The 142275-nt window shown below is 46.7% G+C and overlaps 4 protein-coding genes and 1 non-coding gene across 11 annotated transcripts; 3 read left to right on the forward strand and 2 right to left on the reverse strand.

The window, feature by feature from the left end:
• The first annotated feature begins 769 nt into the window (after positions 1 to 769).
• Positions 770 to 30101, forward strand: LOC142021833 (uncharacterized). The gene is made up of 20 exons (XM_075011061.1): positions 770 to 812; positions 1203 to 1301; positions 6211 to 6340; positions 6868 to 6961; positions 7977 to 8127; positions 8255 to 8417; positions 9436 to 9561; positions 10539 to 10601; positions 11901 to 12023; positions 13577 to 13732; positions 15249 to 15302; positions 17162 to 17379; positions 18991 to 19067; positions 21345 to 21455; positions 22292 to 22378; positions 24006 to 24113; positions 24679 to 24800; positions 25787 to 25909; positions 27979 to 28018; positions 29045 to 30101. The coding sequence occupies exons 2-20, from the start codon at positions 1208 to 1210 to the stop codon at positions 29120 to 29122; spliced, it is 2118 nt and encodes a 705-aa protein (XP_074867162.1). The 5' UTR covers positions 770 to 812; positions 1203 to 1207; the 3' UTR covers positions 29123 to 30101.
• A 6309-nt stretch (positions 30102 to 36410) lies between these two features.
• Positions 36411 to 46711, forward strand: GNG13 (G protein subunit gamma 13). Of its 2 annotated transcripts, none has more exons than XM_075011005.1 (3): positions 36411 to 36646; positions 44474 to 44619; positions 46602 to 46711. In XM_075011005.1, exons 2-3 carry the CDS (start codon positions 44522 to 44524, stop codon positions 46705 to 46707), a joined length of 204 nt encoding a protein of 67 aa, XP_074867106.1. In that variant the 5' UTR covers positions 36411 to 36646; positions 44474 to 44521; the 3' UTR covers positions 46708 to 46711. The 2 variants fall into 2 exon arrangements, with proteins under 2 accessions (XP_074867106.1, XP_074867108.1); XM_075011007.1 differs by lacking the exon at positions 36411 to 36646 and adding an exon at positions 39606 to 39703.
• A 671-nt stretch (positions 46712 to 47382) lies between these two features.
• On the reverse strand, positions 47383 to 91689 carry CHTF18 (chromosome transmission fidelity factor 18). 5 transcript variants are annotated; one of them, XM_075011001.1, is made up of 22 exons: positions 91562 to 91689; positions 89905 to 90162; positions 87757 to 87901; positions 86849 to 87047; positions 86613 to 86702; positions 85195 to 85247; positions 82515 to 82653; positions 81826 to 82038; positions 79639 to 79736; positions 79418 to 79541; positions 78331 to 78476; positions 77273 to 77366; positions 77088 to 77186; positions 75949 to 76079; positions 74539 to 74707; positions 72746 to 72970; positions 72366 to 72515; positions 70841 to 70971; positions 58018 to 58162; positions 54864 to 54992; positions 48423 to 48480; positions 47383 to 47520 (listed from the first exon to the last, which is right to left on the reverse strand). In XM_075011001.1, exons 1-22 carry the CDS (start codon positions 91644 to 91646, stop codon positions 47384 to 47386), a joined length of 3018 nt encoding a protein of 1005 aa, XP_074867102.1. In that variant the 5' UTR covers positions 91647 to 91689; the 3' UTR covers position 47383. The 5 variants fall into 5 exon arrangements, with proteins under 5 accessions (XP_074867102.1, XP_074867103.1, XP_074867101.1 ...); XM_075011002.1 differs by having other exon boundaries at positions 58036 to 58162; positions 89896 to 90162; XM_075011000.1 differs by having other exon boundaries at positions 89896 to 90162.
• A 96-nt stretch (positions 91690 to 91785) lies between these two features.
• Positions 91786 to 104817, forward strand: RPUSD1 (RNA pseudouridine synthase domain containing 1). 2 transcript variants are annotated; one of them, XM_075010439.1, is made up of 6 exons: positions 91786 to 91902; positions 93697 to 93926; positions 95445 to 95568; positions 98536 to 98638; positions 98735 to 98836; positions 99941 to 104817. In XM_075010439.1, the coding sequence occupies exons 2-6, from the start codon at positions 93745 to 93747 to the stop codon at positions 100336 to 100338; spliced, it is 909 nt and encodes a 302-aa protein (XP_074866540.1). In that variant the 5' UTR covers positions 91786 to 91902; positions 93697 to 93744; the 3' UTR covers positions 100339 to 104817. The 2 variants fall into 2 exon arrangements, with proteins under 2 accessions (XP_074866540.1, XP_074866541.1); XM_075010440.1 differs by lacking the exon at positions 91786 to 91902 and having other exon boundaries at positions 93490 to 93926.
• Positions 104818 to 113609: 8792 nt separating this feature from the next.
• LOC142021951 (U6 spliceosomal RNA) lies at positions 113610 to 113716 on the reverse strand. Its single transcript, XR_012647826.1, has one exon. It is a non-coding gene; the product is annotated as a U6 spliceosomal RNA (small nuclear RNA).
• Positions 113717 to 142275: the final 28559 nt, after the last annotated feature.

Genomic DNA, 142275 nt, shown 5'->3' on the forward strand with positions numbered 1-142275 from the left:
ATAAATCCCTGCTGAACTGAAGCTTCCACTTCATGCATCTGCCGAGGCAGGCTCCAGCCTAGGAAAGCTTACACCCAGATCAATGTGTTTGTCTCCAAGGTGCCCCATGACTCCATGTTGGTTGTGGAGGTGGCTTAGTCCACGGGGCTGGGACAGCCACCACAGGCCTGGGGCAAGTGGGGAGAGGACTCAGGTCTCTGCTCCTGGAGCAGATGCGCCAAGGGCAAAAGGGGCAGGGCCTAGGGCAATTAGCCCTTTGTGCCACTCAGATTGGGGCACCAGGACCTCCCCCCAGAGCCGTGTGGGGCAGCACAGCTGCGCTGCCACAGCACTTCAACAGGGCCCGCGGCACTGTAGGGCCTGGGACAACCCCCCATTGTCCTTCGCCCACCCATTTGGCAGGCCAGGGCTCGGCCCAGGGGACTGTGCTGCCCTGACCCTCTGGGGCCTAGCACTGGGCTGGAGCTGGTGGGAAGGAAAGGGGCCCGGGCCCAGCCCCACGTGCATGGGGAGGAGGCAGCAGTGTGGGCAGCCCCTCCCCCCAGAGAGCCCACAGAGGGCGCCCGCCTGCACCGCCCCCGCAGCACCAGCCCCGCCCTTCCTCCTCCCGCCGTGTCTGCCACGCCCCGAGCGGAGGAGGGGGCGGGACCCGTGCCAGGAGCCAACATGGCCGCCGCGCCGCCCGCCTCCCAGCCCGGGACACGCAGTGACGCGACCAAGTCCGGGCGGAAGCGGTGGTGCAGCTGACACGTCCCGGAAGTGCTGCGGGGCGAGTTCGCCGCCAGAATTCAAAGCGTGGGCCGCTGTTGGTGGTAAGAGGGTGGGATAGGGGCGGCGGGGAGAGGACGGGCAAGGTGGGGTGGGGGCAGGAGACAGAGGTAGAGGTAGAGGCAGAGGCGGGGGGGATGTGGGGCACGGAGTGGGGGGAGGAGGTGGAGGTGTGCATAGGAGCTGGAGCGCTGCACTGAGTCTTAGGAAACTTGAGATGTATTCCCAGCTGGGTCCCTTGCCTTCTGGGCAGCTTTGGACCTGTCACATCCTCTCCGTGGTCCTTAGTTTTCTCATCTGTAAAATGGGGGTAATGATACTTGGTCTCCATTGTAAATCACTTTGAAGGCTTCTGATGAAGAGTGCTGGGTACCTCAAGTACAAAGTTCATCTTTCTCTTCTAGTCCCAAACTGTCTTTTCTTTTTAAGATTAGGTATCATGGGAAATAGTGAGGAGGAAAGTGTGATCGTGATAAGCGATGACGAAGCTGAGAGTCCTCTGGGAAATTCAGTCCTTTTGGTTGAACCATTGCGTGAGTGTTGTGCTTCTGCCTTCCATGTAGCTCTGCAAAGAGACTTTTTTAATGCAGTTTTGTTTCAGATATTACTATTGCTCCTGAGTGTCCCTGACAGTGTTTAGTTCTGAAACAGAGGTCTCTGACCTTTTTCTGTGAAAGGTCCACTGACTAAAGATCACCTTTTAAATTTAAGCGCAACCCAGAATCTAACCTGCCTCTTCCCTGAGGCATCTACTCCATTGCCCTTCCCCCCGTCATGCGCTGTCTCTCACCCGCACTTACTTTCACTGGGCTGGGGGCAGGGTATTAGCATTCAAGAGGGGAGGTGGACTCTGGGCCACGGTCAAGCGGTTTGATTGCAGGAGGGGGTGATGGGTGCAAGCTCTGGGAGGGAGTTTGGGTGCATGAGGTGATTTGGGGCTGGGTCAGAGTGTTGGGGTGCAAGAGGGGTCAAGGTTGGAGCGGAGGGTGTGTTGGGTGCTGGCTCTGGGAGGGGGCTCCAGGCTGGGGCAAAGTGTTGGGGTGTGGGATGCTGTTTCTGGGAGGTGGGTCAGGGCTGGGGCAGAGGTGCAGGAGGAGATAAAAGGTGCTTGTTTCGCTGAGAAGGCACTTACGACAGGTGGCTCTCAGACAGCAGTGCACCAGGAATCAGGTAGGCTGCATGCCATGGTCCCGTGCTGCTTCCTGAAGTGGTCAACAGCAGGCACGTCCTGGGCAGCTTGTAGAGATATTGTGGTCCCTTCCCACAAGAAGTACACAGAGACATGCCAGCAGCTGGCCTCTTCAGGGAGCAGTGTGGAGCCACTGCAGGCAGGCAGTCTGAGCATTGCTGTGGCACATCTGCCCTAAAGCAATCTTTTTGAAAGAAGCCCTTCTGGAAGTTTTCTTCTAAAACAATCTCTTGTGAAAGAATGCATCCACGCACAAAAATGCTGGTCAAATGAGTGATCTGCTCATTTGAATGAGAGCGTCCACACAGCTACTGCTCTTTCAAAAGAACAAGCCAGGGATCAAAAAATCAGATGCCATGAGGACTATTCTTTCAAAAAAAAAAAAACCCACAGAGCCTCTATGTGCATTTTCTTTCACAGGAGGCTTTTGGAAAAAAAGGCATTCTTCCTGAAACGGGAGTGAAAAGCAATTTTGAAAGCATGTTCTTTTGATTTATTTTTGAAAATGCTTTTTGGGTGTAGACATTCTGCTGGATACTTCAAAAGAGCCCTGTCTTTCGAGAAATGTTTCTAGGGAACTTGCCAGTGTAGATGTGGCCCTACTGGCCTGGAGATTGTGATTAACTGACTGAGGCTTCAGGGTTGATCAGTGGATCATGATTAATGGATTGTGACAACTGTTCTAAAATAATCAATGTGAGGGTGTTTCTGCTATTCTATTGCAGTGTGTAAACACAACACAACACAAAACAAAAAAAGGGGGAACATTGATAAACTGAGGCCATAATAAAACATGATAGTAAACAAACTGGAAAAATAAGGTTGGTTGTTTTTCTTTGCTATGGCAATGTTTGTTCTAGCAAGTTACAAAAGGAGATATACACTATTCATATAAAATTGAACATTTTCTTTGAGTGGGCCTTGTCCTCAAATTAGCATCTATTATGTTTAATGATCTTAAAAGGCAAAGTATGCTTAAAGAATAGTATTTTAAGTGGTTTTACAAATAACAAGCAGTCCTGTACCATTTCTTCAGGTGAGTGGAGTAGACCCTTAGAATACAGGATTTATATAGCAGCAAGGGAAGAGGGAAGGGGGAAAAAAGTAGGGAAGGCAGGTAGTTACCTGTCACTAGTAGGACCAGCACAGGAAGCAAATTAAGTAGGATGTCCCCTATTCCTTGGAACATTGCCATGTAATACATAAGATAAGTGATTTTTAAGATAGTGGTTTTATTAACTATTTCCCCAGAATCTAAACATTCATAAGAAAATTGGAGCCTTTTCCCTTGAGGGAGCAGGGAGAGAAAGAACCCATCCTTGAGTAGTTCTGATTTTGTTTATGGTATGTTGGAGGGGGGTTGACTGCGTGTTTTGTGGGGGGATTGACTGGGTCTTCAGTTAAACAGTGATAACTTACCTCTTGATTTAGTGAATGCTATTGACATGAAACCAGAGATGGAAATGGTATGTTAGGTCATCTGGTCTATCTTCCTATGGAAAGTGAGCTAGGTCACAAAGAGAAGATAAATCTTAGAGGGAGCTATGACTAGGATGTGTGCTTGGACATCTGTGCATGATGAAATAAAAGGCTGCTCACCCAGTCTGGAGCTGGGCAAGCATAGGTCCGCTAACTAAGTGCCTCCTGGAACTTGAAGAGGGGCTGTGGAAGTTGAGGTGGAAGGAGAAATCGGGCTGGGATGCCCCAAACTAAGTTGCTGTTACCTTCACCTGACCCATAGTCTATCTAGGCTGCATGCAGCAGGAAGGGAGAGGTGCAACTCTCCACAGCCCTAGCTGTGCTGCGGTGGCAAGGAGAGTTGAGATTCATGGTCTCTCAGCCCCCCACAGCTGAGCTGAAGCTGGGAGCACCCCTGACTCTTGCTAATTCTGGCCCCCTGATCTGCCAATAGTGGCTCTCTCTGAAGCTCAGTTAGTAAGCCAGAGCTCCTAGCTCAGTTAGGTGCACTTTATTAGCCTGAGCAGTACTGCCAGTACATTCAAGCTCCAGCTGCCGTGTCTGGGAAAGCAAATACAATTCCAGAAGTGTGGAGGGTAGAGAGTGGGTGGGCTCCCTGGGACTTCCTTCTTGTACCCGGATATGTTTCTAACGTTGTTCACTTAGTACCAGTGGCACCGTGCCGACTTGAGAGGAACTTGGAAGCAGGAGTCCAGTCATAAGGGCTCGTGGTCACAGAATCTTCACTGTACCTAGGGTGTGGGGCTTATGCTGGGGCTACATGTTTATACATTGACTTGTATTTGGGGATGATGGGCAGGAGGGCAGAGAAAAGCTCCAGTCTTTCCAGCTCAGGAGGAGTCAATGAGGCAGTGCATTCAGTTCTGGGCACCAAGGTACTGACAGATGAGAGGACGCTTATAGGAGTGACCAAAATGATGCAAGGGCTGTGTTACGAGGGAATACCTGGAAAAGCTAAACACGTATCACTGAGCTGAATGAAGCCTAGGGAAAGCATATGACAATCCAGGTTACATCATTGAGTGCTGAATGTGGTAAAGCATTGTGGGGAACCAATCAGGAGCGTTAAAGTTTGATCTGCAGTATTACTCTTGTATTTTCTAATCTGTCACGTCCTGCTCAGAGGTTGCAGTGGCCAGAGTGATGCCTTGCTTTATGGAAATCATTGGATTCCAAATAAGCAATTTCCATGACGTTTTTAAAAGAGTTTGGGGAGAGGTATTAGAAACAGTTAAGGCGAGATCTTTGCCGGCTGGTATAGTTCTGTCTCTTCAGGATCCATCCTCCCTTTGACTTATAAACAGCAAGCATTAGAGATTTGGTGTTGAGTAATTTGTAGCATGAAGACCTTATTTGCAAACTCTTTGAAGAAAGGTTCTGTCTTTGAAGTCATGTGTGAATGTGCTCCCTTTATTTAAGGGACCTGTAAAATCTTAATGAGCCTACTCAAAGGTTTTGTCTAAGTTACACAGCTTTTAGTGGCAGCAGTGTCTCTAAAAGGCAGCAGTGTAAACACTTTTTTGTCTTCTCTTTTTCCCACAAAATAATTCCACCCCCTATGAGAGGGGTTCATGTGGTAGACTGTAGAGGGCTCCTGCCAATAATGAGCTGTCACTTGCTGTGACAAAACTCCTGCCTTTGGGGAGTGGGACTTAAGCTTCTAAGTGACTCAAATGGCAGTGTAGATAAAGCTTAAGTTTTTGAGTTGGTGACACACACACACGGAGTAGAGGTTGGAGTACTTTGCTTGGAGAATTATGTGAAGAGGTGGGTGTCAGGTCATGAGCTTTCATGCATAATACATTTGCTAGTCTCTAAGGTGTTTCAGGACTGATTGTTATTTATGGCAGGTTATTAAATTAGGCCTCTGGTGCATATTTTATGCTTTCACTTAATAGATGTGTCTGTTTTATTTATATAGTTCAGGGGTCAGCAACCTTTCTGAGGCAGAGTGCCAAAATTTGACCTTTTGACCTCTGTGTTTACTCCAGGCGCCAGTGATGCTAACTATCCTACTTACAACTGCTTAATTAATAAATAAATAGGTTAAAGATGCAGAGTGTTACCAGTTAGGTGGTGACTGGTAGCATGAGCTGGTCTTTTGTTAATCCACAGGCAGCATGGCTGTGAGCAAGCTCCCAGCTGCATGGGGGAGGAAGGGTGGGCCTGAGCCTCATCTGTGGTCAAGCAGGACCTTGGACTCTCCTAGACCAGAGAGCCTGGGATCCTAAAGGAAGTTGGGCCAGCTGGGGCCAAGGTGGGGCTGGGGCTTAAGATCCCCTGCAGTTTGCAGCAGCCTGGGACTGAAGCCAGAATCCCTTGGCAGAGGGCCAGGGTACTGCAGTAGTACGGTGGCAGCTCCAGGGTGAGGAGGGGTCAAGGCAGTGTGCCAGCTAGGGCAATAGCTTGATAGCAGCAGGCGATGGGCATGGGGACTGGTGAGAGAGGACATGCCCTGGTCCAGCAAATTCTCTTGTTGGAAACTGTTCAGGCCCTGATAGTGCTGGATGAGGGAGGTCCAACTTGTTGGATTTCCAATGCCTGACCTGTATCAATGTGAATAATACAGTCTTTTTAATCTGTGTGTTTTTTCTAGTGCGTAGGAGCCCGTTAAAGACCAGGACCCAATAGTGCTAGGTGCGGTTCAGTCACTGACAAAATACAGTCCTTACCCCCAAAATACTTAATAATAAAAACCAATAGTTGGCTTTGCTTTTTAACTAAATCTAACATTTTGTGTCTTGAAACTAATCACAGTCTATTTCTCTCTATAGAAAACCCCATTCAGGAAGAGAAGAAAACTGAAGAGGTGGTGGATGAGGAATGTGAACTAGTTGTTACTTTCTGTAAACAAGGGAAAGTGATGCCTCATGCCAGATATGACTGTATGACACACACGTTTGAGTAAGTTTACCAGCATAATGGATCATCTGTGTTTCCTCTTTTACAGGAGATAATACCAGATCTTTTATTATTGACATTTTATGTGCATTTATTTACTTTGTAAAGCTACATTTCAACAGAACAGTCTGAAAAAAACCAATATCCATGACATCTTTTTTTATGGCTAGATAATTTAAATCATGTATAATCACAATCAGGCTGTAGAACACAGCCTGTTTTCCTGTTAGGCCTCATTCTGTTCTCAGCTACTTTTCTTTGAATATTTTTGGAGATTCTTGCTTCTCATCTTCAAACTCATATTTTTGGGTCGTATTAGTCCCTTCGTTCAATTTAACTTTCTGATTTTTCTTTCAATTTTGAAATTGTTCGGCAGACTGGTTTATATTAAATTTATTAGCTTATTTTGTTAAATGATTGTGGCAGGGTTTTCGTAACCAGAGCAGTTGTCCCTTGTTTTCTGGAAAGGGAAGAGGAATAGAACAGTTTAGTATCTACTATAACTAGTGTTCTTCTTTATCAACATACAGGAGAGCAGAGTGTGAAACATGTTCACCCCTTGAGAACAATGCCAATATCTGTGATCAATGTTACTGCTACATTTGTGATAAGCTGGCTTCTGAGGTAAGGACGGACTTGAGATAAAACAGCTTTGAGTTGTCCAAAATGAATTGTGTAGTAAGAAGCACTTATACAGGGTAAATTTAAAACAATATATGTAATATTCTCTATTTTAACATTGTATCCTAAACATCTATAATTGTCTGTTTCGTAATACCACCAGATCATCTTACTAGATTCAGTTTCTGTGAGCTTCTGGGACAGATCCTAAGTGGAGTAATTTTTGTTAGTTTTACATTGTGGTTTCTGTCTCCTCTGCTTTTTCCAGGATTAGCTTTATATCAAGAATATTCAGCTTTTGCCACCTTTTGTTTGCAATTTTTAAAAAGGTACCACTTTCAAAAAGGTGTAAGTCATCAAAATATGACAGCTTTTAACCACATATTAGGAAAGTTTTGTACATAGAGCCAAGTGCTCTATAGAAAATAGTTAATTTGCTTAAGCGGCTTAAAATTTTCAGTTTTTTTTCTATGATCACTAAACCTTGCAGGTTTTAAACTTTTATTCAAGGATGATTGCACTTGACAGATACCAAATAATTAAGCTTCATGACCTCCATGTATGACAGTAGAAAAGATTGAGTCATTAAACTTGGCTCTCGCTCTTTCTAGATCCGTTTTCTGTTTTTCATGTAATTCTGCTCTTAGGATAGTTTGTCTAGTTTTTGGTTGATATGCACACTTGAGCATCTTATGTTTCGATTTTGGGTATCCTGGGGATAATCAGCTGAAAGAAAGTAAATAGAAGTAAAGTTTCCATGCTCACAGCCAGTCAGACTGAGACTGTGTTGTCATCTTTTGTCTAGGTCTGGTGAATTGTGAGATTTTATTTTACCATTTGTAAAATCGGGTTGAGTTTGCACATGAATGTGCGTTAGCCCAGTATAAAAGATGTCAAGCAATATGGACCCAATATTGATCTCGCTGAGCAAGCAATCATAACTAACTTTTGTTTTGGTTAATTGAAATGCAGTTTTTACTGTTTCTTTCCCTCCCACCCCTCCCTGCTTATAAAACAGTGCCAGGATTGGACAGCCCCTTCACTCTGTCACTGCAATGCACATAACAAAAGCACGTTCTGGAAAGACCAGCGTGGTTTGGCTTTGGCTGGTGTTCTTGTTATGTTCAACTTGGAGCTCACTGATATAGATGCAGACCTTCGCCTTGGTGGTAAGCATTATGCTCTTGCACTGTCACAAGAATCAGCGAGGCCTATTATACAGGTCTTTATAATGAACATAATGCGTATCTAGAAGAGTCTTTTTGTCACCATGATTTTCTTTTTCAACCCCTGCAGGAAGTCTTCTAATAAAATTTGTCCATGAACTTTCAGTGGAATATAATAAATACCTGGCTGGTGAACGAATGTCTCCCAATTCATCTGAATGTTTCTGTCACCCAAAACGAGGACCTGGGCAGTGTAATATATGCAGACAGTGCCATATAGAGGTTATATACAGGTAACCCTGATGAGAAACCGTTCATTCAATTTGATAGGAATGTCTCTTTTGATTCACAGGGATTTACTATCTACTAGTTAAGGTGCAGTTAGACTCATGACAGCCTGAGGTTAATTACTAGAACTAGCGGGAAAACTCACTTTCCTTCCTTCCCTCCCTCTCCCCAGAATATGTTCCGCTGGCCAGTTGGACCAGGCCAGGGCTGAGTTCAAACAAAACCTTTAAGCTTTAGAGTCTGTCCCTGTGTGAACAGATACTTAACTGTTTTTCCCTTGCTATTCATAATTCAGTGAAGCTTAACATTAACTTCTGCTTTCTGACTACAGTAAACTCTTTCATATCCAGGAACCCCAGAACTGGGAGGTTGCTGGATGTTCAAATATGCCAGTTAATAGAGAGCAGTTGTGGGAGGCACAGGTCAGAGTCAGTGCTTCCCTGTCCTCAGTAACAAAGTTCAGCTCCTGCTCAACAACTGCCACGCAGAGGTGCTCTGGTCAGACACCGGGTGGAACAGCGATGGAGCCTGCTGCTTGTGTGCGCGCGCGTGCGCACACACACACACACACACACACACACACACACACACACACACACACACACACACACACACACACACACACACAGAGGGGGGGAGAGCGGAAGGATGCAAGGTGGGCCCTGAGGGATCCGGCCCCCAAGGCGCAGGGCATGGTTTGCGTGCTCATTTCTGCTCTCCAAAGGGGAACTAGCATCATGGCTCGGGGTTTGTGCTGGTTATTTGAGAGTTCTGGTTCATCAAATGCTGGATAAAACAGTTGACTGCACATTCCTTTTTCTAGGAGAATGGGCCCAATTTTCAATTCCAATATGTCCCTTTAAAAAATTCCTGTTCACTTTCAGTCTTTCCCTTGAAAGAATCTGACGTATGGTGGCAAGTCAGTTTAACTGCTAACTGTAGTTTTTTGTGTCCGTGCCTTTCATGCTGACAGACCGGTTCAATGCAGATATACTTCACTATAAACTCTTTTAATTCTCCTAGGTATTCTGGCGTTTTTGAATTTGTAACAACATTTTTAAATCAGGCAGAAAAAGAGAATCCTAAAGCTGCTGCTATCATGCTCTTGGGAGCAGCCAAAGAAATAACACTTCATAAGGACCCTGCTCAGTAAGTGTCCCCAGGTCACCACCTAGTCCCTGAGCCTCTTTGCAGCAGAAGGCTGTTACCACCCAAATTATAATTGAATAGGGCTAGAGCTTAAATCAAATGGGGAGGGTGGTCTAAGTTGATAATTGGATTGCAACTTCTGTTTGCACTCAATTTTGTGGTTTGCCACACACTGCTTTTATGGTCTGGCGCAAGTCACACCATGTCTGTCTCCGGCTTTTTTAACATTGCCAACTGAAGGACAAAACTTGTGGTGTTCATGGGTGCTTAAAACAGCTTCCAAAAGACACAAGTTTTTCACTGGCGAGTGGCAGTATAAATGGCTCATTGTTGGCAAAAGCGCTCTCCAGTTAACATTTCTACCCCTATAAGTGGGACTGGAGTTATTTTGTTGGCAAAAATGCCAACAAACAGCATTTACACAGCCTGACTTTTAGGCTACGGCTATAAAATCGGGGATTTGTCGACAAAACTCCCGCTGTGTCTACACACACAATGCATTTCGTCAAGTCTGTCAACAAAATGCATTTAGCATGTAGACGCTCCATGAGCTTTGTCGACAAGACACTCCAGTGTATTGTTGGCAAAACTCGGCACTTCGCTGACAGCTTTCTGCCTCTCTGCAATGAGGAGTAATGCCTTTATTGACAGACAGGGCCTCCGGCTCACCAGACAGCTCTGTTTGCTGAGCTTCCGATTGGCCATTCCTATTGAGAGTGGCTGGACAGTCTGGCTGCTCTCTGTTGACGGAGTAGATTGCTCCTTCGGTCTGTTTTTGTGTGTGGACGTGATCTGCGGACAGAAGTTTTGCCGGAAGATCTCTTCCAATGGTCACTTCTGTCGACAGATCACTGTTGTGTAGATGTAGCCTTAGTGTCTCCAAAAGCTATGTAATGTAGACAAAGCCTCAGTTCCCATCTTTAAAATGAGTTCCATCTCTGTCTTTTAAGCACTATAAACTAATACATTTGTCTTAGGAATTTGCAAAATCTTGGTCATCCTGCATCTTTGAGACTGGCTGTACCTCATCTAATGGAAAGGTAAGACTTTGGTTAAAGTCAGTAAAGTCTGCTGTTGTTATTAAGTACATTGACATGTCAGATTCCCCAGCGACTACCGTCAGTTACTCGAGGCTGTAAAATCGCTCCGATGTTTGAAATATAAATTCCTTGGTGTAGAATTCTTTAAGGGTCAATTGTATAATGCTCATACTACAGTAATACTATGTTATGTGAACCAGGATATATCATTTTTTCAGCAGTAGAAAAGATTATTTTAAATGTACTTCTCTACTACATTTCTTCCAAAGTATCAGAAATGGAGATATGTAACACACCTTTCTTTGCTTGACTGAATTCTTAATTGAGCTCCGCAGTTTATCTGTAACAGTATATCCACCAGCCACAAAAATAGTGAAATCCTAATTCTTCCAAAAACCCATGTCCCACTATTTCCCATATATAAACCATTGGCCAGCTGTAGCCTATAGCTGGTATCATTTTAAATGATTACACTTTACATTAAGAGAATGCCTCATCAGTTAGTTTATATACAGTATATAACAGGGTCAGCCATCTTGTTCTGTGTTTGTACAGCACCTAACACAACAGGCTCTTGGTCGTGACTACGGCTTCAAGAGCCAAGAACATGAAATGGGATTATTTTTGCCTCCCAGTTTTTCTTCATTTTGTTTAGGCACTCCCACTTGAGTCAGAATTTTTTTTTTTTTTTTAAATATCACTAAAACAGTGTAATCAAGTGTTTGTACCACCACTCTTACAATATCAATGGTTTATGTTAGAATAGACTTCCTATCACTGCTATATATCTGTTTAAAAACAAAGCATAGTCTGATGGCACTTTATGTTTATTTAAAATGACAGTATCAGTTTTTAAATAGACTTTAAAATTAAAAAAAAAACATACTAAATTTAAAGTATAATTTTTTTAAACTCCTATCCTATTCTGGGTTGTGGTGTTTTAAATTTTGACTAGAAATGATCTGTCCAGTTTTTGGTACACAGTGATATAATGCTGCAGTGTTACGTTGCAAACACTGTGCAAGGATCTTTGATTTTTATTTTTTTAAACAAAGTAAGTACTTTTCCTAGAATTTACTCATGCGAAAACACAACTTTCACTCGTAAGTCTTGTAAAATTGTTTCTATACGTACTCTCTCTAAATCGCAGTTTGAGGTGTCCATTTTACATTTTTGTAAAATGCTATAGGTATGTTCCTTGTAAGAAAAGGAATCTGACCTAGTGAGTGATTCAGCTGGCTTAAAAAGCTTTTACTCACTTCCCTCACTTTTAAAACTAGCTTATTTTTATAAATGCAGGATTACAACGCAACTTCAGAGGATGCTTGTGCTGTGTGACTTTCCAAAAGTTTTGTATGAAAAGTTCATTAGTTTTTTCCAGGCACTTATTCTTCCTTGTCACTGCTACGCCTTCTCAAATAGGTATGTTCTTGCTTTTATTGATCAACTGTTGTTACTCCATGGACTCTTCCGTTTAAGTGTAAAAAGGAGTACTTTCACGTCATTTCTAACGTGTTGCCCCAATAATCTAGTCTATTCTTAGTATGGACGTTTTTGCCAGCAACCTGAACTCTTGGGTTTGGCCAGAGGCTAAGCCTGGCATGTAGTTTAATAGAAACTAGCTATAGCTTCCTGCTAAGTATTTCTTTTATTGGCAATCTGGGAAATAGAAGCTTAAATCCTCAGGGCTACACGAGGCTTCCTTTTTATTTGCCTTTAGAAATCACTGCAGGAAATGGTCAGGAGTTACTTGCAATCACTATTACAAACATTCCCTATATCTCATACTGTCATAAGACACACACACACATTCTCAGAAATGTAGCTGGCAAACACGGTGATATTTCCAAACAAAATTACTGAAATTTCTTAGCAAAATCTCCATGGTGTCATGCTTTTGTGGCTTTGTGGCTATTTAAATCAGAATTGTCAACAATTGGGTGGCAAACAACCCTCTTTAGACCCAGGGGTTGTATGGTCTAGGTTCTTGTATGCTTACTTTAGCAGACTCAGGATTTCCTGAATCAAATAGACAGTGAGCTGTACGATGATTTAGCAAGAAGGATTAATCTGGTGTGATCAGTACAGACTTTGTAGCAACCCAAAAATAATATGCAAATATTCATTACAACAGATTTTTCTTCTCATGACTGACTATCTGGAATACCTGTGATGTATTGCACCAAAGTCTTCCACTAACTGGCTTACTGTCAGTAGCATCACTGTTTTATGCTGGTACTACTACAGGTTGAACCTCTCTAGTCTGGCACCGTCTGGACTGGACTGGTGCAAAACAAGAGAATTTGCTGGACCACAGGCAGTCTATATTGTCTAGCAGCATTACCAACACTTCCACTGCTTATTGGGCTCTTCAAAGACATTTAGTGGTAAATTACAGCTAAATAACAAGTATCAGAATGGCAGCTGTGTTAGTCTATATCAAAAAAATGAGAAATCTTGTGGTACCTTTATAGGCTAACAGATTTATTGAAGCATAAGCTTTCGTGGGCAAAGACCCACTTCATCAGATGCATCTGACAAAATGGGTCTTTGCCCACAAAAGCTTATGTTCCAATAAATCAGCTAAATAACAGTACGTAACACAGAGTCTAGACTGGTGCCTGTAAACCAACTTTATGGGACTGCAGGAAAGTTGGCCACACCCATGAGTGGTCTTTCCTCTAAGTAAAATCCTGCCGGATTACGAATGTCACCAGATGAGAGTGCTGGACTAGCGAGGTTTAACCTGCAGCTTTATTCTGCTGCTGTGACTAATGTGATCCATTGAGTTAACTTTCAGAACCTTTGGAAGTATTATAGCAATCCGTGGCCCACCAAACCTTAATATTTAAAAAAAAAAAAAAAAAAAAGCTGTTTGTATTTGCAGTGATATGGGTGGCTGCCATGCAGTGTGAACTGTTACAGAACTTTGCAATTGTTTTTAGAAAAATATTGTCTTTATTTTTAATTTTCAGCCTAAATGTGGTGCCGTGGGATCATGGATTACTGACAACAGTCTTAAAAGGCCAAAACATCACTGGTCAAAGAACACAAAAAGGAAAGAAAGTATTTCTGTGGGAAGTACTTCCTGTCATACAGGCTCGAGTAGAAAAAATGGAAAACCAGAGACAGTATGTTCTTATCTTTCTTTAAGAGCTTGGGTGCTGCACCTTATCAGCCTTGTACAGGAAAATAACTTTGAAAGACCTGAAATTGCTGCTGAACTCTAAAAGATATGCAGTAAAGATTGATGACTGATAGAGCTTGTAATGAGTTTTGAAGAGGTAGCCATGTTTTTGGTTTGAACCAAAATGACAAGGAGTGCTATTGCATCTTAAAGATGAACAAATTTATTAGGGCATAAAGTTTCATGGGTTGGAGCCCATTTTGTCAGATGCGTGAAGTGGAAACCTCTGTTTGGCAGGGATATATACATGGGAAGGTGAGTGTTACCATGTTAATGAGACCAGTTCAATCAAGGTGGATGTGGCCTACTCCCAACAGGTGATGAAAAGGCAAGAATACTAAAAAGGGGAAAATTACTTTTTGTTCTGAGCTAAGCACTCCCAGTTTCCCTTCAGTCTGGTAGTGTCAAATATGCATATGAATTCCTGCTATGCTACTGCATGATGCGGTCTGTCTTTTTGGAGTCTTTCTGCTGAAGTAGGACAGCTTTCAAGTCTGTCATACATCATATTAGTAGGTGTGCCCCTCTGCCATGTACATTGTCAGATCAGATTAGCCTAATGTACCTTGTATAGCTTGGCAACCATGAAAGCTTAAGCAGAGAACCAGGATTGACTGTTCATGTAGGGCAGGGGTGTACGATACGCTCACTGCTTGCCACATGTGGCAAATTGTACATCGCATTGTGGCAAATAAGGCTCTGGGGCTGCATGCAGCTCTTGGAGTTTTTAAATGCAGCTCCTCCTGAGAGCCCCACACAGGGAGTGCCATCTGCCCACTGCTGTGCACCTGCCCCACCAGTTGGTGGCAGAAGTGCGTGGCAGCAGCGGTGGCAGTCCCAGCAGCTCTGGTGAGTTGCTGGCATTGATTTAAAATGTGAGGCTGCAAGTGCCTGGCCCTAGGGAATGGGAAAGGTTTAGTGGAGGGTGGGGGGGTGCATTTGTTTAAAGCAGGGGAGTGGGGGGATATGGCGAATATGGAAAGATGACAACCACAAATGTGACAATCTTTGACATCCTGTTGGACACCACTGATGTAGAGGATGATTAACTTCTACTGCGCTCATTTCCCAAAACCTTTCATGGTACAAAGAGAAGGCAAGTTCCTGCTGATTACATAGCTGGTATTTCCACAACCTGTACTACATTGGCAATTATCTTCCTAGACGGAAACATTGAATTTCTCTGTGATCCCGAGGTGTGGTGTGGTTTGTGTGGTGTGTGTGTGTGGTTTTTTTTTTTTTAAACCCAGGGACTTCTCTAGTTTTGGGGTTTGTCAAAAAACATGAGATAGCAGCCCTTTAATTTACACCTAGGCCTCTAACTTACAGGAAGAAAAAAAAGTCTTCTGCATGAGAACAGTTGCTTCTTTGCCTCAATTCTTAAGCGTATTCCTGATTCATCTGTTCACTGTTTAATGCCTGCTTTTTTTCCTCCCACCCCCTCTTCCTCCCTTCATTAGTTATAAGGAAATCGTTCGCTACTTGAAAGCTGTGAAATGCAATGACACACATGGGTAAGTGGCTTTTTTAGTTTTTAATCTTAACTTTCAGATTTCCCCATGTGAGTCTAATCTTCAGTAAAATCATACTTTGAAAAGCAGCAATTATGGCTGGCAAACTTTGTTAGTTGCTGAACACAATGTTGCATCACTAGCAAATATTAGCTGGTGAACATAGTTGGATCCAGATCTGGTTGTGTTTCTTAAATAACACTCATGGGCTTGGCTTGACATGAGGGAGGTATATATCTGGAAGGTAGATAGAGCAGCATGCTGAAAACAGAAGTTTGTGCTTAGACAGGTGAATTGGTCTACGACATACTTCCCAGGGTGCACCCTGGAACTGGAACTCTCCCTATGAAGTCTGCGCCAAGCTGCAGATTGCTCCTTGTCCTGCACTCTCACAAACTTACACAGGCAAGAACACACCCTGCTGCAGTTACCTGAGTGAGTCACCTTAGCTGGTCATGAACTAACAGAGGCTGTAGCCAACTTTCCACAGCTCTCTGGCCCAAATGTATTACCCAGTTTGTCCGCTCCACGTTGTGGGAAAGGCAATGCACCAGTTTTTGTTCCTGAGCAGATTCCTCAAACATTTCTGGCTAAATGTACTGTTTTAGGTTAAAAAAAAAAAAAAAAATCAAGCATATTTAACAACAGAAGGATTAGGTGAGTTATAAGAAGTGAGCGTTTGGAGCAAAGCAAATCACATACGAAATAAAACATAATCTGAGCTTTATAAACTAGACACACGATGAATCAAGGTGTCTCACTCTGTGACGTAGTACAGTTCCCCAAGCTTCTGTACACAGGCGGGGTTTCTTCTTTCCCACCTGGGACCTCCTTTCCTAATTCAGTCTTTGTTCCCAGGTGTTGTGTTGGGGAGTGAAAACAGGTGATGTTATTTCACCCTTTATAGTTTCTTTCATGTGGAGGGAACTTTCTTGTCCCAAACACACCAGCAGTTCTTGAAAAAGAACAGGCACCAAAATGAAGTCCAGTATCCCACAATTTAGTTACATTCCCTTGCATGCTTCAAGTTGTGGCCTCCATTACTGAATATTTCATTGATGGGCCATTACCTTAAAGAGTTCATTCACAAAGGACAAGCGAGCCTGGATGCAAACTATTTTGTGGGTGTTATCCAGGAGCCAACACATTTGAAATAGAGTAGAGTGTATATTTGAAACTCCAGATACAAAAATGATACCTGCATGCAGATAGGAAAATTGTATTCAGCAAACTATTTTTTCATTGATAGTTCACATGCCCTGTTTTGTACACGATGCATCATTGTTATGTTCTAATAATATCCATAGGAGCGGGAGTTAGGGGTCTTATATATAATAATACAGGGTTTACATTTTTGGTCACTCAGCACCCCCACTGGAAAAATTGTTCCAGCACTTCTGATAATGTCTTCATCACGGTGGTGGACATGAGGTGCAGTGTGTCACAGGAACACACAGGGAACCATTTACAAAGAGCAAAATAACAATGAACAAGACAAGATTGTAAAGAGAAGGTGGAACAGGAAGAGTAAGTGGGCAAAGCATGCAGTACAGAGATGAGTTCCTACAGCATAACCAAGCCAATCCCACAATGTGGAATGCAATGTATAGTAAATGTAGTGAAATCTGTAAATGTTCAGAAGAGGGTTTCTCTGTAACCTTGGCTCTAATGGACCCTGTATCCACTTGAGTCTAATCAACTCAGTGTAGCGTTGCTGTACGCCAAATAACGATACCTGAGTGACGAAGCCTGGAGTCGAATTGAATCCTTAGGAAGTCAAGTGGAAAGAGAACTCAAAGGAAATCCCAGTAACGTTAATGGCATCCACAAAAATCAAATCTGTAATCCTTTTTTGTATCCAGGTTAAGAAAGCTTAGAGATAAAATCCCATTCTACTTGTGCAAAAGTGGAGACTTCGTTAGTGCTGTATGTTCACTGTTGCTTCCCTTCAATAACCTTGCATGCTGTACTGCCTGCCGGATAACCCCTTTCCAGTTTGAGATCTACCTAAAGATGTTCAGGACTGGCAGTGTTCCATCTGGAAATAGTTTTCATGATACTGGAGAGTGGACTTCAGTTGGCAAGTATTATTACTCATTGAAATGCTTCTTGCTTCCATCCATTTGGTACCCCATTTGATTTGGGTGGTGTGGTGTTGTTAGTATGGATTAACTATATGAAATTTATGGGACTCTTACTACTTTTATATAAATCCATGGTATATTCCATATATTGAACTGCAGGCAGATGTGTTCACCTCATCTCAAAAAAAGATACCTTTGCATTGGCAAAAGTTCAGAAAAGGGAAACAAAAATTATTAGGGGTATGGAAGGGCTGCCGTATGAGGAGAGAGAAATAAAACTGGGGCTCCTCATCTTAGAAAAGATAAGACTGGATTTAATGAGTCTCTAAAATCATGACTAGTGTGAAGAAAGTAAACAAGGAAAAGGTATTTACTTTTTCCTATAACACAAGATCTAAGTGTCACCAAATGAAATTAATAAGTAGCAGGTTTAAAACCAAAAGGTGGTATTTCTTCACACAATGCACAGTCAACCCGTGGAATTCTCCTCACCAGAGGATGTTGTGAAGACAAGGACTTCAATGGGAACAGCCTGTTTTAAGTTTGACTCCAACAGAAACAACTTTAAAAAAAAACCTCTGCTCTAATTTACAGAAGTGCAAACCCTTGCCATTCAGCTCTTTTCTCTCTCGCACACACACCCGTTTACTGGGCTGCTTTGTTACAAAGTGCTTTTGTAAATCTCAGAGCATGCAATGGCAACAGGTATGTGCCACCAACCATCACACAGTCAACCTTGACCTTGATTGAATGGGCCGTGGAGAGGCTGAGACCCATTTCAGCAAAGGTATTTGCTCAAGGTCAAGGCTGATACATAAGGAAAATTTGGGTATTACTAGAGATTTTCTGCTTAGTCTAGTCTGATAAGTTACGTTGGTACCCAGACTTGCCCCCATAAGAACTAATCTAATACACAAGCTTATTTCACACAAGCCCACTCAATAACTATTAGTTGGTGATATTTGTAGGGGCCTGGGATAGTTAATACAATAGTTGTGTATTATATATATTCCATACCTGGTAAAAGGATTTATTCCATCTGGTACGTTTCAGTATCTGAAACTATTTTAATTGCTTGTACATAGCCCTAAGGACTCTGAGGGAGCATATGACAATTGATGATTGGGTCCTAGAATCATGAGGTGAAATATTGTAAAGTAGCACAGACACTTCACTTTTCTATCCCCTCTTTGCTTTATTGGTGTTTAACTATGTGCTAGGATATGATTTAGTGACACGGTCACAGCAGTTATAGATTCCATGGCTTTACCAGACTTCCATGATTTCTTTGGCTTTGGGTTGTCAGTCTCCTGTCCTCTAACCCATTGCCGAGCTCTAGCTGCCGTTCTCCTTGAATACTCCTCCCTGCATTCTGCACCCCGTCCCCCAAGTTATATTTAGTAGTCACAGGTAAGCCACAGGCTCGCCTGAATTTGGGTATTGCCATGACCTGTCTGTGACTAAATGTACCCATGACAAAATTCTTAACCTTAAATATGTATGGAAATGTTACTGTAACTAAATCTGCCTCCTGTTTTTTAAATATGCACTTAAAATGAGCAGACCTGTCAGGTTTAAGGTGTTGTCTCCTTTCTTCCCTCTCGTAGGTTCTCCTTTGAAGAACTCTGTTCTGATTAAGCATGCACTCAGGCTCCTTTACTGCAATCTGTCATTATACAGGAATGTGAGTGTTTAGTATTAATCTTGTGCTTCTCTTGGTGTTCCTATACGCTTCTATTCAGTATAACCACTGTTTTATGCCAGCTTTTTCCCCCCAGACTATACTTGCATTTTCAAAACCATAATCCTTTCAAGGCATGAGTTCTTTTCCACAGATGGGGAAACTGAAACAGACAAGAGTTATTATTTACCCAAGACCACATATTAATCAACATCAGCCTTGGGAGTTTGTGGTTCTTAGCCCTGAAATCAGCCTGGTGGAGGTACAGCAGGGTCCAGAGACAAAGTGGAGATTGCTATAGAAGCAAGTTGGTGCAAAGGCTTGATTGAACTAAACCTTGTCAGATCAGTTTTGTCAGATGTTCCCTTACATAGTCTAGTTTTCAGCAAGTTGACATGAAAAGGTGAAATTGTGTTGGTGGTAATGTAAGGGAGGAGGCAGGCTGGTAAGGAAAAATTCTGCCAAAAAGTTAAAAGAAGGTTTACTTTCATCTTTTGCCAGCGACAAAGACAGCGAAGGAAAAATGGGTAGAAGGTTTTAAAAATGTTTCATTAAGGCAATGGAGGTAACCTGATGAGGGTGCTTTCAGAGAGAGGATGATGGTGAAAGCTTGGCCTATAAAATAAACTTAAACTATTCAGAGTCTGAGGAAATCTGACAGATAATTTAAAATCCATACCGAAAGGCTAAAAAGGCAGTTCCTAAGGTCAAAATGGAGGATTCAGGGCAATTTTACAGAAAGGAAATTGGGTTTTATGTTGATGACAGTGAAACAAAATATGAAAAACCTTGTGGCTATGTCTACACTAGCCCACTTACGTTGAAGTAGCCTATTTTGATGTAAGAACATCAAAATAGGCTGCTTCCATGTGTATTGTCTACACATCCTCCGGGGCTGGTGCCATCGACATTAAACATGGAAGTAGCGACAGAGAACATCGAAAGGAGCTGCCTGGGAAGGAAATGTGGAGCGTCCACATACACAAGCGCTCCCCATCAAAATAAGGGGCCGGCAGAGCCCCAAGCCACTCCCTTAAAGGGCCCCTCCCAGACGCATTTGGCCTACACAGTACGAGGTCCACAGAGCCGACAACCCGTTGCAGACCCTGTGCACACAGCATGGACCCCCAGCTGCAGAAGCAGCAGCCAGAAGCCCTGAGCTAAGGGCTGCTGCACGTGGCGACCATAGAGTCTTGCAGGGGCTGGACAGAGCGTCTCTCAACCCCTCAGCTGATGGCCACCATGGAGGACCCCACTATTTCAAAGTAGCAGGATGCAGATTGTCTACACACACCCGACTTCGACATTGAACGTCGAAGTAGGGCGTTGTTCCCCTCTTCGGATAGGAATAGCGATTTCGACATCTCGCTGCCTAACGTCCATTTCAACATCAAAATAGCACACAGCACACGTAGACGTGACAGGTGCTATTTCGACGTTGTGCCAGCTACTTCGAAATGGCTGGCTAGTGTAGATGCACCTTGTGTGAAAGATGGGAACTGTGTGGCGACTAACACTGAGGCTATGTTTATACTAGACATAGAAGTCAACCACTTGAGTAACTAAAATCAGTTTATCTGCAGATAATGGCCTTCAAGAAGGGGAGGAAGGATAGCTCAGTGGTTTGAGCATTGGCCTTGTAAACCTGGTTTCTGAGCTCAATCCTTAAGGGGGCGATTTAGGAGTCTGGGGCAAAGGGGGAAAAAAAAAACTCTCGGGGGTGGTGATGTAAGCCCTGCTGTGAGTGCAGAGGACTAGACCCATCCTCTCAAGGTCCCTTCAAGCTCTGTGAAATAGGTATATCTCCATATATTATCACTAGCTGAAGATCTGACTCTGAAACCTTTTGTTGCAGTTCTATACAGGCCAAGGTCTAACTCCAGAGTGTGGTCAGTACATTGACTCTGAAAGTGGCATCTTGGACACGCAGTTTGTTGCAAAGATCTGTACTCCTCCTTTCAGTTAGTTCTTGCTGATAGGCCTGATATTAACATTTTCCTGTCAGTTCTGGAGAGTCATGCAGGAAGTAGCCCCTCTGTTCTGTCTCCTTCACTCTGGTTTGTAGTACATAAAGCAGAAAATGTTTCTTTTTTTTTTTTTTTGCACTGTTTTTACAGCCTTTTGTGGAGACCTTTTTTATCCCAATAATACCCTTTTGTCTTCACTTGAAAACCTGATGATACTTACCTTTTTCAGCCTTTCATCAGATCTAAAGACTGATTCAGCAAACTTCACAAAAGTCAGTGGTTTTGTTAATTGAAAGTCTTCATTGTCTTTCAGCCAAAATGCTGGAGCTCCCTTATTATGGTTTTGGGGAGCAGCACTACTCTGCAGAAGAGTGGGCATCTTAACGCTGTCTCATTGAAAGAGCCTCCACATGACTTCCAACAGGTAGCTGACATGCTTTTGCAATGGAAAAGCTTTTCCTTCGTGTTTCATTGTCTGCAGCTTGGGGAGAAACTGATCTTGGGAGTGGATCCCAATTATTTGACACCCTCCATTTAATTTGGCACATGCCAGAAAAACACCTTGCCTGCCAAGTCTTAACCTTTTCATATGGAAATTTTGATGTGTGTTGGCTCTAGTCCAATAAGCTGTACGTGTCCCATCTGGTAGAGTAAGAGTTATTTAATTCACCATTAGAGAGACAAGGTAATATCTTCTATTGGACTGGCTTTTGAGCTTACACGGTTCTGAAGAAAAGCTCCTGTGCAAGCTCAAAAAAAGTCTTTCTCACAGACAGAAATTGATCCAATCGAAGGTAATCTCGCTCACCTTGTCTCTCTAATAGCAGGGGACCATCATGGCTATAACTCTTAATTCATAGCATTGAACTGTTTTGGGGGCTAATTACAGATCCTTTAGCTGTGAAGTGCGCTGAATAATTATAAAACCAATACAGAGGGAGGGATTTGTCTTTGTTACAAGTGGTGCTTTAGGGATAACATAAGATGATTATTTGTGAGGCAATTTTTTTTTTTTAAACACAGTAACCTTAAAGCAGCTCTAGTAATACAAACACATTCAGCGGGGAGGGAGACTGCTGAGGGTGGACTATGTAATTGCATTATTCCTGACATAATTACACACACAAACTCATAGTGAGCGGAAATGGGACTGAAAACATTAGAACACCATATGCCAAAGAATTAAGTTTTAGACACAGACGTTTGAGTACTTCAGCATCTTCTTGCTGTGTGTGTGACTGTCAGAACTTCTTGTTGCAGATGGTGTTGTCCATATCGTTAGCTCTTCTAAACGAGCTGAAGACAAAAATCAACGTTTCTCTGCTGCCAGAGGTGTTTTCAGCTCCTGTAAGTATGTGATACTTAATGAAGGAGATGACTGGTTTTGAAGAGTGGACTTTGGATTCCACTATTAGATTTGAAAATAGTTGTCTTTCAATTTTAAATGTATTAAATGCTTTTGAGATGGGATAAGAATTCTTTAGGAATTGGCGTAGGAATTCCTCGCACAAACTAGTGGTTAGAGTCAGGAGAGCCAAGATTCTTTCTGACTCTATTCCTAGGGCTGCCACTCTGTCCCTGGACAGCTATCTCCTCTCTCCACCTAATGTTATCCATCTGTAAAAGGGGGATAAACTGATTTCAGTTTCTGTATTAGTAGTATTTGACCATAGAGGGAAGTACATCTTTTACGCTGAGAATCAGCAAATGTCAGGAGAAATCCCTGGGAAATATCCCCTTCTCTCGTTTCACCAGGCTTCATTGCTGCGTACGATTATTAAATTGCTTTGAAGTTGACTATGTATCTATTGTCTTCTGTCTACTTAAAAAATAAATCATGGGAAACTAACACCCTTCCCCACCACTTTCATTAATTCTTATGGGGAAATTGGATTCGCTTTACATTTCACTTAGGGCTTGTCTACACTAGTGGCCTACTTGGAAGGGAGCATGAGAAGTAAGGTGTCAGGAAATAATTAATGAAGTGCTGCGCTGCATATGCAGCACTTGATTAAGCTAATTCTTCCCCACGGCAACTTCGAAGTGCCGGCTTGTGCATAGCTGCAGCTAACCCACCAGTACTTCAAAGTGCCTGGGCAACTTCGAAGTCCCTTTACTCCTCAAAATTTTGAGCTAGTGTAGACAAGCCCTTAGAGTAGCAGTTCTCAGGAACATAACTGCAATGTTAAGTGAGGAGTTATTGTACCTGATTTGTTGAGAATGATGAGTTATCGGTAATTAGGATGTGTTCATTTACCTAAAGAAACCAGTGAACACTGCTCCTTTCCTCTGAAGAAATCATGTTTTAACTTTTCCTAACTGCATAACTCAAATGTGAAGATTTTCTTGGTTCATGTAACACTGGGCCTACTTCAGTCTTGTTGAGAGCCTGAATGTTTGAGGCCGTTACAGAACCTTTGGTAAAGGGTGCTGCCAAAGTGCAAAACATCCTTTCTCCCTCACCATGTACAAGTCTTGCTGTCTATCACTAGATCTTTTCTGTTTCTGTAACTGTTTCTCTCCTGCAATCAGTCCATCCAGAAGGCTCTCCATCAAGCTCACCTCATATTGATGTTACCTGTGTTGCAGTGGGCTTAAATTTCAGCAAAGAAGGTTTAGGTTGGCCAGTAGGGGGGCTAATCTATGAAATTGTCTGAGGAGTTGTAGAATCTCCATCATTGGAGATATTTGAGAATAGGTTAGATAAATATTCAACAGGGATGACATAGATGGTTCCTGGTCCTGTCATGAGGACGGGGGACTAGACTTGATGACCTCTCAAGGTCCCTTCTGGTTCTAGTGTTTTACAGTTCTGTGTGATCTGAGGGCTGGGTTCTCCTGCCTGTTACCATTGGCCTCTGTACAAAGACAGTGGTAAGATGCTCCTAGATGAGTGGCTATAAGTGACAGCACAAAGTATAAAGCCAGGCAGCATCTGTCCTTAAGTATTTAACATCTTTTCTGATTCCTTCAGTTACAGCTTGAGGCTTGTCTTATCCTCACAGTGCAAGCAGTGCAGCAGATGCTTCTAAGTGACCTTCAGTACTTGAGTTCCTTTCTAGAAATAACACTAGCTTTTGGGGTAAGTCCTAGGAATCTTCAGCGCTCGTAAATCAAAACAAATGAGCTTAAAATGCAAATTAACACCATACAGTAAACTTTTTTTTATAATCTGGTATTCAAGCAACCAGAATACTCAGTTAACCAGCATTCTGTCCTGCCCCAGCCATCCCCTTCTTACTGTGGCCTCTGAGTCCATGCACAGCTGGCAGCTCCTCCGTTCTCCTGCTGAGTGCCCCCTGCCCAGAGTGGCACAGCAGCCACCCCAGAGCATCTCCCTCCCCAATGCCTGCTGCTGTTAGCTGCCCCAAGAGTGGCTCCACACATGGTGAGCCCCACAAGCGGGAGCTGGCGCTTTAGGGTGGGAGGGCTGAACTTTATCTGACATATTTAATTATCCAGCAGCCTCCCAGTGTTGGGGCTGCCACGTATGAACGAGTTTACTCTATTGAATTTTAGAACACATTTTAATTTTGTTTTGTTTGTTGTCTTTAGATTTTACCAGTTACCTTTTTTCAGGGATTTCTAGTGAAATGAGGTACTATAGCATAGAATTCCTCCACTAATTTATTCCTCTGACCTGCTAGAATAACTTCTGGGCTCTGAGGCTATTATTAAATGGCCTTTGCTGTGAAGAACACATTCTCCATGGTGCTATTAACTTGCTTCTGAGGGATCTGAATTTTCAGAAGATGACAATGTTTAATCTGTGAGTAAAGATTTTATTGAGGTTTGATTTGTTATGTCTGTGGAAAAAATTAAATACAAGAGGTCTGGGGTTCTCCTCCTCTGTTCCTCCCAGAGATATAACCAGTCTGTATTTGGGTGGTGTGCCTGTCTTTTGTTTTTTGAAGACAGCCAGCTAATTGTCAGTAAAATGTGACCAAACTTGTTTTTAAAAGCTACTCTACTCTTTAGAGCCCTGCACAGAACCAAAACATATCTGGAGTTGCATGGCTCTGGCAACAACTAGAGAACCCACTGATTCGCAGCCAGCAGGGCAGGGTGTGTACAGCCTTGCTGGAGGAGCTTCCCAGGCTGGGTGGCTGGCTCCCTGCGAGCAGTGGCCCCAACATGGTGCTACTCTCACTGCTGCGGTTCCAGGCCCAGTTGCTGGCCACAGCTGTGCTGGTCACATTAGTATGTGCGAATGGCTTGCATACGCCCAGACAGGAGCCTCTGTCTCTGCAAGCGGAGGCCTGATGTTGCTGCTTTTGCCACTGCGGTTCCAGTCCTGGAAGCTAGTTGTGGCCCTGCTGGTCTTGCTTGTTGTCCTGCAACTCTGTGGATGTCTGAATTTGCTGATGTAAATTTTGTGTTCACACGAGGCTCTGCTAAAGCATTGTCAAGTGGCTTACGCAGGGTGTGTGTTATAGTGCGCGTGAGTTGACAGTTTCACTTTCAAAGTGGTTTTTGGACATGAGGAAGTACTTGCAACGGGTAAAAATATATTCCAACCCGCGGCAGTGTGAGAGCTGGACAAGCGCACCATGTAAATTACCTTGGCTTTGCAGCTGAGCCTTTTTATGCAATATTAGATTCCCCTTTCTCTGGTGAGACACCTTTGATCTAAGAGTGTGGGGAAAACAGGAAATAGTCTGCAAAACAAACTAACCAAATTATATATGCTGCCACGAAGGATTTTAGAATTTAGAATCAGTGTCATCAGCTCCTCTAATTTCCTTTCTTGAGCAGGTGGAAAAAGCTTGGTCCTCAATATGTTGGTGAACTGCTCTGCCTGTATCTGACTTGTAGACATAAAAAGATGCAGTCCATTGGCATCTTAATCATCCATATCATTACTCAGAACCTATACATGTAAGTATGAATATTCAGAGTCAAATGCAAGGCTGATTTTTAGCAAGGAAAATCAGAGTTGCTTGGAGTTTGATTAACATTCACAGTCTTGCTACAGACTTTTTTGCACAGTTTTATCCTTTTCTGTTACAGCCAGTAATGAGATTCAAAATTGTGGTGGGTTTAAAACTGTTCTGGTACCAGTGTTTCAGTGACAAACCCTATTTCCCAATGGGAACCCTCTAGCTTTCTTGCATTGCCACTGGCATCTGTTATCAAACAATTCTGCAGTCTGTTTTAGGAATATGAACAATGACCAGAATAATATTCACTAGTTTTCTGTTTGCTTTGGGGAAACAGGTGAGTGTTCACAGGCACTTTGCTCCTCTTGTGTAGAAGCCAGTTTTGATTAGCTAAATAACCTTTGCAGACATTCGTTAATCATGTTACTAGGTTCCTAAAGAGTGCTTAATCCCGCACAAACATTTAGTTAACAGAACTTGCACTCTTTCTTAACATAGATGGAAACCTGTTCCCTACATAGCACAGCTGTCTCCCTTGTACCACACCTGTATAAAATATTCAGCATAATGGTAATGTCTTTGGTTCCAAGACTGAGGCGCTATACAATTTCATGAGGAGTAGAGGGAAACCTTTAAAAATGACCCATACTTGGAAATTATGAATTTTTGGTATGAATCACAAAGGCGGTTTTAAAACAGAACATGCACAACTGTTGTTCAGCAGTGAAACTAACTTGTCAGTTTCAGTCATCAGCTAGGGTCTGTGGCTCTAGAGCAGTATCCTTCATGACAATTGTTCCTGGGGCAGGGACCGAGGACTGCCAGGTTCCTGGGCCAGCTGATTCTCTGCCTGACACTGTCAGGGAAGCTGGTTTCCCAGGGCATGGGTGCCGGGCAGGCTGTGGAGCCAGATGGCCCAGTGTAGAAGACATGGAGTGCCTGACCTGGGGCAGTTTCCATGGAGCTATGGACCATGGAGGGCAATCTGGTCACTTTAATGACCAATGATGGTTACTAGTACCATCAGCAGTTCCCATTCATGGAAGTCAAAGAGGGTTTTTGCATGCTTCAATGAAATTCTAAAGCAAGGTCCTGCACCTTTTATAAGGAATGTGGCCCACTGAAACTAGAGAACACAACATTCATGGCTCACTTCATTCAAAAATAACTCGTTCACTTGGATTGGGTGTGGAGTCTTCCATCCTTAATACAGAGGGGCTCCTAGTAGGAACTGAAGGTGCACTACTAATGCTTTGATCTGTCCTATTTTGGGCAAATTAGGTTGAACTTAATTGCGTATTAAATTTGTGCGTGGTCTGCTCTGTGGTGACAAATAACTTGACTAGGAAAGAGTTTCTAAAAAAGTCATACTTTTAGAATATGGTTATTACTGTAAATGCTTCAGACGTGTTACAGAGAAGTAGTCTTGTCTGGTATGTCTGCGCTATTTTATTTCTAGATTTGGTAGTACAACACCCCAGGCTTTTAGAACATGGACCTTTTTTTGTTCTGGTTTTGTTTGTATGGTTTTGTCTTGGCCATGCCAGGCATTAAGAACTGAATAATGCTAAACAATGTGGCTAAATGTTTCTGTATCTGAAGGTACAGAGGTTGCCTGTTTCCCATTTTTTTCTTATTTCACAGGCAAAACATGTGGCAGACAGCAACATTACAGGAAGTACAAATGGAACATTAAAATGTTGCTGAGAGAAAATCGGGGGCACTTCAGTGTCCCGCTTCTTTTAAAGATCTGACGCATCATGGGTGTGGCCAAGTTTCCCATGCTCCCTTAAAGCTTTTTTACAGCCATCTGTCCTGGCTCTTGGTGTTCTGTGCTGTTGTTTAGCTGCAGTTTACCCCAAAAATGTCTCAGAGCCCAGGGAACAGTGGAAGTGTCATCAGTACTGCTAGACAACACTGACCTCACGTGGTCCAGCAAATTCTCTCAGATTTCCAGAAGGTCGTGTCCTAAGGGTGCTGGACTAGAGAGGTTCAACCTGTGGTTAAAATGGATAAGCAGGCTGTCCATATTGGAAAAGGAGATTAAGAATCTAAATCTGTTTTCAGGTGTCCGTGGGCGAAGCACCTTTGGAGCTTTCTGAATACCGTAAGTGTCTTTACCACAGGTTGCTGACCCCCCATCGGTTTTCAAATGTCAGATTTGTTGTCCCATGTTAAATTCTCTGAAAGCAAATGGAAGAAATAAAATACTTTAGTCGAAGCTAGGAGTGACACAGAGGAATTGATGGGGCCTGATAAATCTTTGAAACCTTAGAAGGTTTCCTGTGCATCCTTCAGAAGGATAGCTGAGTTATCTGTATCTTCAAAAACAACAAGAAGTCCTGTGGCACCTTATAGATGAACCGGGTCTTTGCTGACGAAAGCCTTATGCTCCAAAATATCTCTTAGTCTATAAGGTGCCAGAGGACTTCTTGTTATCCATCTTTCTTTCCATGGAATAGCTTTATGGCTGTTGGTTCTAATTCTGGGAGAATTTCCTTGGGTGTGGGGTTCCAGTGTGTCACATTTCCTGGTGCTTGATCAGACCAGCATTACACACCAGAGTAGATGGACTGTTTTCTTCTCTGCTGAGCAAATAGTGCTAATTACCTAGTGCCATCTGTCTACAAAATGAAGTGTGTTGAGCTTAAAACCCAGCCTTCATATGGGAGCACAAACAGTCTAAACAGAAAATCCCCCAAAGCAGACTGTAAAGGAACAGGAAAACTAAATTATGAACCCTTTTTGTTTGGATTTCTAAAAGGCTTATGTTTTGTAGAGAAAGATAATCCTAGTCGCAGCTAGATGAACACATCTCTCCAGGGAATTCCGACATAGTGGGTTTTTCAGAAGTAATCTTGAGGAAAGAGTAGAGCAACATGGACAATGAAGAGGGAAGGATTCAAGTGTATGGGACCAGATAGAAGAAGGCCACAGAGATGTGAGCAACAGGGATGGCACAAAGAGTAATTAAGACAGCAGGTACCTGCGGATTCTGGGAGGGAGGTATTTTGGGAGACGTAAGGCTGGTTATCTGCTCCTCCATGGGGGTATACTCAAGTAGCAGGCCCCTTTTATGGATTTAAAAAGTTGGTCTTCAATAAAAACTTGTAACTATCTCTTCTCTGTTCAGGGATTAAGGAGACTACCTCTTGGCACCACGACTGATCATGAAGTTGCCAAATTCATGGCTATTTTGGAAAAAATGTAATTCTCTCTGAAGATCTCAAGACCTTGCTGACTTGCAATATACCATCCACCAGATAGCTGCCTTTTGTTGTCCTCCCTCAATAAAAATATTCAGCTGAAGTACACGTTTGTAAAAATCTCATGCAAGACTAGACTCAGGTGTTGTTTAAGCCAAAATGTGCCTAACGCTTCCTTGCAGGTGTGTGCTCTAGCAGTTTTTTTGCAATCTGGCTTTTGTAGAACATACATTAACGTGTTTATTAGGTTGCTTATGGAGGTCAAGACAGAACAACAGACCTGTCTCTACCATGACACATGCATACTGGATCGGGGATGTCAGCCAAGGACTTACTGAGGGAGCAGTAACTCCTGGATAAGAGAAACATAACTCATGATTCTGCAGGAGTCTGATAGTATGTGCTTTTGAGAATCTTCATTGTGTATAGGAACCACTTGTTTTAGATTAGTACCACTTTCCATTTTCCTGCATTTCTCCAATCCAAGTCCTCATACAGAAACTTGAACTGGTTCTAATGCTGTAAATTAATAGTTTGTAAACAGAAATTTAACTTTCAGACTTGTCAGTCTGAACATATGTATATTTTTTTTAAGGTATTGCAGTTGATCGCTACTTGACAGGTGCTAACACTTCCGGGTTACTTGAATTGCTTTCATAATTGTAGTTTTAAAATAGAGTTTAAAACTGGGATGGAGACCCAGAGAAATGCAATAAATTACAGTCAAACTACAGTTTCCTGGACATCTTTAAATATTGGGAGTGAAAGGGTAGAAATTTTGGCATGTCCATGAATTGTATTTTGCACATTTAAGAATTTTTATGGGTTTTTACCTTGCTTATTTGTGTCAAGTTTGGCTAAATTATTTTCATTTTTATTCATTTTGTCTTTTCAAAAGTGAAAATGTGTATTTAAGCCCATTTATAAAATGTTTGTAAAAACAAAAACTATTGTAATACTCTGCATCTGTTTGCTTCAAGTAAAATTATGGTAGGTACTTAACAGGTAGGGAAGATCTTTATTTTTATTTAAACACTTTGTATTTCACAGTTGCAAAAAATTCTTGTGCATGGCTCCCGCAACAAAAAGCAAATAGAGTTTCACAAATTTGGCTTTATAAACAGTTACAACGTACGCTCTCAGCGTAACATGCTAAAATACAGAGTATCCTTGCTTCAAACTCAGCTCTCAAGGCACATTTTTTTTCCTTTGCTAATTTTAAATATTGATGGAAACTTTTTTCCTCAGTTTGTGTGCAGTGAAATTGATTGTTTCCTGCTACCTCTTATCCTGCCAAGATTACTTAATTTGCACAGATTGATGTCTGTTGCCTTATGAGAAGGAAGCTATTTGTTTCCCGTCCCTTAAATGCATATGGATGCTGACCTGCAATAAACTATTTCCAATCATAGTGGTCCTGAAGAGAAACTACCACCATGGGCTCTCCTTCAGTCTACTCTTAAAACTTACAAAACTCATCACCTTGGCTATAACCTAAACCCAGTCTTGGGGAGAGGGGGTTATCACACTTTTACTAAGTCCTTTCTCATTTAGTTAGGAGAGCGTTACCAGATTACATTATCTTCTCCTAACAAATGCTTACTTCAGGAATTTGCATATAATTAGAATCATAGACCACTAGGACTGGAAGGGACAGCGAGAGGCCATCGAGTCCAGCCCCCTGCCCCAATGGCAGGACCAACTACTGTCTAAACCATCCCTGATAGACATCTGTCCTGTTCTTAAATATCTCCAGCGCTGGAGATTCCACAACCTCCCTTGGCAATTTATTCCGCTGTTTGACCACCCTGACAGTTAGGAACTTTTAATTGGTTCCTTTCTAGATTGATAACTTTTCCATTATCTTTTTGCATTTGACTATTAAAGCCCCCTGTTCACCCTTTATAGCAAAGTGTCCTGCATTGAGACTCAGATCCTGAAATCAGATATGCAAACTAGATTTTTTTTCTCCCCCCCCTACACCAATGAGGCTCAGAATTCCTTTCCTGACTGTCAAACCCCACTACCTTAAATGCCTCAAACTGAATCTTCCTTAACTGCAGGGCTACTGGCCTGTTACTCCTCAAATGCAGCATGAAGATGGCCTTTGCTCTTGATAACTGGGGTGACAGGTAAATCCTCCTCTCCGTTAAGTCTTCTGGTTGCCTTCCTCACTTACTAAGGACACTGGTTTCCCACCACTGCCCTTAGCCTCTGTTTGGTGCCTTTGCACTTTGAAATCCCTGAAACCAAGTGCTCCATCTCTGCATCTCCAGTGAAATGCCTGTCCTGTAGGTCAAGGTTCTTGACAGTCTGCAGAAGGAAGTAGTTTTTGTGAGGGGAGGATGGCTCAAGGATGTGTGTTTCTTCAGATGCATTGGGACTGAATAAATCATCAGAAGGAAAACTGACAGGATCCCCGAATTTTAATGAGTAAATGGCAGGGTATTCATTATTTAGTTCCTCTTGAATTTTAATGCAGAGTAATGATTAGCAAAGTTCTACAGCAAGGATTATGCTCTAGCTAATAGTATACTCTGAAGAATTGACTTTCACTGAAGAGGAGTTTTTTATAGTAGACAATTATAGCTGTTAATCCAAATTTGGATGATCAGAAGTACAAGACCTCTTCCCAGCCTTCCTCTGAGACCAGCATAGCCTCGAGGGTAGGACTACATAGAATAGTTATTTCCAAGAAATAACTATCCTTGCTGTGTCTACGCTGTCCCTCCCTTTTAGAAGTGGCATGTAAATACAGTGGGTTAAAAATGCTAATGGGGGGCTGATATGAATATTCAGTGTCTCGTTGGCGTAAGGTCAGCAACACACTGCGTCAAAAGTAAAATAGCCTCGTAGGTGGGGTTCCTTTGAAAGGGAGCCCTGCTTTTGAAACTGCCCTTCCCAATTTTTTTCAGGAAGAAAGGTGCTTTTGGAAGTGGGGCTTCCTTTTGAAGGAACCCTGTCTACACTGCTATTTTGCATTTCGAATGCAGCATTTTTGATGTGGCAAGTAGCTGCTATTATGCAAATGAGTTGCTGAATGTTCATATCAGTGTCTAGCGTTTTTGCTTGGGTGCATTTACATGACCCTTCTGAAAGAGAGGGGGTAGTGCAGATGTAGAAAAAGTAATGCTCATGAAGATGTGGAGCAGGAAGCTAGTGTTCAGATGACACCTAGATGAGAAGTCACTAAACACAGTCAATATGTAGATCAAAGTGTACATGGCATCACTTCCAACCCCCTGGCTAGTCATGCATGATGCTCCAGCAGAAGAAACATTGGCTTCATATTGCAGGTCACCATTCACTGGACTGATGAGTGAAAAAATTCAAGCACTGTGCAGGTGCAGTAACTGACAGGGCTGGTTTTCAAGGCTGGGCTCAGAAAATGGTCTGCAGACAGGAAGGGGAATCAGGGATGCAGGAGAACTATGAAATTAAAGCTTTACCATTCGTGTGGACATGGAAGATGGTCATGTGAAGGCATTGTATGGGTACTCAAGTGACCTGGGTTCACTTCCAAGCTCTGCCAGGGAACAGCTGGGGCTCACAAGTCACTGAATCTGGTCCTCAGAGTAAAATGAGACTATTTCATTTCCTCCTCCCTTAATTTGCCATCTCCTTTTCAGGGACCTCATTCTATTGGTTCATTCAGCACCTGGCACAAAAGAGCTGTAAGCTCAGTTGGGGGGTCTTGGCACATAACTGGAACCCTAAAACATATATTTTCTGTTACTGTGTTGTGTTTTAAATGCTCTCACAATTATTTAGGGACCTGCCTCCGTAGCATTCATCTGTGCTATCGCCCACAAAAACAATTTTTAATAAATTTGGACCGAGCAACTAAACACCAGCTGTTTGCTGGCTGCCAGGTTAACAGATGGCCAATGATCATTAATAGTACAGCACTTTGGGAATTCATAATGCCCTAATCTATAAAGCCGAGCCCACAATCTGCCAGGTCTGGCCCCGAAGCCTTTGCTGGGGTGACGACCCCCTAGCTAGGGATAGTCCTGCGTAAATCTGATTTCTCTTTCACAAGCTGAACAATTTGGCATGTAAGAGATTTCAGTGTGAGCTGGTGGGCAGAGCCATGTACTAGGGCTAGTCCAATAGATGGGTGCTCAATGTGCCTGAGGCAAAAAGAGGGATTGTATGCTGGCACTTCAGTGGGAGCTGAGGGGAGGCTGAATTCCCACTCTGCAGCAGTCTTGAGTTAAGGGTTAGAGTCACAGCTCCTGTGGCTTATGGAGGTAGGGCTAACTCAATGGTTAGCACATTGCCTGTGTGAACTCGGGGGTATGAGGTCAATCCTGGAGCAGGTTATTTTTAAAAAAAAAAAAAAAAAAGCCACCAGAGATGGTGATAGGTCTGGCTTGTGAGTGCAGAGGACTGGACTTGATGGCCTCCTGAGGTCCCTCCTAGCACTATGAGATATGTGTAATGCCATATAGCTATTTCCAGCCATCAGCGCCAACATGTTGTTCAAAGGTAAGTGGCAGCATTTTCTTCATTTCGCAGCTGGCAGAAGCAAAGGACCAAATCAATGAAGTGACTTACCCCAGGTCAGTGAACACAGAGAGGGTCCCAGGACGCTTGAGTTCTGGTCCATGGGCCCCTGCTGCTTCTTTGGAAAAGCTTTGCAAAAATGGAGGCTGACTGACCAGCTGACCTCCCCACCCGCTCAGCCCCTTTCACTGGCTGGCAAACAAGCCCCAGGAACATGGCTGATGCCCCATTGCTTTGAAATGAGAGGGTGACGGCAGCAAGATGCCCAGTCAAGCCCAAAGCGAGTGCTGTGCATAGCGCAGCTCTTCTGTAAGAAGGGCACTTTCTGCCATGGCTGTGCCCAGGCCGCTCCTGGTCAGCTGTCACTATAGTCAGATGTCTGAAAAGCCCCAAAAATCCAATCACCCATGTTCCGCGTCATTTGCTCATTAAACCCCCAAGCCTGGCCTGTAAGGTCTCGGTGAGGCGGCATGAGGAGCTTACAATTGATGTCACCAGCTCCGTAATCTGGTAGTTCTGACGCCTGTACTGCTGCCCTCGTTAATGTCTGTGTGGCGTCATTTAGACAAAGCTGCACACCCCTGAATGGGCAGGACTGCTGAGGGCTGCCAACTAGGCGGCCAACATCCCTAGTTTAGCAGCCAAAAGAAATGTCCGGTGTTGGTGTGACACTAATTATTTGGCTCTCCTTAAGAGAAAATGTGGCTTAATGAGCCAGTTCTAGTGTGTGCCCTCGAAGCCGTACAGCTGGGTGACCACTCTGGAGAGGTTCAAATGCTGCCCAGCTGAGTTGCAGAGCACCTGCAGCCAGGGATTGTTGTCACTGTTGGTGCATATTGGCATGCACCTCAGCGCACATAAAATTATTCTGCAGCTGGACACAAAAAGCCACATGTGGATGGAATGGCTTAGTGGGAACATTGGTTGCCCCCCCCCCACCTGCATAAACAAATAACTAAAGCAAGCCACCCCCAGGGCCCCAAGCCAGTGGTGGGAGGATAGCGACAAAGGGAAGGCCCCCCCCCCGCCAACACACACGAAATAGTGCCTGCTTTTCATGTCACATGACTAACCTGGAGGGCCGTCATCCTGCTCTTAGCCATGCTCACTGTTGAAACAGCTGCACATACAGTCCCACCTTACCAGCTTTTCCTGCTGGGGAGCCCAGCTGCCGGGCCTGCTAAGCGGCATGCTTGGGTGGCCATCCAGAGGCCTGTTAGCTACTGGCCAGCTGATTAGCAGAGCACCCACAACTGCTCGCAGCCAGAAGCCTGTGGTGGTGCACATTACACATGCCGCTGTGCATGTAACAAAATTTTTCCACACATAGGTGGAAAAAAGTAGCACAGTCACTGGCGCAACCAGTCCTGCTGCTTTGCAATGGTTTTGTGCGGTTGTGGTGGCCAGAAGAATTGGTGAACCATCATCCCAGCAGTGGGTCAGGGATGCCGTTGGCATGGCCATCACCTGTCACAGCACAGACAGCCCCCCCCGCCCAGCAATCACCTGCACTGGGCTGATCACAGTGCCAGTTCTGTGTGGGCCTGGCTGCACAGTGGCTCCCCACATGTGTGGCACTTGTGTGTGTGTGTCGGGAGGGGGGCTTTAGGAGGGGTAGGGGCAACTTAGCAGCCTATGGTGGAAAAGTCAGGTTCCTACAGCCTGCTCCCTTGGCCAAAGTAAGTGGCACTATACCACACGTGCACTGGGTTGTGTCCCTTTAACCAGCCTGGGTGCATCCAGGGTGGGAGAAGGTGGGCCACATCCTGCTCCAACAGCCCAGAACCTAAGAAGGCAGCACAGGTGCGCAGCTACACAGGAACCTGCTCCATAGGACGCGCATCTTCAGGGACAGTTTCCATACCTGGGCTGAAGTTTCCACCCGCTCCAGGGTGGCCTGCATGTTTGAGGGTGGTAGCCAGAGATGCGGTCAGAGGGAATGCGTTTGAAAGTGTGATGAGGTCATGTGCGCGCACACACACACACACACACACACACAGAGGGTGCTGCAGGCACCAGCGGTCCCTGTCAGCTGATTAAGCGGGTGCCCACGAGGGTGCATTAGTTCTGCTGCTGGCGCACTTTGGCTCACCTCGGTGCACGTAAAAATTTATTTCGCAGATGGGCGGAAAAGCTCAGGGGGGGCTCATTGGTTGGCAACACCGCAGGCATTGCTAGCCAGGCCATCCTAGCACTGCCAGGCTGGGATGTGCTGGACAAACACAAGTGTGAGAATCAGGCCGGACATAGGGAAAGACAAGCATTGTGTGAGCCAGGCCTTGCCCTGCAGCACCTGGCACAGACGCCAGGTCTCCTGAGCAGCAGTCCAGGTGTTTCCAGGCATGTGCAGAGTAACTTTGGTGATGTGCACCAAAGCTGGGCCCTGATGGGATTTGTTTAACACCAACAAATCCAAACCCAGCAGTGATCAACATCTCCAGCAAAGCCACTGCAACTGAGCAGCCCCGTCACGCTTGTATGACACTGTTATTCCATAGAGCAGCTCCTGGGTTCCTTGAACCCTCAGGGAGACAATTAAGGCACCAGCCTTAGGCCACGGTAACTATAGCGCCCAAAGCTGAGCTGTCACGCTCAGCTGCTAGCAAGGGCAAAGCGCCTGGTGCAAAACTAATGAGCCAGCAGCCGCCAGAGCCTGTCCTGCAGCGCCCGCCAGCCCGCACAGAGAACAGTGGTGTGATCAGCACAGCCGGCAGCACCCAGCCTCGCTTGCTCGCTCTCAGTGTAGTTCAGGACCAAACCGTAAAACAGCAAAATCCCGTGGGGGTGGGAGTGGTGGGGAGCTGGTCTCGTCATCCTTCCTGGAGCTGTGGCTGGGGCAGCTGGGCTGGCTGTGCATTAATAGATTACACTGAGGATTTGCGATTGTTAATGGGGTTGAGTGCCGGAGCTGGGACCTTTCTGGGCAACGACCACTGAGGCTGACGGAGCCAGCGGAGGGCGCAGCCTTGAGGGGGACCCTGCGCTTTCCCCCATTCCCCAGTGACACGGTTTCTTCTAAGGTAGGTGGCCAATTTGATGCATTTTAAAAGCAACACTGCAAAGCCTCAGGCGGGTGGGGGGGAGCTTAATTGCCTCCCCCCATCTCTGCCAGGGATGCTGGGGGTGGGGGGGGGGGGGGGGTTAACACACAGTCGGCTTGTCAGTGCTGCTGTTGATTTGCCTGCATCCCTTCAGAACAATAGCAGGGACACACGGCTCCTGCCAGCTGGCCCTGGGTGGAGGAGCGCTGGCAGCTGTCGCTTGTGGAAAAGTCTGGGGAGATGGGCCCTGGGCAAAGGCTGCCTGGCCAGCGCAGCTCCATGGCTTTCTGGCAGGGGTTGCCCAATGTACCAAAGCAGGGTCAGTGCAGCAAGGCACAGGAGCAGGATGGGGAGTGGGGGTGGCTCGTAAAGTTGCCCGGGTGGAGCCAATGGGTGTGGCTCTGTTGGGCGCAGCTCCTTGCATGGAGGCATTCACAAAGCTGGGTGATGGTTGCTGTCCTGATGGGTGCAGGTGAGCTGGGCTCTTGGGCCAAGAGAAGCTGGTCCACTAAAAATTATGACATCCCCCCCCCCCCCACCCCCACCCCCCCCCCCCCCGGCCCCACACACACACCCCGCTTGTCCCAGGCTAGTCTGTTTCAGGGCCCCAACAGTCCCCTTACTAGTACAGCAGACTGGCTGACATTAAGTTCATGGCAGCTCGAGGTGGCCAAGGGGTCAGAGGAGTCATCAGCACGAGGTCAGATGTGAGGAGAACCTGAGGGGGTACTTGAGGGTGAGCTAAGGCTGTGCCCCCCCCCCCAATGCCCAGGCCACCCCCCAAAAGCAATGGGGGGGGGGCTTGGGGAGACAGGAGGTGGCCGCCACCCAGGGCAGCTTTCAGGATTTTTGTGGGGTGAGTGCGGCAGACAAGCCGCCCACAGGTGGAGGGCAAACCCCACCAAGCTCTGGAGCTGCCTTGGGTTAGGGGAGGAGCAGAATGGGGCTGAGCTGTGGTACAAACCCCACCTTCTGGAGAACTCTGGCTTGCCCGCTGCGCCCTCGCAGGCCGGCTCCTCCTTCAGGGGGCCCGGCGCCCAGCGCTGGTGGGTGCATTGCCTGCCTGGAGGGAAGTGAAGCTCTGTGATGCCCAATGGATTCCTGGAAGGTGGTCGGTGGGGGTGTATGTCCACAGGCCCTGGCTCCGTGCAGCGCTGCCAGCACCTGGCCTGAGGGGTAAACCAGGCGCAGCTTGAACCAGCTGGGCCATTAGCCAAGGCAGCTCAGTTTGCCAAATGGAGCAGGGGCAGAGGACTGATGCAGGAGCCAAATGTGCTCTGAGCATCCTAGCTTAGGTTGTTGGCTCCACTGCCCCTTTCCTCACACTCCCAGGGCCCCCACTGCCCTGGGTTAGGGATGTGCTCGGTGACTCAAGCTAGGTCATCGCTCTGTGCCTCGGTTTCCCCAGCTGTGACCCAGAGAAGACGTCACACTGCCTCACCTTTGCAAAGCATCGTGCCTGCAGGGCCTGCCAGGGCGGCATGAGGGCAATGGGCCGGCCTTTGCTGCCTCTGAGTTCTTCGGCTCTTTGCTCCCATGTTTTTCCCTCTCTGCATTAGTCCAGCTTCTGCCCTTCCCCTCCCCAGCACGTCCCTTCCCATTTGCCTCAGAATCACAGCCCACGAGAACTGGAAGGGACTGCTGGAAGTCACCGCGTCCCAGCCCTTGCCCCCATGGCAGGTTCAAGCACTGGCTCTCGCCCATCCCGGCTGGCTAACGGACTCAAGTGTTGCCAGTGATGTTGAGTCTGCAACCTCCCTAGGCAATTTATTGCGGGGTTTAACCACCCTGACAGTGGGGGAGCTTTTGCTAATGTCCGGCTGAAACCTCCCTTGCTGCAGTTTAAGCCCATTGTTCCTTGTCCTGGCCTCAGAGGCCAAGGAGAACAATTTTTCTCCCTCCTTCTTGTAACATTCTTTGAGGCACTTGAAACCTGCTAGCCTGTCCCGGCTCAGGCTTCTCTTTGATGAGCCAAACAAGCCCAGTTCTTTCAGCCTTCCTTCATGTTCTCTAGCCCTTTCATCACGCTTGCTGCTCTTCTCTGGATCTTCTCCACATCTTTCTTGAAATGTGGTGCCCAGAACAAGCCACAAGACTCCAGTTGAGGTCTAATCAGTGCTGGGTAGAGCTCTTGGACTATCCGGGCTCTCTCACTGCCCACGTCTCGCTCCACGCTCCTTGGGCCATGCTTGTGGCTGGTGGTGGTAGCCGGACAGAGGCAGCAGATGTTAGAAACAGCAAGCACTGGCCACTCAGGAAGGCGCGCTCACCCTCCGACAGCTCCCCAGGCTGCCTTGTGTGAATAACGACCAGGCCAGGCCTAGTAATCCAAGTACAGCAGCCTGCAGTGACCCTTCTGGGCAGCCATACGGCGTCCCCCCTCCCCAAAAAAAAAAAAACCAAACCGTGGCCCTGATGTTGATCTCACAACAGTGTAAAACAGGAGTTACGCCTTTTCTTCATGGGTATTAGCCTAACTGCCTACCCCACCCCGCCCCACCCCGTACAAGACAGTGATTTCTTGGAGAGGTGGATCTTTCAGGGTTCCCTCATTTTTTTTTTGGTCCATCCATGGGTGGAATAAATTTTATTATGTGCACCGAGGCATGTGAAAATGTGCACCACCCCTATGCCCACAGTCTGCCAGCTGTGGGCACTTTGCAAGTCAGCTGGGTGGTACCTAACACTGTCCAGTGTGGCCACCCAAATGATCAGGTTACATGGGCTCTTGCCATTCCTTACTCAGGGACTGAGTCCCACCTACACACCTGTCCCACACCCTTTCAGCACCCTATGTACCCATGTCCCTCAAACATGCTGGGTTCATCTTGTCCAATTTGTCACATGCCACTCACCACCTCAGGCAATAATAAAATCAAACTCACAATCAAAGCTGACCTGCCGCGCCCGGTTACTTATTTGCCTGCTAATGCTGCTGGCAGCATATGCAAAGCACAAATCCTACCAGCCCACACAACAAAAGGAGCAGCTGCAGCGTAGCGCTAACTTTGGCAGACTAGGAGTCAAGGTGAAAAGGTAGGAATGGGGCTGCAGCTGTGATAGGGAGACAAATGCAATAGCCAGTCGGGGCACGGGGCAGGCTGGCATGAACGCATTGTAAGAGTAAATGCTTAACGATGGGTCTTACTCTCTACAGTAAGAGCTGGATTGTGAGAAGGGCAACATTGTCCCCAGCAAGTGTAATTTGTATGTGCAAAGTTGTACTTACAGTGCCTTGCAGGAGCATCGCTGCCTGTTTGCACTGCTACCCAGTGCAGGGAGGAGGGCAAATATGCCCTTTAAGGCTGGCAGTGTTGTTGCTGCAGGCACAGACTGCATCCATGACCAGGGAGGGGCTGGGCCTCCATCCCTTGAAATCACACTGCTACAGGTAGCCCGGTGTCAGCATTTCCTGATGTCACCTTTCATGTCAGGTTGCAAGGAGGAAAGGGGACCTAGAGTTGGAAAGAGCAGGTGGGGCCGTCCCCCAGGGAGGGAACAAGATGACTCAGGAAATCGATGTTTTTTAAGGAGTTTTTCACCTTTAGCTCAGTGGTGACTACTCAGGCCTGGTTAGCAGCTGTAGCTAACGTTCTCATCTAGTGGCTGATTAGTATAGACTGGAAAGAATGGATTTGTCACAATCAGTGAATATCACTCAATGTCCATTTCATCTCTCACACACACTCTCTGATGACTGGCATGTACAGATGAGCAAGGTAAGGAAAATGCGGCTGGGGGAGGTATTCAGTTGACGTTTTGGAGCTTTGTTTCGATGTGATGTTGAGTGTGATATGATGTGTGCACTTGAGCAGTTACGGCTTTGTCTTTCGGACCCTCTACATCAGTGGTCTTAAACAGATGTCAGCCTCTTCCCAGCTCTTGTGTGACTTTCCGCCCGGAATTTCCCAGTTCAGTGAAAATTGAACTAGATGAAAATTTAAAAATAACGCTTAAAAATAAAAATTGTCCTGAGCTGTCAAATCACCACAAAGCAAGAATTGAATTCTGCCAAGTCCACTTTGTGCAAAGGGTTGGTCTCAGGACAGTTCTTAGCAGAGAGCTCTCAACAGTACATCGCCAGACCTTCACCCTGACAACTGGCTTTTCACACCACCCATGCTGGTAGAGAAAACAAAACCAGACTGGGCTACGCCCATTGAACTCCACGTGGGGAGCCCCTTCTAAGTCAGGCTTGAAGCCATGTGGTAAGGCCAGGGTGGGAGGGCTGGTCTCCATGTAGCGTATTTGAGACACTAAAAAGGATGACGGTCATGAAGTTAGCATGACTACCTGGGCCCAATGGAATATCCATATGACTAAGGTAGGCTTGGAAGATGAGACCTGCAATCATGAGGGTTTCATGCATGGCAAACAGGGCAAGAGACAGGGTGTTACACACGCAGACTCCCTGCTTCCCTACAACTGTACGAACTGGATCATTCTGTTAATTGTACGAACCGACCCCCAAGTAATGTAAATCTCTGCAGGGCCACTAAAGTCAGCGTTGCTCACCCAGCACCAGGGGATGGCTCTGGCCCAGGGGTGCAACCTTAGGCCAGATTCGGCTAACTTTCCTTATGCTGAATAGCACTTTACGCCATCAGAACCGCCAGTCAGTTCAGTGAGGCTGCTTGTAATGCGTGACTCAGGGTGAGGGTAACAGAATCAGGCCCTTAAGAACTTAGTAGATGTAGGAGGGATCTTTGAACAGTTTCTTTCATTCCTTTAAAATAAACAAACCGAAACCCCGAGGCTTCTTGGGTTTGTCATGGGTGAGAGCTCTAGGAAGAGGCGCCGCTAGCAAACCAACCAACCAGCTCCAGGGGGTACCCTGTAATGTTGGAACCATCTCCCTGAGGAGGCCTGAAAGTTCATGGAGATGCCCCGAGCACATTGCTCGTCATCTTTCAAAAGCCATCCCGTTAATTTCAACCAGAAGGGGGTCCCCAACTATCTTTGAGTTGTGTCGTCATCTCTGCGCCTGGTGCATCCTTTCACCATAGGGGGAAAAGCCTCAGGAAATACAGTACCGCGAAATAGTCATTCCAGGAGAGATTGTCCCCTCAACATAACCAGGCTTCATTTACTGAAACCCTCTGAAAATCTCCAGACTCGCTTTCAGCAGGGCGCAGGAGATCAGTGCTGGTGCTGGGAGATTCCAGGCCACCCAGGGAGAGTTGGCAACGAAGTGCCTTCTCTCTTCCCTGAGCAGAACCAAGTTTCTTAGGTGCAGCAGTGGGACAGGGATGTGCCACATGGAGGTGACTCGTCACCTTCATATTGGTGCACGTAACAAAATTCAGTGGATGGGAGGAAGGCTGAAGGGTTCTGAGAGGGGGAGAGGGCTCAGGGCTGGGGCAGAGGGTGGGGGTGGAGGAGTGTGAGAATTCTGGTTGAGGGTGCGGGCTCCAGGGCAGAGCTGAGAGGCTCAGACCTAGGACAGAGGGTTGGGAAGCATGAGTGTGGGCACTAGGGTGGGATTGAGGGACTCAGAACTGGCACAGAGTGTTGGGGTGCAAGGGCTGTGGCTGGGGGGTACAGCCTCAGGATGGGGCTCAGGGCTGTGGGGACTGGTGCGCAGGAGTGGGTACAGGCGCTGGGCTGGGGGCTGGTGCGCAGGAGTGGGTACAGGCGCTGGGCTGGGGGACCGGTGTGCAGGAGTGGGTACAGGCGCTGGGCTGGGGGCTGGTGTGCAGGAGTGGGTACAGGCGCTGGGCTGGGGGACTGGTGCACAGGAGTGGGTACAGGCGCTGGGCTGGGGGACCGGTGTGCAGGAGTGGGTACAGGCGCTGGGCTGGGGGCTGGTGCGCAGGAGTGGGTACAGGCGCTGGGCTGGGGGACCGGTGTGCAGGAGTGGGTACAGGCGCTGGGCTGGGGGCTGGTGTGCAGGAGTGGGTACAGGCGCTGGGCTGGGGGACCGGTGCACAGGAGTGGGTACAGGCGCTGGGCTGGGGGACCGGTGCACAGGAGTGGCTACAGGCGCTGGGCTGGGGGACCGGTGCACAGGAGTGGGTACAGGCGCTGGGCTGGGGGCTGGTGTGCAGGAGTGGGTACAGGCGCTGGGCTGGGGGACCGGTGCACAGGAGTGGGTACAGGCGCTGGGCTGGGGGACCGGTGCACAGGAGTGGGTACAGGCGCTGGGCTGGGGGCTGGTGTGCAGGAGTGGGTACAGGCGCTGGGCTGGGGGACCGGTGCACAGGAGTGGGTACAGGCGCTGGGCTGGGGGACCGGTGCACAGGAGTGGGTACAGGCGCTGGGCTGGGGGCTGGTGTGCAGGAGTGGGTACAGGCGCTGGGCTGGGGGCTGGTGTGCAGGAGTGGGTACAGGCGCTGGGCTGGGGGACCGGTGCACAAGAGTGGATACAGGCGCTGGGTTAGCTTGTCTCTGGTGGTTGGACCTCCTCCATGGAGGGAACAAAACCCCCATTTTAGCTGAGAGCTTGATCCAGCCTTCTTGCCCTTGATCCAAGCCCTCTCCTCAGCTGTCTGAAAGCCCCTCGTGACATTTGTCTTCCCTCTCCAGTCTAATGGCTACCTGCCTGTATGGCCCTTGCACCTGGCCCCACTCGGAACAGTGGTAGCTCTTGACCAGAATCCAAATGGAAACCTTTTTCCCAAGTGCATTCAGTAAGATGGGTTTGCATGGTCTCCCCTGGAATTCATTCTGCATTTCTCCTCGTTTACCCTTCCCCAGCTGAAGTCCAGGCCACTCACATCCAACATCCTATGAGTGTAAAGTGAGACAAGTACAGATGGGACTTCTCTGACCCTGAGACATACAAAGAGCATCTCCCTCCGCAAACTCTGGACCTTGTTTCACCCAGGGAAGGCAGGACTCGGAGCGCAGGGGTTGCAGTTAGCAAGTACCATGTGTCTGACCCCCGTTGGCGCTTTGCTCGCTGTCAGACCACTTCTGAAAGGCAGATATTTGCATCAAGGCTAAATCCTTCATTTCCAGTGGTCAGGAACAGCTGCCAGCTCTCCCTCCCCCTGCCCCACATGGCGCTCTGAAGGATTTGTGAGTCAAATGATAATGCCGTATGATGCACTATGCAAATTACACTGCGGGGTGGGGTGGGGGGACCAGCACGGGGGAAGAACTACTTTCAAATGAATGTACCAGCCCGACCTAGTTCCTTGGTGGAAGCCACAGCCTGAGGACCGGCCCTGGCAGGGACTCTTGCTGTACGAGAGGGACCCTGATGTGACATAGGGGCACCACAGAAAGAAGACAGGGAGGGCAACAGCTGTAAAACAGTGCGACTCTGGCCTATGTGGTGGCCTTCTCCCAAGTTGCAAGAGCAGCCCTGTGCAGGACGGTAGCTTTTTAGAGTGAAGGTGGGGCTCAGTAGTAGCAAAAGAGCTGCAAACAATGGGCCCTTGGTAAAGGTGTGGAAGGACTATGGCAGGAGCAGATTCGGGGGCCAGTGGCAGGGACCACAGCGAAAGGAAGTCAAAGCTCAGCTTCTTGGCATGATTTCCTGGACCATCTGTAACCCACAATGGTGATGACAGGCAGAAGCGATAGAGCATGTTGGCGAACGTGCCGATGGGGGACTCTGCATCCGCAGATGCTAAGCCTTAGGTTGCGAGCTAATGCTCATTCTCACAAGGCAACCATCATGCCCATTCTGCTCTCCAGGGACAGCTGCACTCCTGCTGGGCCACTCACTTTGTGAATGCCCAAGCGGAGGAGCTTACAGTGAATTGAGGCACCCGTTGAAAGCTCCTTCCCAAAAGGGCCTCCAACACTGACCTGTTCAGCCAGGAAGGGGAGCGCTAACAAGAGTACATTGTTTTTCAGCCCACCTTGCTGCCCCATTAGGAGGGACGTTGACTAAGGCACACCACCATGGATGAATGGGAGCTTCCACAGTGGCAGAAGGAAGTGGACAGCCTGAAGTACCAGCTGGCTTACAAGAGGGAGATGTCTTCCAAAACCATACCTGAGTGAGTCAGTGCTTTCCCTGTCCCCTTCAGCTGTTCAGTTGCTTACATGGAGTGAGTGGGTGGGACTGAGGCCAAGGCCGAGGGGATGTGTGCCTTCATCTCTGGACAGCCACCTTGGACCACAATGAGATAAATGGGCATAGCTCCTTTCAGGCCGATGGAGACGCTGGTCAGCACCAGCTGAGGAGCTTGCGCTCTGTCGTGGCAGGCCCAGCTGAAAGGCTAAGGATGAGACACACACAAACATGAGAACCCTGCTAGGTGCTCTGCCTGGGTGGATGGAGTGAGGTGCATTGGCAGGCCATGGGGGCAGGGGGAAGTCTGCCTTAATGCTGACCCAGCCCCAGACTGCAGATTCCAGGGTCTTCAATCCAGCCCTGTGCCAGAAATAAGTTGGTATCAAGAACACTTGGGCCCAGAGCCTCCAAAGAACTGAGGAGCTTTGAAATCAGTTGGAGGTAAGCACCCAATTACCTCAGAGAATCTTGGCCTAAACTCCTAATTGTGTGGGAGGATTGCAGAGCCTTTGGGCTTTGAGATTGCTCTCCCAGAGGGGTGTAAGATCATCAGCTCCAAGGGCTCAGACATACAGGGAGCCAGCCCACAAAATGAGAAATAATAAACACTGATCTCTTGTTATTGGCCATCAGGCTTCTGAGCTGCAAGGTTACGTGTTTACTGAAAGCAGAGATTCACACAGTCACCTGATTCGGGGAGCTGGGGCCTTAAAAACAAAATATCTAATATCTAGAGAGCTGGTAACACTGCAACCTCTATCCAAAGTGTGGAAGGCTGGGATGCTAAATCCTCAGAGGCCTGGAAGTTCACATAATGATGACCTTACTAGGTTACTCACTTCCTGCATGCTTCGAAGGCTGCAATTCTTTCAGCTCTCCAGTCAGCCTGTAAGCATCCACAGAACCATCCTTCACCTCCCTCCTTAAACCTCTGAAACTTTCCTGCTGCACCCCAGAATGCAGCATTCCAGATGGTCATTAACTGCTGGTGAAAGTGACAGTTCTGATATCCATGGCACATTTGAATGCTGCAGTCTGGGAAAATGATGGCAAATCTAGCAGAGGCCAATGGTTCCATGTGAGATGAGAGAAATATGGTAGATGCTCATTAAAAATGCATCATCTTGTTAAATGCTTCTCCATAGCTTTGTGACAAGGACATTCAGTTCCAATCTGTGCCCTAGACGTAAGCCTTTGCATTGAGCATCATAAGCCGTGGTCTCACAAGCTTTAGAATATGCCACCTCATACTGAAAAAAACACACCACAAACCTCCTGGTTGGGTAACTGATGGCTGGTGTGAATGGAACTAGTGCAAAGCCGAGCAGTTTTGAAAGCGTCTCACACAGTGGTCTGCACAAGGCTGCCACGGCCTGTGATGTTGATTCCTGAATTTTAGCTAATTCACATTAGCAGAAAATCAGAGCATCTTAACTGCTTCAGTGCTGTTCCATTCCTGTATCATCACTGTAGGCAGGAGATTCTAGGGATCACCAAGGTGAATGGAATATAGCCTCAAAGTGCAACACCTGCTGCTTTCTTGCTAAGTGCCCTGCTCCCAACACCACAGAAAAGCACTCTGGACAATACTGTGCTCTGCCTGCAATTCACCTCACTCCAACGGCAGAAGCCCCACAGCATTGGGGAATTCAAACTCCGAGAGTTGAGGGCTTATCCGTGGGTCATAATGTCAGAGAAGGTGGGATTCCTGGGTTCCCTTCATAGTCCCACTCCAGACACGCTGTGTATTGCTGGGCAATTTTAGTCTGCTTGTCTCTTGAGGGTGCTATTATTTTACCAACATCATACGATGGGTCAGTGAGAGAGGCTATGCAAATGCTGCATGATGCTATGTATTATTGATGCGTAACAATGAAATGTTCTAGCTCTGCTTCAGCTGGAATAAGACAAGAAACCCACAGAGTCATTGAGCTGTCCTCCTCTCCTCTCCCCTCTTCTCCACAGGTTGCTTAAGTGGATAGACGATAACATTCCACAAGACCCATTTCTGAATCCAGAGCTGATGAAAAGCAACCCTTGGGTGGAGAAAGGAAAATGTAGCATACTCTAATATACGTAAATCAAACTCTTGCCCGGGCAACAGTGGCTGACAAAATGGCTTCCTTCTGAGATATTCAATTTTGCATTAACTCTGAATGTATATTTTTTAAGTAGTTTCCTAACATGACCATCTGAACAAACCCTAACCTCATCTGGGCTTATTTTTATTAGTAGAAGCAGTTCTTTTTTTATAATGCAAAAGCACATACTGTAAGAGTAAATTGGCAAGCAATGCAACGTATTCGAGACTAGGCTCATTAGCAACATCAGAATGGGAACTTGAAAAGAAAAGTTGAACAACAGGCAAAAAGCTTCTCGATTAACCCTGTAGTATTTAATTATGCTTTTGCTTAATTCTGCTTCTGTGAACCTTACAAAGCCTTTTGGAACTTGTAAAAGAAAAACAAAAAACTTTTATAAAAAAATTTAATACTTTTTTGTATATTGTAGAATATACAATTTTACAGAATAACCAGTAAAATATGAGAACTGAGGGTTTATAAATGAAATAAACAGAGCAATACTTCATATATTTTTATTTTGTTTTTTTTACTCTAAACATCTGAATAGAATATAAAAATCAAGAAAATTCTCACAAACCACATATTTTCTTTAGAATGCTGAGTCACATTTTTCTTTCTGTTCTGTATGTATTGTTTTTTCAGTTTTATTTCTCTACATTATCTCTAGAGTAAATCCTTAATATAAATATTCCGCCTGACAGCATTGGAAACCCCTTCATTAAATCGAAACCAAACATCGCTCCTTCCAACAGCCTTTCCGATTTGTTTTTCAACGGAGTCTTGCTCGGACATTTGACCGGCTGATGGTGACCAGAGACGGTTGGGGTGGGAGGGGGAGAGAAGATAGAAAAATACAATTAAATCAAGGGACTTAACATTGGAACATTTTAAAATGAAGGCAACGGATTCTCAAGGAAGTACCAATATGACACCTGACACATGCAAACATTACTTATAGGCATAAGGCTTATGACAAGTGCTCCCACAGTCAAGCAAATAGGCCACCCTAGGTGAATTCGGAATTAGGTTCTTATATCCAAAAGCCACTGATCCTGTGCACACTTCAGCATCTTATGAAACTTTGCTAAGGCCCAGTCTATATTTCTAAATTACCCCAACCTTGCTGCATCACTCAGTAGACAAATGCCACACCATAACCAGTGCAGTTTGGTCGACATAATCCCCCCTTCTCCCCGGGACAGACGCAGGGAGGAGAATGGACGAACTGTTCTGTCAACCTGCCTCCTGTCTCTCAGAGGACGATGAGCTACAGCAGTGGGAAAATTCCCTCTAGCAGTGTAGGAAGTGTCTACGTGACCGCAACTGTAGCCCTCAGATGCGCTCAATAAAAGGATTGCTAAAAACATTTGCATGAGCAGAACAGCAGCCATTGGGCCTTTGGGTGCTTCCATCATGATGTGTTGATTACTTTGCCCTACCCTAGCTGCTCCATATAGGGGACTGGACTCACTTATGGCCCACATTTCTTTCCAATCCTCCCTGCACAGAAATAGCTTAGACAGTTGCAAAACACACAGTGGAAACTGCTCTCGCTGCTCCATGCACCCTTTGATGAGCCACTGTCTGTTTGATTTCAGCATTGTGGAGCCCCAGAAGACACTCCAAATCTTTCCACTGCAGCATGTATCCCCAGTCTGAGTCCATCTCTCTTGATCAGTCCCGTGCCTGTTTCTGCACCTACCTGCTGATGGAGACACCTGTTTCTTAATAAGCTGGCGCCCAAAGAAGTCAGTTTCTGGCTACAAACAAACAAAGAAAACGATGTTAAGTACACGCCTCTGCAGCACATCTATAGGTACACATGGGTTACAGTGTGTACTCCAGGAGAACAGAGCCAGCCTAGCCCAGGTCAGCATCAGATGGGATTTGTACTTAGCTACAAACCCAGAGCTTGGCTTCATTAAGAAAAAAAAGTTTGCAAAATGTATCAGAACAAACATGTCCTTTCTTCAGAGATCGGAGGGGGAGCCGTGTCAGTCTGGATCTGTAACAGCAACGAAGGGTCCTGTGGCACCTTATAGACTAACAGAAAAGTTTTGAGCGTGAGCTTTCATGAGCACAGACTCACTTCTTCAGATGCAGCATCTGATGAAGTGAGTCTGTGCTCACGAAAGCTCATGCTCAAAACTTTTCTGTTACTCTATAAGGTGCCACAGGACCCTTCGATGCTGTTTCTTCAGAGAGGCACACAAATGTCAGGCTGGAAGGGACCTGATGAGGACATCTGGAGCAGGGCGGCCAAGCAGTTAGGGCCTAAGTGCCACAGATAGAGCCACGTATTATACAGACAGCTACACAGATTCATAAAAATAAGTATACTATTTATAATATTAATATAGATACAAATACATACATAACACATGGCTCAATGCCCTCCACTGCCCCAAAGCCAGGCTCCCACAGTCCCCCCCACGCCCCGACTAACTCACTGCTGGAGACGCACAGAAGCCACTGCCATGTGCTTCTCCCACCACACACTGGGGCGCATCGACAGGAAGCGGACGGCAATCCCAGTGGGCAGCTCCAAGCAGAAGCCACATTTAATGGCTCAAAGAGCTGCACATGGCTGGAGAACTGCAGGTTGGCCACCCCGATCTAGATCACTTCCTTGCACTAAGGCTGGATGAAGTATATCTAGGCCACTCTATATTTCAGTCCCCTTTCTTTATTCATCCCAATATCCTGCACAGGACTGGAAGCTCAAGGAATAAACCTTTGCACGCAGGGGCACTAGAATGCAAATGATTAGAAACAAAAGCTTGCACGTGCCCGGTTTGCGCTCCCTGTGAAATGCAGACATGATGACAAATCAATGTGTTTTTTTCAAAAAGAACTGACGTTTCAATTCGTTCTCGTAACAGGAAAAAAAGGAGGGGTTTGTGTGGTTAAAAGTAGAAGACAAACAGATCCCTGTAAGGAGAAAAACATATTACAAAGTTCTCTGCATAATAAGATGAGATAAAATACACAGATATAATTGGGCGAAATCCTGACTCCATTGAACTTCACGGGAATTTTGCTCTTGAGTTCAAGGGAGCTCAGATGATACCAGCCAAGTTATTGGAAAACTAACACCTTATGCAGGACACACTATAGCACGTGTGGCTGAGGAGCACTGGCAGGATATTCGGCACATACCGTACTGCCCATGGCAGTTAAATTCTAGCTGGACAGAGGAGTGCAGTTTTTGCTGCAGGGTGACTTCGGTGCCAGAGAGCAGCAAGCAGTTCACTTGGCCCCCAGCCTGCAATAGGTAACACATTCTGCCCTTGATGGTGCAGCATGTCTAATAAGCAAAGCCTATTTTGATGCATTAGCGTTTCTTCTTCCTGCTCTATTTCTTCCATTGTTCCCTAGTTCCTAGAATCTAGTAGTTCACCACCGGTCTCCCTGTGCTGATTCCGAATTAGCCAGGTCCTACTGTAACAGCCTACAAGGTCAGAAGTATATAAAGGAAAATGATTCCACAAGCCAAGATGCTTCTGAATGTATTTATTTGTTATTTTTTAAATGTGGTCTTTGGTTCTTGGTTTTATGTCACATCCTCAAAGCCGCAGAGCTTATTTTATCTCCGGCTTACCCACTCTATCTGCCATTAACTTAATTTCCCCCTGGATGGGATTACTGGTGCATAATAACCTACTGGATCAGAAATAACTCCAAGCATTTCTCTGGTTGGTAACAGCCACATATCCCAGGCATGGTTGCAGCATGGGAACCTTTGCACTGCCTGTTTGGCTAGGACCAGAATCTCCTAGTCATATATCCGGAAGGGAACAGGCTGGCTCAGGAGAGTCTCTATATCCATCTTCCAAAGAGGTGGCTGATTCAAACCCAACCTGGCTAAAGCCAGGTGGCAGCACCAGGGGCTGTTTGATGGCTTAGCTGAAATGACTTAGGGAGTCAAAGCTCAGAGCCAGCGAGGGGGTCCAGTTGCACTGCCTGATACTAAACAGGCAGCTTTTGTGAGTCCCAGCAGTGCAGTGTCCAGGCCCCGTGACAGTAAGAGGGCAGAAACCCCAGTGGAAGAACAGGGGGTCAGAGCCCCAAAGAATAAGCATTGGAATCAACCAGTTATAGACTGTCTTTTAGTGAAGCTTGCAATGTTTGGAGCTGGGTGGCCAGTGGGGGATCTGTATATAGGTTCTGAATGCAGGTGTGTATCTTTATGTAGAACGTTGTAATTATAGCTAGGGTGTAACTACAGAATTATCTTACAACAGGTGGGTGGGGGAATGATGACAACAGGCCAGGAGGGACAATTCCCAGACCAGCTGTTTACATGAAACTACTTCCAGCCACTAAGCATTGTACACCACAGGGAAAAGCAATGAGGGATCACGACAGTTACCAGAAAAACACGACAACAGCGAGAAAATCAAGGCAGGAGAGAATTTCCTCCTGCTGGGTAATTAGGAATTGCCATAAATCAGAGAGAAAGAAAATACTGCAACCCCCATTAGAAGGGAAGCGGGGGCTGGAGTGAAGGGGAGTCAGAAGCTCACGGTCAGCACCGAAGCAGGGGGCCGCCTACATAAACACTGGATCCCACTAGGACAGACTCAAAGAAATAGGTCACTTGTATGAGAATGGAGAGTTTAGCTGACCAATGAGTATAAAGCTGGAGGTTGCATCTTTCTGCTGATTTCCTGTGTAACATGCATGAGTTGCTTTTTGTCACTAGTTCATCTCGGAATCTCTGATTTTCCTATCAAATGAACCTGCTGTTTCTCTTTACCTTCAGCAAATCTCTGGTGTGCAAACGACGTAGAAGAGCATTCCCTATAATCTGGGCAGTTGTGCAGCTGCTCAGAAGAGATTCAAATGCCACCCAGCTGATTAGCAGAGTGCCCAGAGTTAGGTTTTTGTTTCCAATGGGGGGCACATGGCTCAGGACACCTAATTTTTTCTTTCTGCATACAGATGGAAAAGATTAGCAGTAACACTGCTGTAGAGTATAGACTATGTACACAGATTCCCAGAGTTAAGTTGATTTGCGATGATTTCAGCCCACATTCTTAAATAAAAAGAAAGGTTCTAGCCCTCAGGTCTGCAGAAAGCAGCAGAATGTGATCCCTGTACACTCTGCAGGCTTGGAGCAGAAGGCAGCTAAAAAGAACACCCAATCTGTTATTTTTACATAATCTTGGGATTTTTAAAGCCAATCTTGTGACTTTTGGAACACCCGACTCCTGGTTTGTGAATGTTTCGGATTGGCAGTACGGCTCTTCCAAAGCAAGCTGAGCAGCAGCAGGTTTCACACCTTTGCGGGTGATGTCCCAGAGGGAAGAAGTCCAAGCGTCGAGAGTTCAGACCCTGGGGAGGCTTGGGACTGGAACAGGCAGCAGCAAGGTAGAAGCCTCAGACAGCAGCAAGGCAAGCTGCCCACAGTCACCCACTGGGCTTCCCAACTCCTCAAACAGGCTGCTTCACAAGCCTCACACCATGAAACACAGGGCAGCGTTTCCCACGTTTAGCCTGCCCATGAAAGATGAAGGCTCCAGTGCTTGATTGATCAAACACTGGAACGATTTGCCAAGGGAGGTGGTAGAACCTCCATCACTGGAGATATTTAAGAGGAGGTTAGATAGATGGCTTTCAGGGATGGTCTAGAAAGTGCTTGGTGCTGCCATGAGGGCAGGGGGCTGGACTCAATGGCCTCTCGAGGTCCCTTCCAGTCCTACTCTTCTATGATTGGTTCAAGATCAGTGAAGCTCCCCACAATTCAATGAAGTGGCCATGATTTGCACCTGTGAGGATCTAGCCTGGAGGACTTTGAGGCAGGCTGAGAGACATGGCTAATGTTGCAGCTGCTGTTTGGTTTGTGCCTGGCACATAGGTAACTTTGCTATCAATATTTAATTACACTGCTCTATGCACTATAAAACTCACCAAGGCATTTAAGGGAAGCCTGGTATTGAATCCCTTTGTTTTTTTGAAGAGAGGGTTATAAATACCCACCATCGACCTCCCCCTCAGGGCTGTTGGCTCCCCCCCAGTACCAGCAGCGTTAGGATAGGGAGCAGCTGAAGCCTGCATGTAGTGGAGGGGAAAGCTGTTTTCAGCTGGTGTCACAGTCTAATACCCAGTTAGGCAATTCACATTGGAGGCACCCAAGCACCAGCCAGGCTGCCTCAGAAAAGGGGGTGTTAGCTGGGTCATAGCAGGAGTAACAGCTGCCCAGCCCCTGGAAAGATCTTTTTTCCCCAGCTCCCAGCACATTAAAATCCCAAAGCTTGTCCAGCAGAGGCAACGGATGCTAGGTTACTTAGCTACGCCTCCACTGAAATACCGCTCCTTGAGAGAAACACACCTGCGCTGGGACTGCAGAGAGACAGGCTGTGCGCACAGCAGGCCCACCCAAAACATGTACGTGCCGTATAAATACAGGGGCTGGATCCGCAGCCAACCTAAATCAGTGGAGCTCCAAATAAAGCCAGCTCAGCTGGGCCAATTTACACCAGCTAAAGAGCTCACCCACCTGTGCTGAAAAGCAAAAAACAGAATTTGAATCACACGTAGGCCGTGTCTACACTAGCCCACGCAAATGGCCATTTCGAAGTTTACTAATGAAGTGCTGAAATGCATATTCAGCGCTTTATTAGCATGCGGGCGGCTGCGGCTCATGGGAATAAGGGGACTTCGAAGTAGGCGGGGTCCTTTCGAAAAGGAGCCCCGTCGGGATGAGCCGCATGGCGGCGAGCCGCGTCAATTTCGAAGTGCTGCGGCCGCCCGCATGCTAACGAAGCACTGAATATGCATTTCAGCACTTCATTAGTAAACTTCGAAATGGCCATTTGCGTGGCCATTTCGAAGTCTGGGGCTAGTGTGGACATAGCTGTAGTGTGATCCAGTCCACTCCTCCTCCAGCTGGTGTCCTGCCACCCCACAGCGCAGTACAAAGTGACAACGAGCTAGGAGATAGCAGAGGGACCATCCCAGGGTCCACAACAGCTCACACACATCCCACACAGATTCCTCACTCTTAACATGGCAGCAGGGGCTCTTCCCCTTCTGCCTGAACTGTCAGCTGTGGAGGGAATTCTGGCTCAGCGAACATAAGAACGGCCATACTGGGTCAGACCCAAGGTCCATCTATCTCAGCATCCTGTCTTCTGAGAGTGGCCAATGTCAGATGCCTCAGGAGTGAACAGAGCAGGCAATCTAAGTGATCCTTGTCCTATCATCCATTTCCAGCCTCTGAGGAAGAGAGGGTAGGGATACCATTCCTACACATCCAGGCTAATAGCTATTGAAGGACCTAACCTCCATGAATGTAACTAGTTCTTTTTCAAACCCTATTAAAACCTGGTCTTCACAACACCCTCTGGCGAGGAGTGCCACAGGCCGACTGTGCGCTGTGTGAAGAAAAGTTTCCTTTTGTTAGTTTTAAACCTGCTGCTCATTAATTTCATTTGGTGACCCCTGGTTCTTATGCCTATAAGTGAATAACGCTTCTTTATTCATTTTTTCCACACCAGTAATGATTTCATAGACCTCTGTCCCCTCCCACCTCCTCCTCAGTCTCTTCTTTGCCTTCATACCAATGAACAGATCATGGCTTGATGTTTTGTTTTGTTTTTTAAACCAACAAGACGCAAAGTCACTTAAACACCATGAAAAATTACAGCCTGTGTAGGCATGTCTACACAACTGATGCTGTTGCACAGACACTGCTGCCATGGAATGACTTTTTCTTGTTGCTGTGGTTAATCTACCACTGTAAGAGGTGGTAGGTAGGTGAAAGGAAGCATTCTTCTGTCAGGCCAGCTCCACCATCACTGGCTTAGGTTGATCTAATGATACCTTATAGGACGTGAAATTTCCCACAGACCTAACAAATGCAGCTTGGCTGACACCAGTTTCAGGTGGAGACCAGACCTTTGGAAGTCAACCAGCACAGATAGCCACCTGGGCTGACCACAAACTGAGGCCGGACTACCATCCAACAACTCATTCCACCACAGTCCACAAGTAGCTGCCAGGTGAGAACAACTTTACCCAGGCCAGATTTGAACCAGTGACCTCAGTGTGGGAACTGCTCCATGTGCCATTGCCCCAGGCACTGAGACAATGAACCCCCTTTAATCCCTTCCCCTGCTCTGCCCCTCCCACATCTCACCTTTTCGTCAAAAGTGGCTTTCCTCATGATGTGCTCCAGACGCTGCTCGTGGTTGCGAACATTACATCTGGGTATCCCTAGCTTGGCACTTGGTTGATCTTCTGTTTCATGAAGGCTTTCTTCAGACACCTGCAACAAGGGAGGTTTACTTGGACAAGCCATGTCGTGTTTACAGATCCTCTCTCTCTCATTTGTTCTCTTGGAGATAAACCACTGAACTCGTGAAGGTCAAAGTTGCTCTCTGTGAGCAACCTCTTCCTTCTTCATTCATAAATGCAACATGAAATGACCCCGATTTTCTGTGGGAAGTACAACGGCGGGTTAAGGAGCATCCTCTATTACAAATCCAGTTATTCAAAGGTTATAGCTCCGCAATAAAAATAATCTTTCACACAGGACTTGTTCCCAGGCACAGAATGGCTGTAGCAACACTGGTGTGTGAATTTTATGGGCACCATCACCCTCTCTTTCAAAAGCCCCCAGGTTGGCCAACCAGCTGTGCTGTGGATATAACACTTGTGTGGGTTGTAGATGCAGCTACAGCACAACGGTGAAGCCTACTGGCTAGGGCACTGAACTAGCTGTCAAGAGACTAGGCCCAGGTCCACCACAGTTCACCTCTCTGTGCCTGTCTTCTCTCTCCTGCATTTTGTCTGTTTAGATCCGGGGTGTCCAACCTTTTCTGAGGCAGTAGCCATTACAGTGACTACTTCTATAGCGAACTGGCTACGCTACTCTGAAAATATATTTACCGTTCAAGCCAACTAGCCACACTCAACTGGCCAAACAGCCAGACGTGGCTAGCATGTCGGACACCGTGGATTTCTGACTGGGAATCCTTTGGAGCCTGGACTACATGTACATGCAGCACCTCAGACAATGGGCCCTAGGTGGGACTTTAAGTGCTTTTGTCATACAACATGAGGTTATAACAAGCTTCTATCAGCCTGAAAATTTAAAAAGTCTAATTAAAACCCCCACAGCCTGGCAACTATTTGACATTGTTTCAGGAACTCGGAACATTTCAGCCCAGCTGGTCCTCTCAATCTGGGGGGAATCACGTAAACAAGACCCCTCCAGAGAGTTGCACACCATCACTTTTCCCTACTCGCACTCCCCAAAAAACACCCTCTCCTGTGAGCTGCCGGCTCTCAAGGATTAATTATCTCGCCAAGCTGCACCAAGGGAGGGCTCTGTGGAAAGCCACCAGAACCACGAGAGCCTCAGTGACGCTGTTTCCAAGCATCCTCATCTCCCCTTCCTCAGACCTCTCATGATGGGGGCAAGTCCCTGTCGGAATTCTGCAGCAGAGCCAAAGGGACCTAACGTACCAAGAGCCAAAATCGATGGGTGGGGCAGTTGCTCAACAGAGCCTAGTGCTCAGCCGGAGCCTTTGCGCTGCTAGCAAGGCAGAGAAAGACAATGCACTGTGCAGGGCTTTAGCATTAGAGAGGGGAAGAGCAGTCAGCAGAGGAAACCAAGCGACGAGGCTGACAGCTAGTCAGGCTGGAAGCATATCGGGAGAAGAACCATGCCATGCTCTGGGTTCCCTGCAGCTCCATCAGCACCATTGCCTCTTAGTATCCATCCTAGCATCCCTCATCTCCCCTCCCGCCCTTTCCCCTCCACATCCAGGCAACGCTTTGCAAAAGACACATCAGCAATACCTACAGCCACAACAATGAGCTCTGTGTGTGCATATTGCTGCCCTCTACTGGGTGGAACTCAGTCAGGCTCCAGAGAGATTTACGGGGTCCCTCTCCTGGCTGAGCTTGGGAGCTGAGCTGCTCCTGCTTCCAGAGAGACGTGAGAGAGGACAGCCCTGGATACCAGATGACTGAGTACAGGCTAGAGATGTTAACTGGTAAGCCTGACCTTAAATGGCTGAGGCTCACCAGTTATGGTTACCTCTACAGGCTGGAGCAGCCCTCCTGTCAGGTTCAGGCAGGGGGATGCTCCAGCCCCAGAGGGTGGCTGCAGCTGGGGGCTGCTCCAGCCAGGCCAGAGGAGCACCAGTCCCCGGCACACTGTGAATGTGGGTATTTCTGTCTGGCCTGAGCAGCCTCCCTAGATGCCCCACCCACCACTTGCTTAATCAAATTAATTAATTAAACGGAGAGTTTAAATGGCTACCCAATTAAACAGGATTTTACATCCTAGGATAGATGCTTTGCCCTTTCGAGGTCCCTCCCAGTTCCAGTGTTCTATGATTCTACAACCATTTCTAGTGGCAGAGACTGCTGCGTTTCAGTGAGGGACGAAATGACCTTGTATTCCTGGGCATACACTGTGATCTTTGGGAGACTGGTGAAACACCAGGGTCCAATCACACAACTGACTATCCCCCAGCAAGCAGATATCAGAGCACCTTCCTATACAGACAGCTGCTCCCCGAGACATGCCGACTGCAGAAGATGGGATAAACTCACAAGGACACCAGGCTGCTCTTGCAGAATGGCTGTTCAGCATTTTAAAACCTCAGAAAAGTGCTCATTATGGGGCTCTACAGAAAGGGAGCTGTCTGGCTTGGTCCAAAGCAATGTTAATGTGGCATGTTTAACAGGGCGCAAGCCAAGGAGAAAGCTGTTGCTGCACAACAGGCTGGTGGTAAGGGATTTTTACTTGCAAATGGAAAGCTTTCGCATTGCGCTTTGCTTCAGAGGAAAGTTGTCAGGCAAAGCTTCCCTCTGGCCCCAGTGGCCCACTTGCTGCCTTCAGGGGGCAGACAGCTACTCCCACTGAAAGGCCAGAGCTGAGGATCTGGGCAGGAGCAACTGGAGTTTATAACCCAGAGAAAGCAACGTTAGCTGAGACTTTCCAAAGGTGAACAGGAGGTGTACAAAGGGAGCCCCCTTAAGGGGGCTGGTTTCCTGTCATTGCAGGACACTCCCTCCCTCCTTTACGGCTCCATGGAACAAGACATCCAGAATCAGTATTCTTCACCTCTCTGCACAGGACAGACAGTCCAGTGCTGATGCTGACAGCGGCCCCATGATCTGTACGATCTATCCCCACCCAAGATGGCACTCTGGCCTGCTTTAGCTACACCTGGTCACACAGAGCATCACGAGTCTGCCGTGTTTGGCCCCTTTAAGCCGCAACCACAGCGTCTCCCGCTACCAGTGTCCACCTGGCTGGGGTCTCCCAATCCCACCTGGCTGGCGTTCCGTGCCTGTAGTGCAGCTTCTGTCCTCCTCATCTTCTCGAGTTCGATTTCCCTTGCAATGAGCTGCTTGGCTTGGTATGTTAACGGCTTCCGTGCTGGTAGGTCTGGGAATCTACAGACTTCTTCCACGTTTCTAGAGAAGGTTAAAAGATTGTATTTGGAGGGTGAGGGCAGATAAAAACAAAGCCAGCTAATACTGTCTGGTACTGTCCAATGTTCCCGCTAATATTTTCCATCCACGTGCAGAATAAATTTTGTTGTGTACACCAATACATGTGCAAATGTGCACCACCAACAGAAACACATGCTTCCCACTGTGACTGACTGTGGCTGGGGGGCAGCTGAACCTCTCCCGGGTGGCTGTCCATGCACTCAGCTTACAGGGAACATTCGCACAACAGCGACCAAAGGCTGTCGGGCAAAGAGGGAGATTTTTAGGAAGATAAAAGAGTGCCCCTGGTAGCCAGTTCCCACTTGCACCTTTGAAAAAATCTTACCCCCAAAATCTAGGGTCAAAGGTATATTTAATCTAATCTGCAGACTTGAGGAGATGCGTTTGTTTCATCCTATTCTCACTCAACATTCACCACTAGCTTTTCTATTATCTTGTCATCTCGTGGTCGTAAGTTGGGGACCAGGAGAGTCAACAGACCTGGGTTCTAGCCCCAGCATCAGTGTTCCCGGTAAGCTGTGCACTTGTGCGGCCACTCAGGAGAGATCTGAATACTGCCCTGCTGATTAGCGGAGCACCCACAGCTGGGGTTTGTTTCTACTTGTGGTGCACATTTCCACAGGCCTCAGTGCACGTTAAAAACACTATTCCGCACATGGAAGGAACATTGCAACTTCCTGTGTGAGAGACTCTGGGTAAGTATCTGTCTCCTTGGGCCTCCGTTTCCCTTTTTTTAAATTCTTCTCAGCCTCCCAGCTGAGAAGCACTTTGAAATCGCTTGGTGAAACCTGCCAGAAATGCAGAACAGGGCCATTTGAATGGGTTCCAAACCAGTGAGACATGCGTGCAGGTCCCATACGTTCTCACATTCATTTTAATGTGGGTGCAGTGAAAGGAATGCATGGGCAAGAGGCCAGACACAGCCCTATGGTTGTCAGGCTTTTGCTCAGGCACCGCATGAGCGGCAGCACTGTGAAAGGACCTTTTTTTGCCTATTGCTTTGTCAACACGCTTCCACCACACCTCAGGAAGAGTCACTGGTAGCTGCTAGGGCAGCAGCTGCCATGGTCATTCCAGTCCTGGGCCTTTTCCCACCGGTGCCAACAGCATCACAGTGAGCATTAAGTGTATGGTCCAGCAGGAACTGGTTTGTGAGGCTGACTCAGAGATCACTGATCCTGGACAAGGTGCAACACAGTGACCGGCAGGGTCAAAGCATTGCCCTCAGCTCCCAACCCAACAAATCTCCCCTGTATGGGCGTATCTTCGGACACCTAACAGTGCACAGATTGATTCGAAGGTCAGAAGGGACAATTGTGCCCTTCTGGTCCGGCCTTCTACGTACCGCAGCAAGCCAGTAATTCCTGTACCAAGCACGATACACCGAGGCTGAACTACCGCGCATCTTTTCAAAAGTCAACTGATTCGGATTTAAAGACATTGAATTTCAGAGAATGCACCAAATTCCCTTGGTAGCGTGATCCAATTACTAATTCCCCGCACCCCCATATTGTTATTTCTGGTCTTAATTTGTTTAATTAAATGAAGATCTGATGGCTGGAAGTTGAAGCTAAAGAGCCCTTTAGTAGCTGTGCATGTGGAAGTTATCTCCAATGATCAAGTCCACCTAACTTAGGACCAAGGCCCCCTCTAACCTTTTCCATCTGTGTGTGGATTTTTTCCAGCCTTGCGCAGAATAAATTTTATTCTGCACCCAAGCCTGTGAAAATGTGCACCAGTACAGACAAAAAACCCCCAAACTAAATCAGCTGGGCACATTTGAATCTCTCCTGAGTGGCCACACAAGCACACAATTTATAGGGAACACTGGCTAGGGGACCTACTCTTCTTTCTTATGCTTCCATAGATACAGCCCTATTGAACAGAGAACAGCATTTGGAAGGGCTCTGACACCCAAAATGTACAAGGTCAGGACCTACGGCAACTGTGTTGGGTAGAAACCTTCCATTGTTCTTTGCAGTGCTGTTGTAGCTGTGGGGATGACTGGGTATTAGAGAGGCAAAGCCAGTCAGTTTTATTCATTATTGGATCAACTTTGAGAGGTGAAAGAAACCTGAGGAGCTCTGGGGTAAATTCCAAAGCACGTCTCTTTCACCACCAAAAGCTGATCCAATGAAAGATACTTCCTCACACACTTTGAATCGCAGAGATAAATACCAAGTATTCAATATCAGAACAGGTTCACTTGGGCTTGGTCTACAATACACCATAAAGTCGATAGCAGATATGCAATTCTAGCTATGGCAACTGCAATACTAGAATCGATGTATTGGCAGTTGACTTTAAGGTCTGTCCTCACAGAGGGAGGTTGATGAGGGATGTTGATGGGAGAAACTCTCTTACTCCTCACAATATTGAGGAGTACAGTGGTTGACTGTGACCCCTGATACGTCAGTTTCATGCGTCCCTACCAGGTGCATGAAACTGACCCGCTCAGGGTTGAACTTCCAGGTTCAATCTTCTGGGTAATGTAGATATAGCCTAAATTTTGTCCTATCCCATTCCAGTGCTCCACTGTTGAGTTGCAGAAGTGAAAATAAAGCAGGTCACCTGGGTTTAAAATATTGTCTGGAGATTACTCAGTGAGGAAGCTGGATTAAAAGGATTAGGGGAATATAAAGGGGAAGGACTGAACAGACAAGGAAATAGACAATGTAATAACATGGGAGACAGGTTTCATCACAGCTAGAGTATTTTGACCAACTTCAGCAAGCTATGTCAGACACTTGTCTATTTACTTGACTTCGTATCCCATCCTGCAAAACAGCTAATCTTGGAACAGGTCTGAACCAGGTACAAGAAGAGAGGTTTGGTCTTTTGTGGCATTTGCCCTTCAATCCCATATTGGGAACAGCACCTGAGCCAAAGCCCAGAGAGGTCAATGGGACTGACCAGCCCCTTCTAAGGATTTTGGATCCTAGACCTAACACACACACAGAGCACAAACACTGTTTTGGGAACCTAACAAACTCAGGAGCAGAGCTACACACTTGCAGATATGTCCAACCAGTTTCAACAACAGAGGGATTAAGAATTAACCCTCCAGGGTCGTAACGCCACATGAAAGAGAATTCAAAGAGACCATTTATAGTCCTTTATCCTGGTTGACAGGGTTCCCCACCAAATCAGCACACTGGCAAGAGATCTGTATTCTCTGATCTGCCTGCAGGAGAAATTAACCACTCCTCACCCCACCACTGGCTGTGAAGAGACTCCAATTCACTCTTTATCAGCTTTGTTGACCAGCTCTCTAGATGCAAAGCAGACATAAAGGTTGATTCAGAGGTAAAGCACTTCATGCCAGAGCAACCGGGCACAGCATTGTCTGTTGTATTGTAGGTCTATTTAAAAAGCCTGCCTATTGTGTCAAAGTCTCTCTACCCATTGGGCTTAATTAAGCATCTTTCACATACACTGCATGGCAAGGCTCCTGCCACAATCTCTCATGCAGCACCGAAAGCAAGAAGTGAAAGAAAAGGATTATAACCGACTACTATTGTTTGACTGAGATTTGCTATCAACAGTCACTGTGACCAAGCAAAAGCAGTTTTATTCTCAGCAGGATTTGAGCACTGAACATGGAGGCCTTTTTAGAGCAGTTAGCACATGAACACAGCCAGAGAATTTCTTAGAAACTGAGTTATCCTCCTTGTATAACAATTATAAATATTTCATGTCTTATTTGCACTTCATGTTCCTCTTAAGAGCAAAAAAACACCCCAAAGCCCATGCATCAGACAAATTCTCAGTGATTTAGTGACCATCTCTCTGTTCATCCTTTTTCCAGGTTCCCACTGTCTCTCTCCTGCCCTTGGAGACAGGCAACAAAGTCATAAGGCAGACAGACATCAGAAGCTGTAGCTGTAGGAAAAATAAGGACTTGTACAACAGAGGGAGGTTTGAAATGACAAGTGTAACATTTTAAAGCAAAGTTTTGCCTTAAAAGTCTCCTTGGTTTAAGGGAGATTTGGAGAGATTTTACTATTTTAAATTAGAGTGACCAAAAGCACTTTTGAGAAATAGATGCATTGCATAGTCGTGTCTCCCCAGTGACCCACAGACACAATCTTTATGGCAAATAGGACATAACTCCCCACTTTATGCATTTTCAGTACCTTACAGTGACCATTACTGAACGTTGCAGAAAATGCTAGTAAAAGAAAACAAAAGGCCCAGAGTCCACACCTAAGATCGAGCGTCAGAACACACACCTGCATGTCATTTCACTGGCACACCCTACAACAGTTGCCGTGAAAAGCCAAAGCCCACGGCAATGTGGGAGACTATGCCATTTCACAACTGGAGAGCATCAAGTCATTTCTACACATTTTTCCATATGTATGTTGTGAAACCTACATGTGCAGCTTACCAAAGATGAAGGCATCACTTGGGACAAATCTAAATACCTACTGCCCAGTGGAACTGCTGCAATAAGATGCAGAGTAAAACCTGTGCAACATGTTTGTCCAACTATGGCTGTCTTAAAAATTCACAAAACAGATTTTCAAGATGCACCAAGAATAATTCTAATCCTCCATCACTAGAAGATACCCTCCATTAAGCACCTTTATTAGAAGGTCTTGTCAAATTATTCCAGTCCTTTGGGCTGTTGCTTGAAAAAGGGTCAATTGCATTTAAATAGGGTTTGATTTAACTCTGGCTTTTTTAAAAAACAATTTGGAGACTACATGAGCACAACCCTTCACTATACTTGGGTTCTAGGTTATTATGCTGTAATAGGTGTCCAGTATCTTGGATGTGTGAATCACACTGTATACGTGTGAAGCATATTTTCAGATTAGCCCAGGAACAAAAAATACCATTATTATTAATATTCATCAAAATTAAAATATAACAAGAGACAGATTCATTCCTGGTGCAACCCCATGGACAGTACCAAGTTTATACCCAGTAGCAACACAAAACAAGGTGGACAGAACCCAAATCTTAGGTAAGGCTACGAATCACCAGCATATTTACGGTACAAAAAATTACTGGCATTACTGCTGGTGCAATCAAGTAACACTGCATCTCCTGTGTACACGTGAACAAAGATGTTGGTCACATATTAATAAGCTTTTCTCCAAGCAAGAGAACAAAAAGAAATCTTCACGCTTCATTCTACCCACACAGATGGGCCCTACATAGCCTTCAGCTTTGCAGTTCAGTAATTCCAGTCAAAGCTACGCTTCATTGTTCTGGAAACCTCTGCTATAATTTGATCAATGCATATGAACCTACGTAAGTTGACACACACTTTTGGCAAAGAGAATGATGCTGTTTTCTTAGGTGTGCATTGTGTGGACAAGAATTTAAATGGAGGATGGCCCCAATGCAGAGAGAAATCCCCAGGTTATTAGACACGGTCCTTGTTTTTAATGGCATAAATCTCTGACAAAGCACAGCACTTGTTGCACTGGGCAAAGCCAAAACCAGCCCTGACTTCCAGATGCACTCCCAGTACTGAGCCCAACACAAAAAGTTCCTAGTGAAGAGTAACCACTGCCCTCGGGTCGGGTTCTCTGTTTGCAGGTATTTCCAAGTGCTGGATCCCCTCCTGGCCTTTCCTTTGCACTGCTGAGACAGTTGTTAAGTTGGCTTTGGACAAACTCGTCTTGAGCGAGAAGCCAGGTTTAACATCACGCAGCACGGAACACTCTTCCAGGCAGACGATCCTGCGCTGCTCCTGCAGAGAATGACGCAAGCCAGAGATAACCGACTGAGAGCGCTGTGCAGACTCTCTCAGAGCACAGCACACAAAACCCTCCTGCCTGGGAAAGCTGTCTCTCATGGAGTTTGCTGTGCCACGTTTTCCTTTGCAGATTGTCCCATAGCAATACAATCTAATAAATCAACTCTCTCTCTCTCTCCCCATCCACATCAGCTGCTTCCATCCCATCTCATTGAATAAGAGGTGGAGCAGACCTTGTCAAATTGGTCACTCACCCGCACACGCCATGCAAACTCAGCCAAGAGTACGGAGTCTTTCTTTCACTGTTTGACGACGTTCAGGCCATTGTAATTGTGCTTCTCTGTTAAGTTTCTCATGGTCTCCTTGCCAGTGGCTTGCTGGATTGTGGCGGGCAGGTAAATGAACAGATAGATCAACCCGAGAAGAAGCAGCGCGACGACCAGTGGCACTCCCCAGTCTGTGATGATCAAAGTGTTATGGCAGCGAGCTTGGAACATAGGAGCAGAGGTCAGTGCTGCATTCTAGTGAACCTGGGGCAGAAGACCCACAGGCATCTTTGGTTTTTCTCTCTGCTGCCTCTTCACGCCTCTCTGTTAAAAGCAGGAGGCAGCTGTTTCCCATCCTCTAATCTGATTGAAGCAAACAATCTCACGCCAGCATTAGCTCCAGGGGAGGTCCAGAGAGAGAGGGGAAACTTGCAAACAGACAGGTGGTGGGAGAGCAAAACCCCTCAGAGTATCCCACTGTTCTCAAGGAGGAAGAAAAACACAAGACTTGCTGTGGGAAGACCAGGGACCGGTGACACTTTAATATATTCCTGGGAAGAGATGGCTTGGTGATGCACAAGAAAATGTCACTAAGCCCTATACATACAGAAGGGATTTGGAACAACAGGACATGTTAGCAGAATTAACCCTGGAAGTGTTTTGAAAAAAAGATTTCTTGAATTAATAAAAGGGTAAAGAAGCACAAGTTCTTTCCCTGGAATGTCTGCTCTGGAATTCATTAGGTAATTCTGAAAAATCTGCATTAAATCGCTCAATTTGTAAATATCACACATGTGACTGGTATGCATGGTTTGGGCCTTTAAAAAAGTCATCATTATCAAAATGATCTAAATTGATAACCCAGGAAGCACACCAGCATGTAAATTTTATCCAACTTACAATTAATTGAATTATTTAAATTAACTTTCATAAGCCATATTCTCCCACTGTGAAATTCCAGCCAATCGAAAGGGCCATGCTTCCAGGGGAGTTGTGTACAATGCCAAATGAGAAGGATTTTGGTTGGTGGTTGAAATAGACCACCTGGGTTCTACCCCTCATTCTGTCCACGACTTACTTTGTGACCATGAGCAAATAATTTCACCTTACTGTGACTCATTTTCCTTACATGTAAAATGAGAACAACATTTTCCTACCTCACTGGGGATGTAAGGCTTTATGAACACCTCATGTAAACAAAATTGTCTTTTTAGTACTCTTTATCAGAGGATCTGAAACAAGGTTCCCGCTGATTTTTTCCATCCATGGGGGGAATAAATTTGGTTATGTGCAAAGAGACATATGCAGATCTGCATCACCAGGAGGAACACATCCTGCTGGCTGTGGGCTCTCTGCTGAACAACTGGGCAGCACCTGCATTTCTCCTGGGCAGCCATTCAAGCGCTCGGCTTACAGGGAAAACTGACCTGAAAGGACATTATAAAGGCATTTCAGTGCTACCTCCACTTTACACAGAGATGGCTTCAAAGACTTGACCCTACCTATGAAGTCAGTCAGTAGCACAACTGGGAATAGATAAGACCACTGTGATCTTCCAGTCTGACCTGGAAATAACACAAACCGTAGCATTCCCTGGATAAATTCTTGTTTGACTATAACACCTACTGATGCGCTTTTAACCATCTCTAAAAATCTATTCGAGTCTGTTAGACAGAATAACTATTTGTTTTTTATAAATGGAATCCATATAGAGTCTGTCAAAACAGCCTGAACATTGCGAAGCAGGATCAGCATGAACAGTGTTCCCCTCTGCTAAATTCAACTTATAAACTGCAGCTGGCATCTTAAAGCTGTTTACGAGATTTCCAGCATGTACCCAACTGGTTATCTACCGGTGCAGATGCACTTATTTCAAATCTTTTGCTGTACTTCCCACTTTCAGCGACAAAATATAGCACAAATATACGGGTAGGACACATGTTCATAGCCCGGTTAAAAAGTTCACCAGAGTGAGCACCTGAACTCGCATTTGCCAGTTTTCCAAAGTTCAATGGAAAGAGACACCATGAAGAAAAACGCACAGAACCTTTGCAAAATGTTTTTGCACCAGGCATCCAGTTCTAATTGGAAGCTTTGCGTTTCCTGAACCTTCTGTGGTTTGTCACCTTTGACCTTCATTCCTTTACTTGCATGGCAGTGCCATCAGGGAGTCTGGAACTATACACAGTCCTTTGCCTGACTCTGTAGGTATCTCTGATTTACATACTTGGACTGTAGTTTCTTTGGGCCAGGGCCCATCTTTTTGTTCCGTTTGTCTGGCACCCAGCACGCTGGGGTCCTGATCTGCACCGAGGGCGCGTAGGTACTCTCAAACAACACAAAATTAATACTGTTCTTACTGTGCCTCCAGTCTCTCTGGGACAACACAGTAGGCCAACACACATCAGTGCTTTGGGAAGAGGATATGGGCTCTGGGACAAAGTCCCTTGTCAACCCCTGTGGGTCCCTGCGCTTCCTGGCGGTTTTCTCTGTTGTGCCTCAGAGACTCACAGAAACCCCTTATCTGCCCAGGCCTTTCCAGAGGCAGGCGTCTCCGCTTAGCGAGCCGTCCTCATCATAGGCAAGTCCCAAGTGGGGCAGAACAAAGCCGGTCCCTTTGCAGGCCCACGCCTGTTCTAGTGGAATAGCCCTCGGGGAAGGGTGGGGGGAGTCCAGACCCGCCCTCTACCCTGGACTCCAGCCCAGGGTCCCTACAAGGTCAGGAGGCTGCTGGCAGGGCCTTCTCCCCTGCCCTAATGTAGCAACCTACCCCGGGCCACTTCACCCACCGCTTCCCTGTGTTACCTCTTGCTCTTGCATGCGCCTTCCAAAACCTTCCCCCCGCCCCACCCCCCGCATCACAACCAGCTAGGGGGAAGCTTTTATAGGGAGTGCAGGGCCTCAGCTAGCCAATGACTGCTGGTTAGACTCAGCTGTGGCTAATGGTTAACGAGGCCCCCAGCTGTCTGCCTTAATTGGGAAACAGGAAAGCATTCCCCCACCAGCCAGTATACTTGCCTTCCTGCAGAATCTGTAGCCCCCAGGCAGCGGTCTGTCACAGCTCCCAATCCCTACTTCCACGCTGTCACTCCGTGAGGCTACTGACTCAACTCATCACCACTAATTGCTCCAATCAGTGTGCAAGTCACACTCCCCGCGAGTAGCTGGCCCAAAGCAGGGCCTCTCTACATGGCTTCGGGGCTGACACATCTGGCACAGGGTGTGGGAAAGGCTGAGGTTCTGGCCTGGCTGGAGCAGAGATTCCCCAGACAGGCGCAGGACAGCAACAAGGATGAGTGCCTGGCCCTGGAAGAGGATGGCTCCGCTGGCAGACAACTCCCGAACACCTGCACCAGGGAGTGGGTAAGGCTGCAGGGAGTGCCCTGCATCGTAGATGGCCTGGATCTCTGCAGAAACAGGTGCAAGGGAGGCTGCCCCCACACTTATCCATAGGGATGTTACAGGTTAACTGGAAGCGGGTGGAGCAGCCTCTTGCCTGGTGTGGATGGTGGGGTCACCACAAGTGGGGAGTACTCCAGTGTGGCCAGAGAAGCCCCTGACCATGGCCCCCCGCCACAGAGACGAGCTGGTCTGGCTGTGCTGGAGCACCCCCGCCCACAGCGTGCCAGGGACTGGGAATGCTCTGGCCCAGGTGGAGCTCCCCTGCCTGTCGCGCATCCTCCGAATCACTCCTATGGACAGGGGCATTCCAGTAGCCTCCCCAGCTGCCCCCACCTCAATAAGCTGAACCAGTTAAAGGGCAGGTTTACCTACCTTTTAATCAGTTAACCAATCAACTGAGATTTTACATCCCTAATTATCAACAGTTATTTTCTCCCATTGATTTGTGTGTGTCAGAAAAAAAAAAAAAAAAAAAAATCAAGATTTGCCAGCAACCAACCATTTGCATTGAATCCTTCTCAGCCTAAATATGGGGGTTTTCCTCATACAGTTCCACAAAGGAATAAGTTTTCAGACCAACAACTTTCCCGGTGAACATATTCTTCCCCTGGGGTTTACAGCAACAGCCACTCATTTGCTCTTGATAACGCAAGCCATTCCTTCCTACGGCCATTAAAGAAAATGAACTCTAGCAAATGAGAATTAGAATGGACTATCCACTCACAACAGGGAGAGGACACCCACTAACCCTCTGCTGACGAAAGTCGGGTTCTGTTTACATGGATTAGACACAAACAGCTGCTCACATCCACCATCTATTAAATATTCAATGGTAAAGCAACAGCCATGAGATTTAGAAACCTGCTGTAAGGCTGAGAGAGGGCATGACCCCAAAATACCTACGAAAGAACCTTCTACAGAAATGGGCGGGGGAAATGCCAGAGACAAGACAGACTGGGGAAAGTTAAAGAGGATAAAGCAAAGTCTGATCGAGTGGGAAGAAAGGAGGGGGTGGGGGTTGCAAGAGCATTTGTATGGAGGAAACTGTAGTGTTTAAAGGCAACAGGCAGAGAAATGAATGGTGGCATTCTAGCCAGTTGGCCGTCTGCTCCCAACCTCTGAAATATCTGCTTTTCCCTAACACGGCAGCCAGGAGCCAGCGCTTAACCCAATCCTGCAGATTTCTTGCCTTGATGACTTGACACAGCAGATCTGTGATATCTTTCGTCCCTCTTTTGATTCTTGCAATTATTGCTCTGACTCTTGAGGGGGCATTGCTAAGTGACTCATAAAGGCTGGAAACATCTGTTATATAAAGCCAAAAAAAGCCCTAACCAGCCAACGGCTCACTGATTGCAGATACATCCAAGGCTGTAAATACTGACCTTTCTTGAGGAGGAGTAATTCAGCATTTTTCTGGGTGGTCTCTTCAAACTTTCGGATGATCTAATATAGGTTCTGCTCTGAAACAGGGAACTCTTTTGGACCAACTTTAAGAGCAACACACTCAGGTGAAATGTTACAGTGAAACCTCAGAGAAACCTCAGTTATGAGCGGACGAGTCAATCACACACAAATAGCATAGTGCTGTGTTAAAGAACTACTAAAGGAGGGAAAATTAAAAAAAAAAAATTTGACAAGCTGAAGAAACTGTTTCTTGTCTCATTTAAACAAAGATGCTTAAAAAAGCAGGAGCTTTCTTATGCGTCATAGGCTGTGTCTACACGTGCCCCAAACTTCGAAATGGCCATGCAAATGGCCATTTCGAAGTTTACTAATGAAGCGCTGACATGCATATTCAGCGCTTCATTAGCATGCGGGCGGCAGCGGCGCTTCGAAATTGACTAGCCTTGCCGCCGCGCGGCGCGTCCAGACGGGGCTCCTTTTCGAAAGGACGCCACCTTCTTCGAAGTCCCCTTATTCCCATGAGCTCACGGGAATAAGGGGACTTCGAAGTAGGTGGCGTGCTTTCGAAAAGGAGCCCCGTCTGGCCGCGCCGCGCGGCGGCAAGGCTCGTCAATTTCGAAGCGCCGCTGCCGCCCGCATGCTAATGAAGCGCTGAATATGCATGTCAGCGCTTCATTAGTAAACTTCGAAATGGCCATTTGCATGGCCATTTCGAAGTTTGGGGCACGTGTAGACACAGCCATAAAGTTTCAAAGTTGTCTCAAGTCACTATTCAGTTGCAAACATTTGAAAGAACAACCCCTCTGCTGCGTTCAGTTACAACCATTTCAGAATTCCAAACAACCTCCATTCCTGAGATGCTCATGACTTCAAGATGCTACCGTATGAAAAACGAAATGCGAGATTGGCTCAGAACATCTAGTCAGTATTTTGTCACAAACATCAACCATTTTGCAGGAAAAAGTTTCTTTCACTGAGCAGCAGACAGCTTTGGCATAAGCTGCCCCAGCTGCAGGGAAACCCAGCCTCCAGTAGTCAGGGATTGCCTTATGCCCTAAAATGTGAGAAATAAACTCCTGTTCACTTTTAGCAGCTGGATATTTCCATTCACTTTTAGAAATACACCACAGAGACCTGCCAAGATCTTTGACATCCAGAGTTTCTTGTGGCAATGCATGCGAGGGGCTAATTGTGTGTGAGAGAAGCGCCATTTCCTTTTATTCTATTTGTTTATTTTATTCTACTGTGTACAGTTCTGGGCTCCCAATGAGAAAAAGGATGTGGACGCATTAGAGAAAGTCCAGCAGAGAGCAGTGAAAATGATTAGGGGGCTGGAGCACATGACTTTATGAGAAGAGTATTTGGACTTATTTAGGATTTGGGCTTATTTAGTCTACAAAAGAGAAGAATGAGGGGGGACTTGACAGCAGCCTTCAACTAGCTGAAGGAGGATTACAAAGAGGATGGAGAGAGGCTGTTCTCAGTACAGACAGACAGCAGAACAAAGAGTAATGATCCCAACGTGCAATGCAGGAGTTCTAGGTTGGATATTAGGAAAAAATGTATCACCAGGAGGGTGGTGACGCACTGGAATGTGTTACCTAGAGAGGTGGTGGAATCTCTACCGCTAAAGCTTTTTAAGTCCCACCTTGACAAAGCCCTGACTGGGGTGATTTAGTTGCAGTTGGTCCTGCTCTCAAGAGGGTGTTGTATTCAGTGACATTCTGAGGTCTCTTCCAACCCTATGATTCCATTCCAAGTCTGCCACCTTCCTATTTCACCTCATGACCCCAGGCAATTAAAGAGTCACGAAGGCCTTTGATCACACAGACTTGCTGAATGCATACTCACGGCTCCAGTCTGTAGACATACTGCCCCTCAGGAGTGCGCTGCTGGTGGTAGGTGAGGTTATAGGCCAGCATTGTACTGATCAGGTCAGCCAACAGCTGCTTCTCTTTAAGACTGTACAGCTGTGTGTTCACCTGTATAGGAAGAGCCGAAACTGAGACTCTTTCACATACAAGACAGCTAGTTACCTCCTAAGGTACCTATCTGCCCCCGGCTAATATCTGAGCATGTACAACCTTCAGAAGTGGTACTGTCCTTAATGGAAAGGTGGGGAAACTGAGGCATGGCACAGCTAAGTGAGCTACCCAAGGGTACAGAGGAAGTCTGTGACACAGCAGGAACTGGAACACTGGCCTCCTAGACTCACAACTGCCACCTCACTCATGTCTGTTCTGTATTCACACCCTTCTCATTGCTTCAGGAGGGACAGCAGAGAAGGCCCCACATCAGCAAATCCTTTTGTGCTCTTGGCTTCCACTAGACAGCGGTTTGCAAGATCACACAAGCTAAAGAAAAGCCTGGAGTCTCCCCTCTCCTCACGACCTACGACTGCATGTGCTGGGGCAGGGCGCCTAAGAAAGCACCAGTGAGTGTCAACCTGCCTCATTTACTTCCAGCCATCAACACCAGCAACAGCTGCACAGCTGCAGGAATGGGGCTCAAGTGGAGCTTGGCCCTGCTGGCTGAGAATTCTTCTCCAAGCACCCAGAGAACGCTCACGTGAGCCCTCGCACAGAGCTCCATGCTGGGGCAGGTGGGGAGAGGCACTCCTCCACTGGCCGCTTCAGTGCTGGGGCCGGCGGGCAGTGGCAGCGCTCTGCGTGGCCACACTGAGCAGGGCTCGTTAGGGAACTTAGACCAGCTCCTCACAAGCTGAAGCTCTAACTGCTGGACAATACAGCGCCTCCCTCCCCACCCCCAACAGCTCTCACGGGCTGAGTCGTGTGAGTCCACTTTGATCCCGGCCTAACACAGCAGCACCTTCTCCTTCAACTGTGCTCGCCAACCACATACTGCTGCATGCCCCATTTCTGCTCCCAGCCTCCTCTGCACACTGCTGTTCCAAGAGCTCTTCCTCCCCCTGCTGCTACTTATCTCTGCCCGTCACTGCCCTGGAGGGACAGCAGCTTTCCTCCCACCTGCATGGAGCACACTGCTCCCTTCCCAGCACTGCTGGCCTCATTGCTGTGATTGGACACCCACAACCCCCAGACTTCTTTAGCCACTGGGGATTTACCAGGACAGTCTACATCCCACGTGGAGAACTGCAAAACGACCCTCGCCTGCATAAGAACAGTTTAGGGCAGTAGGTTCTGCAGTAGCAGCCTCAGTTCACCTCTGTTCCCTGGGATTTATATCCCATTCCCATTGGATGCCTGGAATTATTCAATGCCTTTCATGACCCAGTTTACACAAGAGAGGCCCTCCAAAGGAAAGGGCTCTCACCACCCCATGGAGAAGGACAGAGCACGTGCCCCCAGCTTGGCGTCACGCACAGGGGCAGTTATCAGTCCACGAGAGCACTCACCGGCCTGAGCTTTGGGGAGAGGATGTCAAGGAGCAGACAGAGAGCCTCCAGGACGAGAGACTGAGGCCCTGCGCGGCTCCGAGATCCGGGCGAGATCCCTGAGATCATGGATGCCACGAGATTCTGCATGTGGTTGAGTTTGGTCAGAGCCTGGTGTAAGACAGAGCAGGAAAACTGTGAGTCACTATGCTCCGAAGGCTCTTACTTCCGGAGACAGATCACCTAAGAACCCAGGAGTCTGAGTTAAGGTCCCCTGCTGCAACAGTCGTCTTACAGGCTACACCGACATCCTTAGTGCTGGGGCCTTTCCTTCACAAAAGGAAGCCAAGACCCTGCCTGGTAGGCCCCAAAGCAGAGACCGGGGACCAGTTAGTACTTGCCTCATACTGGCTATTAGGATAGGCCAGTCTGGGGATGCTGGAAGCCGCAAAGAGCAGATGAAATGCCACTGGGAGGAAGGGCAGGTATCTCATCAGCTGGAAATTCTGGCCATGCAGCACGACGCTGCTAACTATGTCGGAGAAGCCCAGCCACTCCAGAGCCAGACACACCGAGCTGAAATTGGAATCCTTTAACTTCATGTTCAGGAAGTTGTCGTACAAGCCCTGGAAGGAACGGAGCAGAGCGACACTAACCTATTGATCCTGACTAGACAGCCCGTCACCTCCAGAGCTGAGAGTCAGAGCTTCAAACATCTCACTAACACGCAGCTCAGCTGCTGCGTATCAGCTGGCTGCACTGCCTAGAAGCCACACCAAACCCAGGCTTTTGGCATCTGCGTGTTGTATGCATGCTGCAAAACTGTTAGTCTTTAACGTGCTCTAGGACGGCTTGTTTTTTGTGAAGCTACAGACTAACACGTCTCCCCCGTGAGACTCTTTACCATGCAAGAGAAAGGGTTTTATTTATTTGTGATAACCAATCATTAGATTAGCTGCTCTTGCCCAATCCCATGTTTTGTCATACCTGACATACTACAATGACTGGAAAGACCATGCTTTCCCCCGCAACCTTTGAAGGGTAAAGGCCATAACTGCATTTCCGCTTGTGCAGGTTAGGTGCACAATTATGGCTCCTGTATAACAACTGCATGGTATTTCCCCAGGTGAATGTGAGATTTCCAGGATTGTATGTGCAATAGCATCTAACTGTTTGCACATTTGTGCAGGTACACAACTATAAAAATAAGAACCCACAGATCTTCAGCCAATTAGAACAGCATGGAATCATCAGTTCTTCCCTCAGCAAACACTTGCAGTACCTCCAAAACCCATTATTTAAAGGAGGCCTTCCAGTTTTATGCATTGGTACCTTCCCTGCCAAAAAGAGGCGGTAAATATTAATAATCTGTGACAGTTAACTGGGGAAGAAACCCATTCCCTGGCTGCCCTTCCACACAAATGCCCTACTGTAAAAACTCAGTTGAACTCCCCAGTCAGAATGTCTGCACTGGATGTGTCTGGGCAGCCACTGAGTTCGGTCAGTAACATTCCCGACGTTAACCCTCATTCATGCTGTTAAACACAGCCTTTGTGCACTGCAAGGTTTGCTTGGCCAAGATGCTTCTTGACAAGTAGCGGAGTAAAAACTATGCTGACTTCCACCTGCAGTTCTAGCTCACAAAATTCAGCCCACCTTTTTTCTGTGTAGAATAGTGACATACTTACTTCCCTCTGGCACCAGCATGCATCGTAAGATACTGGGCCGTGTCACGCCATGGTCTGTTGAGTTCAGTCATGATGCACTGCATGTAACCCCACATGAGCCCACCACCTTCCATGCTACTTTACAATATCATGACATGCTGCATGGAGCTATGGTGCAGGCTGATGGTTGCTTACGGCCATGGCCAAGATTAATAAAGCGTGAGGGGCCATGACTCTCCCATCTACCAAGGTTTCATAAAGGAATCCAGAAGTCATTTTCAGTGACTGTTGTTCATAGTGAAACATGTATTTTCCCCTTCATTCCACTCCATGACCTGCAGCCTGCTCTTATTTTAGTACGATCAGCCGGCAGCAGATATGGTCCTAGAGATTAAAACTGCATGATCCCCCGATGCGATACCAGCCACAGTTGGGTTTCCTAGACCTCTGCCTCATTACCTGGGCGGAAAACACCCTGGGAGGGAGGAAGGCGGAAGCATCTGACTTTCCTGCTGAAATCGCCGTACCTGTGAGAGTTTCTCTTGCTCCCCGGAAGAGGTGGCGAGATGCAGGATGTGATGGAACCTTTGGGTGGATGCACTGAGACCAGCTCTTCCTCCCGATGTATTTAACAGGTCAGCATCTCCTCCAAAGAGGATCTGATTCGGCAAGGAAGGGTCCATTCCAATCCTCTGCCTGGGGAAACGAAAAGAAAGAAATGAAAGTTCATGGATGAGAAATAAACACCATCCCCCTAAAGAAGAGGTGGTAGGACTCAAGGATAAATAAATTGGCAGAGCACACTCGGGGGCTATGCAGGATGGCTTTAGAATTGCCCTCTGTCTAAGCTGTAAATGCCACTGAAGGGCTATGTCTACACTAGCCCCAAACTTCGAAATGGCCACGCAAATGGCCATTTCGAAGTTTACTAATGAAGCGCTGAAATGCAATATTCAGCGCTTCATTAGCATGCGGGCGGCCGCGGCACTCCAAAATTGATGCGCCTCACCGCCGCGCAGCTCGTCCAGAAGGGGCTCCTTTTCCAAAGGACCCCGCCTACTTCGAAGTCCCCTTATTCCATTAGTCAATTTCGAAGTGCCGCAGCCGCCCGCATGCTAATGAAGCGCTGAATATTGCATTTCAGCACTTCATTAGTAAACTTCGAAATGGCCATTTGCGTGGCCATTTCGAAGTTTGGGGCTAGTGTAGACACGGCCAAGATGGCACAAGATAACAAAAGAGTACGAGGTACCCTAAGAGCTCCTTGAATGAAGCTCCTCTTGCCAAAGGATACGGATTATGGCCTATGGATTGTAAAGGAGACAGGGCCGTCCCTACCCAAATGCAGAATGTGCTGCTGCGTAGGGCACCTGAAAATTTGGTCTATATTTGGTCTCAATTTCCACCCAACCGCCTCGTCTGATCCCTGTTCTGTGGCTCTGCTTCCTCTGGAGAGGATCTCGTTAACTTACAAGTGAAAAAGCCGTCCCAGTGCTTAGCAGACATTGAATCTGTGGAAGAGCCTTTCAAAGTGGTGATGAAGCCCATTTAGCAGCCATTTGCCAACCCCAGGTACAGACCGTCAGTTTCTGAATTTACTGTGTTAATCAACAGGGCCTTAGCTTAAAATATGTTCTAAAACTATTTCATTAGTGTGTTAGTGAAGATTAGGAAAAATCACATCCCTAAAAAATTGCCTCCTCTCCCCCCGGTCATAAGGCATCAGTTCAATAGCAGTACACAGGGGTCTATAAATCCTAAGGATGACCCTGAAAGGAGACTTTAGATTGGTTCAGTGCAAGCAAATGCACAGTGCTGCTCATTTCTATGGCCTCAGTTGTATGTGAAACCCAACCCCTGTACGGAACACAGGAGAGTCCATTTTTTTTGCTACCCTGCTCTCCCCAGGGTGCAGACCTATCCAGTCCTCCCTTCACCTCTGAAACTTTGGAAGCTGGAAGATCTCCTGCCAGATGGAGAAGAGCCCCTTGTTCTGGTCCTTCAAGCCAATCTTCATCGTCTGCACCATCCTCACGCTGAGTTCTTTCTTGCCGCGACCATGAAGGAACTTGAAACACAACCAAAAAGTCGGCTCATTGGTAATGCAACAAAGAACGTGAGGTAGGGTCCCGGCTGGAGAGGAAGGAGACAGAGGACAAGGCAGAAAGAGGCTTTTCTTAGCATTTGGCCATTCACCCTTCCCAGCTGGTGCTAACAAAACAGGGAACGGATGCCGCCTGAGTCTGATTTCACATATTAGCCGCATCTACATGTGCCGGCTACTTCGAAGTAGCAGCGCCAACTTCGAAATAGCGCCCGCCACGTCTACACGTGGCGAGCGCTATTTCAAAGTTGAAATCGACTTAAGGCAGCGAGACGTCGAAGTTGCTATCCTCATGAGGAGATGGGAATAGCGCCTTACTTCGACGTTGAACGTCGAAGTAGGGCACATGTAGCCGATCTGCGTCCCGGAACATCGAAATAGCGGAGTCCGCCATGGCGGCCATCAGCTGAGGGGTTGAGAGACGCTCTCTCTCCAGCCCCTGTGGGGCTCTATGGTCACCGTGTGCAGCAGCCCTTAGCCCAGGGCTTCTGGCTGCTGCTGCTGCAGCTGGGGATCCATGCTGCAGGCACAGGGTCTGCAACCAGCTGTCGGCTCTGTGGATCTTGTGCTGTTTAGTGCAAGTGTGTCTGGGAGGGGCCCTTTAAGGGAGCGGCTTGCTGTTGAGTCCATCCTGTGACCCTGTCTGCAGCTGTTCCTGGCACCCTTATTTCGATGTGTGCTACTTTGGTGTGTAGACACTCCCCTGCAGCGCCTACTTCGATGTAGTGCTGCCCAACGTCGACGTTGAACGTCAACGGCACCAGCCCTGGAGGACGTGTAGACGTTATTCATCGAAATAGCTTATTTCGATGTCGCTACATCAAAATAAGCTACTTCGATGTCGCGTGCACATGTAGACGTAGCAATTCTGTGCAAAAGGCAGTGCTAAATTTGGAAGGAGCAGGGTCCCAGAAAGGGGAGAGCTACTTAACAGAGAGTTATCCCATTGCACCCATGCCAGCTCTGCTGTACCTGCAAGGTGTTTAAACATGAGCGGATGTCGTTCTCTGTCTTCTCACACAGCACCGTGAGCGCCCCCATGTCTGCCTTCATGCCCTGCTTGATGGCGATCTGCAGAAAATGGAAGGAGTGCATCATAACTCAGGCCTCACAGAGAAACAGTGCCAGGCAGAAAGGTGCTCTGGGCGCATACTGACCTCATACAACCTCTGCACCAGCCGGGAGGGGGCAGTCGGAGGAAAACGTAAGAGGAAAGCTTGTTGTCTGAGCAGCCGCAGAGAGGGGACATACCTGCCAAAGGGGAATACAGAGGATAGCCTTTAAGGATAACCCTGACAGAAGAGGAAAACCAACCGAGATAACTGGCCTGGAGCTACAAGCCCTAGGAAGATCTGTAGACTCCAGCGCACATTTATCCCTAGTTGCTTAAAAGGGTCAGGGGTCATTCAGAGTTTGTAACACACAGAAAGAGAGGACTTGGTGATGTAAGCGAGAGGAGTTTTAAAAGGTACCCTTCCTGGGGAGGTCTGACAACACAGTGTTTCTTAAACTGTGTTCCGCAGAACACTGGTGCGCTGTGACCAACTCGCAGGTGTGCCAGGAGCGTTTCGAAAAATATTCTAATGGTTGAGATCTTCTCCTATTAAAACCAGATTACCATATTCCTTCTTCATTGCTATGAATTACTTCACTTTGGTTTTGCTGTATGTGTGTTGCTGTTTGGGTGTGCGGTTGGTTTGGTTTTTTTGCCTGACAACAATTTTTAAGAATGTTTTCATTGTTGTTTCGCATAAAAATGATTATTGGGGGAGGAGGGGCTCTGTAGTCTCAAATAGTTTAAGAAACACCGTGATAACACGTCAGTAAGTTGGCATGAGCATGCACTGGGGAAAGATGCTGCCCACGGGAGAGTGGTGGGACCAGCAACGTGCCAGCATCTCTCTCAACCAGTGCTACCACTGGAATTGAGCTGGAGAAGAAACAGAATTGAACGATGACACAGAAGGGGGGAGCTGCTTTCACATAACGCATCACCCAGTGTTTTCACCATCACACCACACAAGCCACATACTCGGTGTGGTTTGCAGAGAAGGGAGCAAAGTATTCAGAAGCAAAATGCACACAGCCATTCTTTATTCTGCAGGGCGTGGAGCAGCTGGCCTGTAACCCTCGCAGGGAGGTTCTAGTGTTATACCTGATCTTATACCGTCAGTTTCCTGACCCAGAGTGAGAAGCTCACATGAAAGATACTAACTGGTCATTGCAAATGCAGATGATTGGCCTTAACAAGATGCCTCCTTCCCTTCTCCTCTTTCTGCCACCTGCCGCGCCAGGGTTCGCAGTTGGCTCGGTCTCTGTGTCCTTGCGGTTGATGATGTTTAGCAGCACATTAATAGAAGCCTTGAAGAATTAAAGAAAGTGTGCATGCTCATAAGTGAGGGCTGCAGAAAAGTATTAATACAAATGAGCCAATTCCCAGCTAGGGGGAAAATTGAGGGAAAGGAGGGAGAGTCAGGATGCTCAACTCCCGTGTCTCTTCCTCACTGTTTTCTGAGTAAGATCAAGCACTGAAATGGCTTTAGGACGAGATGTGGCCATTAACGGGGGACTTTAGGCTGGCCTCCTGGGGGATCCGATTTCTGAGCACTACAGTCCTGTGTGAGTATATCCTCTCCCCAAGATGTGCAGTTACACTGAATGCTTTTCTTGGAAGACACGGTCCAGCCCTCCCACTTCCAGCCTGTTCAGAACCCCCTGGACCTCTTCCCCATTACATGCAGCGTGCTTTGCAAGTCATCGCCACTAGGAGTCTGGCTTTGACTCCTCTCATCAGGCCCAGCTGGGGTGAAGCTAGGTGAAAAATTGCCTAGGAAGGTTGTGGAATCTCCATCTCCGGAGATATTTAAGAACAGGTTCGATAAATGTCTATCAGGGATGGTCTAGACAGTACTTGGTCCTGCCATGAGGGCAGGGGGCTGGACTCGAAGACCTCTCAAGGTCCTTTCCAGTCCTAGTGTTCGATGAAATTCTGAGTGTTCCTTGCCAGGCTGACATTGGGTGAGCAAATGTTCTGGCAGCAAATGTCTACAGGCCAGATTTTTAAAGGCCCTAAAGCAGAGAGTGGGATCTTCCAAAGCCTCTAACCACTGAACTCCTGCCAATTTTAATGTCAGGCAAGGAGGAGCTTTTTGGACTATCCCTGTGTGCCTCAATACTTTTCAAAATCTGGCTCTAATCTCAGTCACTGTCCTGCTCCCCCTAAAGTGAGGAGGAAACCGGGGGCAGGCTCTCTCCCATTACCAAACCCAAGGCTGGGCCCTCTCAGGAGTCACAGGGCTTACAGTTGGCGCACCGTCTATCTCATCAATGATCAGGCAGTTGGGCTTCTCGTTGGCCCCCAGCACAGACTTCATCTGAGTGGCAGCTTCGATCCGTGTTTTGAATACATCCGGACTACGGTCGTCGCTGAAACAGAAGCCGTTTATATTCCTCTTGAGTTTATTCTGCCTGGAGGATACCCTGCCAGGCTAGGCGAGAAGGTTGGGCAGAAGAACCAACTCACCTGGCGTTCATTTCAACAGCATTGTATCCTGCGTGTTTGGCGATAACGTGGGCCAGCGTGGTCTTCCCCAAACCTGGCGGGCCGTACAGCAGCGCCACCTGCAGCAGAGAGTTGGAATGCAGAACAATGCACACTGCACCCAGCACAGGAAGCAGTTGTGCCGTAACAAACGAGGTCTATGTTGCAAAGGGTCACAGCTCTACAGCCTGAAAGAATGCTTTGTCTTTCAAGCTGCCCCATCTTGTACCGCCCAAGGCTGCAGGAGATTAAAAAGACTGGGACTTTTCATCTTAGAAAAGAAGAGACTAAGGGCACATATTACAAAAGTCTATAAAGAAACTATATTAGGAGAAACTATATTAGGAAAAAATTACTTGCTTGTCCCAATAACACAAGAGCTAGGGGTTGCCAAATAAAATTAACAGGTAGCAAGTTTAAAACCAACAAAAGGAAGTAGTTCTTCACACGACGCACAGCCAACCTGTGAAACTGCTCGCCAGAGGATATCAGAAAGCCAAGAGTATAACAGGGGTCAAAAAAGAACTAGATGAATTTGTGGTTAAACACTGGAATAAAATTGCCGAGGGAGATTGTGGAATCTTCATCACAGGAGATAGTTAAGAGCAGGTTAGAGAGATGTCTAGCAGAGATGGTCTAGACAGTGCTTTTTCCTGCTGTGAGGGCAGGGGACTGGACTTGATGACCTCTCGAGGTCCCTTCTGGTTCTAGTGTTCTAGGATTGTATGGAGGATAGGTCCATGAAAGGCAATTAGCCAGGATTGGTATGCATGGTATCCCCAGCCTCTGCTCGTCAGAAGCTGTGGATGGATCACTTACTGATTACCTGTTCTGTTCATTTCCTCTGAGGCACCGGGCATTGGCCACTGTCAGAAGACAGGATATTAGGCTAGAACGACCTTTGGTCTGACCCAGTCAGGCCATTATTATGAACTTATAAGATCCTGCGAGGCTTTATATAGCAATACTAGCCCAGCTTCCTGATTAAATACCAGTTTTGGGTCATTGTAACCTTGTCTATTTAATTCCTGCAATTTCAAAAAAAAAAAAAAAAGTTTTTCTTCCCTTCCCATCCAAAATGATCCTGCGATACTGTTGTTAAACATCAGCCTCAGTCCACCCCAGAGGTGGCTGCACCCATAGGTATGTACAACAGACTGAGTAAAGTCCGGCAAAATTATAAAAGACAAATGAAAACTGCTCACTTATGTGCCAAAGAGATGGGAGAACCCCTTAATGAACACACAAGGCAACCTCAACCGTCAGCCTCAGTGCCAGCGGCGCCTGCAATATGCATGACGATGTATTAAAGTTTGTACAGTGCTTTGGGACCACTTCAGGGCGCCACATGGTGTCTAAGTAGTTAAGATCCCAGCAGTGTATTTATCTAAAGCAACCTTTGCCATAACCCAAATTTACATCTGTTACCTTGCTCTTTACTCCAACAGAAGGGATGCACGCAGTGCAGTTATGCTATTGAGTATCCTTATTTTCCCTTTAAGGAACAGAGCTAAGCTGATAAAATAAGATGCATGTATGATTTCATCCGGCTAGGATTTAATTTGCAGCACTGCCCTCTGATGGGTGGAGTTATGCTATCTTAAGTGCATGTAAGGTCGTGCTCAGGTGGAAGTGTGTTTCAAAAGACGAGACTGAGGATGTGTCTTCACTAAGCAGTCAGGGTTGACCTTCCCAGGTTCCATTTCAAAACGCCCAGTAGGGATGCACCAAATCGAATTATTTGGAGTTGACAGTCAACCTGAGGACTCCTCAATATGGCAAGAAGTAAGAGGAATCAACAGGAGAGTTTTTCCCATTGACCTCCCTGTGTGAGGACAACCACGTAAGTCAACTGCAGGTAAGTCGATTCCAGCTACACAACTGCAATAGCTGGAACTGAGTATCTACAATTGACTTTAAGGTCTAGTGTTGACCTGGCCTAAGCTACCAGACAAGCACCCATAGGCAGAGTAAATGTGCTAGCTGCAGCTCAGAGCATGTGCTTGGAACAATCTCCTCTCGCCTCAGCCACTATCCCACTCTTTAAACTTGCAAAATGCCAGTGCAAGGAAAAGTGGACAGGAAAACCTCAAGAACTCACTTATATTCTAAATCCAAATTTCTCCAGGTTGTGCAAGAAAATAAAGGGGTGAAGCCGCTAATCCGCACCTTGTATTTGGGTCTCTTGTGTTGATCCAGCTCAGCCTCCAGAATCTCCTCTGTGAATTGTGCCTTACTCCGCCACTTGTTCTGCTGCTCACCGGGCTGTCTGAATGCAGGCCGGGAGTCAGAGGTCGGCTTAGACTTCTTGATGGGCTTTTCCTTCCCGAACACCACCACATCCCACAGCTTCAGCCACTTCAGCAGGCAGCGATTAGTGTACTGAACGACAGAGGAAGAAAGAGGGCAGGATGAATCATCTAAGCCACCTGCACGATCTGCCAGAGATGAGAAATGGACGTGCGCAAGAGATACTCCCATGTACTGGGCTGAGAGCATCCTCCTCTGTAACTTAAAAAGCTACAGGTTACGGACCACAAAGATCTCGGCTGGGGGATCCTGTCTGAGTTCAACCAAACAGCTGAGCAGATCACAACAGGAGGGATTTCTCCCCATCCCCAGGCTGACCCCAAATACACCCTCATGCAAAAGGTGTCTCCCTCTACCCTTTAAATGGTAGGCTCTTAAGTGCAGGGATCCCCTCTTACTGTGTACACACAAAGAGCCTAGCACAATGGGGACCTGATCTCAGATGGGGTTCTCCAGGAGCTGCCACAACAACAAGGCACCAGAAACCCCCAGGATTTAAGTAGTATCATAAAAAAACCCACATGGTCTAATTTATGTAGGAATCTTACATCGTCACTGAGCAGCTCCGTGTAGTGTCTAGGTGTAAATCTGTCGACCCACAGGCAGTGCATGGCAGATTCATCCTCCTCATCAGCACCATCTGTTTCCTCAGTAGGGGTCTCACTTCCAGCCTCTCCATGGAGGTGACTGTAAGAAACAAGGCAGAAAATAAAAAATAATAAATGCAGAACACAAAGCGCCCACCTCAGGACAGCCTGTACAAGACAGAGGAGAGATCTGGCAACTCATACCACCTATAGATAAAAATTCTGGTCTAGCTGCAAACTTCCAACACTCAAAGGGCAAAAGAGAACCTAAATCCAGCTCTCTCTTAAGACCAGAAGGAAAATCCAGGCACCAGAGCAGTTAGAGAAAGGCACTGAAGGGAGAACTAACTGCCTCAGGTTGTGCCAGGTCCGTGCTAGCCGTCAGCTGTTGCCACCTCTCTGGCGTTAAGGTTTTTCAAAGGTTCAATCAGCTTTCACTGCTCTGGGTGGAGAGAGGGGTTGGGGTTGGGTATTTTATAACAGATTCATAAATTGCAAGCCCAGAAAACTCAGGCCAGAGAACTGTTCCCAAATCATTTCTAGAGCTGATCTGTTCCAAAACTGTACCATTTTGATTTAAAAATTGCCAGTGATGATGAATCCACTATGATCTCGGGCATGTTGCTCCTGTGGTTAATTACTCTCACGCTTAAAATCTTACATTTTATTTCTGGTTTCATTTTTGTCTAGCTTCAGCTTCCAGACACTGGATGGTGTTAGACCATTCTCCGCTGCACTGAAGAGCCCTCTATGACACATTTGCTCCCCATGTAGATTTGGAGAGATTATAATTAAGTCATCTGTTAAACTAGATTAACCTCTTTGAGTAAATTGGAACAAACTGTTTTCCAATCCTTTAATCTTTGAATCTTCTCCAATTCATCAACATCCTTTTGGAATTTTATGCACCTCAGTGGGACCCAGGACTCCAGCAGCAGTCACACCTCTGCCAAATACAGGGGTAAAATAACCTCTCTGTCCCTACTGGAGATTCTCCAGTTTACACAAGCCAGGATCACACTACAGGTTGAAACACTCTAATACAGAACTCTCTTGTACAGCAACAACCGTAATCTGGCATGGTTTTGGTTAGCTGGACAACCACTTATCACAGACGTGGCCAAGTTTAACCATGATACCAAAAAGTTTGTTTGCAGCCATGCGTCCCAGCTCTCAGTGTTCTGTGCTGTAATTTACCCCAAAATCCTTTCTAAGAACCCAGTAAGTAGCGGGAGTGTTGGTAATGTGCTAGGTCAGGGGGTCTGCAACCTGCAGCTCCGGAGCTGCATGTGGCTTTTTACAGATGTCTTTGTGGCTCCCGATGCTATACTTGCAAAGTTTAAAAAAAACACAACAAAAAAAACCACCCTTGATTATTTTCAATAAACAGCGAATGTCTCAAGGCCAAAAAATGAACAACTCATAATAGCAAACGATACCTGAACTCCCCACAGCATCCCCCAGAGAGAGGAGGAGGTTCGGGAGTAGAAAGTCAGGAAGACAGTGGTACAAACACACACATGAAGTGTGAGGAAATAGAATACGTAAAAAGTTTGTGAACGTCCTACAGTAAACATGTATCCCATTAAAAATTGTGTGGGTTGTTCTTAAAACAGGGGTCACAAAAAGTATGGTTTGACATTATTTAAAAAGGACCATCTCGTATTCACTTGTGTTGTGGCTCTTAAGTTAGATTTTTTTTTTTTTTACTGAATCGGAAAAAATGGCTGTTCTTGCTATTTTGGTTGCTGACCCCTGTGCTACACAATATCGACCTGCTCTTCTCTGGCACCAGTCAGGTGCCGAGGATGCCAGATGAGAGAGGTTTAAACTGTAGCTCTTTTGGCTGCAGCGTTGCACTGGGGGCACATGTTCAGCTGATGCTCCATCACCGCCTATTCATTCTTTTCAGAGTCACTGGTGCCTTAGATACAGTCCCCCCCATAGGTACGGCCTACATTCTGTGCGCCTCCAGTGACTCATTTACGTATAGCCATATTAACACAGAGAATTTACGACTGGTCTGTATCAGTGACCTGACCACTTCATTATTTACCACTCTCCCAATTTGTGTGTCATCTCCATTGATTTGTGGTCATTTTATGCTTCCTTCCAAATCACTGATAAAAACGTTGTCTAGTAGAGGGCCAACCGCAGATGCACGCTGGACCCCTCTGGAAACACGCTGTTAACAGGAACATCTGCAGACCTCATCTGAGATCAGGGTCACCTTGCCCCAGCTGTTGCACACTCATGTAGTGTAAGACAGTCCCTGCCTCTAAGAGCACACAGTCTATACAGACAGGAGAAGCAAATAGCAGAAAAAGGAAGGATCATCTTGGTACAGATGGGGAACTGAGGCTTGGCATAATTAAGTGACCAGCCCCAGAAAGTTTCTGGCAGAGGTGGGAACAGTATCCTGATCTCCTGACTTCCAGTTCATTCCTTGGACCTGAAGAGCAGCCTTCAACTTAAAAGAAATACCCAGACACAGGCCAGGCTACAACTAGCAGGATGCGTCGGTGGCTGAATCCCAACAGACGTTCCATTTGCGGTGACAGAAGCAGCACAAGGGAGTGATGCTTGAGAACCCTGACAGAGAAAATTACAAGGACAGAAGGAGAACTGACAAATGACCCACCTGTTTAATATTTCAGTCAGCTGCTGGGATGCCTCCAAAACCCGTCTCCGACGCTTAAAAAACAAACAGAGAGGGCAGTAAGAGTCAGAATAATCCGATACACCATGGGCAACTTGGCAGGGATTCGTAACTAATGCTCTTTGCCCAGCAGGAAACCACAGAGAGGTTATGCTGAGACAACCTCATTTTGCTTTATTCCAAAAATTAAAAATCTATATATTTTAAAAAAAATAAAGCCACCCACCACTTCCGCACTGGGCTTTCACCCAACCTGGCTATTCAGGGACATGATATTTGAAGCCATGTTTTCGAAAGGTCTCTGTCTGTATTTGCAATGAAACAGTCCGTGCGCGCCTAAGGGCTTCTTCAGTGTAAGCACGCATGAGGCTTGGCGCTCAAACACAGCACACTTCTCAAGAAGGCCATCTGACTAGTTCTGAAGAATCGGATTTTCTGATCTCCCGTTTGCCAAAAAAGCTAGTTTAGGGAGCGCAACCCTCTCCTAGCTCATTTGAATCCCAGTGTTCTGTCCACACTAGTTAGAAAAAAAATAATCATGTCACTTTGTTCCTGGATATAATCTGTATCATCCACACTCACATCTTGAGGGTATTTACATGGAAGTGGACCCCCAGTAACTATCTGATCAATTGTCCTCAGAACTGAAATGACAGAGAGCTTTTCTGCCACCAAAGTGAAAGTGACCAAGGAGACCTTGGATCACCGGTGATGGAGACCCACTGGACATCCAACCAGACCTTCTTTAAGGCCTAGCTAGAGATCGATTGGCATGGTGCTTGTTCTGCAAGCAGGCCGTGTCCCTTAAGGCTCTGCTTTGCTGATGATACGCCATGCTTAGAAACCAAACGTATGATAGTACAGAGAAGGGTTAGTCCAACAGAACGGACTCAAAGGGACGTGGAGGAAGACATCTCACACGCTATTTGATTCATGTTAAGCTGGGGAAAGCATCTGAGACTGTAACATGGGGAATACATTTATTGGGGTGACATTTTCAAAAGTGCGTTAAGTGACTATATCCCACTTTCAAAAGTGACTTTGGAATTTAGGAGACAGACACTCTCAGTGGAAGCCAACAGGACGCTGGCTCTAAGACATTTACTTCTTTTGCAAGCATTACTCCACTCTTTTTCCATCTTTAATTTCTGCCAGCAAATGGGAAGCAGCAGATCAGCAAAATGCAGGTGTGGGCGATACTACAGGACATCTGAAAACTTAATTCTGGGCACTCAGCTTAACACACTTACAGGTTAGTTCTTTCACAGGTTCCACAAATGATAAAGAACTGCAGGAGATTAAGCTGCATTGAACTTAAATACCTGATGCCTGACACTGGAAAAACGAATCATTAGCTGAGAGGAAGAGGTAGAAACAGGAATGGGAATCAGGAGTCATACCTCTTCAGACACTTGCTCCTTCAGGTAGGAAAAAGGTACCCCCAGTAAATGAAGTGGTCTTTGCATGTTCCAGCCCAGAGAGTCGGGGAGCTGCAAAGATCAGACACTGCACAGATATTCACAATGCATGGGTTCACATTTCAGCCTTAGCAAGAGACAGTTACTCATCTTTCATCCCTGCCTTGGGTGCCGCAGAACAAACCTCATCAACCCTGTCTCTACTTGCCAGAGCCTACCTCCACACCAGTCCCGGAATGATCTTCCTTCAGAACCATGAAGACTCTGGTGCCATCCGTTGAAGTCACATTGACATAGTCCTCCAGGACGGGTGGGCGCTTGAGAATCCGTTTGGGGTGTTTTTCAGGGGGTGGTGTCACGTGCAGTGGAACCATGTTGCTCACTTCCTGGCTATCTGGGCTCAGCAACTCTGGACTCCTTTAACGTAGGCCAGGGACACAAGAGAAAGTGCAAGTGAAGGTCATGCCACAGACCCCAAACTTACTTTAAAAATGGAAACATCAGAATCTAATATGCCCCCAAATGAGGTTTCATGGCCTAAGACTTAAGTCATCAACAGAAAATGGCAGCAAATACAGACAGGAAAATGCTGTGCAAGCTTCCCCGACAGAGCTTGGTCATGCACCCAAACGTTGCCACGCACATTCCCAGCTGTTCTAGTGCTCACTGCCCCTACCTCCCAGGTCTGCCAGTGTGCCAACATGCTGACTTGTAGCACTTGCAATTCTAGTCCTACTCTTCGCTCCCCATTACAGCCCCGAACCTGGCCCAGTGCAGGTAACATGCCCAAGTAAGGCAGTCAAATACCACTGCAATGAGCCTGGTATAAACAATGACAGTGAGCGTGAGAGAGAGGGAGGAAGAGCTTTCTGCTAGTCCTGGCCTAGGCCTCACTGGAAAAGAAATGGCCCATGCTCTCAGTTCTGTGAAGTGGGGGGGAGCAGGATGAGGATAAAGCCCCCACAGTAGTTTGCCCTTACAACCAAAATGGAGATCCAACCCCAAGCTTCCAAAGACTTCTCATTTATCACATCAGTTCAGCTCCAAGACCGAAAATTACAGACTGCCAAGGGTCTTCCTCCTAACATTGGCAATACAACTAGAAAGGGATTCAGACCCTGCTGACCTGGCACTCTGCGGTTTGGAGCCGTCCCAAGGGGAAGGTGGTGGGGTAATATCATCCTGGGGGAAGTCAGGAGAGGCCGATTGGTCCTCCGCACCAAAGTTCAGCTTCTTAACAGCTTCAAGTCTGCGTCGCTTCGGCTTAGGAGCTGTTTGACACACAGGGAAATGGGCGGCGGGTAATGTATGTACAGAAAGGTAATGAAATGCCTCTCACCCAAGGATCTCGATGCATTTTATAAGCATTAGTGAGCACAGCCTCACAATCCCCTGGCATCTCCTTTGAACAGATGGGCAACTGAGGAACAGTAACACCAACTGTCTCGTCCCATGAGGCAACAACAGGAATGGAAGCTGTAAGCCCAAGTTACCGAGACCATCCTGCTAAGACACACAGAAATATTTCCTGACTTAGCGATTAAGTATGGTCAAGTTTGCAGGGAAAGGCTGTACATCTGTGGCCTGTTCAGTGCCCATCTTTGGAAACCCCTGAGAACTGAGCTTCAGCTGCCTCCAAGATGACAGATGTCTACTTTACCCTCTAGATTAGAACAAATGTGATAAAACAGCAAATCTAGCTGGGCGCCCACACCCTGAGCTGCCAAAGGGAGCAGCTACTACAAAGGGCATTTAAGGTACAGCACAGCGTGGATAAAAATCTATGATAAAAAAAATTAAAAATTGGATTTTTTCTTATTTAAACCAGATTTTTTTAAAATTATGACTAAAACACTAAATTTCTCATTTAAAAATAACAGTGACAATTAAATCTCATCAGCAATGTGCTACACTTACAGTCTCATAAAAATGAGTTAATAGCTCTAGTATGTCCAGCCTAGCTACCAGCTCTTGCTTCTCAGAAATTCTGGGCTTTCCATTCCTGTTTCTCAGCAGACTAAAAAGTCACATGTGCAAAGAAAGACACCAGCTGGGTAGGATTGCTTTTGTTCTCTGCTTATGCGATGGCAGAACTTGGCCACGCATGGCAGAGGAGTTACTAAAGACATTGTTTTAACATATAGGAAAGGACACACACAGCATGGAAGGGAACAAGGGAGCAGACTGGAAAGAAAGAGGGAAGAAATTATTTAGCACACACACAGCTTCCTGTACTGCCCCATGCTTTTCCACAGAAAAACTGTCCTGGCTTCTGGGCAGCAGAGAGACCCTAGCTGAGAATGTTGTGAAGAAATTCGTTCCTGGGGTAAAAGAGGAAAAGGTGTAAAGGTAAGCAGTGCAAGGAGGAGATGCAGGGCCTAGTTGCAAGAACGAAACATTAGAAGGAAAACTGCTTATTGGGAGAAAATGACGTGGATCAACTTGTTAATAACTTGAATAATTCACTTAGCAACGCAACATTCTTTAAGACTCGCTCTCCCTCTCTGTGCCTTTTAGCACAAGGGCAATTTGACAAGTAAACTCCCAAACTGTTTGCTGTGTTGCTTATTGCTAGAATTAAGAAAGAAGATTAGCTAAACTAATCCATGTGGCTTGTTTAATTAGTTAACTTGCTTCAGAATGTATCCCATGTACACAATACAGAAAACTGCATGCAGTTAACAGAAATCTAGAGTTGCCAATTGCCACTGAGTGTCATTTTCTTAGTTTGGAACATCAGGGCCACGGGCCATAATCATAGAACCTTAGGGCTGGAAGGGACCTTCAGAGGTCATCGAGTCCAGCCCCTTGCTTCAAGCAGGATCAACCCCAACTAAGTCATCCCAGCCAGGACTTTAAAAGCCTCTAGGGATGGAGATTCCACCACCTCTCTCGGTAACGCATTTCAGTGCTTCACCACCTCCTGGTGAAGTAGTTTTTCCTAACATCCAACCTATTCCTCTTCTTCTGTAACTTCAGACCATTGCTCCTTGTTCTGCCATCAGTCACCACCTATTTTACATCAGCATAACTCAGCTCCTCCAAGGGAACCCCATTCTATGCTTGTTTTCTCAAAAAACTGAAGTGCCAGGGAGTCCAATGGGGCTTTCTCCAAAATTAAATGCCCTCTAAGCACAATCAGTCTTAGCTTTCTTGGTGCCTTGATTTAAACCAATCCACACCACCAAGTGGAGGCAGTGAGAGACGCATAAGGGCCTTGCCTACATGCAAAGCATGCTAACTGAAGAATATTTCCAAAACATACTGAGCACACCAGAAGGCTCCTGTAGTGGCCAGTTCTCCATACACTCCTCCTCTGATTCATGCAGAGCGAGCTCTAGATGCTGCTTCTTAGGGTTAGGCTCCTCAGTGCTCTCCAGAGCGTTCGTCTGGTTTTGAGAGTTCTTCCCTTGGCATGGTTTGCCCGTTAGAGAGTCCTTAACCACATCTCCGGCTGAGATAGCTTCTTCAAATGTCTGCTTCCTGCTTCGGAGCTGGGAGATTTTTGGCACCCATGGCTGACATGGAACACCTGGAAAAGATGTTAAAAAGCCTTTAGTGATGTCACCCCTCTGGATGGGGGAAGCAGCGTGAATAAGCCAGATTTTAGCACAGGAGATGCCAAACCAGACAGCATGCACAGCACCAACCCCGTCCTTTCACCCCACTAAGTTTGAACAGGTGTATTTTGAAATTCTGTCTACATTTGCTACTCAAACTATGTTGCGGGTCAGTCCAGCTCACAGTTAAAATTTACACACAGTTGTTTGCCCTAGGGACCAGGAACTGGGTCCTACTGAGAAACATACAACACGCATTTCTAGGGCATCAAACCCTTACAGAGAAGGCTCCTTGTTCCTCAGAGAGCACCAACAACATCCAAGACTAACACTATGCACAACAACATTAAGTATCTGCCACAGCTTGGTAAAACCCTTCCTGGGGCAAGTCTCCCAAAGGTAGCCATTTTAGGGTACATCTTCACTACACAAAAGATTTGACCATGCTGTGGTCGATCTTCCAAAGTCTGATTTCGCACACCTAGTAGGGACATGCTAAATCATACTTATGGGGTGCCTGTGTAGGCGGGGGTACTCCTGCTCCTCGTTAGGAGTGAGGAAAGTCAACCAGAGAGTTTCTCCCATTGACCTCTTGCTGCATGACAGTGGCAAAAATCAGTTTTAAATAAGTTAACTCCAGCTACACAATTCTTCAAGCTGGATTTGCAGACCTAAAAATTGATTTTACCTCCTACTGTAAACCTGGTCTTAGTCTACATCTGCAAAAACAACGAGGAATCCTGCAACTAACATTTTTGGGAGGCATAAACTTTCATGGGCTTATGTCTAAATAAATCAGTTAGTCCTTAAGGCAACACAAAACTCCTCCCCCTTGTTCCTGGGGCAAGCTGCGATGTATCAAGGCTGATTCTAAGACACCAGGTAGTTCCTGGACTTGCCAGATGGAACTCACCTCTGCCGCAGCCCAAGGGGGGCAGGGGGAGCTGTGTCTCCTCCTCCCACACCAGTGTTCCCTATAAACTGTGCACTTAAGCAGCTGCCCAGGGGAGAATCAGCTGCTGCCCAGCTGATCAGTAAAGTGCACAACCACCCACCATGGGCAAGGTGTGTTTCTCTTGGTGGTTCACATCTGCCCCTACTTTGGTGCACATAACAAAGTTTATACTACCCATTGGTGGAAAATACCAGCGGGAACACCGCCCACAGCCAGCTGCATGTTTCTACCGGAGGTGCCCATGTCCTCGTGCGCATAACGCAATTTATTCCTCACACAGGGCCAATCTGAAGGCACACCGCCCTGCACAGCGTGCTGCGTTAACGCAAGGATAATTGCAACGTGCTCCCGCCTTCAGCCTGCACAGCCCCGAGCGCTCCCCACCGAGGGCAACAAGGCACCGCCGCGCCACCCACCTTCCAGCTCCGCCAGCACCTCCAGCTCATCCGCAAACTGCTGCTCGAAATCATCTTCGATGCCATAGAGCTCCGGCTCCTCCATGGGGCCGGCCCCGCGCGCCGCTTCCCCCCGGGGCCTTGCACCGCCCGCGCAGCTCGCCCCGCCTCAGCCAGAGCCCGGCGCGCGCGCCTCCTCGCGTGCCCTTCCGGGTAACGTTCCAGCCGGCGGCCGCGGGAGCCACTGATTGGCTGCCTCGGCCCTTCGCGCGCCGCACGGCCCTGTCTCGTGCTGTGGGGCTGGATACAATGTAGCCACGGCGCCTTTCCGCCAGCCCGCGAGCGCTGGGCAGCAGCGGCAGGTCGGTCGCGCTCGGTGCATTTGTGCTGCGGGAGGCAGGTGTTCGTTGCTGGGCCAACCCCCGGGGGAGCGCCGAGGGCAGCGGGGCGGGGAATGCACGAATTTCCTCACTCCCGTCCCCTGCACGGGCCGGTCACCCCTGTGCTGGTTTTGCAGCTGTCTCAAGAATAAGGTGCCCAGTCTCCCCTGCTTTGCTGAGGCCTGGCTGGGGGCGAAAGGGGGACGCACTGACTAGAGAAAGGCAGCTGCTGGCCCGTGAGTCTCAAATAGACCTTATCACACAATAGTAACCACCCCCTGCTTTCGCGTCGTCAGTCGGATGGGCTCAGTGTTAAGGGGGGTGGGGAAGGGTTGGGCCGCAAGGGGATGTGGGTCCCAACAACGTCTGGGGCCTCCTGCATCCTTGTCCGTCGTGCTGTACATCATTGGATGCTGACTGCTACCAAAGGCATCCTCATTGTTTGACAGGCACTCAAACTATCCAGGCTATGGGTGACTATGCGGTAGGGGAAAATGTTGTATTGTGCCCCCCAGGGGATGGATGGGTTAGCGGACAGACTCTTTTTTATTTTCAGCTATTGCGTGTGAGCTGCAGAGGGTTTTATTTTTAATTTAAACAAGTGATACATGAGGCAGAGATAAAGAAGCACAAGTGTTGTGTTTTGCTTGTGTTGATTGCTGACATTAAATGCACACAGTTGCAGTTAAAATGGTCTGTGGTAAACAAACTGTTCTTTACCTATGTTACTGACAACACTGATGCAGTTGCCAGCTTTTTCTTTCTCCAGTGTAAAGATTTAGCCTTTATTATAATAACAACAAGAATTTGGAAAATCAAAGTTCCCTTTACGCTTTCTGGTCTTTGTTTACATTTTTCCTTTCTCACAGCTTGATCAATGAAGTGATTTTCACTTTTCAAAAGGCTGCAGTTTTTCAGTTTCCGTCAATGCAGTGAATAAGTAAATAAGTACGTTTATATTTCAAAATCACTATTTTTAATAGCACAGTAAAAAAATGTTTTTTTGGTAGACATTCAGCTTTACAATGTCTACATTTTGGACCTAGTCTGAGTTGACAGCATCAACCACTGGAAGAGCCTGTAGGAAATTCCACAAGTATAGTGTATCCACACCTCAAAGTGCATTAGTTGTCAATCCTGTATCAGATGGGTGCACTCATTGTTATAAATGATTTCCACTGCAGAAGCACCTAAGAGCCCCAGCACCCGTTGTGCGAGGCTCTGTGCAAATTATTAATTGTTAAGTGCTTCTAATTCTTGGCACATTGTAAATCCCAACTGTGGCATAGAGAGAAGTGAGAGGGTTTGCTTTGCTGTGTACACAGCAGGAAATGGGGAGTCCATTAACATCACGCCCTACTGCACTGTGATGCCCTGCCTCAGACAGATGTTGTGTTGAGCCATCCAAACAGATGGGCAGGAGATAGTGAGAGTTAGTGGACATGTGAATAATAGTGCACATGCACAACTGATTACTTGTGTTGCGCTACTGCCGCAATCAATAAAAGACAGTCCCTGTTTTCGGTTGCTACCTTTCCTGGATCAGAGTGGATGCCGCTGCTGTAAATGGCCTCTGATCCTTCTGGGCTGGACAGCTGGCAACTCACCCTGCCCCAGGGATCTTGCTGTCTTTCTATGAGAAAACATATCAAGCGGGTGTAACAAACAAGGGAGACATGGAGTTTGCAACTGCTTGAGTGAGGCAGCGCTTCTGTCCTGCGTCACAGCAGTCCAGTGAATGCTCAGTCCCTTTTGAGGCTTTGTTTTATTTTTCAGGATTTTGTAAACAAAGGCGTTTGAGCGCTTACTTTCCTCCAAAGGGCCATGGAGCCAGGTAGCATTGATAATTTGTCCATCCTGTACCAGAGCTCTGACTTCATTGTGGTCAACAAGCACTGGGATGTTCGTATTGACAGCAAGATGTGGTATGAGAAGCTGACCCTGCAGAGCCAGCTGAAGTACCGCTTCCCAGAGCTGGCTGACCCAGACACGTATTATGGCTTCAGGTAAGGGAGCGTGGAAGGGCAACGTCCATCTCAACTTGACAGAGGTGTTATCCTGATGTTCTAGATGCAGGCCTGCCCCCGACTGCTGTGATGTTCCAGCAACTCACAACTTGTAAGACCCAATATGTAGAGAGTTAGGGATGAAACAGTCACAGGCCAGGGCGATCGACTTGGAAGTGAGCTTCCGGAGCAGAATGGTCCAAACCAAAACCTGCTTGAAGTTGGGACTGTTTGCCAAAGCCTACCCGCTATCGCAGAGAGCAAGGAAAAGGAGAAAGAGAATTTAAAGCTCTTGAGACATGGGACAGGAAAGAGCAGAATCCATCACACAGACTTGCACTTGGTGGATCTAAATTATCCACTGAAGCCCACATGCTCAGTGGCATTTAGGCACCTAACATCCACTGAAATTGTTAGCTGTTACTTGCCTGTGAAAATAAAGGCCTAAGTGCTGGTACTCTGACTGCACACGGCTCCATGTGGGCTGATGCTTTGACCATTTGGAATTCCTGTGCCTTTAAAGGGCCTGTGTGCCCGTGAAAAGCCTCCACCCTTGGAGCAGTTTGCCCTAGATGCTGTGGGCAGCTGTAGGAAAACCAAACCGAGAATTAAACACACACAAAATTAATACAGATAAATACATTTGTGGTAGGGTCAGTACCACTCCTGGACCCCAGACCTCTTTTTGTTCCACAGTTCCATGATATGGGGCCTGCTTGCCCTTGCCAGGGTTTGGGCTTCAGTCCCTCGTCTCAAAGGGAAGCAGGTAGGAGCCCCCAGGTCCAACTGGGCTGAATAATCAGTCCTTCCACCATCCAGCTGAGCCCTGAGGTTACCAGGGGCAGGGAGCTCCTCACCCCCCCAGTTGTCTCTGATGTTGTTGCTGTTTTCCTTAGCTGCTCTCTCCTCATTTCTCTGCAACCTTCTCTTCCACCCTCTCGCCCCATCCTCTTGGGGGGAATGCTTTTAAAAGACCCGCGGCAGCTTCAAGGGGGACCAGCTGCCCCTAACTGATTTATAGCCACCTCTACCCCTGCTGCTCCTGCTCTGCCTGTGACGACACCTGATTAGACAGAGCCGTTTCTGCTTTTTACAGCAGCTTCTCTCCCCTGGTAAGCGAGGCCACTGGCCTGACCCTACCACACAGCACAAGACATCCCACTGAAATGATGCTCTGCCAGCAATGGGGGTTATGAGAGACAATAAAACTAAATTCGGGTAGCCAATGTCCCTCTCAGAATATGTTGTCCTGATGGTATGCTGAGCGCTTATGTAATGCTTTGCATCTTCAGAGCTGGGCAGTTCTGGCTGCTGGCCTGGGTGTGGGTCACACCGGCATCTGCCGGTTGGCCTCATAGGGTTCGAAGTGCCTTTGTGAGTTCAACACACAAGCTCAGGGTCCCACCTTTAAACTGCTCTGCCAGACTCATACTGTAAGGCTGAAGGAGCCATCTGTGGCTTTTCAGAATGGCGAGGAAGGTGTTTCTGACCCTCCCCTGTACTCTCTGTCTCTCCTAGGTTTTGCCACCAGCTGGACTTTTCCACCAGTGGGGCCCTCTGTGTTGCTCTCAATAAAGCAGCTGCCGGTAGCGCATACAAATGTTTCAAGGAACGGCTGGTGACCAAGGCCTACCTCGCTCTGGTAAGCGTAGCCCCCTCTACATGGGCTCTATCGTGGTCCTAGACCTTTCAGCCACCATTCATTGCATCCTGCCCTTTTAATGAGTGTGATTCTCCAAGGTGCATGAGCTGGTAGGTTGTCTGCCTCGGGATGGGATTTTGCAGGCACACCTGTCTCACACAGGAGCAGCTCCGGTTATTAAGAGCTGAACTACACCAGTAAGGGTAAGTTTCTGAGAGACGCCACCCTCTGCTTCTTTAAGGGGAACCTGTCCTGCCCTGTTGTCTCCCACTTCCCCTGCTCTGCACTCCTGAGTGAGTCACTTACCATCTGTGCTTCAGACTGGAGCAGCTCTCCTGTGTGTCTCCCTCTCCTCGATCCCTGCTCTGCAAAGATGGGATACAGGGGTAGGGAACACCTTAACTTCAGTACTATCCTCTCCCCCTCTGCCCAGCGAGCAGGAGGATCTTAGGAGCAGCGCAGCTGCAGACAGAACAAGGGTGGGAGCGGGGGTGACTGAACACATGCTGCTGGCAGTAAGTATAAACACACCGCTAATCAGCTGGGCAGGCAAGAGAGGAATGAATGGCGGCCTGGATCTGCCCCAGAGCTGATTTTGCCAACCTCAGTTCTATGAGCTGTGGAATCTCCCAGGCCAGAGGAGCCTTTCTAGAAGAAGGGTTTCAGAAAGGAAAAAGTGACGAAGAAGCTGATCCTAGCTTGGTTCTTGCCAGTCAGGGTCTGATCAGGCTGCTTGTTTTATGTCATGAGTTAATTGGACTTTTTGTTTTTGCAGCTGTTTGCCTTGTACAGCTCAGCAGATGTTTATTGGAGAACAGGAGTGTTTGTTACAGTGGGTCTGTGCTTGTCTCTGATTTTGGCCCTGGCTCCTGTGCCTGAAGGTTTCTTAGCATGCTGCTTTCTGATGCTGCTGTGATTTGCCCAGAGGAAATCTCTCCCTACCTGGCTACCCAGCCATGCATCTGACAACGTCAGGCAGACATCCCTGAGTGCTGGGAGCAGGAAGTGGGGGTGTTTTCAGAACCTGCCCAGCGTCAGCCCTGAGGAATCACAGTGCAGAGGGTTTGGATTGTGACCTGGGGCAGGGGTGCAGAGGGTTTAGGCTGTTGTTACATCAGGCAGGAAGGTAGGAGCGGGTGGAGAGGGTTTGGGTAGTTGTGACATTGGGCAGGGGCTCAGGAGGGGGTTGCAGAGGGTTTTGGTTGTGACCTGAGGCAGGAGGGAGTTGTGACCTGGACCTCGAGTTGGGGTGAGGTGCCAGGTGCAAGCTCTGGTCAGGGGGCGCTTACTGTAGGCAGCTCCCCGCCAGCAGGAGCCTTGGATAAGGCTCCCTGCCTGCCACATCCCCTCACTGTTCAAAGCAGCCGGCTGCTGGGGCCAGCATGTGTCTCAGTGTGCAGAGTGCACCCCCGGCAGGAGCACGGCAGCAGGGCTCAATGTGTTGACGTGCCTGCAGGCACAACCCAGGCAGCTCCCATTGGCCAATGGCGGCTGCAAGGATGTGCTAGAGATGGGGGAAGAGCATTAAGACCTGCTGTGCTGCTCCTGCCAAGGGGAGTGCTGTGCAGACTGAGACACTCCCTGGCCCCAGCAGTGAGCCACTTGGAGCAGTGAGGGGCTGCAGCAGGCAGAGAGCCTGCCCAAGGCACCCACTGGGCCCCAGGACAGTGGCAGTCCAGAGCATCATGGCAGGCAGGATCTGAATGTTTAACAGGATGGATTTCACCCACCCCTGGACTGGAGTCTGAACACCAATCATAGTGATGGGCACCAGCCATTGGTGAAATATCTTCTCTGCCCTGGCAATGGACGTGCTGTACTGTCCAAGTATACAGAAAAGAGCATCTTCCCGGTCTGTCAGGCCAGCACCTTTCATCGGCTCCCCCAGATCTCCCTAATGCGGCGAGGGTCTGCCTGCAGTTGTAAAAAGATGGTAGTCAGTGCTCAAACCCTGACTCTCCAGAGCATTTAAGCATGTGCTTAGCTTTGAAGTCAATGTGATTTAACCATATTCATAACCTATGAATAGAGAGGAGGGAAAGAAATGCCAGAGAGTGATCAACTCCAGTTCCCCTGTTTAACGTCACTTTGTCATACCTGAGGCAGGAAATCCTCTCCTGTCATTGGCAGTCGTTAGCCCATGCCATTTCAGAGACAACTGTTGTGTGAATCCTTTTTTGTTTTTATAGATATGAACAGCAGGGAATCATCTGCTTAGCAGTCTGGCTGCGATATTAATTCAGAGCCACCTTCAGTCAACCAGCTTAGTTTCAGTGACATTTGGATGGTATCACAGGAGAAAACAACATGTTGAGTAAATGTTGCTTCATGTTGTTTCTGAGATATAATCAATTTGTCCAGCGGAACTGAGGGATTTCCAACATTTCCTCCTGGAGTCATCACAGGAAATATTACTGTTGTTTTCCAGAGATAATTATTGATACACCCGTTAGTGTTGAACTAGTGCAAAAGTCTCTCTGTTAACTCACCTAAGATTTCATGGATATATGTGAGCGTGTATATACATAGATACACAAGTATTGTTTTGAGAGTGGGTATTTTTTTGTGTGTGACTCGTGTCTGAACTCTGTTTTCTGTGCGTTAAGAGCCGGAGGCTGCAGCTGTTTGGCATTGGGTACTTAGGTTCTGATTCTGAAATTGACAACGCAAGCTAGATTCACTGGTGTTCAGTGGGCTCATGGTCAGTTGCAGAACTAGAACCTTAAATCATGAGCTCTTTGAGGCTGGGGCTTTGCCCTCTGTGTCAGCCTGATTTTTGTGTCAAGCCTCCGTTTCCATGAGGGACAGCTGCACCCAGAACTGATGCCCCAGAAACTCCAACTTTGTTAAATTGCAGCTTATTTCTGAATTTTTTTGGTGTTTTCCCCACAGACCTAGAATTGTTCTGAACTGAGTTTCAGGGGTGGCTTTGTCCCATTCACTAACCAACTCTCTTCTGTGCGGCAGGTCAGGGGTCATGTGAGCGAAAGCAGAATGACGATCCATTACGCCATTGGGAAGAACACAACAGAAGGCATGACCCACATGATGTGCATCGAAGGGACAGAGGGTACGTCTGTGTCCTTCTCGCGCTGTTGTCACAGTTCATCTCCTGAGTCTGGCAGCTGTGATGGCCATGGCTGAGCTTTTGTTTCCCATCTTGTAGGCTGTGAAAATCCAAAGCCTTCCCAGTCGGAGCTCATTGTCCTCGAGCGTGGATCATATAGTGGTGACCCAGTAACTAAAGTGCTTCTACAGCCTCTGACAGGTAAGACCTAGAGGGCTAAGGAAACCCCAGAATGGTGCTTTTTCTTACCTTGGGGGAGCCTGGCTGCAGAGTCTTGAGCAGGGTGCAGAGCTAGTCAGCTGACTCACCCTGACAGTGGGGCTGGTTGGGTCCCATCAGGTCAAAGACTGAGAGTCTCCCTGAGGTTAGAACACTAGAGGGAAGGAGCAGGATGTCCTGCAGGGAGAAACCTTGGTCATCTGTTGTTTGCAGTCCTGGGCTACCTGTGACTGTGGGTTGTATGCAGCCCACTGGGGCTCCACGTGTGGTCCAAAGACGCCTGGTTGCCCTTCTTCCCCAGGGGCCTCTCGTGTAGCAAGGCACCAGCGCCTCACACATTCTCCTATTCCCCTCCCTCCCAGTATATTCAGAGCACTGCAAATCACCTGATTCCTGCTCTGTCCCCACTCCCTCCCAGAGCTGGGAGGCTGCAAATCAGCTGGTTGGTGACATTAAAGCTCTGGGAGGGAGGAGGAGGAGCAGGTAAGTGTGGGGCTCTGGTGCACGAGAGGTGTGGGGAAGAGAGGCACATGGGGGCAGTGGCCTCCTGCAAGGCCACAAATGGAACCCTTGTGGGCCATGGGCTGCTGCAGCCCACTGAGCTGATGGGCGACCACCTGTGAGGCCCCCCCACTATTCAAGGTTGCCCATCCCTGGTCTACACGGTTGTGACTTGGTTCCGCACTCTGGAGCGGAAGCCATTAGGGGCTAGGACGTGATGAAAATCAAGCCCTTTGTCAGTCCTGACCAGCGTTGCCTGGAAGCTGAGCACCTGGGCGGCTTCCCAGGGCAGAGCAAATACCGCCCAACTGATTAGCAAAATGCCCAGCGCCAGCAGCTTGTGTTTCTCCTGGTGGTGCCCATCCGCACATGCCTCAGTGCACATAACAAAAGTTATTCCACACATGGATGATAAAAATAGAGGGAACAATGGTCATGACCTAAATGGGTTCTTGGGCCCAGGTCTCCAAAGGTCGAAGCACACAGCGCATTGTCTCCCAGCAGCACAGGCGTTCTGAGCCGGGGATGCCACAGCAGTGTTTGAACCCTGCGTTCTTTACACTTCTGTTCCCATGTTCCACATAGGCCGGACACACCAGCTCCGGGTTCACTGCAGTGCTGCTGGCCACCCCATTGTGGGAGATTTCACCTACAGCTTGAAGAAGGACAGCAGCCCATACAGAATGATGCTCCATGCCTACTACCTGCGGATCCCCACCAGCAAGGAACTGATTGAGGTGAGTGCCCCTGACCCGTTTCTGACCTCTCTGGATAGCAACTGGGTCCCTCACCAGGTTGTGCACCGGCTTGAGGAGATGATCCAGGAACTGAAGGACAAGACTGTCTGGGCGGAGGATGAGGCACGGAAGCAGGAAACGCTGCTGCACAGTGGAGGAGCAGAAATGCCAAGGAAAGCCATGAGCCTGGAGACAGAGGAACGGGCCAAGCGTGAGCAGTGGCTGATGGAGTGGGCCTTGGAATGAACAGCTGCTGTCGTTCTGCATGTCACATCCACTATTCCATTTGGTCACAGTGGGACTTGACCGATAACCACTCCCCGGCTGCCGCTGCCTCGTCCGCTAGCTGAGAATGAACCCCCCACCCTGGTTCCTTTCTGGGACTGAAGTTGGACTTATCTTAGCACTTGGTAGGATTTTGCTTTTCACGAGTCAGGCGCCACCCCACCGCTGGATGCACTTTTCCTCGTTCTGCAGCTCGGCTCCGGGATCCGAACGTCATGCCTGGTATTGGAAAAGAGGCAGAAGTGCTGGTGGGTGGCACTTTGCATTAGCACTGGACTGCTGGGCAGTTGCCAGCAGAGCTCACCCAGTCCTGGAGCTTGTGCAGAGAACAGTGGAGCTCCTTTCAAGCCTGTAGCAGAAAACATTGCCAAGACCCAATGTATTTAAAGGGAGTCAGTCATGGAGGAGAGAAGCTGTGGACCTTGTGTCTTTCTCAGTGGAATCTTCGGATTTGCTTTTGCTTCCCATGCCCCCCTACTGGGTGATCATATCCACTCTCTGAGTCCTATTAGCTACTGCTGCCTTCCCATGAAGGGTATGAAGAAGGATCATGCAGCATTTTTGCATTGAGCTGGCTAAAAGAGTGAAAGTCACGTCAACCAGCCATCTGCTTTGCTAAGAACTCACAAGGCGGGTGAACCCCAATTAAACAGCTGCTGGGAGGTTCCTCTGAATGGGCCATGGGACTCACTAGCTGCCCCATGTCTGTCCCTGCCTTTGTCACTGCTGCATTTGGACCATTTGTATTTTTAAAAGGTTTTAAATTGGTGAATACTGATGGTTTTAAGCTTTATATGGAAATTCAACACGGCATACAGTCCTTCAGCAGTTCTGCAGTGCTGTCGCTCTCAGATGTTTGTAACATCACACTACTAGTTCCTTGGCACCAGGAGCAGATTAAAAATATCCAATACCCCCAAATTTTCTGTTACAGGTGGTGAGATATGGTTTCACTCTTTATTATGTGCTCCTTTTCTGAGAGCCTGCTCTTGTCTGGAGATGCACACGTAACTCCTGCTCTGGTTAAAATTGCCACCCAGGCAATTCTCAGCAGGAAAACACAATTCTAAGTAAATTGATGAAAATCACCTTGTTCTCCTAATGCCTGTTACAGGGCACTGCCTGGCTTTCCTCACAAGGTGGTGCCATAGGCAGCCTTAAGTATCAGAGACCATTCTTAGGACTTCAGCAATGAGAACAGAAGAAAACACACAGAACTAAAGGAATGTTAAGGGTCTGATGCACACAAATGAGAGCAAGGAAGTTCTGATCTTGGGGGGGACTAAGTGTCCCTGTTTTGGGAGGGTCCAGAGTTGAGGGGGACACACCACAGAGAATCTCCTTGCTTTGCAAAGCTAATTCAAACCTTCAGTGTTGCCGGACTTGCCATTTTTGTGTTTCACTTTTCTTCTTTGGCTTTTAATGTTTGTTTTAAAATAATGGAGACAATAACCACAGTGGCCCATTCAGATTCTCTGTGACCTGTGTATCATAGTATTTATATTGCACCAGTCACCTTATTATCTAAGCACTGAACTGTCACATCAAGGCATGCCTTTAGGATCCCTTCAGCCCCAGCCTATTGCGCATCTCACAATGCACACTGTTTCATGCTGATCCCAGGATATTAGAGAGGCAAGGTGGGTTAGGGAATATCTTGTATTGGACCAGTTTCTGTTGGTGAAAGAGACAAGCTTTTTGAGCTTCTGTAGGGCTTTTCTAAAGGTTGGAGTAAAAGATACTGCCTCACCCACCTTGTCTCTCTAACACTGCACCTTGTCATGCTTAAGAAAAGCCACCTGTCTGTTGCCCCAGATGACAAATCTGTCCACTGGGAGAGGTGAAAAGAATTCTTTTGCTATCCACAGGACAGGGAAACAATGTTTGGTTGTATTTTAGCCCCTCAGAATGGCTAGGCCACCTGTTTCCATGGACACCATTTGATACCTCCTCAGTATAGTCTCAGCTGCAAATGTAATGCATGCTGGCTGGCTTGTGTCTGGCAGTGTAGCTGGTAAGTTCTTGAGCACAACTACCTCTGACTGCCACACCCCAGGAGAGGAGGAGTTGTGTCTTCTGGAATTACTTTCATTGCACTGGTGGATGCTTGTGTGTTTCTGCCACTTCTAGTAATGCTGTGGATTTGCTGTGAAATGGGTCCTGGAGATACCAGCTTACCACCAGCTTTTGATGCATTAGTAGGACAGTCTGCCTCTTTGGTACTTTACTGCATGATATTTTGTGCGGGTATCACAGGCAGTTAGGGCTTGATAACACCTGGGTCATTATTTTTCATCAGTTTTCCCTATACTGTTCCCACTCAGACCTGAATTAGCCATCAGATGATCCATGAATGGGAAATGACTCTGAGAGACATTCGTTGGAAACAAAGCGTTCAGAAAATTTTAGTCATCATGAGAAGCAGAGACTCTATCTTGATTTGCTCCAGTATCTAAACCTCCCCAGTGAGTATCCTAGTTCAACTGCTGGTATTTTGCTAGGCAGGCAGAGTCATCACGCGGAGAATATCTTTCTGGCTTCAGAATATCCCTCCCCTTTACTGAGACCCTGTCTTTAAATCCTCCTCTGAAACCCCCCGACTCATGTATCTAATGAAGCAGGTCTTTGCCCACCAAAGCTTATGCTCCAAAATATCTGTCAGTCTATAAGGTGCCACAGGACTTCTTGTTGTTTGTAAAAATGCAAAGTAACTCGGCTACCTCTCTGATACATTTCTGGCTCTAGAGACTGCTGGAGATTGTGTTAGTCAAAAGCCGTGACATGCATCAGTTGGCTGAGGTGTGCTTGTGAGAGTCGTGATCTCGAGAAGCAATTCACGGAATAGCATCAACATGGGCTCAGGGCAGTCCTGATTCTCAGCATTACTGGCTGGACATTACATCCAGTGTTCCCGGTAAGCTGAGCAGCTGGGCAACTGCCCAGGAGAGATCCAGCTGATTAGCAGAGTGCCCACAGCCATGCAGAGCTGTCAGCAGATGTTTGTCTTGGTGGTGTAGATCTGCACATGCCTTGGTGCACATAACAAAATTTATTCTGCCCATGGTTGGAAAAAAATTAGAGGGAACACTGGTTCCATCCTGCAGCAGCACAGGCAAATACTAGCTGCCTGTCTGGGGCAGGATGGAATATTTGTGGATGTAGAGGACCAAAGGATGAGAACTTCTGTGAACAAAACCTCTAAGGCTCTTATCAATAATGTTGGCACGGAAGGTCCCAGTCTCTTCAACCTTGGTCACAACACGCTGCACACAGCGAGGGCGGAAGTGTAAGGCGTGGAACCTGTTGGAAAGTAGGCTGACGAGATTCCTTAAACTGTAAGCCAACGATGAGCACCAGTTTACTGAGTAAGTGACTTCCCCAGTCAGTCTGGGAAGGTGAAATTCGCTGTGGTGGGGAGACTGCACACAAAGTCCTGGGCAACGTGTATGCTCTTAACCAGCATTCCCTGTAAGCTGTGCGCCTGTGCAGCCACTCAGGAGAAATTAAAAATGCTGCGCAGCCGATTAGCCAAGCACCCTCAGCTAGGTTGTGTGTTCTACTGATGGTGCGCATTTGCACATGCCTTGGTGCATTTAAAAGTTTATTCCATGCATGGATGGAAAAAATCTGCATGTGAATGGAAAGAATTGGAGGAAACGTTGCTCTTAACCAGTCACTTAACGCAGGGCCTTGTGCAGGGCACATATAGAAGGAGTGAATTGTACCCTGTGAGAGATGCAGCGTGTGTTGTACCAGCTCAGCATTTTGAGGGCGGGGTGGGATTTGGCTCACACTGGAGTGAGTCTGCCTGTTGCCCATGAAGATCTCATTGTGTCTTAGCTGGGATGACCCAGCACTCAACACTTTCCCACACATACATGCAAAGGGGAAATTAAGCCATTGTACGGGCGACCTCACTGGTTAGTGGGTGCACCCTAGTGTTTGTTCACCATTTGGAGGACAAAACTTGTCCCAAATGTGTGAAGTTTTGACAACATTCCACCCAGAACCCTGTGGACCAAATGTTGGTGCAAATACCACAGCATCCCCTGTCTGCTCTGCACACCCAAGAGGGCTTCAGCTTTATATATTGCACTTTTACCCAAGGCTGCAGGAACCAGAGATGAATATTTTTTCCCTGAAATTTTATGAACTGTAGATTGAGATCTCTATTTTGCAATAATGCTTTCACACTGCTCCCACCCTTGACCCCTGTTGTGCACTATTTGCACCTGTTTTAAACCTCACCTGTATTTATTACATGGTGGAAATTTGACAGTAACTTCCATTGTGCTAGGAATTTAAGTTGATCTATTTATGTATTTATAATGTGGTGTAGGTCATTTTTGTGGGTGTGTTCACTGACGTTTTGTAAACCACAGGATAACTCTTGCTGTTTATTGGTAATGTATTTGTGGACAGTGCTGTAATAAACCACTAAGTGTGCACCATGTTTGTACCAATGGCCTGCTGACTTTGTACAGAGTGTTGCGTGCAAGGGATGCTGTCATATTAAAAAAAAAATAGCCAGAGTGGTTAGCCCCTTAAAATTAAGGCACAGCCTTCTGCGCTGTTCCTCGCTGTGTCATAATGAGGCATTATTGCCATTCTACAAAAGCTACTGAAGAAGTTTCCTTTCTATTGCTAAAACACCAGATTCTGTAGAACACCAAGGAGCGTCCAACGAGCTGGTTCAATTCCATGCTCCGCCACTGATTGCCTGTGTGACCCTGGGACGAGTCACGTTGTTGCTCTATCAAAACAAAAAGCAGTCAAGTAGCACTTTAAAGACTAGCAAAATAATTTATTAGAAGAGCTTTTGTGGGACAGACCCACGAAAGCTCACCTAATAAATTATTTTGCTAGTCTTTAAAGTGCTAGTTGACTGCTTTTTGTTTTGATAGCGTGTAGACTAGCACGGCTCCCTCTCTGTTGTTGCTCTGTGATTCAGTTTCCCACAGGAGGAGAAGCATTGTTACCCTTCCTTACAGGGGAGTTGTGAGGAGACATTCACTAAAGCTGGGAGGTCCCCAGGGATGAGGGTCAGATAAATACCTTATGGAGATTGGCCATTCCCTCCGTGGGCTTTTTGGAGGGAAAATGCAGAATGTAGCATAGTTTAAAGTGGTGCTTTGTTCACTGCAGAACAGTCATTGTCTCTAAGGGGCTGGGAATTATTCTCTTAGCAGTATCATGGCCTGAATCTGAGACCCCCACAACGTGTGTGCACGCGCACACGTGCACACACACACTTGCTGAAACTAGATACAGCTTGAACCTCTCTGTTCTGCAACATCCATGGTCCAGCATGATTTTAGTTAGCTGGACAAACACTTATCATGGGTGTTACCAAGTTTCCCGTGGTCCCACAAACTTTGCTTACAGCTGCCATTCCTGGCTGTCCATGTGCTGTGCTGTTGTGAAACTCTAATATGCCCCTCAATGTCTGCTAAGAGCCCACAGGGGGAGCTGTGTTAGTCTGTAGATTCACAAATAACAAGGAGTCCTTTGGCACCTTAGAGGCTAACAGATTTGCACTTCATGAAATTTCATGCTAAAACCCACGTTCGCAGATGAATGGAATGGAAAAGCAGAACAAGTAACCCTTTTTTAACTCTTCCCTCCTGCCTCCCTTGTGTATAATACCTGGGTTCTGTTTTTTCACTCCATTCATCTGATGAAGTGGGGTTTACCCATGAAAGCTAATAAATTTGTTAGTCTCTAGGGTGTTGCAAGACTGCTTGTTATTTCTTGGAGCCCGGTAAGCAGTGGAAGTGTTGGTAATGCTGCTAGACGACATTGGCCTCCTGTGGTTTGGCAAATACTCTGCTTCAGCACCAGTCTGGTCCCGTGAGTACCGGCCTAAAGAGGTTCGACCTGTACCCCATATCACAGCCACAGGGTGAGACTTTTGATGGTCTTTGTAATTTGTCCAAGCCAGTCACCTAGCCTCACCGCCAGCAAGAGGTAGAGAAGGACCATGTCCTCACCTGCCTGCCTTAGAGCTTCCTGGGTTCTTTAGAGGCAGAGCTGGATGTTGAATCTGACCCATCAAACCTCATATCCCCCTCGTTCTGACATGAGCTCAGAGCCGCTGTTCAGCTAGGATGCTACTTCTCTGCGTCAGAGCTGTGAGTAAGGGGGCAGTAGGAATCATCTCACTGTGCACCACCCCGGTGGCATTGCCCTTCCCTGGCCGTGCCTGAAACGCAGAATGCCTGAGATGTGACCTCAGCAGTCCAAGCCCAATGCTGTTTTCCTCCTTGCAGCAGCAGGTCCCTCCAAGCTCTCTAGGTCCCCCCACACAGGAGCTTGGCCCTGAATCTACTTGAACCAATCTATGACTGGTTTGCCTTCTACTTTCCACTCAAGCAACCTGAGGACACACAAGCTGAGGCTCCCTGGAGTGGTTTAGAAGCTGGTTTGGATGCCACTGGGATTACAAGGATAAGTGACAGGAGAGTCAACACACTCCCCTCCGCCCTCCCATGCAGGTCCTTGATTAGACCCTGTGCAACCAGTAGCAGGGCTGTATTCAGCCAAGTGACTGGAAGAGAATTGTTCACAGTTCAAGGAAGGCCAAACCAGCCAGGAGTGGCTTTAAGGAATGAGCACATACTGGCCAGGCTGGAATTCCTTGACGCTCCCCTCTGCTCACGCCAAACCGGCAAACCTGCTATGAAGGCACATGATCAGAAACTCAAGGGAAACCCCACCATTATCAGGGACCCTTCTGCTCAGGAGTGACCCGAGGGAGAAGTAGGGACAAAGGGCCTTCAGCTTGAAAGAGGTTTTAGCAAACTGAGGTAAAGTATGTGACGAGATGATCCTAGTGCGTTGCTTCTCCACACCTACCCGGAGGGAAAAATCTGGGGAACAAAGATGCCAGCCACGATTTTTGGTTTCTTTGAGGGGTTTACACCATCTCTCATGCTCAAGATGGTTCTGCCTCTGAAACCCTAGAGCCCGGCAAATCTACTGCTGGCCATTTGCCCATGTTTGCAGAGCGCAGGTGGACAAAGGTCCACATTTTGTATACATGCAGGGCTCTGTTAATGCCTCCAGTGGGGCCATTCCAAGCATTTGGTAAATGGTCAAGGGCTGCACTCTTCCGTGATACTAATAGAGGAGGGGTGGGGTGGAGGTTGGGTGCAGAAGGGAGATAGGACTGCAGGAGGTGGTCTGGGAGGGAGTTTGGGCAAAGGAGGGGGTTGTGACCTGGGTCAGGGGATTGGGGTGCAGGGTCTGGAAAGGGGGTTGGGTGCAGGAGAGGATTGTGACCCGGAGAAAGGGTATAGGAGAGGCTGCAGGGTCTGGGAGGGGATTGTGACCTGGGGCAGTGGTATAAGGGGGAACAGAGCGCTGGGGGAAGGAAGGGATCAGGTGCCAGGTGTAGGCTTTGGCCAGGAGGTGCTTACCTTAGATGGCTTCCAGGCAACAGCCCAGCAGGCCCCTAGGGCAAACACCTTGGCTGCAGCACCCTTCACACCACTCAGAGTGGCTGTCTGTGAGGGCCATGTGCTCTCTGGGAGCTGCGAGATTGTGCTGGGGAGGGGAGCATCACATGCAGACCCCTCCTCCCAGGGGGTGCGTGGCCCTCAGAGGCACAGCTGGCCCCTACAGCCAGCCACTTTGAGCAGCATGGGGGGAATGCAGCAGGTAGGGGAGCCTACCCCAGGATCCCAGTGGTCCGTGCAAGAGCAGTGGGCCAGATTCAGCCTGTAGGCCACAGTTTGCTCACTCCTACACTAGATGATTGACTCTCACAACCCCACTGCCTGTGAAAAACTGCCCTTTATTTTTGATTGGGAGAGAAGAAGGCAGAGGGGCTGGGAGCGGCTCATTCTTTAGAGCTAATCAGTCCTTGGTCTCTCGCTGATTCCATTGGGATGGGGGACCAAAGACCATGGGGCACTTAGTAACCTAGCAACATATCCCTTAGACATTGAACTGAAACCTCCCCAGCTTGTCTCCCACAGGCTGCTGAAGGGCTGTCAGAGGGTAGCGGGTGTTACAAACAGCTCCCCGTCACGTTGGGGGTGGGCCTGGCTACCTATAGCTGAAAGGCCTCAGCTCCTGCTAGCAGTCCGTTCAGTGGCGGTGTGTGGAATTTTCCACCAGCTGGTTTTATGGAATCTTTGCCTCACAGACACGTATTACTGGGGGGGGGGGGAGGGCAGCGTTTGCGAAATTACAAGAAACGCAACATTTTTCATGGGGCGGCTCCTTTTGAGGCCGTGCTTTCAAACAGAAACAGGGCTGTGAACTGCAAAAGGAAGAGGCGGAGAAGGTCTTTGTCTCCCTAGAAGACTCATAGGCCTGGCAGCCCAAAACTCACGAGTCCTATTTGTAGAGCTGCCCCGCCTAGGTACTCTGCATTCACACAGAATGTTGTTATCATGATTGAGTTACGCCTCAGAACATCTCCGTGAAGCTGTCAAATAACAGTCCCTCATTTTACTAGTGGGGAAGCTGAGTCACAGAGACAATAGCAGGTCAGTGTGAGAACTGGGATGAAAACCCAGAGAAAGAGATGAATTAGGACTCACCTGTTGTCCTCTCTGAGTCATCTGCTCAGCTCTGCCTACAGGGGACGTTGCCATCTTGAACTTTTGCGATCCAACCCTTTCTTGCACTGGCCTTTCTCAAGCAGAAATAGGCCATAATGCTGAACCTTCTGGGCCAAATGCACTACTGGTGTTGTTCTAGTGAAGTCACTGGAGTTACAGCAGTGGAGAAACTGGCTCTTATTTAGTAACCTGCTGCACAGGTGGCCCTCACCATCGTGGGGCCTTCTCTGAAAAGTCCACTCGACTCCTTGATAGGTACCTACTGATGCAGCTATTTGGAAACTAATCTCCCGATTTGTTACTCTGCAGCCATCGGGCTCTGCCTCAATGAGCAGCCATCTCTGTTCAGTCACCTGACCCGGAGGACAACAAACCCTGGTTCACTAATAACCTTTAATATGATTCCTGTAAAAACTAACTTCAGAAGCATCCCACTGGCAACAACAGCATGTTGTTATTTTGAGCAAATAAGACTGGGGCACCTTAGGATTTAAACATACTAGCCATGTGTTATGGCACAGCTGTAGTGACTGGCCCACAGGAAATTCCACAGGTAACTAGATAGAGAGTTAAGAGATTTGTTTTACTTGTGTTCAGCTAGTTCAGGGAGAAAGGTTACTCATAATACCCGTTTCTGTACAGAATATTTTTGGTATATTATTCAGAGGCCAGCAGCGCTAAGGAGTGTCATTGCCTGGGTTTAATTCATATTGCTCAGGGTGGCGTCAGGTTTCACATCATTATTGAGTTTAGCCTCACAACACCTCTGTGATGTCCTCAAATAATAGTGCCTCATTTTACCACTTGGGAAACTGAGTCTCAGAGACAGTAAGTGAGGCAGATCAGTGTTAGAAGCAAGAATAGAAGCCAGATAAAGACTTGGACATCTTGTTTAGGCCTCTTCTAACTTGTGCTGTTGGGAAACAATGCACTACACTTTGACCTTTGGAGACCTGGGCCCTAGGCCCAACTTAGGTCATCACCAATGTTCTCGCTGTTTTTTCCCCATCTATGAGCAGGATAAATTTTGTTATGTGCACCCAAGGCATGTGCAGATGTGCACCATGCATAGTGTGGTTGCTCTGCTAATCAGCCGGGGGGGGCACTTGAATCTCTCTTGGGTGGCCGCCCAAGTGCTCAGCTCACCAGGAACACTGCTCTAACACTTCGTTTATAAGAGCAGGAGAAGCAGCTGGAATAAAATTGGACCCTCTTTTAGGAGTTGATTATATTTTCTACCCACCACCCAAGTCCTTGCTCTCCATTTCCATGGGCCACTTGCTTTTCCCCATTTCCCCACTGAGAGATGCGAAGGGACGCTCATCTTTGGCAGGGTCTTTGGCATTTGGCTGACGAGGCGCATGGCACTGTAATCTTTTCCTGGTTAAGACTACTCTGTTCCTGCTGGCTGATGGCTCCTCACCATCCCACACACTTCAAGCCCCTGCCACCTAAGCCATGAGCAGTCAAACTTCCCAGGCTGTGTTCTCATTCCCAATATCAGACCTGACCTCAGGTTGCAAGGCAAAGCAGCCAAAGGCCTTTTCCTGTTGATAACATCTCATCTAGCAGGCTGCCAGAGCCTAATTTTTACGCCAGACGGCTATCTTCACAGGAGATCACTCTAAAATAGAAACCTGGAGCGTCACTGCCAGTATTGACTAATATGCTGCTTTGCTTTGGAGGAGCCAGTTGAGCAGGTTTGATGCCCCTTGCCTGCGAGTCATTTCACTGTCCTGGCAGGATGGGGGCTCATCTACACTGGCAAGCTTCTGCTCCTTAGGGATCTGGCTCAAGGTGTGAGGAAACACTCTACACACACCAGTGCAGCAAGTTACAGCACCGCTGTAAACAGGTTCTCAGCGCTGTTAGCTTCTCGTTGCAAGGAGGTGGTTTGCCTACAGCGCTGGGAGACCTCCCTCCCAAAGCCCAAGTAACATCTAGACCAGCCCCGACAACCGTTTGTCCAACCTGTGGTGATGGAGATTTTCAGTGATGGAGATTCCACAGCCTCCCTAAGCAATTCATTCCAGCGACAGGAAGATTTTCCTAATGCCCAACCTAAGCCTCCCTTGCTGCAATTTGAGCCTGTTGCTGCTTCTTCTACCCTCAGAGGTTAAGGAGAATATTTTTTTTCCTCTCTCCTCCTCGTAACAACCTTTTGTGTACTTGAAAGCTGCTCATGTCTCCCCTCAGTCTTCTCTTTTCTAAACTAAACAACCCCCAGTTTTTTTCACTCATCCCTCATAGCTCAAGTTTTCTAGACCTTTAATCACTTTGATTGATTTTCTCTGGCCTTTCGCCAACTTCTTCACAGCTTTCCTGAAAAGTGGTGCCCAGAACTGGACACAATACTCCAGCAGAGGCCTAATCAGCCCAGAGCAGAGTGCATGAACTATGCCTGTGCCTTGCTAATACATCCCAGAATGACATTTGGGTTTTTTTGCAACAGTATTACATCGGAGACTCATATTTAGCTCATGATCCACTATGACCCCTAGTTCCATTTCTGCAGTACTCCTTCCTAGGCAGTCACTTTCCATTTTGTACGTGTGTGATGGGTTGTTTCTTCCTACGTGGAGTACTTTGTGTTTCTCCTTATCATGGTCTCCATGAGGAAATGGGTGGTAATGACAGATGTGGAGCTGAAATAATAAGCGCCTTGTTCTCTCCAGTAAGAGGGAAGACAAGAACAAACCAGGCCTTGAGTATGTGGCCCTGAGCATCAACAAAGGGCATCACACCAGGTCTGCCGATCCCCAGGAGAACACTGTGGTTTCTAGCAGTGCTTCTCACATGCGGCCACCGTGAGGGGCTTTTCTTGTGTATGCAGCCTCTCCCCGGGGTTACTAGCAGGGGTTGGTCCCTGCCCCCTTCTGGAGCCACAAACACTACAGGAGCAGGCAACTAGTGTGAGTTCACTGCCTTCCTGGGGCAGTAGGGTGTGGGTTTTGAGTTCAGTCCTAGAATGGTGGGTGGCAGGCTCTGGCCATGCAGTGGCAGGTTTCATCCTCCAGCCACTGGGCTTCAGGGTCCAACCCCAGCCTTAACCCACACCTACACCCATCGCCCCTCATTCCTGCTACCTCCTCCAGACCCCAGACATGCAGCAGGAGCCCAGTCTCCAGCCTCAACCTGCTCTTCACCCAACACTGATGGTGAGTGTGTGTGAGGGGGGAAGGGGAGGGAAGACACTGCAGCAACAGGTGACCCTCTATGCACCCACATGCCTCATCTCTGGCTAAACCCACTGTCTTCGGTGGGAGTTTTGCGTGAGTAAATATAAGGACAAACAGAAGTTTAAGGGGTGACTTGATTTAAAATCTCCAGTTACGTACATGGAGAGCAAATATTTACTGCTGGGCTGCTGGTCAGTCTAGCAGAGAAAGGTCTAAAACAATCCAGGGGCTGCAAGTTGAAGCCAGACAAATTCCAACTTGAAATAATCCTCCGAAGAAGTGGGTCTTACCCACCAAAGCTCATGACCTAATAAATCTGTTAATCTCTATGGTGTTGCAGAACTGCTTGTTATTTGTGGAAATAAGGTGCACATTTTTAACAGTGAGAGAACAACTTGCCAAGGGGTGTGGGAGATCCGCCATCACTGACAACTTTTTAATCAAGATCTGATGTTTTTCTAAAAGATCTGTGCTAGGAAACTTGGGGGAAGTTTTGTGCCTTATGTTACACAGGAGATTAGAAAAGAAGGTGATCACAGCAATGCCTCCTGGTCTTGGGAGCTATGAAACCTCTGGGTCTGGCTCATTATTATAATGATTACTATGTTTTATAAATAGGTTGTTTTACTGAGATTTGTTTTTCATCTGGCTGCAGCAAAATGTGCAGCAGCCTGGAATTTATTTGCCTCTTTCACTGGATGAATTTGTGGCTGGACTGGCCGGGAGTACAGATGCCTGAGGGACTCTGATCCAAGCAAACCCTGGAGGCCTGGATTGGCCCAGGGATTGTCATTCCTCTCCTACACACCCCTTCTGTACTACAGCTGTAAGCCCCCTTTTTTGTTTATCTGGTCAGGGATGGGCCAGCACATTCCACTGGCCAGGCCATGAGAGAAGCTAATTCCTCTTTCCTGCCAACACAACCATATTTTATTTAAAATCCCGTGTTGTTTGTAACACCTTCTGTAAAGCAGACACCACAGGGACTCCCTGGTAACAAACGATGATGGCTCCCCCTGCCTTGACAAGGGATTGTGTACAGAATTTGTCCTGTCCATACAAGTTGCAATTGGTTCCAGCCAGTTTGTAGCTTTACAAATCATCACCTTTTTATGGGCCTTTTAAATTGCACCCACACGTTCCCCCTGACATGCAAATCAGGTACTTGTATGTCTAATTAGCAGATCGTTCCTGGTAAATAGTCTCAGAGGGGTAGCAGTGTTAGTCGGTAGCTTCACAAATCACAAGCAAAAAAAAAAATCCTGTAGCAGACCCATTTCTTCAGACCTGGAAATTCTGATACATTTGTTAGTTTCTAAGGTGCTACAGGACTGCTTGTTATTAGCAAATGTAACTGTTAAGCAAGCAAACACAAGGAGCACAGCCTGTCTGGGAGGCCTAGCTGAGAATCTGACCCTTTTTCTTTAACACAATTATTTCAGTGCAGTGAACTAATAATGCAGATCAGGGATGGTGGCATGCATTGTGATGCACACGCTTCACGAATTTGCGTGTCATCCTTGCACAGGGGCCATGCTAATCTTCTCTGTATCGTTCCAATTGTGGTATCAGTGACACTGGCGAAGTAACTGGGTGTTTACACTTGTACGAATAAGCTCAGAATCCAACCCTGAGATGTTAGTTCTGGGAAGAACATACAATACATAGTGTACTCCAGAATTGGAGCAGGAATTCTTGGTGAGCAGAGTACAAGAATGGATAATATATACTGCCAGCAAGGAAAGAGAGAAAGAAATAAAGATCCTGAGGTCTCTTAAGCAGGAGAGCATAAGGAAATGGTATACAATACAATGCAAGACCACATCTGTGCTCTGGTTTGTACTACTTAATACTTAAATAGGGGGGAGGGATAGCTCAGTGGTTTGTGCTAAACCCGGAGTTGTGAGCTCAATCCTTGAGAAGGTCATTGAGGGATTGGGGCAAATGGATGTCAGGGATTGTGCTTGGTCCTGCCAAGAGGGCAGGGGACTGGACTTGATGACCTCCCGAGGTCCCTTCCAGTTCTAGGAGATGTGTATCTCCAACCATAAATCCTAAGTCATCTACAAGTCTCCTCCACATCACTCTGTCTTGTGACAAAACTTCTAGCTGACTCCAGGAGTACCCCAGCTGTTGCCCTGGTTTGTAGCCTGTCTGCAACATATAAACTGTATTTCTAACACAGTTTAAAGAGTAACAGAGAGGTAGCCATGTTAGTCTGTATTATAACAAAACAAACCAGCTGTCGTGTAGCACTTTACAGGCTAACAAAATAATTTATTAGATGATGAGCTGTCATGGGACAGACCCACCTTCTCAGATCAGAGGAAGTGGGTCTGCCCCGGGAAAGCTCATCACATAGTAAACCGGTAGCTGTGTTAGTCTGTACCCCAACAAAACAAAGCAGCAGAAATGTAGCACTTTAAAGACTAACAAAATGATTTATTCAGTGATGAGCTTTTGTGGGACAGACAAAAGATCTGAAGAAGTGGGTCTGTCCCACAAAAGCTCATCACCAAATAAACCATTTTGTTAGTCTTTAAAGTGCTACATTTCTGCTGCTTTGTTTCATCACCCAATAAGTTATTTTGTTAGTCTTTAAACAGCTACATGACTGCCAGTTTAAAGAGTTTCCACCAACTGCAAGGGAAGTTTTGACTTAGCAGGGAAAGCAGGATTGAGTCCTTTATTATCTGTTGACATGTTCCATGAAGGAATTAATTCACTCTGAAGGAAGTTCAGACTAACATGTTTTTTAAAGGATCTTTTCCAAAGCACCGTTTTCGAAACTGACTCTTGTCCCACCCCCCCGCCTGAGAGCAACATCCCCCACCCTGGAGTGATAAGACCAGGACAGACCTGTTCTTTAACATTACTCATCCCAGGGTCAGGGACTCCAGGCACTAGCAGAAGGTGAATTTTCAGCTTTCCTGGTAACAGGTGGGTGACCATCTTTATTTGGATTAAAGAAATTTTGCTTTAATAACCACAGGAGAAAACAAGTGGCCAGAGTGGAGGAATGATGAAAACAAAACAATATTGACTTTATCAATCATCAAGGGATAGCTAGAATGTACAGGTACTGAAACTTAGTTGAAAATTGTTAACGTGGCTTAGATGTCAATGGAACAAGTATGCTGTGGAACATGTAAACAGCCTATTGTTCTGCTCTCTAGCTTTTTATTTTGTACTGCCTATTTCTAGCTGATCTATTGGTCTTTGTCTGTAGTGGGGGGAAAGAGGAGACATGACTCCTAACTAGTCCCACAGTGGTTTTATACAGCTCTAATTGTATGGACTACAATGGAGTTCTCCCTGCTCTGTCGTGCAGAATCAGACCCAAGAGTGGTACCTAAGAACATGTGGTACCCTTGTAAATATCCAAATCAGAGTAGGACTAAATATTTCTGGTTGTTGCATGAGGACTGCTGACAAATGAGTTCATGTTAATTAGAGGCGAGCAGGGTTCTGAGCAGAGGGGCAGTGACCTATGATTGCTAGCAGAATTTGTCCCATTAGTTCTAAACCACAAAGTCCTGCACTTGCACTGTTATTTTTTATTTCAACAACTGATTGTGATAAAATATGGCACCCAAATTCACGTGTGAATTCTAAGGATGAGACCCTGAGTCTTCTCGTGTGGTAGGAAAACTGGGATTAAGCTGGTCTGAATCGGCAGTGGTCCTGAGCTCAGTAAAGCATCTGCCTTGAGATCTGTTCAAGTGTCTTAAATAATCCAGGTGCTTAACCTCTTTGTCGGGTGTGGCAGGAATTCTTGGGCTTTCTCTATGTGTGCTACAAGCAGAGTGACCTTTCGGGGGCCATGACAAACACCTGGGGGGGTGGAGGGGGGGGCAGTTGGAAAGCTCTGAAAGACACAGGCTCTTGCAGCTGAGTGAGTGGGCAGGAATGCCCAAACTCTATTGTAAGGCAGTGTAATCCTATCCCTTCCCACAGACCACCCTTTAACAAGCCAGAGTCCTTCTGAGCCTCTTTGGTGGAACCTGTGAGACAGGTGGCAGGAGCATCTGAGGGCATAGAAAACCACTGATCTATGGAGAGCTTGAAAAGACTGGCTTGTCGAGCTGAAACATGTAAGAGGTGGAATGATGAAATTAATTTATAGTTCAGAATAACTGGCAGCTTCTTTTATTTTGGGCTTGTAATACGAGACCCAGGGGATATTCAAGAAATTAACAGAAGGCCAGATTCCAAACTGGCAAAAAGAAATACTGTTCCACTCAATTTATAAGTAAACTGTAGAACTCCCAGCTGCTGGAGGTCACTAAGACCAAGTACCCCTAGACCTCTCTCAGATGCGACTAAGGGTACACTTAGCATTGATTGAGAAATACAGTCCTTAGGTTACCTGAGGTCTTGAAATAAGAGTCATTCAACCTGTCCAGATTCCTGTACCCTTTTCAGGAGTCAGATTTGTTTTACATATCACCAAGTAACACCTCACTTAAAAGATACTTACGTAGAAAAACATGGAAAAGCATCACAGAAGACAACTGCTGAAAACTTGCTGACTTTTTACCATCTTATTATCAGATAAATGCATTGGAATGGAAATATTGTACTTACACTTCGGCATCAGGCATATGAAACAGTAGAAATAAGTCATTGCATGAATGAACTTTTAGATTGTACTGACTTTACTTGTGTTTTCATGCATAGCCTGTTGTAAAACTAGGCAACTATCTAGAAGAGTTGATGTACTCCTGGCAGACCTCAGTGTACCCCCAAGGGTCCACATACCCCTGGTTGAGAAACACTGCTTTAGTCTGACCCCTGCATAGCATAGGCCAGAACCAAAGGATTCCTGGAGCAGAACTTGTAGCCCAGTGTCCACTCTTAATATACAAACGATCAATGACAGAGAACCCACTGTGATCCTCGGTAAATCTTTCCAATGGTTCATCACATATTCCATCCTAGGGGCACGGCCTGTACCGTGGTCTGTTTGGTCTCAGTCCTTAAAGTGTGTTGGTTGCTGAGGGTGACCAGGTGTCCCATTTCAGACTGAATATCTCATTGAAAAGAAGGAACCCTGCCCATCCCCGTGAAATGGGGAGTGAGTGAGGGTGGGGAAGAAGCAAGCAATAGAGGGAGGGGGAATGGAGTGAGTGTGGCAGGGCCCTCACTCCACACACTGCTGTCCTTATCTTCCCGGGCTAGCTGTAGCTCAGAGCGGTTCTGCTTCCCAATCTGTTGCACCATTGCCCATTGGCTGGGAATTGTTCTTTCCTTCCTTTTGCTCTCCACTGTTCTGGTGCTCTTTCTATTGGGAAGCATTTCTCTAGGGTAAGATCTGATTCTCTCCCCAGTCTGTCCCATAAATTGGAATCACGTGTGCCACAAACGACTCTGCCTCAGGTTAGGGCATCTTCTAGGCCTCCAAAGTTACACGTGGGTACCAGATTTCACAGCAGTCTGATAGAAGTATCTATTTTCTCCTCTGCCTCTTGGTTGTAGGTAAAAACAACAACAACAACAACAAACAAACAAAACTCCATCTTTGTAGTCCCATTTGGTGCGATACTCATCAAACACTTGTATCAGCTATTTCAGTATTTCAGGGATTTTTCCAGGCAATAAGGCCTCCTGTCTCATCTTTTTTTCCCCAGTGACACAGCATAAAAGCTTTACCTTCTGTTTTGTCTTTATCTCCCCCCGTCCGCTCAGCCAGCCATGTATCAAGATCCAATTCTTGTTTCCCCTACATCTGTGCATGCACAATTTTTTTTTACCTGTAAATCCAGTGTTTCTGGTGCTCCGCAACCTTCCATGCTTCAGTTTGCTCTGTTTGCAGGTGCTGCTTTATTTTCTTGTTAATTACACCCTCTTCCTTGCTGTGGGTCTCTCTCCTGCTCCCACTATGTTTTATCTACCATGTGCTGGGATAATTACATGAGAGTATTTCACATTTCTAAACTAAACTGTCCCTTTACTAAGATTATGCAGTGTAGTGGTAGCCATGTCAGTCCCAGGATATTAGAGAAAAAACTATTTACAGAAGTGCTGCAATTGTAGCCAGCATTCCAGCCATGTGCTCACTCACTGACTTCCTGGTGCCTCCTCCAAACTCTTCCCTTCTGCAATCTCTGCTCCTCCCTCCAGGTTCCATACAGGTCTCTGTATGTGTGTGACAGAGACAGAGAGAAAATATGTGTGTGAGTTCATAGCACAAAAGGAAACTTTTCAAACTACTCTTTAAAAGCATGATTCACCACCCAGTCTTCCTCACTTAACATACAAGGACATTTTCTGCATTTCTGCCTATTACTCCCTTAGAAGTGGGTGGCCCCACTTCCCACTCCAATACGTCACCCAGCACTACTGAGTCAATGCAGGGGATGGAGTGGAAATTTGTAGCTGGTATAGGCTGGGTGGTGTCCCTAGTCTCTGTTTGTCAGTGGCTACAAATGGATGACAGGGAAGGGATCACTTGATGAAGGAGTACTGCAAAAAGGGATCTAGGGGCCATACAGGACCACAAGCTGAGTGTGAGTCAACAGTGTGACACCGTTGCAAAAAAAGCAAACATGATTCTGGGCTGCACTGACAGGAGTGTTGTGAATAAGACATGAGAAGTAATTCTTCCACTCTACTCTGCACTGATTAGACCTCAGCTGGAGTACTGTGTCCAATTCTGGGCACCACATTTCAGGAAAGATGTGGACACATTGGAGAAGGTCCAGAGAAGAGCAACAAAAATCCTTGAGGGTCTAGAGAACAGCACCTATGAGGCAAGATTTCAAACATTGGATTGTTTAGTCTGGAAAAGAGGAGGCTGAGAGGTGACATGATAAAACCTTTCAAAGACCTAAAAGTTTGTTACAAAGGGGGGTGAAAAATGATAATCCTGAACCTCTGATGGTAGGACAAGAAACCAAGGGCTTAAACTGCAGCAAGGAAGGTTTAGATGGGACATTAGGAAAAATTTCTTGTGGCTAAATACTGGAATAAGTTGCCAAGGGTGGTTGTGAAATCTCCACTATTGGAGATATTTAAGAACAGGTTAGACAAATATCTAACAAAAATGATATAGATGGTGCTTGGTCCTGCCATGAGGATAGGCTACTGGATGTGATGACCTCTTGAGGTCCCATCCAGTTCTGGGGTTCTTTGATTACCTGTTCTGTTCACTCCCTTTGGGGCACCTGCCATTAGCCACTGTAGGAAGACAGGATCCTGGACCTTTGGTCCAACCCAATATGGCCATTCTTAAGTTAAGTAGCAAATTACCATGCCTAGAGCAAGGGGAAAGCAAGATGTGAATTGTGGCCATAGGAAATTCTCCTCGAGCAGCACAAGAATGCACCACCTCACTACACGGTCCTTGTGCAAAAGGCTAACTGTGTGATTTATTGCTGGAAGTAGATTTGCTCTAACTTGGCACTGCAGTATATGAGATCTCATCAATTTCCTTTATAAGAGGAAACAACCAGGAGTCCTGGGGCACCTTAAGCTGTAAGATGAATTTATGTAATTCAAATTGATATGGGTCTTGCTTTTGCACATATTCCCTGGCTGAGGTCTGAGACACACATCAGTTGTCAGGAGTTTGTTAATTTGCACAGTTCTGTGTGAATGATGCATCCATTCCCCTGGAATTAACCTGATGTAGAAAGCTGCAGCGAGATAGCAGCTTATTCAACACCTGTGCTCTGTGTATATTCTGTATTTTCCAGATCTAATTTGAAGACAAAGACATTTCACAGCCAAGATGAGCTGTGTTTACTTTGTACTGGCTTTCATCCTTTGCCAGGGTGAGTCACTTGTTTTTTCAGTGTATAATCTGTTCATTGGTTCAGAGGCTCTCAACCAGGACTCCTCTAATTGTTTTCCATGCATGGGTGGAATAAATTTTGTTATGCGCACTGAAGCATATGTGGATGCGCACCACCAGTAGAACCATATGCTGACAGCTGTGGGTGCACTGGGCACTCTACTAATCAGCTAGGCAGCACCTGAGTCTCTCCTGGGTGGTCTCCCAAGTGCTCAGCCTACAGGGAACACTGCTTTGAATCACGGATTTAAACAGCATATCTTCTGTTCTATTCTATGCAGCCACAGGCTTTTCATTTAAGAATCCACTTTTCTCCCAGTTCACTGAAACTAAGGATTTCTGTCTAAAGACACAATGCAATAGCTTATTGAAGTCCCTGGGCATCTTTTCATTGGTTAAATGGGGACTGAATAGGAAATTTACTGCACTATACACATCTTTCAGAGGATAGTATAACCACTCTGCCCCTGTATACACTCACCTCACTCTCTTTGCAGCTGACTGACACACAGGCAATGGATGGATTAAATTCTTTGAGTCCTAGTTCCTTGAAAGGCACTGTAGCCTTCTCGGGTGCAGTATTCGAGAATATGCTCTTTTGCTCCTTCAAATAACATTTGCCTGAGTATGCTAAGTGTATTCACTTATCAAAATGACTTATCAATAAGGAGGTGAAGAAAAGACTCTTTGTCATAGACTATTTTTTCCATCTGGGGCAGAATAAATTTTGTTATGTTCACCAAAGCATATATGGATATGCACCACCAGTAGAAACGCATACTGCCATCTGTGAGCATCGGTGGGAACTCAGTGGGGACACTGCTAATCAGCTGTGTGGCACTAAAATCTCTCCTGGGTGGCTGCCCAAGTGTTAAGTTTACGCACTTGTTACAGGCTGCAAATCAAGGGAGAGTTTACAGGACTCCTCTGATAGTTTTCAGAATTTTTATTTGATCTTGTTTAAATAGCTCTGAGCTGTTTTTAATACTATTTTAACTTTGCTGCAGGATTTTCAATGGACCTGGTGAAAGCTGCATCAGTAAGTTGTTTTGCCATCTTCTTAAAGCTCATCAAGGCACCAACACAGCTCAGAGGAATGCGAACAATGAGGTATTTCAGGGACCTCAGCAGATCCTTCCAGGCAGTCTAATGCAAGAGGGATCAGCAGAGATCTCCGAAAGAAGGGTGAAATTAGGCCAATGAGAAATAGGGGTGTTAAGATGTTGGAAGTAGCCCAGGCAATTGAAAGCAACGGTAACATCTGGATTATAAAAACTAGAAGGAAAGCGCTGTAGTGGACCTGACTTTTTAAAATAATGCGCTTTCCCAAATGAATACCCAATGCGTATCTAAAACAGGTGCAGTTACTGTAAGAGCACAGTTATTATTGTTATTTGTATTAACACAGTGTCTGCGAGCTGTAATCATAGGCCAGAACCCCATTGTGCGAGGTGCTGTACAAACATAGATCCTGTGTAATTATCTAATTTGAATATGCAATCATAATAACTGCATGACATAATAAACACCTTAGTTTGCACATATATTTGCACCCTGAATAAAAAACAAGGCCACTAGTTCGTTTTGTGCCTCTATCATGGGTTCATGGGACTTGTTGTTTCTGGAGGCACAGACTAACTCAGCTACCTCTCTGATACTTATCATGGGTTTATTTGTTACAACACACTGTATCTCCAAATAAGCCAAATGAGGGGCAAGATCCTCTGTGTTAATGGATGTATCATGGCTGAGGAATACCATGTGAGAACTGCAGTGGTGCTGAGAGCAGCGTGCTGAGAATGCAGTGGTGTTGCTGCATAATGTTATTCCTGCATAGAAAGGGCCTGATCTTGTCTCCTGCTGAGTGCCACCAAATGCAGCAAAGCAGGAGGATAGAGAAAATAACTTTGTGCCACATTTGTAGCTCCCCAGTCCTGGATTAGGGCTTCTGGTTGGCCCTTGTTGTAACTATGAACAGTTACAGGGCTGCTGTGGTTTCTTTTCGAGCTATCCACATTCCACTCATTGTAGAATGCTGATAGCAAGTGACATTCTGGCCACACCTTTATGTCAGAGGCAACCCCTTTCCCCCCGCTTCGCCTGCACTGCTGGAATGTTATCAAGGAGCTGTAAGAGACCGGAGCATCCAGTCCATGGTCAGGGAAAAGACTTGCCGTCTTGAAGGAGGAAAGAAAATTCTATGGGTTGACTCTCTAGAATCCGGAATTCTCTCCTCTAGCAATATCCGTAATCCGGCATGATTTTAGTTAGCCAGGCAACCACTTATCTTGGGTGTCGCCAAGTTTCCTGCCATCCCATAATGTTTGTTTACAATCACCAGTGCTGGCTCTCAGGGGTCTGTGCTGTTCTTTAGCTGTAATTTACCCCTAAATGTCTTCTAAGAACCCAGTAAGGAGTGGAAGTGTTGTTGGTAATGCACTAAAAATTATTGATTTCCATGATCCGGCAAATTTTCTTGTCCGCCTTGTCTGCTGCTGGTCAGGTCCCAAGGGTGCCAGAGGAAAGAGGTTCAACTCGTACAATATAAAATACTCTTAGGCTACAACTACACTTCTGGGAAGATCGACATGCTGGCGGTTGATCTCCCAGGTTTGATTTAACATGCCGAGCAGAGCCATGCTAAATCGAATGAGCAGGGAGCTGCAGTCAACCCTGGTACAACTTGCAGCCATGAAGAATAAGGGAAGTTGATGGGAGAGTTTCTCCTGTCACAACCTCCCACTGTGGGGACAGCAGCAAAAATTGATTTAAGATATGTCAACTTAAGCTCCTAAATTCTCATGGCCGGAGTTGTGTATCTTAAATCGATTTTATCCTCTAGTATGGGACAGGCCTCAGTATTCTATTAAGATATGGCATTGGAACCATCATAAAGGCTGTGGTAGGACAATGTAATTGATTCATGCAAAAAAACGCGAAACATTAAATTTCTTTGTGTGCCTTCTCTCCCCATTTCCATTCTAGTGCCCTGCACCTGGCATTCAGATAAATGGTATGTGACTGCTGTATACACGCTATCATTGCATTTTGTAATAAGCCTTAAGGTTTGCCATGGGAAGGAAACATCAATTTTTTTCCTTTTCTTCCTTTTTTTTATCAGCAACAGACGTTTGCGAGAACATAACCAGGTATTTAAAGAAATTGATTGGACAAAATCTTTGTGGAAGCATAGTCTGGGTGTTGTCTGCTTTCCTAGAGTCCTTTCAAAGTCACCTTAATCAGAGATAGAAGGAGATTGTCTCCATGTCGCTACACTTTGGAATCATAGATAGGTTCATAACCGTTTTTTAAAAGTTCAACTGTAGATTATGGTAACTTTCAAAGCACTCTGGATCAGCTGGTGTTCAAGGTTTGTGCTGTAGAATTGTGGTCAGATGAACCATCTCAGGAGGAACCAGCCCAAGGCTAAGCAAAATCCAGGTTTATTGCATTGGAGAACACTTGTGTGTAAAGTCTGAATAATGAGTCCTTCTAGCATCACTTTCTCATGAGCTCTAGGTCTCATATATAGATATTGGGCCAATTCAGGCTGCCGTAAATGGGTGCAGCTCCCGTTAAAGTCCCTGAGCCCTATGGAGTGGCGACCTAAGCAGAGAGTGTAATTTATGCACTGGCTATAAATTGGTCAAAACATGGATGCATTTGCCAAGATAGTGTAACTTGCACCATTTTGACTGTGTGCAAAATGCGTGTGACTTGCATGCCAAGACGGTATAGCAGGAAAAGCAACAAAGAGCTGGTTGTGAAAGATAGCAAGTTCTCCTCCCCATACTATAGTGTTTCCTATACCATCCCCAGCACTGCAAAGGTCACTTTCGGCTCTGTCCCAAGGACACCAGATATAACCACAAACCGCAGAGGGAGCTGCACTTGCTTAGGCCAAAACTGGATTTGTGCCACACCGAAAACCAAAATAGGACATGTTATGCTGCTACTCTGCTGCTTACAGCCTTTCTCTGGCTAATTTACACTCAATGCCTCTCCTCTACTAGCAGTTAGAAAACGAATCTTTAATGACTCTCTGCACACACTGATTCATTGCCATTAAGTTCTATGGGAGCTGAACATACCTACCATACATCCTGAGCTGGAAAAAAAACAATTTGATAAAGTCATTAAAAAGAAACTAAATTTGCATTGTATCACTCTTGTGTTTGCCTGTCTGCAGTATCTTGCAGTTTCTTCCTCTCTTTTCACAGTAACAATGTTGGAAGTTCCTCATATTTCAGCTATATGACCTGTGACCATGTGAGTATCACAAAGGGCTGGTGCTCAAGAGGTCACAAATATCCTTTCCATCCTGTTCCATTTCACCGCAACATTGACATCTTGCTTGCGTCCATAATTTCAAACTGGTTGAGTTTAACAGGATGTTAGGGAGATTAATACCAAGGAAATGATCATTCTCAGTGTCACAGTCCCCTGCCCTGCCCACCCCCTGCTTCAGTGGGAGGGTCTTTATCAGAATTTTTTTCTTCCCAACTGATCGGTCCACTGATGGGCCAGAGAAAAGACAATACACAGTTGCATTTCTCCTTTCCCATTGGAGCTGAAGGAGGGAGATTAGCAGCCCCTTGGATGTAACTTGGGATATCGATAGCCCATACTAGGGAGCTAGGAGAGGCTTTGCCCTCCCTTACCTTACCAAAGAAGTAGTGTAAATGTAGATAATAGCCATGCAGAATGGTGCCAGGTACGTGGTGCAAGTCCTTTCACATAGAGGTACTAACGGCCTCTTTAATCTAGCAGAGAAAGGCAAAAGAAGAACCAGTAGGTTGGAAGGTGGAACCAGACAACTTCCAATTAGAAGCAAGGATGTTTTGTAACAATGAGAGTGATTAATCACTGGAACAAACTACCAGGGGACGTGGTGGTGTCTTCAGGTTAAGGCTGGACCCTTTCCTGGAAGGTTTACCTCAGTCAAACACAAGCTATTGGGCTCAATACAGGGGTAACTGAGTGAAAAGTGAGGATCTGTCGTATATTGGAGGTCAGACTAGATGATCTAATGGTATTCTCGGACCTTAAACATTATGAATAACCTGGAGTTAGATATTATAATGTCAAACAGGAAGTGATGTCATGTCATCAATTTGTAGCAATTAAAAATGAGAGGAAAGAAAGGACTATTTAATGTCTAGATCAATGGATTTGTTTCTTCTCCAGCTACACAACTTGTCAACATGGAACAGCTCCCTGATCAGGGCAACATTTGAGTTCCTGCTGAGGAAAGATGTGGATTTACAGCTAAGTGTTCTAAAGTTCTTTGTCAGAAAAGTGAACGGGAAAGAACTGGAGGAAGCCCTGGAAGAATTTAATGACAAGGTAAAAGAGCACTTTGACCAAGGCTCCATGAAGAAGTTGCGGGAGTTATTTGAAGCACACTTCTTACTCTAGCTCTTTGAGAAAGAATGTTACCTTCTCCCTGCTTCCTTGTCCCTCTGTTACTGTTGTGTGTTGGGTGTTAAACTTCAAATACTTTTCTTACATCCTTACTCTTGGGAAAGTCCCAGTACTTTGTTACATGAATAGTAGGAAACGAGCTATCACTATGACCCGGTGAATTAATGTAAACCAAGACTAAGAGCCAGGCTCCTCTGCCTTACTTTCTGATTTTGGGCAAATCACTACGTTTCTCTGCGTCCCGTTTTCCTCATGTGTAAAGTAGGGATAACAATTTGCCCTCTCTTTGTCAGTAAAACTGTTAGAATTGAAACATTTGTGAATATTTTGGCAGATAGGTAAGTCAAGCTCAGCTCACAGATGATTTCCTAGCAGAAAAACCAACACATTTCCTGACTAATCTCACCAGTGACAAGTAGTTGGTTCGTCTTTGGTTGTGAGGCCTAAAGAATAAGCTTTATTAAAACTCTTTGGGACCCCTGGCTGGCCGGAGCGATAGCCGCGTGGTGTATGGGATGCTGAGTGTTATGCAACATCAAAGATAAAGTATTTGTCTTGCAGGTTAACGCCTCACTGATCCCATCAAAATGGAAGGGATTTGCACTGGAGGCATTATGGAATGGGAAGCTGAGAAATGAGAAGCGTTATAATGAGACAGAGTTTGTGGCTCCATGGTTCCAGAAGAGGTTAAGGCCCTTTTTAGCTGCAATCTCCACGGATATACTCCAATGTCTTCAGAATGAGACCTTGGGATGTGCACAGTATCAGGCAATGTATGTTGAATTGGTTATGCCTAGTATTACAGTCAGTCTCTCTCATCTCCCAGCTCTCTGCAGTAGAAGTGGGACCATGATGTAGATTCAGTTCAGAAAGTGCTGTGAGGCCCAGAACTTGTGAGAGTCTGAGAGGCATCTGCTGCCATTTACATCCATGGGAGCTGGAAGGGCTCGGCACCAGGCAGTACCTGCTGAACCTCATGCAGGAGCAGTATCTGAGTTTGATGTTTTCCCTGGTTACGGATGCAAGATAGAGGGAGTAAAGAGGGATAGATAGATAGATAGATCAATTTTCTAACATTGGGGGTGGTTTGTTTGTTTGCTTGTTTCGTTTTTGTGAGAGAGTGGGAGAGATCAATAAGGGGAAGAGGTAAGGTGACCAACCGTCCCATACTGGGTGGGACAGTCCTGTATTTGGAACACCAAAAGTGTCCCAACTTACTTTTTAAAAGGAACTAATTGTCCCATATTTAGGCCCTCAGGGGCTGGGGGTGAGGGCAGGAGCGCTTGCGGCCGCCCCTTCCTCTATGCTCCGGGCGGGGAGCGTCCACAGCCACTGCTTCCCCAGGGTTCTGGGCCCAGAGTGCCCATGGCTGCTGCTTCCCTGGGGCTTGGTGCAGTAGGGAGGAGCTGCCCCTCCCCATCATAGTTCCCTGTCCCGTATTTGGGTCAGGGAGAGATGGTTGCCCTAGGAAGAGGGAGAGAGAACAAAATTAGGGAAAGGTGGAATGAGGGCTACAGTAAGAGAGTGGTTCAGACAGGGGCTCCCCCAGCAGAAGAGCTGTATGTATTGCTGTGTGTACAACCTACTCAGTCAGGTCAGGAGGTTCTGTGACCTCTCCTTTAAAGTGGAAACTTTGATAAATATCTGTATTGAGGAGAAAAAAAGCTGAACGGGACAACTTGCCTCTCCAGGCCTGCCGAGGTGGTGAGGGGGAAAGGGGGTAGTTGACCTGGATCCCAGCACTCTGGCCACTGCTGCTTTGGCAGTGGCAGTGGCTGGTGCTCTGGGCCCATTTGAAGTGCCTGAGCAGCACTGCCCCTCATTCTGCATGGCTGTTGGGGAGCCAGTGCCTCGGTCCTAGCGGGACTAAGAGCTGATTGCCATTGGCCACACCCCTTCCAGGGGGGCAGAGCCGGCGCCCTCCCAGTTTGCCCCAGGGCCAGAAGTGGCTGTTGGCCTCACTATGTCTCATATCTAATTTTCTCTCTCTCTTTCTCTGTGATGTCTCATTCCCTATTCTAGAGTTAAAGGCCTGGATCTGGAATTTAAGAAGATGAGCCAAAGTACCCAAAAGGAAGTCTACTATGTTTTCCAGCTTCCTTACCTGAAAGGATTAAATGCTACAGGTTGGCCCTAGGCAAATGAGACACATCACGGGCTGTTTTCAGGAGATTTTAATGGTGTTCAGGCAGGCAGTGGGTCCTGTGTGGAGAGTGCAGTTTATTCAGCGTGCTGCCTGGCAAAGGGGCTGGGGAAGCGCTGCAATACAACAATGAGCAGCCCAGCAACCGCTGCATTTTTCAGGGCTGATGTAGGCCTGGGATAATCTTACTTGGAGTTTTATTGCATGGTAGTGGGGATGGGTGGGGAGGGGAAATTTTCACACCTCCTGCTTACAGATCATGGCCCCTTGACCAGCCTCAGCAGTGACTGGTTTCATGGCAGTTTCGACTGACGCATGGTGTTTTCAACATGAATTTCATTTGAGCTGCAGGAGGGGCCTCCCATAACCATCCATTATTCACTTGCAGGATCAACATGTGCAGATGGCCTTAACACCAGTGCTGCTTGGCTAACCGTTAACTTTAGAAACTTCAGCAAACACGCTACATATCAGGACTTTCTCTCTCTAAACTCCAGATTTAATGGTGTAAGTAGTGGCTATATTATTCTGCATATAGAGAAAGGCACAAGTTATAAGAGTTGCTGGCCAAAAGCCACTTCCTAGTCAGACTCATGCTAATAAGCAGAAACCTTGGTGTCATGGTCACCAGTAAATGTCTCCTTGGTGGAGAGGTCAGCGCCTCACTGAGCTATGGAGGGTGAACGACTCTAGAATTGGTTCCTGTAGACAGTGGCCAAAACACAACAGCAGAAGTGAGCAAGGCTGAATGTTTACCCTGTTACTGTCCATGCATTACTCGTCATGCACAAATACAAGACTGCAGTCTGTAGACCAGTCATTGTACCAACAGCTCTACAGAACATTGACTCAATCCCACCCTCCACCCTATGGGGGTTTTCCTAAAAACTAGATCAATGTGTGATTTTTCCCTGAGTCACTAACATTGCTGTCTGGGCCTCCTTCCTGCCAAAAAATGATGTTTTTTTCCTCTCCTTTCTCCTCTCTTCTCCACCTCTTTCTTAGCTTGAGGTGCTTGGTCATTTGACAGTGAAGCAGCACGCTCAGTTATCAGCCACCCACGGGAGCTTGCGAACCCCCGATGATGCTCTGAGAGTAATGAATTTTGTGACCACCTCGACAGTAACTGAGTACATTGATGAACTGGGCAGACAGTTCAGGCTGGTGAGAGTCATTCCAGAGTCCAGGGTCATAGCCAGCCACTGGCGGGAATGTCAAGGTAGACAGTGCAGTTTTTGTGCAAAATCCCATGGTAGGATTCCTAGCCCTGATATGCTCACTTTCCTCAGAAACAGTGAGGTGCTCTCGACTAGTGTTTCTCAACCTTTTTTTTTATAAAGTACCTCTTTATTTAAAAAAAATTGTAAGTAACCTCAGACTTCTCTCATGTATCTGTACAAGTACATGTACTATTGATTGAGAAATGTGCTCCTAAGGTAATTTGAGGTTTTGAAACAAGTGCCGTTCAAGCTTTCCAGATCACTGTACCCTTTTCAGGAGTCAGATTTGTTCTGCATACTACCAAGTTACACCTCGTTTAAAAACTACTTACAAAGCCACGCAAAAATATCACAGCAGACTACTACTGAAAACTTGCTGACTTCCTACCATTTTATTATCAAATCAATGAAGCAGAAGAGAAATATTGTACTTACATTTCAGGATAAGGCACATGAAGCAGTAGAAACAAGTCATTGTCTGAATGAACTTTTAGACTGTACTGACTTTACTAGTGTTTTTATGTAGCCTGTTGTAAAACTAGGCAAATATCTAGGTGAGTTGATGTACCCCCAGAAGACCTCAGTGTACCCACGGGGTACTTGTACCACTGGTTGAGAAACACTGATCTAAGGGTGTGTTGGTTCACTGTAGGATCCGTTCCTTGTGTCTGTCCATAGGTGACACATTCCCTACATCTCTGTAAGGCACCTGTAGATATGGGGAGGGAAGATGAGGCTCGGGGATGACACTGAGTGGGAGGAATTTGGGACAGGGAGAACTGTGCTTTTATGTTCAAAGGAGCGTGTGTCCATTGGGGGTCTAGGAGTGGGTGTGAAAATGGGAGTGGAAAAAAGGCTCGGGGGGGGGAGGGAATCAGCAAGCGTGAGTTGTGCTCTCCAGAGCCTCGGGGATGAGCGACCCATAGGAATTGGACCCTTGCCTTGGTTTGAATCCAAGAAACCTCAGGCTGGATCTGCTGCTGGTGTCACTCAGCATAGATCCCACATCCCACAGCTCTCTATTGCTCATTCCCTTTGCTTCAGGCCAACATGAGTCTGGCGGGGGACATCCGAGCCACACTGCTGCATCGTGTCCTAGCTGCAGCCCAGCCAATGTTTCAGAAGGCAGAGGATGCTGAATTCATGCAGTGGATGGACCCTCGCCTCGCAGACTTGATCTCAGGACTGAACAGCACCCACATCCCATTCGTTTTTGAGGGTCTGGAAGCTAGAAACTGCTCTGTCATCAGTGCCGTGTAGGAGCTATTTCTGTCCCATTTATCCTAGGACTGGTGCAGAATGTTACCTTCCTCAGTTACAGCTGGTTGGAAAATGTTCCCCTCCAGCTCCCTGGAAAGTTTTGCTCTTCCAACAAAACAGCTCAGTCCAAAAGACGTCAGCCAAACTCTGACGTAATTTGGTTCTAAAATGCTGCTGTGGTGCCTCATGGGAGTAGTAGTTTAGGGGGTCTCACACCCCTTGTCTCCTCTGTGTGCCAGGCACCATGGTTGGATTACATCTCCCTGGATGCACCTTGGACTGCCCTGTTGGTGAACCAGTGTGGTACTTCAGAGGTGTCCCAGGTCATAGTGTCGACAGTGTTTCCTCAAAAAGCCACTTTTCTGTCAAAAAAAAATTTTGACAAAACAATTTTGACTACCCCGTTTAGAAATTCTTTTCATGTGGAGAGAACCTTTCAAACAGCGGGAGAATAGATGCGGCAAGTAAGTGACAGAGCTATGTATAAAATCCAGGTGCCCTGGCCAGTTTTCCCTCTCATTTTTTTCCATGTGTGGGCAGAATAAATTTTGTTATGGGCACCAAGGCATATGCTGATGTGCACCACCATAGACGCACAGGCTGCCATCTGTGGGTGGCTGCAGGTGCTCTGCTAGTCAGCTGGGCAGCAGCTGAATCTCTCCTGGGCTGCCACCCAAGCAGTCAGTTTATGGGGAACACTGCCCCAGACTACTATTGCTGTGATCTAATCAGTACATCATTTTACTGCTGGGTGCGGGTCAATGAGAAAAGAGCTGTTACATTACTATAGTTTATTTTTCACAGGGGAAGGGAGTTGTATTACATTGTAGGGACCGTACTGAAGCCAGATCTCTGTGTAATGACAGTAGTTTATTTCTTCAAACTCTGCAGGGCTGCTGAAATTCATTAGAATATTGTGGGTGGAGACGTTGGTGTTAAATTATTGATGCAAGCAACAGATGGATTCGATTTGATTCTAGCTCAAATGCACTGGCTGTCCTAGACGGTGGCTGTGCTGAAATATGCATCATTTGACTCTCCATCCAACCTCTTTGCCTCCCTCATTCCAGAAAACATGTTTCCAAGGGGCCTCCCCATTTTTCATTTTCATATCCCAAGGAATACACAAGCAGATTGGCATATCTGTAATTGGTCTATCCAAGCAATGTTTAGCCTTAGCTGTCCCAGCCCCTGGCTACTGGTGGAATTTCTCAACCAAGTCACTGGAAAACTTCCCCACTGTATCTGCACTGAGATTACCTGAGCTCTCAGCCAAATCACACTGAAGTTGGTTTGGACTCTTGACGGGAACTTCAAAAGGAGTTTGATTAGGCCTGAGTGTGCCAGGAGTGGGTTGCGGAGCTATTAAACTGGAATGAGTAAAGTGATATAACTGCTGTTTTACAGAGTAGCTGTGCTTAATAACTCCATCAACCACTTCAGCAACACCACTCAAGAGAGCATTTACCGCAGGATACTGAATGTGACAGCAGGTAAGAAGCATGGTTCATGCAAAGGTTTCACTAAATGTTTCAGGTGCTTTGGCAGAACATTAACCTCTCCTCACATCTGTGCCCATACATGTGGACGTGGCAATGCACATGCAGAAAGTGTTTTCTAGGGGGCGGCTGTTGTAAATCAGCACATTCCACTCATGTGAGCCCTGCTCCAGTGCCTTATTTGTAAGCCATTGTCCTTTTCCCTCTGGTTATTTCAGGTTCCTCCCTGCAGTGCTATGCTATAAACACCAGCTTTGACATGTATTTAAGAGAGACTTTTCAGGGCTTTGCTGCTTATCTGAATCTGAGAGATCTGGCCTCAGCCATTCCAGCATCTAAAATCCAAAAGGTACTGCATCTTAGATATAAAAAGTACATGTGATCTTCCCACAACCCTCTTTTATGCACACAACTCACCTAGCCAGTACAGGCTGAACCTCTATTGTCCAACACTAGTCAGGTCCTGGGTGTGCTGGATGAGAGAATTTGCCAGACAATGAGAGGTCAATATTGTCTAGCAGCATTACCAACACTTCCTGGGCTCTCAGAAGATATTTAGGGGAAATTACAGCAAAAGAACAGCACAGAACGCAGAGCCAGGACTAGTGGCTATAGACAAGCTTCATGGTACCACAGGAAACTTGGCCACACCGATGATAACTGGTTGTCTGGCTAACTAAAATCATGTCAGATTAGGGATGGAGCTGGACAAGGGAGAGGCTGGATTAGAGAGGTTCAACCTGTACTGTGAATCTGTGCACGTATTCAGGTTGTGGGCTCCAGATTTATTTATTTTTTGCCTAGTGCAGAAGAGTGGCATTCTGCCTTTCAAAATACTTCCTTTTTGGGGAGACATTCTTTTAGAGTTTTGCTCAGTTACCAGTCCAATTCCTAGTGGTATGTCTCTCTCTCTCTCTCTCTCTCTCTCTCTCTCCCCCTCTCTTTCTGTCCACTGTTTAGCAGGGAGCGATCATAGCCGTATCTGAGCCAGCTCTCCCATTTCACTCTCTTTTTTCATTTCCTTCTTTTAATGAACTCCTTGAAAGTTTCTAACACACTTTACACAGCCTGTTCTCACACAGACAAAATAAGAGGCTGGTCTTAGGAAATTCTACTTGTTCTTACATTGGGGCACTTCATGTAATCTCTGCTCTAAATTAGGTTTGCAGAGCTGGACCCTAAATTGATAGTTTGGAGTCTAATTCCTAAGAGAACAGGTTGTCTTGTCCACATTACCAAAGCTACCACTACAATTGGCACTAATGAACCATCTCAGAAGAGGGGCCAAGGGCGGGCAGGCATTGCGAGGGCCAGTCGTTCCATCCCAGAGTTGAGCACATTCTCAAGAGACAGCAGAGGGAAGTTACCAGCTCCAAAGCCTGTGGTTTATGTGCCTTCTGCATATGAACGGCTTCCAGAGCTGTCAAACCCACACCCAGCACCAACACAACGTTCACGGTAAACCGCTCCTTGTATCTAAGACATATATTTCAGCCTTGCCCACTCTAACCTTTACTTTTCATCCCAGATTGTGAATACAGTGGACCCAGCTGCACTGGCTGATTTGTTATCCAGCTCTGGCTTTCTCAATGATGACAACTTCCTGACCGTTCTTGTGGAGAACTATAAAAGGAAAGGGCCCTTCATTGACTCGTTTAACAAGAGGCGCATTGTGGTAGGTCAGAGATTTGCTTCTCACTTTCTGAAAGTCCAAACGAATCTCCCAACTGTAATGGGTTTTCCATAGAAACACTCCACCGGTGATCTGAATCAACAGGCATCCAAATCAAGAGAATTCAGAGTGCTCTAAATGTGTCCTGACAATGCAGATAAACAAAAGTCAGGAGCATCCATAGATGCTGCTGGACAAGAGTCCCAGATTTCAGAGATACAAGCTGTGCTGCATTTGGATCCACCTGGAAGGGACCCCTGCTTCAATGGAAGGACTGAGGCCTAAATCTTGGACTGCTATCCAAAAGTATGAGCTGGTCCCAACAGGCGTTTGTGAGCTGTCCAAGCTCTGAATCCATGAGGTGCTCAGGTATTAGAAAAACAGCATGGAGTCCTGTGGCACCTTTATAACTAACAGATTTATTTGGACATAAGCTTTTGTGGGTGACCTCCCCACTATGCTGTCAGATGGTGGAGTGGAAATCACAGAGCTAGAGATGACTATATATATATTTGCCTATCAAAAGAAGGGAGTTACTCGTCAAGTATTGGACCATTGCAGAGGAGGTCAGTTCAGTCAGGGTGGATGTGGCTCACTCACAGCAGTTGATGGGGAGGTGTGAATACCAAGAGATAGGAAATTGCCTTTGTAGTGAAAGAAACATTCTAAGTCTTTATTTCAAGCGCAGCTGACGAAGTAGATTTTATCCACAAAGGCTTATGCCCTGTTAGTCTCTAAGGTGCCACAGGACTCCTCATTGTTTTTGCTGATACAGACTAGCACAGTGACCACTGTGGGACTTGTCGAATATTACGATGATAGTAGTCAGTACAAAAACCTAGATAGACAGACAGTACATTGTGGCAGGGTACTAGAAGTTAGAAATTGGAAGCACCTGTTAGTATCTTCCACCCCTCTGCTGCCAGAAGAAGCTAACATCTCTCAAAAGGGGATACTGCTGATACTAAAGGTACATCCATACAATCCGTGATCTTAATGAACCAGGCTAAACCAGGCCTTTTTTGAAGTCTATTGTGACTTGCTTTGTGGGTTTGGGTGGAAGGTAGAGCCTTCTTCACCATTTCTTCAGTGGAAATCTCTGGAACTGGCATATGGTAGCTGTAGAACCTGTCATTTTCTTTTGCCTTCCCTCTAGAATGCTCTCCCGAGTGGCACTGGGATGGCCATTTTGGCTGGCATGTGGCCTGTGGTGCTGAGGAGCGACAACGAGACAGCACTGGACATGTGGCTGGGGGCACGTCTATGGCCATATTTCAGTTTTATCCAAGGCAAAATACTGGACTTCAGCGGTACCCAGAATGCCAGCTGCACAGCATTCCGCAAGATGTGAGCAATACCAACCGTGCACCTTCTGCTGAGCATGGCTTTGCTCGCCAAGCTTTCTTGATCCTTATTTGAACACGTGCCTTCAAACCATAGAGTCCTAGGGCTGGAAGGGACCTTAGGAGGTCATCAATCCCAAGCCCCTGCTCAAAGCAGGGCCAACCCTAACTAAATCATCCCAGCCAGGACTTTGTCAAGCCAGGACTTAAAAACCTCTAGGGATTGAGATTCCACCACCGCTCCATTCCTTCACCACCCTCCTGGTGAAATAGTTTTTCCTAATATTCAGCCTACACCTCTCCCACTGCAACTTGATGTTGATATGTCTGTAACACAAAATATTCAGTCACAGAACTTTTCTCAAAGTTTCCTTGTCCCATCTTTGTTGTCAGTACTGGCTTCCTTGTATATATGCGGAAGCCACCCAACTGCATCGCTCTTCATTTCCCCATTTCTCGGAAGCATTTGCTTTCGCTGTTTAATCGTCATGTCTCTTTCTCCATGCAGTGTGGGCAAAGTGAGCAATAACATTACGGCTTTCCAGGTCAGCCAGCAAGACATCTATAATTTCACCAAAGCCTATCTCACTGGTGAGTCTCGACGTCCGGCCTAGGAGCAGGTGGTCTGTTAGAGACTGGCCTGTGTTCTTTTCTGATGTTAGAGTGGCCAATGGCAAGAGACATGAATTGAGATGTTAATGTCTGAACCCAACCTGAATCCAGTTGGGGCTGAAGTTCAGAGGTCAGGTTCAAGGCTGAGTCTGGGTGCTGAAATCTCAGTAGGTATTTGAACAAAACAAAACAAACACGTCCAACAGTAGCAATCTCATGACAGCCCAAATATCTATAAGTATAGACAGGGCTGGCCACAGACTTCACTGGGCCCTGGGCAATGTGCGTGTGTGTGTATGGGGTAGTGGGGATTCAGTTCTGAGCACCCTGGCAGGGACAGCCTCAGGCAGAATGGATGGGGATGCAGCAGCCAGCATTCAGTGCCACCTGCCCAGTACCCCTGCCTCCTCTACCTAGCCTTCCGCACTGCCAGGACCATGCTACGCAGGGCTCTGGCCACAATTTAAAGGACCCTGGGCTCTGGCTGCTTCTCAGGCCATGGTAGCAGCAGCGTGCATCCCCAGGCCCTTTTAAAATGCCGAGTCCCAATGCACCTGCCCCCTTTGCCATCTTCACCCCACCATCAGCAGCCCTGGATGTAGAACTTTATCACTCTCTATGTTCCCGGTTTATGACTAAACTCTCATCACAGCTACAAGTGCCAGGCCCAGATGTTACAATGCCAGTGACCCATGCACAGCAAACTGGATTGCTGCTTACCTTGGGCATTCCATCCACTACAGCAGTGCAGACGATGTAAGGTCCTTCCTCAACGACAACACAACAGTTGTAAGTATGTCACTGCAAGTTTTGGTGTGATACCTACATGCCATGCAAAGCCAACATGGAAATAACCCCAGCCTGAGATTCTGGGCCTGGAACTTGCTTCCACGGACTTCATGCACAAAACTCCCATTGAAGTTAATGGGTGTGGGAGCGGGTCCTTTAAGGAGAAGTAGCAAAAGCTCAGGAGCAACCCTAGGTGGCTTGGTCAGGCCACCCAAAGCAGCTCTGCCAACCCCAAGTAGACATCTGACAAGAGCAGAACCTGTTAGCAGGGGAGAATGCACAGCCCCTTAGGGTTATGTCAGGGAGAGTTGAGATCCTTCTGAGGTGTAAATCCTCTGCTTAAGTAAATAAGGTTCAGGGAGCCAGATTCTTCCGGAGACCAATTCCCTGGAGTGTGGGGGATGAAATGGGCTAAGGAGAGGTACACTCACAGAGCCTTAGCAGTCATGGAAAATAAACTCAGCATCCAGGCCATCCATGGACCTTCTGTCCTATCTGCCATGGCAACAACTGCATTACAGTGTGTGTATCTGCCCTGAATCCACCTCTGGCATCATGCATATGTGAGATTTAGCTGTTCAGTTTCTTGGGTGCAAAAGACAAAGATATTTGCTGCTAACAGTCCACCAGGCTTTACTTCTCCTTCTCCAAGTGGACACATCAACTTCCTGTGAAGTTTCCAGGGTGCATACCCGCCCACCAGGTGTTTCCTGTACTAAGAAGTACAGGTTGAACCTCTCTAGTCCAGCACCCCCAGGATCTGGCTGGTGTCAAATGAGAGAATTTGCCGGACCATGGGAGGTCAATATTGTCTGGCAGCATTACCAACACTTCCACTGTTGACTGGCTCTTAGAAGACATTTAGGGGTAAATTACATCTAAATAACAGCACAGGACTGGTGGCTGGAAATAAACTTTATGTGACCATGGGAAACTTGGCCACACCCATAAGTGGTCATCTGACTAACTAAAATCATTATGGATGTTGCTGGATGAGAGAGCATCCTGGACTGGAGAGGTTCACCCTGTCCTATGGTATCCAGCATGATGGCTAATAGCTGCATATGCCTATTTGACCACTTGAGTGTGGCTAGTGGGCTTGAACAATAAATATAATATGGGTAGCTCACTAGCACAGTGGCCACTTCAGAACTGGTTGGACACCACAGGTTTAGACCTACCACTAGTGAGCTTTTGAAAAAAAACAAACAAACAAACAACTATTGGCTTAATCTCAGAGTTACTGAGCACTGTCAGTTAGTGTTGAAGTCTACAGAAAGCAGCAGATGCTCAGCATCTCTGAAAATCAAGCAGAGTATGGACTGACATTACACCTTCATCCTTTCCTAGCTCCAGGATCTAGTCATAAACACAGACAATCTGAGACTCATCAACCGTACAGGAATCCCTAAGGATGTAGCAGAGCTGTATGCCACAGCACTGTTTGCTAAGAATTCAAACTTCAGCCTTGTCGAGTGAGTAAGAAATGTTAACACTAAAAGCAAAGAAAATGTGCAGGAAAGGAATTAAGATGGTCTAGTTGCTTCCAGGTACTTTGAAATTGTTTGTAGAAGTGTATCAGTTAGTCATTTAAATTTACATACACTCAGAATATATGAGAGAGGGGTGAAAATGGGCAAGTTTCATGAAAAAATGCAAAACGTCTTATGTTTTGAATTTTTTTAATATTGAACTATTTACCTATTTTTAAATATTCTGTGTGTTTTTAAACATTTTTTTTCACTTTTCATTGTTTTGCTTCTTCTTTTTATTCCCTTGGAAAAAAGGGAGAGAAAGAGAAAAAGAAAAAAAATAATGAATAAACAAAAATGGGACCTTAAACTTGAAAAAACTCCAAATGGGGGGGTTTAGGTTGAAAAAATTATATGAATTTTAGATTCTATATGAAAATGTTCAGTTTTTTTAACGATCTATATAAACAGGGAAAAGAGTTTCAAATGAGAAATATTGACCAGCTCTAAATCGTAGCCAATGGCAGACGTTCTCACTGTTTCACTGACCCTATTAACACACTTTTCATTCCACATTGCTTCAAGCCTTCCAGCCCAGCTCCTCTGCTTTGCCAGACATTCTACTGCAATACGACTGTTCAGCACCAATGCTTCACTGAGCATCATCGCTAGGGTAAACCTACATTGTGGCCCCTCAAACTGGTCAGAACTCAAAGACACCTCTACAACTGACCGCCAGGTAGGTATCCAGAGCTCTGTGTGATGTATTCAAGGATTCTTGGCTTCAGAAGCCTGAGTGTGACTCTAGAGGGAGCTCAGGTGCTGGGTCCTGATGAAGTGGAGTTCAAACATCTCTCTGAAAGGCCAAATCCTGACATCCAGCATTTCAGAAAAGTTTGGCTGTAGAACCAGCCACGCCTGTGGATTTGGTTTGATCCCTTGATGGAGGTATAAAGTTTAGATCCACATTCAGAGTCTGAACAAAGGCCTGGAAGCCAATCTCCAGATCATAGCAATAAAAAACCAACATTCTTGAGCAGGATTTGTCTCAGGTGAATGCTCTGCAGAGTTTTCTAGGTGAACTGAGTCAATAGCGACTTGTCTATTGTTATTGCAGTTGCCATCTCTCTTTCCTTCCAGCTTGCAACCATGCTTGTGGCACAGATCACTGCTTTTGATGTGAAGACCCTGGCTGCTTTGGGGCAGCAGGCCGTGGGGCTGACCGCTGGGCAGATTTTAGAACTGAGAGCACAGGATATAGCAGACCCGCTGGTCTTGCAGTTGCTTGGACATGTCAACGACTGGGATCGGGGACAGTCACAAGGCCTGATGAACAAGTTAATCAGCAGTAATTTCATGGTAGGGATTTGTCTTCTAGCAGCATGGGTCTGAACAGCCCATCTGGGAGCAATGTTATTTTGCAGCATGTTATTGATGTATGTTCAATTTGTCCTCTGCTGTCACCTTCAGAACCTTCTCGGCAGCTCTGCTATCCAGCCTATTCTTCCCTATTTTGTAATTGTGCATTTCATTTTACCTGTCTAAGCAGACTATGGAGTGGAACTGGTGCATTCCCCGCTGACTTGGCTTTTAGCTGAAAAGGCCCTTCCTATGGGGCTGAGCAGAGGGTTTGGGACTGGGAATTCTCCACTAAATACTGCATCTTACAGCAGTGGTTCCCAGCCCGGGGGTCCATGCAAAAATAAAAGATAAATAATAATGATAGTAGAAAATAAGTTGTAAATAAATTGCAAAGTTGCACTCAATTATTATTTTTAAATTAAATATCTTCCAATGAAGTTATTAATTGCTGTCCGAAAATCTCTATTGTGGTTTCCTTTTTCATTTAATGAGATATACATAGCAGCTAGAATTGGCTTTGAAGCAGATCCATGAATGGTTTGGATGAGTGACTGGGGTCCACACTAGTGCAAAGGCTTGGAACCACTGCCTCAGAGTTCTGATCAGGTCTGTGGTGTGTTTTATTCTCATCCCAGTTGGAGACAGCAGAGGCATTTCAGAGACTCGGAACACTGGTGCCAGGCCTCCCCAGTCACATCTTCAGTAATATCACAGCCGACATGGCGATGACATTGGCTAAGAATGCTGACTTCCACAGAGCCATCAAGAAGGCTCCCAGCTATATAAAGGGAGCTTTTGTGCACAAGGTAAGCAATCCTGCTAGGTGAGAACCTGCCTTCTGTTCCTCCCACAGCTGAGGGCAGTGTGTGTGTGTGTGAGAGAGAGAGAGAGAGAGAGAGAGAGAAATGAATGTCCCCATGATGTGCTTGTTGGAAAGAAAAGAGTAGGGGGCTCAAAGGCAAAGTGGGTAAATGGTCTTCTGTATTGTTGATCTTTGTTCTGCCTCAGACCCCAAACCTGTCTGAGTGAGCCCTGAAGGAACCATGGGTACATTCTTTTACCTAGGTAGTATGCACATACACTTAGCTATTACAACTCTCTCTAAAGGCTTGTTTAGTACAGGTTGAACCCCTCTAATCTGGAACTCTCTCCTCTGGCAACATCTGTAATCCAGCATGATTTTAGTTAACTGGATGAGCATGTATCATGGCTGTGGCCAAGTTTCACACAGTCTTATAAAGTTTGTTTACAGCTACTCAGTGTTGTGTGCTGTTATTTAGCTGTCATTTACCCCTAAATGTCTTCTAAGAGTCCTGTAAGCAGTGGAAATGTTAGTAATGTGCTATACAATATTGACCTCCTGTGGTCCTGCAAATTCTCTTGTCTGCACCAGTCAGGTGCCAAGGATGCCAGATTAGAGAGGTTCAACCTGCAATTTAAGCACCCATACAAGAATATTAATGACTGTATGATGACTATTATTATACCTGCCCCTGCTTACTGTTTACAGCACTTTGGGCTGAAGCATGCAGTTTTTGCAACACAAACTCTCGGGGTCAGCAGCTAACAAGGGCTATTACCCTGGATACATTCGTTAAGTGAGAAAGGAAAGAAGATAACAAACTTTTGAAAACAGGGGTATTCATTAGAAGCTACATTCTTGCTGCAATTCTGGCTTATCCACCTAGGTTTACAGGAACAGATTAGCCAAAACACGTCTATAAATCAATAGAGACAGTACCTGTTCTTGCCATCTCCCTATTGCCATAAAACTGCTTCCCCAACCTTTATTCCTACATACTCCAACAATTCTCACAACGGAAATGTGTTCTAGATGAAATTACTGGAAGTTGCGTGCACAACTGTACTCGAAGAGTAGCTATCAATGATTTACTGTTACACAGAAAAGACCCATCTAGTGCTGTTCTGTAGGCATCAATCCTGGAACTAGTCCATGTTTTCATGAATGACTTGGAAAAAAGAGTGAAGTTAGTGCAGAGTGGAGTATGCTTATAAATTTGACACCAAGCTGGGAGGGGTTGCAAGCACTATGGTGGTGAGTTGGAGAACTAGTCAAAATACAACATGAAAAACAAGTGCAAAACACTGTGTTTAGGAAGGAAAAATCAAAAGCACAAATACAAAATGGGTAAGAACTAGCTAGCTGGCAGAGCTGTGGAAAGGTTCTGGGGGCGATAGTGAATTGGAAACTGAAGATGACTCTACAGTGTGATTCATTTGTGAGAAAGGCTAATATTCTGAGGTGTATTAACAGGAGGAGATTGTACCACTCTGTTCTGTGCTAGTGAGACCTCATGTGGAGAACTGCACTCAGTTCTGGACATCCCACTTTAAGAAACATATGGAGAAGTTGGAGAGTGTCCACAGGAAAGCAACAAAAATCATAAAAAGTTATAAAACTTCCAAGGAAAGGCTAAAAAGCTGGGTATGTTTAGTCCTGAGAAAAGAAGATGGAGGGGGAATCTGATAACAGTCTTCAACTATGCCAGGGCTGTTGTAAAAAGGACAGTGATCAATTGTTCTCCATGTCCATTGGAGGTAGAACAAGAAGTAAAGGACTTAATCTGCAAGAAGAGTGATTTAAGTTAGAAATTAGGAAACACTTTATAAGTAGAAGAATAGCTAAGAGCTGGAAGAGGATTCCCAGAGAGGTCATGGAATCCCCCTTCCTGGAGGATTTTAAGAATAGGTTAAACAAATAACCTGTCATATATGGGGTAGGTTCTTGGTTGTCCACCAGTACGAGGGTCTGGACTACATAAGTTCTTAAGATCCCTTTGAGTTCTACATTTCTATGGAAAGCAAAATGTAGTCTAGGTTAGCTGGAAACCCGGATCTGCAAACCAAGCCACAGAATTTTCTGAAGTTATCAGTGCAAAATTTGGAGATCTCATCAGAAAACTTGGGCATGTGGAGATTATTGGCTGATTCTTTCCCCCCACTCAGTGCATTAAAATCATCTATGTGGCAAGTCACATAGGAGGTCAAGCCCATGCATTTTAATACAGTGTCTGTATCCCTTGCAGATCATCTCCAATTCCTCAACGCTGAGTGACATTTTAAATAATGTGCCGGATGACTTGGTCAACCAGGTTCCACTCCCATTGCTGGCATTTCGAGACAAGCTCCTAGATCTTCACAAAATCAATGAGAAACAATGGTCACCAGACCAGGTGATGCTAAGGGCTTGTCTCATTCTCTTTATTTCCAGAAGGGTGGTTAAGGCTGGCCCAGGAATTGGTTCTACAGTAAAATCAAGGGGGGGTTGACCTGAAAGAGGGCTGGGTTCTGCATTCTGAGTCTGTTGGGTTGAAGGGTGTATTTAGCTACATTTGGGAGGTGAAAGCCCCTGGGGATCTTTTGTGAGAGGTGCTGTATAAATGTGTATTGTCATTTTATCTACACACTCTGCTTTTAACTTCCCATGGTTTCTCAGACATCTCCATGACCTGCCCATGTCTGAGTGGTGTGAATATTACAGGAGTTGTTTGCCACTGATAAAAAAATTGTAGAATGCCCTCAACAACACATTTAATC

Source organism: Carettochelys insculpta, chromosome 16, assembly GCF_033958435.1.
Source record: "Carettochelys insculpta isolate YL-2023 chromosome 16, ASM3395843v1, whole genome shotgun sequence".
Classification (NCBI taxonomy): Eukaryota; Metazoa; Chordata; order Testudines; family Carettochelyidae; genus Carettochelys; species Carettochelys insculpta.

Bases quoted from the DNA above. Each gene is read 5' to 3' on its own strand.
- LOC142021833 (XM_075011061.1), top strand. From the start codon at position 1,208: ATGGGAAATAGTGAGGAGGAAAGTGTGATCGTGATAAGCGATGACGAA. The intron at 9,562-10,538 runs GTAAGTGTCCCC...CATTTGTCTTAG, and splicing joins CTTCATAAGGACCCTGCTCA to GAATTTGCAAAATCTTGGTC. The intron at 24,114-24,678 runs GTAAGTCCTAGG...CTGACCTGCTAG, and splicing joins AAATAACACTAGCTTTTGGG to AATAACTTCTGGGCTCTGAG.
- GNG13 (XM_075011005.1), top strand. From the start codon at position 44,522: ATGGATGAATGGGAGCTTCCACAGTGGCAGAAGGAAGTGGACAGCCTG. The intron at 44,620-46,601 runs GTGAGTCAGTGC...TCTTCTCCACAG, and splicing joins TCTTCCAAAACCATACCTGA to GTTGCTTAAGTGGATAGACG.
- CHTF18 (XM_075011000.1), bottom strand. From the start codon at position 91,646: ATGGAGGAGCCGGAGCTCTATGGCATCGAAGATGATTTCGAGCAGCAG. The intron at 85,248-86,612 runs GTATGACTCCTG...TTGTTTTTTAAG, and splicing joins AGGAGCAAGTGTCTGAAGAG to CGTCGGAGACGGGTTTTGGA. The intron at 72,971-74,538 runs GTACGGCGATTT...CGTTCCTTCCAG, and splicing joins AGCAAGAGAAACTCTCACAG to GGCTTGTACGACAACTTCCT.
- RPUSD1 (XM_075010439.1), top strand. From the start codon at position 93,745: ATGGAGCCAGGTAGCATTGATAATTTGTCCATCCTGTACCAGAGCTCT. The intron at 93,927-95,444 runs GTAAGGGAGCGT...TGTCTCTCCTAG, and splicing joins GACACGTATTATGGCTTCAG to GTTTTGCCACCAGCTGGACT. The intron at 98,837-99,940 runs GTAAGACCTAGA...TGTTCCACATAG, and splicing joins GCTTCTACAGCCTCTGACAG to GCCGGACACACCAGCTCCGG.